Raw genomic sequence first — 144,179 nt, 5'->3', positions numbered from 1 at the left:
ACAGCAGAGGGAACTGTTCTTGATCTATATTGCATATATTTCATGAAGACATTGGCAACATTTTGGAAATAAAGCATTGTGAAACAAAATAAGAAGGTCACACAGAAAAGAAACAAATAATGTCATGAAAATAAACTACAGTAAAACCCCTAGATACTAACCTCCCTAGACAATGCCCTATGCCAAATATAGCAATTACTTTGATAGGATATGCAAATGATACACTAGAGACGTAAAACGGTTTTGCACTCTGTATGATCTTTATCTAACACATATCTTAGATAAGGGCTGAATTAACACCTCTGGGCTCTAGGGACTTGAAATACAAAAGATAACGGAATCTCTTAAGAATATCCAAAGAAAACTGTTTGGGTCAACATAACGTGGTCTCCCCTCAGGTGCCATATACGTTAGCTGCTTTCAGTCTCTGCAATGGTCCTTCTGCCTTCGCTTATATCAGTCTCTCTCTCTAATCAAGGCACGTTAGTCTATGAAACAGAAGTCTCTGCAAAATGGTGGCAAAACAAATGTTCAAAATGTAAGCTTAGTGAGTCCTTAGCCTTCCTCATACTATATAAACAAATCTTCTAATGATTGGCCCAACAGAAGGTTTTACAACCTAATCTGTATAGGAACATCTCTATTATAATATCCATAATCTCATGCACACTTGGGAAGAGTCTTGACAGGATAGATGCAGCTCTTGGCCTCTCGGATTTCACTGGGGTTGCTCTAGACCTCATCCAGTCTCATGCTGTTCTGGTTTCCCTGTTCAGTATGTAGAATCTTCTTCTCGACCTTAAATAATAAGGCCAGATTTTGGTTTACAGTTGATCAAGGTTAAAAAATGCCTTTACTAATCCATGGTCATCCAGATGTTTCCATCTGCTGACGTCTGGAGCTGGGTTCTGTGAGAAACCTGAGGGTATTCTCCTGAGTAAATCCTGGGAATCCCTTATTCAGGTGGCCAGGGGAGAACTGACCAGCTCTTATACAAACCCTAGGGGTAGACGAGAGGGGAAGGATCACCTGGGTAGGGAAATCCAGAGTGGTGCTCAGGGAAGTACCCCAGGTGAGACGCAGTATTGTACCAGGGAAGAGGAGGACGAGGAAGAGATCCCTGTGGTCTTTGTAGGCTGTACACCTTTCTCCCTTCCATTGAATTTCTCAGGCCCAGATCCAATGACCCCTCCATAAATAACAAGTCCACTAGGATCCCAAACTCTGTTACAACCAGAAACTATCTCTCCCCGAATCCCTGTTCTCTAGTGTCCTCCCCAAATACTTCTGATCATTAATATCCTCATCCCACTGGTCATTATTTCCCACACTCCAAATCTGCTCAAACAAAACACTACCATTCCCACAATCCCTCCTGTTCATTTCATGATAATAATCCCGGTAATTCCAGTTTGTTTTGCAAACCCTACCAATTTCACCCTGCTGAATTTACCAACCCCCCTAGAATATAATTTCCCATGACAGTCCCGCTTTTCCGGCACAAACATTTTCTTCCGACATGAAAAACAACAGACTAACAATACAACCATTTACCTGACATGTCCTAACCCAGGCAAAGTAAGGCAATTGACATGAATCACACACACCTAACAGCCTTTTCCCTTCCCCACTGGGTATAGGCCCCTTTTATTTGACAAGACGCCATTAGGACTTCCTTATTATTATTTGCTGGTCATGGCTTGCTCCCATCTTAGATTTAGGTTTAGATTAGGTGTTTTTCCAACCCGCATATACAGTTTAATAAACAACATTGAAATGTGATCACTTGTGTCTGTCTTTACTGTTGCCACCATGAGCTCCTTACAGTTGCCTTTATAGTGTCCTGCTTTAGATTTCAGGAATTCACGCAGTACCTCCTGGAACCGGCCTACTATGCTTTACATATGGTATGCCTTACGTTGGGGTTGCTGTTTTGCCTTCCCCCTAGTATTTGTTGGTCTGTCTTTGTTTTCATTGTTCTTTATGTTAGCGCCCTGATGCCCACGGTCATTGTAGCTTAATAAACAAAAAGAAATAGAAAATAGAAATACAGTCCCTCTGGAACCATGGCTTTCAGGATTTACAACTGTTCTTCCTGGTCTTTGGTTTTCAAGATTCACAAGTGGACCTTCATGGACCTTGGAAATTTGGATTCAAGCAAGGTCCTTAATTGACCGTGGTTTTTCTGGATTCTTGGAACTGAAACTCCAGGACATGGGTTTAGAGGTGATCTGACTGCTCCTTATAAGACTTTACGGTTAGAGGATTCTGGTGTGATCCGTCCGGGACCTTTGGTTTCAAGGTTCTGAGGTGATAATCCCTGTAACTTGAGGCTTCAGGATTCATGTAAGGTACCTCATGGACCATAGGTTGTAGTATTCATGCCTTGCTTTGAATGGGAATTTCCCAAACCACATTCTGGGTGTTTTTCAAGAAGCCAATATTTACTTTCCCTCCTGACCTGGGCTTGGTCCTCCTCCCAACTGCCTTGGGGTTGCAGTTATCTTATCTTATCATCATGGCCTTCTGGGGCTCCCAAGGTCTCCAGGTGTGTTCTATGGGCACATTGATTTTCTCCCGAATGTTGATGTCCTTCTTATAGGCACTGCTTACATCAAATGGATCTCTTCTCAGATCCTCCCTTGTTGCATGTTGTTAGGGAGAATTCTCCAAAATGGCTAATTTCCCTTACCTACTGTGTCCCTCAGCAGCTTTGCTGGATTTCTAGGATTTGTTTTCTTCACCTGGTAAGAGTGTGAGCCTTTTTCCCCACTTTTACATGTGTTTTGCTGTGGTTGTTTAACTTTTTCTTGTGTTCAGAGACTGTGGAGCCTCACCTACTCCACAGGCATCATCTTTTTACTCTGTGTTACACAGCACCCTCAGTGCAGTGACACAGGGTTGTCTTTTAGACTTCCCAACTCAGACTCCATTTTCTGGGACTGACTACTGTCTCCCAGAACATGTAAAGTTACCATTAACTTTAATAGTCTCTTTAAAACCACAGACCCAGTACCAACTATCTTACATAGAGTACTGGAAAGGATTAATACTAATTCCTTTTTGTCTGTTTCTCTTGGAGCATTGTTTCGCCCCTTTTCATCAAGACTTGGCTGGTGGCAGTAGTAACTACCCTACTTTTCCTACTGTGGTTATATTAAATAACCTTGGTATTGTTCTAGGCTATCTTGGTAGCCTCGAACTTAAATCCGCTGGACCATATTTGTTTTAATTTGGTTCCAGCTGGGTTTATTCGCCATTTCTTTTTGAAAATGTCTTTCTCGTGTTCTTCTCTGCGCGCCAAACCAGGTTTGGTCCCTTTGTTCACCGTCCTTCGCAGCTTCTGCACAGAAGCCCTCCTTAGATGCCTAAAAGTCTGGGTTGGCAGGATGTGAGGGAGGGGTTTGAGGACCCCTGCCATGGGTTTCCTTGGTAACCCAAGTCGCACTTCTGTTTGATTGGCTAGGTCACTGTCCCGGCACGACCGCCACTCTGATGTGTGATTGACAGCCAGGCTGTGTGAATGGGGAAAACTGCATAAAAAGCAGGTCTCTGGGGCTGAAAAGGCAGAGTCACCACTGGAACGAAAGAACCGAAGAGGAGCTGACAGAAGAGGACCCCAACCATGACTGAACTGCCCAGTGAAGCCCTGCTACAGGTCTGAATCTTCGAACTCCGACGACAGAGAAGATCCTCCAGGAATCTTCTTCCCCTGAGCTGATGGGACCAACCAGTTCACCTAAACTGCAAGCCATGACTCCCTCCTCTGGTCGAATTCGCTGTACAGAGTTACAGTGGGCCGGATAGCCAGGAAGGTCGGACCCTGCTTGGGTTTTATGGAGCGCACCTTTTATTCGTTGTTTTGCTCTGCTTCTGATTTCTTCCTGGGTAGTGCAGGACCCTCCAGTCTTCCTACTTTGTGTCAGTCCGACAGTCGCTTCAGGAACTACCAGGAACATCTGCCTCAGCTACAGCCTCTTCTCCATTTAAAGGTACTGTGCAAATCCGGTTGTTCATTTCGTTCAGCCGCTGTGAAAGTGTGTGAAATCTTTCTCAAATCCGATGGCTTGTCCTTCTCTACTCTTTGAACAAACTTCTCTGCCGACCAACTTCATCCGGAACTCTTTGCAAAGACATAACCGCGAACTACCCTGAGCCTTGTGATCTTGAACAAAATACTTTTGTCCTATTGACTTTGGCCCTAAGCCTTTTTGATTTGATTCCATCACTGTAGTTCCTCTTTCTAGATTGCCCTGCTTACTTACCTGTTGGTGCTGTTCAATTTCTGCCTAACTTTGTCTTTCCCTGCCTTTTAAATTTCTGGATTGCCATTTTGCTCCCACTTCATTTGTGAGCTTAACTTGTCTGGAACCTATTGGGAGTGGTGTGGTGTATTAAGAGTGTGATTTCTAAACTGCTTTACTTTACTGATGTGTAAATAAATGTATATTCTTTTACTCCGAAACCTTGAGTCAGTGTTTGTTTGAATCATAGTAATTGCTGTCATTTGTGTAACTATCTGATACTGCTCACTTGCTCTTGAGATAATTCTGGCTGCTCAGCCATTGCTACCACTTTACTGTGTATTACAGGCTTGTACCTAAGGTGAATTTGTACTGTCACTTGTAGTCTTAATTGAGTGTGGTGTTCCCAAACGGTACTGCATATAATTCTGCCTAACACATGTCCACCTTCTCCAGTATGATCATTCTTCATTCCTTTGCTTCCATTCTCTTTCTCTCTCTAGCTCTCTCTTTCTCTCACTTTCTCACTCTCTTACTCTCTCACTCTGTCATGTTCACTTGCTGCTCTTTCAGGCTCCTTACTCTGTGGTTTTGCATCCAGTTCCATTCTTGATAGGTTATGCCTCAATCCAGTTCAAGCTCTTAACAAATGTTGGCCACAGCCATATGTAAAAGGGACTAAGTCACTTCTCACTGTCTATGTTGGCACCCAGACGGGAGGAGCTCCCAGATGACAGTGCAATGCTCTGGTCCCACACACAGGTAAGTGGAGGGGGTCAGGAGATAACACAAGGAGGCTGCCATCTCCCCAGTTAAAAACAGGGAAAATAAAAACAGCACCACCCAGGAAAAGGCCTGAAGTGGCTGGGACAGCGGGCAGGGATTGAGTATTCTTGATCACTGTTTCAGCCACCTGATTGGCTGAGTGCGCTTCCCTGAGTGTGAATATGACTTTCATGCAGAGCCAGTTGGGTGGAAATGGCCTGTAACCGCCTGCCAGCTTGAGCTAAGGCAGGCCTGAGTGAAGTGAGGGCCTCAGCCTGGGCTGTGGGCCATTAAAGGCCATGTCTGCCCTCCTGGCAGGACATGCAAGCCATTTCCACATCTGGGTTCGTCCAATCTCCTGATGAAAAATGAAAAAACAAAAAGATGCCTGCTATATGAAAAAGGGACAAACTCCCTTTTTCATGTCTTTGGCAGCGGCCAGACGGGAGGTAAGTGGAGGGGGCTCCCTGTTGCCTCCCCAATAAAAAAATGAAGAAAGAAAATCCCACTCAGTGATTGTGTTTTCGCACACGCTGTTCCAGCCACCTGATTGACTGAGCGCCCTTCCCCAGGTGCGAATGGCTATTCCCAAACTGGTTACTAACGTCACTCAAAACATTACTGGTGCATTTCCTTTGCGTTGGCTATTTACTTGATAATCTTAATTGGTTCGAATGTGATTGGGTGAAGTTTAAAATGTGTAAACAGTGGGTGGCAATATCTTGGGCTACACCTGTATGTGTTGTGAAATGACATGCCATGTGTTTTCTCCCTCTACACGCAGGGTTCAGCTGGGATGACAAAGCTCAGCATGTGTAAGCCTCTTACCTTGTGTCTACTCACAGATTATCTTCATCACTGAATTTATGATTCGTTCACATATTTTGTTTTTTACAAGTATGTCTGACTATGTGCCTGTTCACCACATTGTGGGAATTCAATGCAAGGTTACCTGGACCTTGTAGCACTGTAATGTAACCCACCATCAACAACCTGTAAAGGGGCACTTCCTCACGTGTTCAAAAGAAAAAGTCAAAATACCCAAAAATTTGAGTGTACATACTGCAAGAAAAGACGCAGCTTTATTAATCCAAACGGCTTGGAGAAAGACAAACAGTCGGAATTGAAAACCATCTCAACTTACCCCTTTCAGGCCACATTATTTAAGGAGAAAAGCAAAACATAATCTTATCATTGTAAGACCTTTAGGGTAATTTTGAAATGTTGATTGGCTGCTGGTCAGCAAGCCCCCAAAGAAACGTGTACATTAAGAATCCCCATTTGATGTTTCACTTTTTGGACCCAAAAACATATCACCCATCAATGACATGTTTTGCTGACCAACATAAACTGCATGCCCCTCATTGGTTGGCACTTCACATAGTACATTTTTTCTTTTTACTTTGTTTATTGAATGGTCATGTTATCAATCACAGGTCTCAGCATTGTATATGCACAGCGTGTAACGTTTCCATCAATTAACAATATCTTGGACATTTTCAACATCATAGCATATGGGTTCAAGAGCTATCTTCATCAAATCTCATATTGCATAAATAACCACTGAACATGTCGTAGACACATAAATTCCAGCACCCAGATACGCCAGGGTTCGGTGCACGATACAAATAATAAACTAAACTAAACAGATAGTACATATTGTTCGTCACACTCATTTACATATGTTAGCTCCCGGAGCTAGTCATCCAATTTAGGTGCATGTTTAGATTTCCAACTCTTTAATGCACATTTTTTTAGCCACAGCACATGCAACATCAAACAATATTCTCGTGGTCTCTGCAGATTTACCATTATCCCTAAATAAGTACTTGAGAGAGGCAATTGAATATGGAATGTGTATGATATCTTCTATTTCTTCAGCCACCCTGCCCCGGAAGGAGGCGATCAAGGGACATGCTCAGTACAAATGAAAAGCATTATCCTGTCAACTACCGCATTTTAAACATTCCCCCATTTGGCCATTCTTGCAGGGGTTTAGTGTAACTGATTCAGGATCTTGAACGAAATCAGGCGTAACCCAGCATTTAAAGATATGGTTTTCGTCAATTGACAGTATTTGTATAATTTTTCATCCGCTATTCTGGTCGCCGCATTTGCATCCCATGTTGATTTAATACATTTTTGAGAAGGGACACGTGATTGTATTAGCCCATACAATTTAGACACTCCTATTTTCGTACCATCATTCGACATGATGGCTCTTAAACATTCATGCGTGTCTGGTTCCTTCAGGAATGTCGGCCACCTCTTGTTAAATTCAGCTCTCATTTGATGATATTGTAACAGTTTCAACTATCCACCCCGAATAGTCTTTACAAAGTCACCTTGAGCAACGTATTCTGCTTCAAGGTACATGGCTCCCATTATCAATTGCTTATCAAGGTCCCAGGTTTTCTGTAATGCCTCATCGAAGATCATAGTACATTTTGATAAACCCTCTGATGCTGATTGGACAATTGCTTTGGAGACAGCACAGGCAATAGCATCCAACGAAGCCCATGCAATGAAACCGTGAGGGGATGTCAGCCAGGTCACAAACATAGCTGCATCCCCTGAGACACCCAATCCCTTTCCCTTGATTAGTTCCCTGGTCCATCACCCTTCTGCACCTGCTCAGTCACAAACTCCCCCATCCCTTCTCACAATGTGCTGCCAAAATAACTTGAAAAAACCTGCAAGGATCTTCTGCTAGAAATCAATTCCCCCTATTTTATTAGTTCACACTTTTATTCCATGGAAGAAATGGCCTGTGGTCATTGGGGGTTCTGTTGCTCCCATCCTGGTTACATCTTCTGGCAGCCTGTGGCCTGGAAAGAAATGGGGTCCCTCGAAATCCACAAGGGGCACACAAGGGCACATTTATCACAATGTAATTGTAAACTATCAATCTTTTCACGTTATTCAAATTCAATTTCTTTTACTCCAGAAATGTTTCTTTATTGTATTTATAAATTCTAACAAAAAATGATATCAACACATTAAAAATACAGATGAACATGTGATTTTCCAATATTCAGCATATAGGAAACATATACTTTCTTGTTAAATTCACATAAGTTACTCAACCATACATCATAAAATAGCAATATAATTCCTTTTTCATTCACATATATAACAAAATTGAAAGTCCTTATGATTTTTAGTTTGTCCAGATATCTTAATAGGAGCAGGTGATGGGTTGCACTGAAAACACTCTTATTAGCGTATCTGATCCTTAGACTACGCCTTTCGGGCCTCCTTTGCCCTTCTTCAGGTATAGATATTAGGTTTTAAATATTTTTCTAGAAAATGAAACAGAAATTCCATTTAGGAATATCTTAATTGTCTCTTACATCTTAAAAACTAAATTACATCAATTCTATGAGCTCCAGGGCACTAACCTTTGAATTAGTATTGAGCCTCTTTTTCAACTGAAATCCCCGAAACTGTACCCGAGAATGAACAGGAATCTGGCAGGGACACAAGAAGCACTGGCCAACTTCAGAGCACGTCCAAATCTACAACCGGTGCACTGACATCCACCTGTACTTTTTAGACCATGTCATAGCCAAAAAGGCAAAAAGAAAAAATCCAACGAGGAAAAAATCATCCACAGAAGAAAACTTAGTCGTAAGCATGTATAGCTACAAACTTACCAAGATTGAACAACTGACACTACAAAAAGGGATTTTCTTTGTACTTCAATATAACAGCAGTCTTCTGAAAGAAAAGATAGATTTCTTTAAACTGACATGGACAATTAAATTCAAACCTTTTTTTTACTCCATAGACCTTACTGAAAACAGAAGCTCATCGGATCACTTGGAGATGAAACCCAAAAGCACATTCTGGCCAACAGTTCAAAATTCAGTCTTAGAAGTATTTCAGAAACTAGTCTTGAAAGATATGCAAAAAAAATCATATTTCATAATAGATCACGGTCTAACCTAACCAATACGGAGAAACAAGTCTTGGAAAAATGGTGGCAGAGTCTGGACATAACAATCTAACCGGTGGATAAAGGGGGAACCCTAGTGATTTGGGATACTAACAAGTACAGAGCAGAGGTTGAAAAACAACTAAGGGATCAGGACACTTATCTCAAGATATTTAATGACCCGAATTAACATGTTCAAGAAATCATCAAGAAGACATTAGACGAAGCAGAAGCAGATGAAACCAGTTCACATAAAACTAAAGCATTCCTTAACAGCTTGCACCAGATGATGCCTGTTACATATATCCTGACAAAGATCCACAAGAACCTAGAAGAACCACCAGGTTGCCCAATTATAGCAGTGAATAACAGTTTATTGGAACAATTCGCCCAATACATAGATAAGATTATCCAACCATTGACACAAAAGTCTACAACGTACATCAAAGACACAAATCATTTTTTAAGGAAATTGGATAACCTAACCTTTGATGAGAATACAGACATCCTATTCACGATGGATGTGACTAGTTTATATTTTAACATCACCCATCACGCAGGTCTTGAGGCAATGGAGTGGATGCTGCTTAACACAGAAAGGAAAATTAAAGGAGACCGATTACTGATTCTGAAACTCTTAAAAATCGTATTGAGTATTAACTTTTTCATGTTAGAGGACCGATACTTTATACAGATATCCAGAACTTCAATGGGGGCAGTGATGGACCCCAGTTATGCGAATGTTTACATGGCTTATATGGAAGAGACAGAAATGATCAAAACCCGAGATGGGCGAATACACTAAAGTGCTTCGTCAGGTACATAAATAACTTGTTTGGGGTCTGGAACGGTAACGAAGATGAACTGAATGAGTTATTTCAATTTTTGGATGGACTTGCAACAAAAATTAAATTTACTCACAAATGCAGCAGAATATCTATAGAATTTCTAGATGTCCGAGTCCATCTCAAATCGAACACATTGGAGACAACTGTCTTTACCAAATCTACATACCAGAACAGTCTACTTTTGGCATTGGGCTTTCACCTTAAGAAAACCATAGATAGCATCCCACTGAGTCAGTTCCTCAGATATTTAAGATGAATATCTCAGGAAGGCGAGAATGAGATCAAAGCGAAGGAACGTATCAAAAGATTTCTGAAAAGGGAATATGATAAAGCGATAGTGTCAAAAGATGCCACCAAAGTAAAAAATATAACAAGATCAGATGCTTTGAAATCGAGTACCAAAAATACCAAGAGTGATCTGGTATATGTCACTACTTACTCTCAACAGAATAGTAGAATTAAGAAAATAGTGAAGAAAAATTGGAGAAGCTATCACTTGACTCAACACTAGCAAGTTTGTTTCCAACGCCACCACTGTTTGTTTACAGAAAAAGACCAACTCATCAAATTGTATTTCAGTCACAAAAGATCAAAAAAGAAAACATTCAGTGGAACCATCCCTTGCAACAATTGTAACTGTTGCAACAATGTGATCGAAGGTAAGGTAACCGTATTAATCATCCACGCAAAGGACATAAGATTTTGCTTTTGCACACATCTACCTCTGATACGAGAAATGTAATATATGGTATTAAATGCCCTTTTGAGACATTTGAAATCTCTCAGCTAAATCACCGGTAGCACAACATTTTAATGAACAAAAAAAAAACAGTTGCGCAAATAAAGTTTGTTATCTTAGAACATGTGATTCTACCAAGGAGGGTGGGGGGTTGACCTGAACAGGCTACTCCAACATAGAAAAATCTAGTGGATTGAGAAGCTTGATACAATGTAGCCTCATGGAATGAGCATGGAATGGGATTTAATCTCTCTGCATGACGTACGGGGTAGAAAATGATGATTCTTACTTTTGAACATGCATTTAATGTCTAGAATGACTGTGTGAAACATGTATTCTGAAAGGCCACGTATCAAATCCATGTTGTAATATCTAATGAATAATCTGATAATGTATTGAATGTTCAACACTTGTCGAATGTATTCCTATACCAACAATGGGTTGCACAGCTTGATATGAGTTGGGTCATAGCAGAGGATTTAACCATGTCCAGTCCAATTTCAAATTCACTGCAATCAGACATGAACCATACATTCTGGCAACATGCATTTGCTCTAATACTCAAAATGACTAATTGAGCAACTATAGCATAGTCAAATACATAGACACTGATTGGTCATATCTAAAAACCACTCGATAAATTAATGCAATACAACAGAAAAGTTCTGTTTTCATAATATGGAGTGACGTAATTAAATCTGTCACGCATTGCGAGAATAGTGAATAGCCCCACATCTAAAATGGCTTCCACACACCGCCGAAAGAGAAATTAGAATTGTGCTATAAATGAAGACCATCTACGGGGTTGCTTAGCAACACACCAATGCTGAGTCCGAATGGAGACATCCCGAACGCTCGTTAGAAGGAGCTCACTGTGCTGCATTGAGTGAGATGTATGTTAAGATTTAACCTTCTAGTGCGAATATAGTAAGCGTAGAACTGTCCACCATATTACTAACAAGGAACTCTCGATTTATACACAGAGAGAACCACGTAAATAGATTCAATTTTTATCCGCCAATCCCCCCATTTGTAAAACGCCACGACGGGAGACGCTGTGACGTTCCTGTGACAACACAACAAGGGAGATAGGGAACGCGATGAAAAGTTCTGCATTTAAAGGTGTGAACGAACAATAAATCATTGCTTTAACCAAATGGCTTAAACTGATAAATTCAGTACCAAAATAATAAACATGTTACTGATACAGATAAACTGTTACAGCTATTACAGAACCATCTGTTATCCATTGAACCTACGAGAGTAATGAAACATCTAGCGATCAGCAGGATACCAGCTAGGTGAGTGAATCCTACCTTTATATGTAAGCATGTCATATACATTAAAAGGCATGGTTCTCACAGAGGGACCTAGCACCTAACCAGCGCTTTGTCTGTTAGGCAGAATCATATGCAGTACCTTTTGGGAACACCACACACAATTAAGACTACACGTGTAAGTACAAATTCACCTTTGGTACAAGCCTGTACTACACAGTAAAGTGGTAGCAATGGCTGAGCAGCCAGACTTATCTCAAGAGTAAAGTCAGCAGTATCAGAAGTTACACAAAGAACAGTAATTACTATGGTTCAAACAAACACTGATTCAAGGTTTCTGAGTAGAACAATATACATTTATTTACACCATCAGTTATAAAACAGTTCACTAATATAAAGCAGCGCACAATCACAATCTTGATACACTACACTAACCCCCAATCAATTCTGGACAAGTTAAGCACAAAATGAAGTGGGAGCAAAATGGCACTTCAGCAATTTAAAAAGGGAGGACAAGACAATGTTATCCAAAATCAACAATACCAACAAGTGATAGGCAGGGCAATCTAGAAAAGTCTTACCACAACTAGGATTCAAGTCAATAGGCCTGGGCCAATGTTAATGGTTCAGAGTCTTTGCAAAGGATCACACAGTTCAGAGTAGTTTGCGGTTAAGTCTTTGCCAAGAGTTCAAAACGAAGTTGGTCAGAAGAAAAGTTATTCAAAGGAGAAAAGAAGGACAAGCCTTCGGAGACGTGAAAGATTTCAAACACTTTCATCGCAGTCGGACGGAACGAACGACCGGATTTGCACAGTACCTTAAATGAAGAAGAATACTGTACCTGAGGCGGTTGTTCCTGGCCATTCCTGCAGGCTCATGATTCCTGAAGCAACTTTTGTCGTGGTGACAAGAAGGAGGAAAACTGGAGGGTCCTGCAATGCCCAGGGAAGAAGCCAGCAGCAGAGCAAAGCGTTGGATAAAAGGTGCGCTCCTTAAAACCCAAACAGGTTCCGTTCCTCCTGGCTATCCGGTTCACTGCAGCAAGGCACCGAAAATTTGATCAGGAGAGGAAGACCGGCATTTGGTGTTTGGCGAGCTGGTTGGTCCCACCAAGCTCAAGGGAAGAATATTCCTTGCAGATCTTCTCGGTCGTCGGAGTTTCGGGCGATTTGGACCTGCAGCAGGGCTTCACCGGGATGTCCAGTAGTTGCAGCAGTCGTCTTTCTTCAGCTCCTCGTTGGTTCCCTCGTTCCAGTGACGACTCTGCCTTCCAAGTCCAAGAGACCTGCTTTTAAGCAGATTTCCCCCATTCACACATCCTGGCTATCAATCATACAACAGAGTTGCTGTCCTGGCAGGACAGCCCCCTAGCCAATCAAACTAGAGTGTGACTTGGGTCTCCAAGGAGACCCTGTTCAGGGGGCCTTAAACCCCTCCCTCACATCCTGTCCACCCAGACATTCAGGTGCCTAAGGAGGGCTTCTGGGCAGAATAGACGCTAACGCTGTGCTTCCTGGTCTTCGAGCCCACAGAGTGACACAGCATTCCGTGCAGAACTCTTCAGCTCTTCGCCTGTCAAACGCGGCCCGCGAGTGCCGCGATAGTAAGAAATCAAAAGGACACATTTTGCCTTGAGGCCAATACAGATCACAGACTACAGCCCCTACTAACAGGAGCAGATTGGGACCACCACAAACGAGACTGTGTCCCCATAAAAGTGCCTGTGGCTATTCATCCCCATAGCACTCAACAAACATCCATCTCAAACAGCCCCCTGTCCTGAAGAAGGCTGTGTCAGGAATGAGGCAGATTTAGCCCCTATAGGCGGCTGAAACACCCCGCTGTAGAAGCACCTTTTAATCACAGTATATTGCCACTGTTATTTGGAAGAACATTTTGTTATCTGTTTTGTTGTTCTTGTTAAAAATATTCACTTGTTTTCTTTACTATACTGTCTACCAGATAATGACAGTGAAGGATTCACCTCTTGTTATGATGCACAAGCAATTGGATTAATTATTGTTTAAGCTCTTGTGTTTTTTTCTCCATGTATGATTGATACAGATAAACAAAAAAATGTTGTTTTTGACAATGTACCTTTTCTAACTGTATAAAAGTCAAAAAAGTTACCTCATTTGGGTACCATAAATTGAGTGCTGTTTTAATTGTTACGGCAATAGGGAATAAGGAGAGTGTAGAAGTGAACTTCTCGACCTATTCAAGTGTATCCTAGTTTCATCTTTTATCAACATAAATTTAATTTTCTCTGACTACTAAAGAAGGACCACAATTTTCTCCAACTATTAAAGAAGAGACACAATTGTCTATGACTATTAAAGAGCAGCCACAAAAAGAGGCTCAGCACTAATTCAAAGGTTAGTGCCCTGGAGCTCATAAACTTGATGTAATTTAGATTTAAGGTTTAAGAGGCGAATTGAGATAATCCTGAATGGAATTTCTATTTCATTTTCTGTAAACATATTTTAAACCTGATATCTATACCTGAAGAAGGGCAAAACGTGTAGTATAAGGATAGGTTATACTAATTTGAGTGTTCTCAGTGCAACCCATCACCTACTCCTATCAAGATATCTGGACAAACCAAAAAATCATAAGGATAGATATGTGAATGTAAAAGGAAATATATTGCTGTAATATGATATGTATTTGAGAAACTTATGTGAATTGAACAACAGAATCACTCAATAAACAAACTAACAGATTATCAGGGTAATTCATAGAATTCAGCGCACAAGTAGCGCACGCGGCTGGCGCACAGCGTGCGTGTGCGATAGTCTGCGCCAGCCGCGTGCGCCAAAACCGAATCCGGCGCACAGCGTATTCATGGATTTTAGCTTCCCCAGGCAGCCGTGGCGCACAGTGGCGCAGCGACTCACTGCAGCGCCAGTTACGCCCCCAGGAACGCCCCTTGCGCTGGGAAATCTCATAAAAATCACAAACCAGCGCAAGGGGCTACGCTAACCCTGGACCATCACGGCAAGCGGCCCATGCGATTTTCAAGGGTGCGCGGGAAGTGTCACACGTCAAAACCCAGGCTACGTCCATTTCAGGGGTGCGCGGGAAGTTTCACACGCGAAAAGCCAGGGTACGTCCATTACAGGGGTTTGCGGGAAGTTTCACACGCGAAAAGCTAGGCTACGGGAATTCCAGGGGTGCGCGGGAAGTCCCACACGCGAAAAGCCAGGGTACGTCCATTACAGGGGTTCGCGGGAAGTTTCACACGCGAAAAGCTAGGCTACGGGAATTCCAGGGGTGCGCGGGAAGTCCCACACGCAAAAAGCCAGGGTACGTCCATTACAGGGGTGCGCGGGAAGTTTCACACGCGAAAAGCTAGGCTACGGGAATTGCAGGGGTGCGCGGGAAGTCCCACACGCGAAAAGCCAGGGTACGTCCATTACAGGGGTGCGCGGGAAGTTTCACACGCGAAAAGCTAGGCTACGGGAATTGTAGGGGTGCGCGGGAAGTCCCACACGCGAAAAGCCAGGGTACGTCCATTACGGGGGTGCGCGGGAAGTTTCACACGCGAAAAGCTAGGCTACGGGAATTGCAGGGGTGCGCGGGAAGTCCCACACGCGAAAAGCCAGGGTACGTCCATTACAGGGGTGCGCGGGAAGTTTCACACGCGAAAAGCTAGGCTAGGGGAATACCAGGGGTGCGCGGGAAGTCCCACACGCGAAAAGCCAGGGTACGTCCATTACAGGGGTTCGCGGGAAGTTTCACACGCGAAAAGCTAGGCTACGGGAATTCCAGGGGTGCGCGGGAAGTCCCACACGCGAAAAGCCAGGGTACGTCCATTTCAGGGGTGCGCGGGGAAGTTTCACACGCGAAATTCCAGGCTACTTCCATTTCAGGGGTGCGCGGGAACGTTTCACACGCGAAAAGCTAGGCTACGGGAATTGCAGGGGTGCGCGGGAAGTCCCACACGCGAAAAGCCAGGGTACGTCCATTACAGGGGTGCGCGGGAAGTTTCACACGCGAAAAGCTAGGCTACGGGAATTGCAGGGGTGCGCGGGAAGTCCCACACGCGAAAAGCCAGGGTACGTCCATTACAGGGGTGCGCGGGAAGTTTCACACGCGAAAAGCTAGGCTACGGGAATTGCAGGGGTGCGCGGGAAGTCCCACACGCGAAAAGCCAGGGTACGTCCATTACAGGGGTGCGCGGGAAGTTTCACACGCGAAAAGCTAGGCTACGTCCATTTCTGGGGGGCGTGGATATTTGAACACGCTACTCCGATCGTTGGGTCTTCACAGGTCTTCCCTGTACAGCCTCCACGTCCCCTGCATGCAGTCCACACCACAGGTGATTACCCTGCACACCTGCTCATGACTCCCACCCCCCAGCAGTCATGGGGCACCTGCCAGCAGGCCCCCACTTATGTGCCACTCATGCCTCCCACCACACCCACCCCCCAGCACTGTGGGGCACCTGCCAGCAGGCCCCCACTTATGTCCCACTCATGCCTCCCACCACACCCACCTCCCAGCACTGTGGGTCACCTGCCAGCAGGCCCCCACTTATGTCCCACTCATGCCTCCCACCACACCCACCCCCCAGCACTGTGGGGCACCTGCCAGCAGGCCCCCACTTATGTCCCACTCATGCCTCCCACCACACCCACCCCCCAGCACTGTGGGGCACCTGCCAGCAGGCCACCACTCATGTCCCACTCATGCCTCCCACCACACCCACCCCCCAGCACTGTGGGGCACCTGCCAGCAGGCCCCCACTTATGTCCCACTCATGTCTCCCACCAACCCCACCCCCCAGCAGTCATGGGGCACCCTCCACCAGGCCCCCACCCATGTCCCACTCATGCCTCCCACCACCCCCACCCCCCAGCACTGTGGGGCACCTGCCAGCAGCCCCCCACTTATGTCCCACTCATGCCTCCCACCACACCCACCCCCCAGCAGTCATGGGGCACCCTCCACCAGGCCCCCACCCATGTCCCACTCATGCCTCCCACCACCCCCACCCCCAGCACTGTGGGGCACCTGCCAGCAGCCCCCCACTTATGTCCCACTCATGCCTCCCACCACACCCACCCCCCAGCACTGTGGGGCACCTGCCAGCAGGCCCCCACTCATGTCCCACTCATGCCTCCCACCACACCCACCCCCCAGCACTGTGGGGCACCTGCCAGCAGGCCCCCACTTATGTCCCACTCATGTCTCCCACCAACCCCACCCCCCAGCAGTCATGGGGCACCCTCCACCAGGCCCCCACCCATGTCCCACTCATGCCTCCCACCACCCCCACCCCCCAGCACTGTGGGGCACCTGCCAGCAGCCCCCCACTTATGTCCCACTCATGCCTCCCACCACACCCACCCCCAGCAGTCATGGGGCACCCTCCACCAGGCCCCCACCCATGTCCCACTCATGCCTCCCACCACCCCCACCCCCCAGCACTGTGGGGCACCTGCCAGCAGCCCCCCACTTATGTCCCACTCATGCCTCCCACCACACCCACCCCCCAGCACTGTGGTGCACCTGCCAGCAGGCCCCCACTTATGTCCCACTCATGCCTCCCACCACACCCACCCCCCAGCACTGTGGGGCACCTGCCAGCAGGCCCCCACTTATGTCCCACTCATGCCTCCCACCACACCCACCCCCCAGCACTGTGGGGCACCTGCCAGCAGGCCCCCACTCATGTCCCACTCATGCCTCCCACCACACCCACCCCCCAGCACTGTGGGGCACCTGCCAGCAGGCCCCCACTCATGTCCCACTCATGCCTCCCACCACACCCACCCCCCAGCACTGTGGGGCACCTGCCAGCAGGCCCCCACTCATGTCCCACTCATGCCTCCCACCACACCCACCCCCCAGCACTGTGGGGCACCTGCCAGCAGGCCCCCACTCATGTCCCACTCATGCCTCCCACCACACCCACCCCCCAGCACTGTGGGGCACCTGCCAGCAGCCCCCCACTTATGTCCCACTCATGCCTCCCACCACACCCACCCCCCAGCACTGTGGGGCACCTGCCAGCAGGCCCCCACTTATGTCCCACTCATGCCTCCCACCACACCCACCCCCCAGCACTGTGGGGCACCTGCCAGCAGGCCCCCACTTATGTCCCACTCATGCCTCCCACCACACCCACCCCCCAGCACTGTGGGGCACCTGCCAGCAGGCCCCCACTCATGTCCCACTCATGCCTCCCACCACACCCACCCCCCAGCACTGTGGGGCACCTGCCAGCAGGCCCCCACTTATGTCCCACTCATGTCTCCCACCAACCCCACCCCCCAGCAGTCATGGGGCACCCTCCACCAGGCCCACACAGATGTTCCCCTACCAATAGGAAATCACAATACAGATCCCAGGATCCCATGGGCAACCACATCCCACCCCATGTCACCCCAGTCCATACACACATCCAAGGTACACATCCATTCAAAAATCAAATACCCATTACATGATACATAACCAATGAGCAGTATGCTCACACAATGGCAACACATGACTGTGAAAACCCAGATTGTGACAGTCAACAAACCAATGAGAGAAGTCCAAACAATAGAATCAAAAGAACAATGTATTAAAATGTAAGAAGGAAAAAAAAAGAAACACCTAAATGAATACACAAAGTAACAGGTAAAAAAAACAAACATTCTAATGAAAGGTGAAATCCAAAAGAACGGGTGCAAAGTCAATCAAAATGGAAATCAAAAACAAACACATTGCCCCATGGTCCAAATAATAAAATCGAAAACATCCACAAACTATGTACAAAGATGATTGTCCGGGTCCAATATCCCTAAAAACCATAAAATGAAACCTACCCAAAACCTAACTAATGCGAACTATATACAAAAAACGTGGGCCATTGTCCAATCAACCCAAATAATAAATAAAAATAAAGGAAACCTACTATCTACATAACTATATACAAAGGCGGCGGGCCAGTCCTGCGGCTCACTGGGAGATGTTATGGGCCAGGGCATCATCGAACTCCCTTTCTATCTCCCCGAGGCGTTCCTCCTCAATGGCCCTGAGGGCCCGCAGGGCTGACGCAGTGTCCACCTCCAAGCCCCTGCGGATCTCCTCGAGGCACTCGGCACGCCTCAGGGCCCTCTGCATGGAGTCCACTGCCCTGACCATAGCGAGCCGCCCCTCTTCTGCCCGCCGCCTCTCCGCATCTATTGCGTGGCCTAACCGCTGCCACACGGAAGACACATTCTGTCCAGGGTCCTCCTGCCCTCCAGCCGATGGCTGCCCCTCCGATGTTGATGGCCCCGAGCCATGACGCCTCCCACGTCGCTGCCGCTGCCTCTGCAGCCACTGCCTCTGCCAGCACGACGGCATCCAGGCTGATGGTATCCACCGACGCCGTCGTGCACGTGCCCTGCCTGATGATGCCGGCACATCCTCCACCTGCAGGGGTCCAGTTGCCATGGTGTCCACACCAGCTGGACCACCGACTCCCGACTGTGGCAGGGATGGGATCCCCACTGAGCCGGCTGCATTGGTCGGGGCAGGTCCACAGGGGGCCCTGGTGTCAACTGGGCCGGAAGGCGGCAAGGAGAACGACCGGCGCATACTTTCCACAGAGGAGGAGATGCCCGACACATTGGCCATCACCTGCAGAAAACCCGCGCCAATGGCAGATCCCAACTGGGCCACGTCGGCACGGTGCTCTTCGTGATGATGTGCGTGCTCCTCCCGGGAAGCACGCACGTCATCACGAATGACCCCCGTGCGCAACACGACCCCAATCAGGACCTTTTCCATGCGCCCACGGGTCCCCTCGTCCGCAGGTGGAGGGGAGTCAGATGACATAGACACCCCCTCCACCTGCGGACGGGCCTGGGACGGGGCATCCATGCTGGTGCATGGTGGTGCACTCACAGGGTCAGGGACAGCGACATGCACAGGCACCTCCACGGCGACCTGTGCTGCCTCCTGCCCCAGGCCCTGGACTGCACCACTTGCACCAGCAGGGATGCCCCCACCAGGCCTCAGGTGTGCCTCAGTCTCGGCCGCCTCCTCCTCTGTAGAAACCACCAACCTGGATGGCTCCTTGCCCTCTTCCGCTGTAGCTGGCCCCTGTGGGGGCTCACCCACCCCTTCCGCCGCAGCCGTGGGGGCATCCCCGCCGTCTACCTCCACAGCGCCGTCTCCGCCCTCTCCATCACTAGCCGCTGCATAGAGGGAGACATAGAACACAAGCATCAGGGCACTGTACAATGGTCCCCTACACAGGAAGCAATATCAGATGACTGGCAATGGTAAAGTACACTTCTATCATGTCCCTCCACAACACATGGGTCAGGCAATACACACACGCAACACCCATGGTCCATGGCATGCACATCAACATACATGTCCACTGCACTCTTCTAAAGTACGATGTCATGGAACTCACATGCATCATTGGTCATGCAAATCACACGCACACACTTCACCTCTGTCACATCCATGTGGCCTCGTACATCACAAACACAGTGGATACAAGGATGATTAGGCAGCATCAGTGAATCTGTACAGTGTCACAGACATGTGTCATGCATCCATGCCATTCAAAAGTCACAGACATGCAGGCCAAGCACACCGACCTCGACACCATACATGTACCTGGCATCAGCATCCATCCCTCACCCACACCCATGTCCACGAACATACACTTGCATGCTCACATGTGTCCAATCTGCATAGGCCTCCTCAGGTTGCATAGCAACACATACAACAACCATGTGATCCACAAATTACTGGTCGCACATGCATCGCCATGACAACACTGCACACATACATGCCTACAAGGCCCATTCCACACATACAGCATCACACAACCAGCACACTGCAACATGCACTGTCTCACACAGCAATGCCTGCACACTTACCGCTCAACTCCAGACGGGTCTCCCTCTCAAGGACCTGGGAGTGGAGCGCTGGGTGTATGCGTGCCAGGACCCTCATTTGGATCGAACTCATGTGGCCCCGGCCCCCCTCCATGAGGCGCCGGGCCTTTGAGAGGGTCCTGGACCTGCAGTCCTCCCAACGCTTCCTGACATGTCGGTTGTCGCGGACTGCCACCCCCTCCGCGTTGATGGCAGTCACGATGTCGTCCCAGATCCGAGTCCGTCCTTCATAGTTGGCGCGGCTACTTCCGAAGAGGGCATCATACTGCCCCAGGACTCGCTCCACCAGGACCCCAACCTCTGTGACACTGAAGGTGGGGCCCCTCTGCCTCTCTGGCTGGGGGTTGCCAGTGGTGCCAGATGTTTCAGTGCAAGACATGGCAACCCCAGAGGCAGGAGTGGGTGGGCAACTTGGTCCTGGGGCTGGGCTGTGGAGTGGTGTTCTTCCAGTCGGGAGTCTTCAGTTCCAGCAGGGGTGGACACAGCAACTGTACGCCTGCAGATGGCTGATGTGCAGGCACCAAATGGCAGGGCACGGTGGCAGCAGGCAGGCAGGCAGGCAGCAGCAGATGGCACGTGGGAGGCTGCTCGGGGCACTGGGGGGCAGTAACTCGGCCTTCTGGGCAGGAGCGTGGTCTTCCGTGTGTGAACGCGTGGCCAGCTTGATACGGAGTGAATTGGCACGTGAAAATCATGCACGTCTGCGTGGAATCCGAGGAAAGGCCCTCAGCGCGTAAGCACGTCAGCACGCGTACGCGATTTCATTGGTCCAAAGGGCCAGGCGCGTAAGCGCGCCTATGACGCACGGGTGTTTCCCAACCCACGTGAAAAATAAACACGTGCCGCGCGAGCCCGTCAGCACGCGTACCCGATTTCATTGGTCCAAAGGGCCAGGCGCGTAAGCGCGCCTATGACGCACGGGTGTTTCCCAACCCACGTGAAAAATAAACACGTGCCGCGCGAGCGCGTCAGCACGCGTACCCGATTTCATTGGTCCAAAGGGCCAGGCGCGTAAGCGCGCCTATGACGCACGGGTGTTTCCCAACACGCGTGATTGGTCCAAAGGGCCAGGCGCGTAAACGCGTCTATAACACACGGCCGTTTCCCAACACGCGTGAAAGAAACACAAGCCAGTGTCAATGCGTGTGATTGGAGGCTGGCCCTTCAGCGCCTACACGCGGAAGTGACGCAGGACCTGTGGGCCTGCATAAAAGGTACATGTAGAACGCCATTTCCTTGTACGTGCTTTTCGTGGAGAGCGAGTTGGTGTATTCTGTACTTCTTGTCAGTTGACACGCGATTTACTTCACGGCGTTCAAAGGTCGTACTCCCTGTTACCTCTGACAGCTTTTTCTCTTTTGCTCTTTTTCCTGGGCCTGTTTCCTCACACAGCGTTCCCTTCTACTGTTGTCCTGTCTCCTCAGACAGCGTCCCATTCTTCTTTTGGCGGGGGTGTTGCCAACGCGCACACGCGCGTCTTTTTGACGCATTTCTCCCTGGCAGACGGTGAGTTGCGCACGCATCTATCATCTGTGCTTGCCCCGTGTGTCACGTACCTCTTCAGAGGTCAATCTAGGCTGCGTGTGACACGCATACGTTCATTACTGTGTTACTGGATGCCACAGCGTAGTGCAGGGTTTTTCATACGCACACGTGGTCTAGGAGGGGTATCGTGCACGTTCCTTAACTTTTTTGGGGTGCCTGTGCGTTGCGTGACCCGTCATCTTTCCCCAGGGGTGTCATATAGCATTGCCACTGCACTAGGGTACGAATACCATCTGGTACCCAACCCCTTTGACACCCAATTGCCCAGGACAATTGTGCACACCCACTCCCATACGCACAATAACATCAGTGCCATGGTTGGGAGGCGTGCAAGCCGTAAGGGTGGCAAAGGTGGCCGAGCCACACGTGGTGGCCGTGGAGGATCCACTAGGGGACGTGGTTGTGACTTGCAGGGTGCCCCTGTCCCCCCCAGTCTGGAGGACCAGTCAGGGACACCCATGCCCCCCCCCCCAGGTTGAGGGTCATGTGGCTGATACCAACCCTGATCAGCCCTTGTTGGACCAGCCCATTGTGGCACCAGACCTGTCCGAGGGTGACTCCATCGCTGACATCCAGGTCAGCAGGTCCACTGCACGTGCACCGGTGCACATTGGTGTCATCAGGACACGCGCATCTATGCCAGATAGGTCATCTGCTGCCCCCCGTGGCCAGGGTGTGGCTCCATCCACCCCACCTCTCATACACCCTGCCAAGACTGTGTCGGTCCTAGTTCATGCACCTCAGATCAGGCCTGACCCTATCCCTCTACCCCCAATGCCTGCACCTACTCCCATGCTGAGTGTGCAATCCCACACACCCAGTACTGAGTCCACCACGGATCCTGCCCCTAGTGTCCACAGCGGCGTAGGACACTCTGGATCCCCACCCCCTTCCAAGCGGAAGAGGAAGAGTGCACGTCCGGCACAGGCTGATGCCCCAGGCACGGCTGCACAGTCCGGCCCATCAAGGAAGCCCAGCTTCACAGACGCCGAACTGAATGCACTTGTTCAGTATGTGTCAGACCATGATAGGGAAATGGTCATCGTTGCAGGGTCCAAGACCACACATGCCAGACGCCAGGCACACTGGCAGACCATTGCTGACAAAATAAGTGCCCTTGGAGTAGTGAGGTGCACAGCTAGTGATTGCCAGAAGCGCTGGAATGACCTTAAGCGCAGGGCAAAGGATAAGCTGGCCTCAAGTCATGCCGCAACCTTGGTGACTGGAGGTGGGTCCCCAGCACAGGAAATAGAACTCACACCACACGAGTCCGTAGCTGGATCCTACGTCACCGAGGGACAACTCCAAGGTGTGGGAGATCTCCCTGATTACGAGGCATCATCCGGTGAGTGCACATGCATGTGTGTTATATCAATGTGGATGGTGTGTGTGCGAAGCCTTCATGTTGGGTGCCTGTCAAGGGGGTGTGTGGCAGAGTTGATAGTGTCACCCATGTGCCTCATCCAGTATGTTCAGTGCAACACCATGTGCCCACACCACTATCCCTACTGCCAACAGTGCACATATGGCCCTACACCATGGAAGTTCCCCTTGAATTGTCATTTTGTCACGACATTGTTGCTCATTCTCCCCTGTCTATTCATCTTATGTCTTACATACCATTCCTACACTTTCCCCCAGCCATTCAAGTTCCATCGTCACATGCCTGACATGCAATGATACCACATGCTAATGCGTCCTCTGTATATACATGGCACTCAACATGCTGTCATACTCTGGATTTTGCCTTGACACCCACCTCCTACCTGTGTGCTCTTGTTCCGTCTGGTTTCAAGCCCCATTCCCTCACACTCCATGCTGCTCTTCATGGTCTATCTTCCCTGACTTCTACTGTTCAGACCATCGTGCCCTACTCACGACACCTGCTTGCAAACAGTCAAATGAGGGCACCCTGCCCTCCAATGCGACCCACCCTATTGCTGACAAGTACATCTGAGCCTACTCAAGGTTAACTCTCACTGACATCTGCTCATACATGCCTTTGCCTGTCCCATGGACCCTTCACATGGTCCCAGTCCTCTCTCCTTGCTCCTCTTCCACCATCAATGGTGTGACCCGTTGGGGTGTACTCTTGGCCTCCTTCCAATCCTCAGAGGCCACAATTGATGAGTATGGTAATGGGAGCATCTCAGTCCAAGGACCTCAGGCCAACCTTATTCTCCTTGACAAATGCTACCCACATCTCATCAACTTCCTTTCCTCTCCTGCTGTCCCCCCTCCTCTCTCCTCATCTATCCTGCACTGCCTCCCTGCACCCTCCCATGATCCTTCTCCGCCTCCCACTCCAACTCCTACACATGCTGCACCTCTGATCTGTAGCACTCCCCGTAAGTCCTACAAGGCTGTCAACCTCCTCCACATTTACACTCCTTACTCTGCCGCTGCATCAGGCATTCCTCCAATATATGTCACTTACATGAGGTAATGCACCTTGACATCCTTGGTCTCATGGAAACATGTCTGACGGCCAGCTCTGTCTGCATCTTTGACACACTCCTACCTGACGTTCAGGAGATCCTCTCCTTGGCCCGGCACTACTGTGCAGGGGGGGGTGTGCCCTTGCCTTCCCTGAGGGTATTCCTGCCACTGTCACTCCTACGTAGACCTACTCCCCTCTGGAATGGCTTGTGTGACGTCACTCTCCATCTCACCTCGACATTCACAAACTGTGCGTACTGTGTATCGGAAAAATGGTCAAATGTACTACTTCCTTTCTGAGTGGCCTCACCTCTCCTCCTCACTCATGTCCCCAGACACTGAAATCCTCTTCCTTGGTGATGTACGCATCCACCTGCATGCTTGTTGTCCCCCCACGTGACTTTTCCGTGACCTCAGCAACTCCCTATCACCCTCTAAACTCCCGTCTGTCCCTACTCATTCTGCAGGGCACACTCTTGATGCTCTGATCTCATCTGACCTTCCCCTCTCCATCCCTCTCTGCACTCCTCTCTCCTGGAGTGATCACTTTCTCCTCTCCTCCCACCTCACCCTCACCACCCCACAGGCAAAGCCACCTTCACCACTGTCACACACCTTCTTGGTATGCCAACCCATGAAGTGTGTGTCAGTCGAGGCTTATGCTGCCAAAATCTCCCCCCCATCCAGCTCCCCCTTAGGCTCACTCCCATCCTGACAGGGCCCACTCCATGCTCCACTCTATGTCAGGTACACTGGATGTCTTTGCCACGGTCATGACAATCCGCCTGAAGCCCCATGCCAATGCTGACTCCTGGCATGACTCGGATCTTGTGAACCCAAAACACAGGTGCCGGGTGGCAGAGAGGAAATGGCCTGCATCATGCTCATCCTCTGGCAAACTGGCCTGCCGCCTGCTCCAAAGGCAATAGCGTCTCACCCTTCTCACCAAGATGAGAGCCCCAATCCAAGGGCACATATCTGCGGCATCTGACAACTCTGCAGGACACATTGAAATCTGCAAGGACCTTGCCGAGCCAGATGCAGTGTGTACCTCCCCTGTCCCCTCCGAGCCCACAGCACTGCATGACTGTCTCTGTAACCCTATAGGCCACCCCCCCAGCACTTGTCTGCGCCTACCACCATCTGCCCTCGACGTTAAGTCCTACTTACCTTGTACAGCACTACCAGCCGCAACTTCCCCTTGCACTTCATTGTGCCACCCACCTCTGCACTTGCGTTACATGAATGACACCAGCACCAGTAGGATTGTTGAATGGCATCCCCTTCTGCCCCACCACCCCTCAGTGCTCCGCTGTACCTTCATACATTTCTGTACAGGTGCTTCACGAATGCTATATGAATCCATTACAGGTGATGGGGAGGTGGAATCTCATTGTTTACTGCATTTTGTTAATGTTGACAAGGCACTGTGCATCGTGGCCAATTGGGACTAGCAGATCCATGTCCAACATGTTAACTTCTTGATGTGATGAAGCAATGTCAGGACCAGAGTGGCCAAAATCCAAATTAGTTGCCCTCCTCTCCCTCTTCACTTGGTGGCTATGTCACATGCCATGTGTGTGATGGCATGTGCATTTGACATGGCAATCACCGGCCAATGTGTGATGCCAGTGCTAGGCAGCATGGGGAGCAGGCGTTGCTCTCCATTCTCTGTGTCATCATTGTGTGCCCTGAGCCTCCCCTCCAGACCCAGTGATGGTGAATGCATAGGAGGTTTCCCAGTCATGTGGGACATGTGTCATTGAACTACTGGCTCTGTTGTTCATCAGCCCTTGTTGTATGCCATGGTGCTAATGCCTGTTTCCATTTCTCTCTTTCATGTCTTTGCAGGGGACGACGCACTTGTTGATGCTGGGGATGTGGTGGTGGAGCCGTCCCAGGAGGGCAACCCGGGACGACCTTCCACAAGTGAGGGACGTGGTGTGTTTGTGGGTGAAAACCCACAAGTGCTGCAGGTCGTGCTGTCGAGGGGTGTCTCTGGGGGTTCCTCCCCCGAGCAGTATTCAGGTGTAGACTCGGAGGATGACACCTATGTGCAGTCGCAGGTGAGTGTTCTTGGGAGAGAATCTCCTCTGTCCGACCCCCCTGCAGCCGGGTTATTGCCCTCAATGGGGATGTCAGTGTCGGCAGCTCAGCCTCCGGTGGTTACGGATGCAGGGCCACACCACACAATCTCTGATCCTGTTCCTGGGGCTGCAGATCAGAGAAGGAATGCAGTCCTGCAGCCTGAGGCTTTGCCGGCACAGCAAGGCGCAGTCCGCCTTGCCCCAGGCAGGTGTGGTGCCCGCCAACGTGGTGGCCGTATGCCACCTGGCAATACCGCTTGGGAGCAATCCATCTACGGTATGGCCACCCAACAGGCAGCATCATCCGAGATGATTGCACAGGCCATGGATAGGGTGGCCACTTCCATTGTCCCCCCAGAAAGGCTGATGGAGCGACTGGAGCAGGCTACAGAGTCCATCTGCTAGGCACACAGGGAGGACATGTTGGCGTCCAACATGGACAGGCGGGCAGGACTGGCGACTCTGCGGGAATCACTTTCCATGGAGTCCCAGCGCCACAGGGAAGGCCTGAGGGAAGAATTCCATCACCTCAGGTCGACCCTGTCAGAGCTTGAGGCTTCATCCCATAGAAGGACAGAGGAGCAGCTGGAGCGTCTGACACGGACGCTCTCGGCCGAGATGCAGGCAACTCGTGCGGAGGTCAGGTCATCCCGGAAGTTACTGCATGGGGACCTCCGCATGATCATAATCCAGAACCAGACCTTCCAGACCCGCCTGCTTGCAGCCATGGAGGAGCAAACTCGGGCTTTGCGTGGGCTGCCTCCCATTGTCACACCATCTTCTGAGGCAGCTCCCCCACCTCCTGAGTCAGCTGCAGGGTCTGGCCAGAGCGATAGCGACTCATCTCCCACAACAGAGTAGCCGTGTGGGCCACGAGCCTATGGGGTGTTTTTACTTCCCATGATCCACACAGGTGGATTGTGGCGTGCATCCTGTCCTCGGACCTCATAGGTGGCCCCCCCCTCCCCGCCGGCCCTTTCATGGCCATTTTTTCTTATCATATTTTTATTTTTCAAGTGTGTTGCCTTGTGTGGGTACCTGGGCATACACTGTATTGTGGCTGGGCACATGCAGGCTTGTCCTGAGTTTGGTTTCGATGCTTGGGTACCTGGCATCCACACCCCTCCTGCTTCCGTTTCCATGGGCTTGCAAAGGGTGTGCCCAAGTGACAGCAAATTACACGGTGATATTGGACTCCCATGAGCTGTTGGGCAGTCCATAGTCAATACTGTGTAGACATTCATGGTGTACATTGTTGTTGCACCTAACTATGCATGATGGTTTGATATGTGCCTCAACTTACATATGTTACTCATGTTTTGCAGGTATTTCACACAGTTCTTCACACGGGCATACTCTCTGGAGTCAGACTACATGTCGGTAGATGTGCAGTGACACTTTTGCGTGGCGCCATCACTGTACATCTGGACGGTGAGGACATACCAGCACAATCAGGTATTGAGACTACCATTGATTACATGCATTGTGTCTTGTTTTGGTGGGCTTCAGGGTGGGTTGGTGTGTAATTTGATTGAAATGACTCTTACACAGGTGTGTAGTAGTGCCTCCATCACGGTTAGCTGTTCAAGTGCGGCTATGTTCCATTTGGGGCACTGCAATTTGTGACACCGGTGTCATGTTGTGAGGGTCAGTTTGTTTGCTCTCACATACCATGACATGGTGTCCTCTGTGGCGGGACTGTGAAGGGATTGGGTGACATGGCAATGTTGTAATGTAGCAATTTGCCTGTGCCAATGCATTTTTGATGAATGGAGTTGTGTCTTTTCATAGTTATGCATTGCTGGTGTATGTGTAGGTAGGGGTGCACACATAGTGACACTTCCATGTTAACAATCTCAGGCTGATGTGTTTCTGACAGTTTATTGCCAAGAAATTTTGTGACATTGTCAGGTAGTGTCATCATTGATCGTCAGATGGTATGTGCCAGAGCAGTGTGCACTAGCCAGCACTGTGATTCCTAGGTGAAGAAGTTGGCCACCAGTTGCGTACGGGCTGCCTCCCCCCGTGCCCTTTCCCCTCCCATGCGCAGCGGGCGTGCATGTGGTTGTGGATGTGGGGGCACCACCATGTCCACGGGCAGGCCCCGGCGTGTTGCAACGTTGTGCAGGACACATGCTGCCACTATGATCCTGCACACTAGTGGGGGAGCATATAACAGCTGCCCGCCAGAACGGTCAAGGGAGCGAAAGCGTGACTTCAGCACTCCGAATGTGCGCTCCACTATGCCCCGTGTTGCAATGTGGGCTGTGTTGTACCTTACCTCGGGTGGCGTGGTGGAGTTCCGGTTTGGGGTCATCATGTGGTGGCTGATAGGGTAGGCACTGTCCCCTGCGGAGGTGGTGATGGGTATCATTAGTGGTGTTGTGACATGACCCTGTATCTGACATGCATGCATGTGCAGTGGCATTCATGCTCACCAAGCAGCCATGTATCTCCATGCCGGCCAGCCTCTAGGTCCCGGCTTAGGGTAGACATTCTGTAGATGAAGCTGTCGTGGGTGGACCCGGGATAGTTGGCATATACTGATGTGATGATTCCCTTGGCATTGCATACAACTTGCACGTTGATGGAATGCCAGTGCTTGCGGTTTCTATAGATGTGCTCTGTTGCCCTGGGGGGACGTAGAGCCACATGGGTGCAGTCAATTGCACCAAGCACTTTGGGGAATTGAGCCACACCATAGAATTCCTGGATGCACGCTCGCCTTTCTGCAGGAGTCCTGGGGAGATATATGTGCCTGTGGACTGATGGCCGTGCAGTGATGATGTTCAAGACCTGGTGTAGACAGCGTGACTGCGTGGCCTGTGACACACCACCCACTATGGCACTTGTCCGCTGAAAAGATCCAGTGCCCAAGAAGTGCAGTACATTCAGGACCTTCTGCAGCGGGCTGAGTGCTTGGGAGCACAGGGTGGGTGATGCGAGGTCATCCTCCCACTCACTGACCAGGTCCAGTATGATGTGTGCTGGAAACCTGTACCTCCCATACACCTGGTCATCAGGCATCCCGAATAGGCTGGTTCTGGGTGAGAAAATTCTGGCCCTGACTCTCCTCCTCCTCCTTTGGTAACCCACAGCCACTGCTGCTAGGAACGGTATGTTCATCTTTGCACTGAGCTTGTAGGATGTTTTCACGTGAATATTTAGACGTGCCGGGTCACGTACGCCTGCTTCCTGCAGGCGTACGTCTTTCCGTATTGCCTGTTGTAATTTTGCACGTGTCGTGGCCGAGCGTGTGTGACTACATGCTCGAGGTTTACCAGGTTAAATGTACGTTATTAATATTGTAATTGTATTCAGATGTAAATGGTAACCAGGAATTTTTCACGCGCGCAGTTGAATATGCGATTACTCGCTGTGTGCCTTTGGACCAATGAAATCGGGTACGCGTGCTGACGCGCTCGCGCGGCACGTGTATTTTTTTCACGTGGGTTGGAAAACACCCGTGCGTCATAGGCGCGCTTACGCGCCTGGCCCTTTGGACCAATGAAATCGGGTACGCGTGCTGACGCGCTCGCGCGGCACGTGTATTTTTTTCACGTGGGTTGGGAAACACCCGTGCGTCATAGGCGTGCTTACGTGCCTGGCCCTTTGGACCAATGAGATCGCGTACGCGTGCTGACGCGCTCGCGCGGGAGGTTTATTTTTTCACGCGGGTTGGGAAACGGCCGTGCGTTATAGACGCGCTTACGCGCCTGGCCCTTTGGACCAATCATGCGGGTTGGGAAACGGCCGTGCGTTATAGACGCGCTTACGCGCCTGGCCCTTTGGACCAATCATGCGGGTTGGGAAACGGCCGTGCGTTATAGCGCTTACGCTCCTGGCCCTTTGGACCAATGAAATCGCGTACGCGTGCTGACTTGCTTACGCGGCCTTTCCTCGGATTCCACGCAGACGTGCATGATTTTCACGTGCCAATTCACTCCGTATCAAGCTGGCCACGCGTTCACACACGGAAGACCACGCTCCTGCCCCTAAGGCCGGAATCCTGCCCCCCAGAGCCCCGAGCACGCTCCCACCTGCCATCTGCTGCTGCCTGACTGCCTGCTGCCCACGTGCCCTGCTGTTTGCTGCCTGCACATCAGCCAGGGGTGCAGTTGCTGTGACCACCCCTGCTGGAACCAAAGACTCCCGACAGCCGTACCATCGCTCCACAGCCCAGCCCCAGGACCCAGTTGGCCACCCACTCCTGCCTCTGGGGTTGCCATGTCAGGGAGCACAACATCTGGCACGACTGGCAACCCCCGGCCAGGGAGGCAGAGGGGCACCAGCTTCAGTGCCACCGAAGTTGGTGTCCTGGTGGAGCGAGTCCTGGGGCAGTATGATGCCCTCTACGGACGGATGCGCCTCGACAAGGAAGGACGGACCAGGATCTGGACGGACATTGTGACTGCCATCAACGCAGAGGGGGTGGCAGTCCGAGAATTCCATCAAGTCAAGAAGCGCTGGGAGGACTACAGGTCCAGGACCCTGAACAAGGCCCGGCGCCTCGTGAAGGCAGTGGATGCCAAGGGGCGGCGGGGCCACTTGTCGCAAGATGAACTTTAGGTCCTGGAACGCATATCCCCAGCGCTCCATGTCCAGGTCCTTGGGAGGCAGACCCGTCTGGAGTCGAGCGGTGAGTGTACATGCATACTGATTGTAAGCTGTGTGTGTGGTGGTGTGCCAGGAGTGTGCATGTTGCACATGTCTTTGTGTGGCCATGTATAAATGTGTGTGTGCAGGGCTGTGAGACAAGCACATGTGTGCCTGTGATGTGTGAGACAAGGATGGTGCATGTGTGTGTGTGTGTGCTTGCAGTGCAAATGCTTGTGTGTGGGCACATGTGTTTGACTGTGCATGTGAGTTGGCATGCTTGTGGTGTGACACATGGATGTTGATTCCAGGTGCATTAGTCTGCAGCGTGTGCGTGTGTGTAGTTGTGAAGGGTGCAACAGTGTTGCTACATGGATGCAGGTGACACTGTCATGTTGGAGAGTGAATTGCAAATGTGACATGGATGTTCATCTCATGACTGACAGTTTGCGGAGTGGTACACATGCTTGGATGTGTGCTTTGCATGTGTGCATGTGTATTTGAGTCCGTGTGTGTCATGTGATGTGTGGCTCACCTTTGTCTGCTCATGCTGCTGTATGTGAATGTATGTAGCGGGCTGTAGCAATATGGCTGTTGAATGACTCATGTGTGTGCGTTGAGGAGACAAGTGTGTTGGGGATTGTGATGCCAGGTCTGGAGTATGACAATGCCACTCTTGTACAACTGTTATGTGTGTGAGTCAATTGTACAGTGTCCTGATGCCTGTCTCCTGTCTCTCCCTGCCTGCAGCGTCATCTGATGTGGAGGGCGGAGAAGGTGCTGTGGAGCACAGCAGCAGGGATGCCACCGCCAGCCGGAGACGCAAGGCCCGGCTCCCCTCCCCTGTTGTCATCTCGTCGGGGAGTGAGGAGTCCGGTGCTGTGTCCCAGGTCACAGCTGCCGAGGGGAGGTCCAGGAGGCGCAGGAGGAAGTTGGACTCCTCGGCAGCAGAAGGGGCAGCTGAGACCCCACAGGGTTCCGCGGCGGAAGATGGCAGGGAGTCATCCAGGTTTTTGGTGGGTTTGGTGGAGGAGGAGGCCGTGCAAGGGACTGAGATGGGGTCTGGAGGTGGGCATTCCACTGGTGCTAGTGGTGCAGCACAGGGGCAGGGACAGGAGGCAGCACAGGCCGCCGCGGAGGTGCCTGTGTGTAATCCTGTCCCCGGTCCTGTGTCTGCATCATCTTGCACCAGCAGGGTTGCCCACGTCCGGACCCATTCTCAGGGAGACCAGGCTGTGTTCCTCCATACACTGGGCCTTGTTCCGACCCCCTCCTCACCTGAACCCCCTATGCGCCAGTCGTCCTCCGTGCCATCTTCCTACCCACCTGTCACCTGGCTGCCCTGTGGAGCTGCCTCTGACGATGGGGCCAAGCTGGTGGAGGACACATCCCTGCCCCAGTCGGGAGTCGTGAGTCCAGCAGGGGTGGCCACCGTAACAACAGCACCCCAAACAATGGAGGATGTGCAGGCAGCAGGTGTCAGGGCACCGGCACCAGCACGTCAGCAGCAGGAGGAAGAAGGTGGGAGCCTTGATGGCTCGGGGCCATCACCATCAGAGGGGCAGGCATCAGCCGGAGGGCAGGAGGACCCTGGACGTCAAGTGTCTTCCGTGTGGCAGCGGTTGGGCCATGCCATAGATGCGGAGCGGCGGCGGGCGGAAGAGGCGCGGCTCGCTATGGTCAGGGCGGAGAACTCCATGCGGAGGGCTCTGAGGCGGGCCGAGTGCCTCGAGGCCATCCGCAGGGAGTTGGAGGTGGGTACATCGGCGTCCCTGTGGACCCTCGGGCTGTGGAACGGGGCCGCCTCCGGGACATCGAGCGGGAGTTCGATGATGCCCTGGCCCGGAACAACAATCAGTGAGCCGCAGGACTTGCCCGCCGCCTTTGTATATAGTTCTGTAGTTTAGTTGTAGTTAGGCTTCCTTTGTTTTAATGTTATTATTTGGTTGCCAAAGGACAATGCACCACATTTTTGTATATAGACATTTTCTTACTTAGTGTAAATAGTTAGGTTTCATTTATTAGGGCTCTTGGACCCGGATCATCATGTTGATAGTTTGAGGGATGTTAATATTTGTTTGAATTTTTCACATGAGGCAATGTGTTTCTTCTTTCATTTGTACTTGGATTTGATTTTGGACTTTGACTTTGGACCCCTATTTTACTTAATTTTTGTTAATTAGTGTTCCTGATTTTTTTGGTTGTGCTTTTTTATTATTTAGTTTGCATTGCATGTTTATTGTTATTTTTTATTTTTACCATCCTTGTTTATTTTTAATACATTTTCATTTGATCCTTCAATGTGTTGTATCATCTCATTGCTTTCATGCATGACATGTGGGGTGTTTGGACATTCACTTGCAACATCTGTGTGTGACAGACATGTGTTCATTCATATGATTTACATTGGGTGTGTCACATGTCATTGTGTTTGATATGTGGGTGGATGGGATAGTTGTTTGGGAATTCTTGCAGGGCAGACTGTCCATTACGGTCATGATTGTGTGGGGTTGTGACCCAGGTGAAGGTGGACATGGATGGTACATGGGTGGGGGCCTTCTGGTAGGTGCCCCTGACTGCGGGGGGGGGGTGGTAGACATGGGTGGGGGCCTGCTGGAAGGTGCCCCTGACTGCGGGGGGGGTGGGGGTGGTAGACATGGGTGGGGGCCTTCTGGCAGGTGCCCCTGACTGCGGGGGGGTGGGGGTGGTGGGAGGCATGAGCAGGTGTGCAGGGTAGTCCCCTGTGGTGTGGGTTGCATGCAGGGGACGTGGAGGGTGTGAATGGAACACCTGTGAGGACCCACCCAGCAGAGCCGCGTGTGAAACTTCCCGCGCACCCCTGTAAATGACGTACCCTAGTTTTTCGCGTGTAGGATTTCACACGCACCCCTGGAATTCCCGTAGCCTAGCTTTTCGCGTGTGAAACTTCCCGCGCACCCCTGTAAATGACGTACCCTAGTTTTTCGCGTGTAGGATTTCACGCGTACCCCTGGAATTCCCGTAGCCTAGCTTTTCGCGTGTGAAACTTCCCGCGCACCCCTGTAAATGACGTACCCTAGTTTTTCGCGTGTAGGATTTCACGCGCACCCCTGGAATTCCCGTAGCCTAGCTTTTCGCGTGTGAAACTTCCCGCGCACCCCTGTAAAAGACGTACCCTAGTTTTTCGCGTGTAGGATTTCACGCGCACCCCTGGAATTCCTGTAGCCTAGCTTTTCGCGTGTGAAACTTCCCGCGCACCCCTGTAAATGACGTACCCTTGCTTTTCGCGTGTGGAACTTCACACGCACCCCTGATATCGACGTGGCCAGGGCAATCGCGTGTGGGACTTCCCCGCACCCCGGGATACACGTACCCAGGGCAATCGCGCAAGTGACTTCTCGCGCAACCCTTGTACACACACGCGCGAATTTTTGAACAGTGGGTGTCCGTGTAAATGGCGTACACCTTTGCACATCATTTGTCCTTTGGGGTCACGGTATGGCCCATTGCTGTATGTGGGTGGTATTTGTTGGCGCAGGTTTTGGCGCACTTTCGTTAAGTGCGTCGGGACGCTACCGCCTGCTTACTTGTGGCGTACGTTTTTGGGCCTGTGCGCTGGTTTGATCGAGCGCTGTTTTGCCCTGTTCGAATCCATGAATACGTGTTGCCGGAGAGCGTGTGGGCGTTCCGCGCACTTGCCTCCTGTACTTCCCCGTGCCGCCCACATTCTTCCCCATTCCGAGTGTTGTGCCCCATTTTATTCCCCATTCCGAGTGTCCCGCCCTGTGTTCCGCCTACTTTAGAGCTGTGCGCTGCGCTCGGAGTGATAGCGCAGTGGCCGTGGCGCACGCCGTTGGTTGACCTGTGCGCCGGCGTGCGCCGCGCACTTTTTCAGCGCACGTCCTATGCTTTTCTTACGCACGGACTTCCATGAATCGACGTGCGCTGGTTTCCCTGCGCTTTTCGCTATTTTTCGGCGCAGCGCACGTATAGGCCCCTCTGCGCCGGAATTTTCGGCGCACATTTATTCCATCAATCGGCCTGTATATGTTTCCTATATGCTGGCATTGAATATTGGAAAATCACATGTTCTTATGTATTTTTTTTTGTGACGTTTTTGTTAAATACAATATGGAAACAATTTCTGGAGTACGAGAAATCGAATTTGAAGGACGTGAAAAGATTGATAGTTTACAACTACATTGTGATAAGTGTGCCCCTGTTTGCCCCTCAAGGTTTTCGAGAGACCCCATTTCTTTTCATTTATCGGCTCTGGTAGCACAGTGCCAACAGGGAACACCTGAAAGTTATTGACGATCCATGCAATTAAGTATCCATTGCATTAATTTAATAAAAAGTGAGTGCACCTCTACAAACCAACGTTCTTAGCCTGTAGCCTGAACCCTGTTGCCCCTAGCACTGTGTTCTTTGGGCCCATTGTGAATTGCCCTGTATCTCGCGCAATGACAACTGCTGTATGGAAGATAGTTTTGCTCCACTGAGAACTGCTCTCTTGCAACAATTATTTGGATACTATTTAGTACCTCCCTTGCATCCTAACCATGGCTACTCAACGTTTTTAGCCCAGCCGCACAAATTACAATTAAATGCAAGCTGAGGACTTTTGCTACATGGCGACAACTTCTGCGGCTCTTACCCCTGGCCTGTTACAAAATGCATGCCATCTTGCTCACTTTAACACTTACAACTAATCAATCTCCATAACAACACTAAGCAATACCTTCTTACCCATATGTGTGTGTTTCTACAAGTGCTCTTGCAAAGACAAAGGAAAACACAGTATTTGCTGCATGTGTGATTTTGTCCGTTACACATGTGTTCTTCTTTGCAGCAGCCATGGCCGCCCTCTTGCTCACTAAAACACTTACCACTATGCACCCTCTATATAGTAAAAGCAAACCCCTCCTGTGTTCCCTCTACCTACCAATATATATGCAAAAGCAATTACCCTATAGAACCTATTCTTTTGAATGTGTGTTTTTCTGTGCAGCATCGGCTCCCTGATGTTTGGCAAAAATATGTGTACTCTAAATTTGCCATGACATCACCAACCCTGTGATTCCATAGTTTGTACGTGCATCCACTTTAGGACACTGGATCATTATCTTCACAAAACATACATTAAAGGAATACCAGGGCAAACAATGATATCATATGAAGAATTGATACATACATTCATGTATGTAACACCAAGACCCAACCTCCACTCATCTGCATCACCAAGTATTCATTGCAAAGTAGCATACCCAAGAAAACTGTTAACAAACACTAGCATTACCTGTCACAAGACAGGACGTTAGGCAAACTATACGAATAACCACCATTGTTCGCCTACACCAGAAGTAGGAATATAAAAGATATGTTAGTCAGGAGCGACAGCAACAGACCACCCAAGAAAACCCAAACATGTGGGACTTTCCAGTGCATAGAGTCCACTAACTGCAGTCTAGTACAGAAAGGAGACATTGTATTTCACCCAAACACAGGGAAACAGATCTTTCTGAATATGTGATAGCAGTAACATAATTTACAGCATTAAATGTGGGAAGTATTATGTTGGACAAACGACAAGGAAAGCCAAACTATTTTGGAATTAGCACCGGTCCAACATCGGGACAGGAATCCTGAGATCACCAGTGACTCGTCACTTTCAAGAGGCCAGACACCAGATATGGCAAATGAAATTCCAAGTACTAGAGACCATTGAGAAGGATGCAGCATATCCAAAATTCTTGACCAGTGAGACACCTTTTGGATAGAAAGGTCACATTCCCTACACCCAGGAGGGATGAACGAAGTGTATAATTTAGCTTGTTTCCTTTGACAAAATGAATGGCCAACCATATAAGCCTTTTAGTCTAAATACAGCACCTCAAAACATATGCAGCCAAATGCCCTACACAAGAGCATTGACCGTGCTGGGTATCACAAAAAGCAGATAGTTCCCTTACAACACCATTATTGCTTGAATCTCTAATGCACCGATTAGAATCCTACAATTAACAACACCAGCAATGATAAGACAGTGTTGTACCCAAATATTGAATTACTTTTGCCAAATAGAAACTATTTACCTCATTTATGTATAGCATTGTACCCATATCAAACCACCTATAGAGTAACATACTTACATTTGAACTCACAGGTAATCACAAGCAAATGCCAACTACCATACAATGTATACCAGAAATGTTTATTAGCTATATGTAGGACACAAACAAGCATTTGTGATTACAGCGTTTTTCTGCCATGTTGAAAATGATCAAGAAATGCTGCACATGCCCATGTTTTCAGTGCATAGAAAAAAACTTACGTAACGGTATGCAACTATGGATCTTTTGTACCATCAATTGCCTCAAAACTATAAACGATCACATGAAAATGTGTGTAACATGCTTTGTTGTTATGTATAAAATAATAACCTTTCTTGCTCAAATATGTGCCACCAACATGTATTTTTCTTTGTACATCACTTGTATGGACTTACATACAAATACTTGCAGGCATACTATCCAAAGAAACAGATAAATATACACTGCCTGCGTGTGGGACACATCCATGGTCACTGTAATATAAACAAACAATATGAAGGCTGGCATGGAATGACATCACTGGCATGGCGATGTCATCCCCAATGCAATTGCTGAGGCCAATTTTTTTTATTTAAGACCATTCTCTTGTTCTCTGGGCACAGAGATCGATTCTGTTGCCAAGAGAAAGAAGCAACATAGACAACTAAGGTAAGCACTTACTTAGCCAATCAACGTGGACACCCAGCTAAATTAAATAATGACCTAATTGTAACTGGATATAGACCAATGAATGTTTAAGCTAGAATACTTACAAGTCCTTCTTGATAAATGCCCTGCCACAGGACAGCTGAATTAGGAAAACACCTTGTGTACAGAAGGTATGTTAAACACTAAAACACCCTATATTTAAGGGCTTAGATAATACAAGAATGAGTAGCTTAATGTATATTACACGGCCCACAGTAGTGGCAGTGTAGTTATGGTTAAGTTGCTAATCCCATAGGAGGAGCACTTTTTGGGTGGCTTATAACTTCGCTCTCCCTGGACGAACCCTCACCAAACTTTGCAAAAAAAAAGTATATGGCCCACTCTGAATTCTTTTGCAAAGTTTATTGAGGTTTGTTGCAGGGGTGGCAACATTATAATGGGGGTTCCAAATTAATTTTTTTCCCATATAGTGAATAGGGAAAAAACTTTGCTCACGCCTACAGCTCAAACCGCTGGATGGATTTGCACCAAAGGAACAGCGGCTTGGTCCAGAAAGCGTGCTTTTGAAAATTTTGTGTAAATCCGTCCAGTAGTTTTTTTAAAACAACCAAAAGTAGGACTAAAATAATTAGTGATATCTATGTCCGCTCTGTGGACAGGACATTGATTGGCTAATCGGCTTGCATCATTTCCGCGGACATACAATGTGTTCGCTGATTGGCTGGATTGAAGCGTGAGGTGCGTCGTATTGTTTTGATGCATCCTCCATCTTTGATCCGTGGACATCCGCGGACAGCGCAGCGACGAATGGGGGAAAAATACAACTTTGGGGAGTGTGTTGGTGTGTAAGAGCGCTTGGGGAGGGTGGGGGAGTAAGAGATGGGTCAAATGCTGTATTCGTCTAGGTGGCAGGTGCCCCTTATGTGTTTGTCATGTCCGCGGTCACCGCAGCTGTCCGCGGACATAAAAAATGCACTTCTGGCTATTTTACTTTAGTATGATATTAGTTTTGGGTTGTTAGTACAGCACTGATTGTAATTAATATATTGTATAAGTAGCCCATATAGCACAGTTAAAATGTTTGATTCTATGGATGTGTTATGCTGCGGTGGTTGTGGCCAGGGCCTAGAGTCTTGGGTGAATGGCCAAAGGCTGTAGGCGGTAGGCCATGCACCCAAGACTCTAGGTCCTGGTCACAACCACCACAGAATAACACACCCATAGAATCAAACATCCATCAAATATCCACAAATATGCAGTTTGTGTACTGTTTGATTTGAATAGTTTGTATGTGAAGTTTTGGCTACGCCAATTAAGATTGTAGAGTTTGGTAACAAGCACTGCAGTATAACATATCCATGGAAGTAAACATTTTGGATTGTGGTGTATGGTTAGATGTTTGCTTTAATGGTTGTGTTATGGAACAGTATTTGTGAGTTGAATTATTATATACTTACTGTTTGATTTTTTGTGATTGCATATTTTTTTTTCATGACTACTGGAGCAGATATTCTTTTTCAATTTCTGTGATAAAAGAAAAGATCATGTTAGTGTAGGTAGTTCATAATGAGTTATTGCATTGCATAATAGACATTTCTGCATTATTTCGACCCTCATATTTAGTAGTTTACAAACCAGTGTACTGTGCAATTTGCTCAGTTATTGTGTTTGTTTAATAAATCATTGGGTCTGTGGGAAAAAAAAATCCATGCTGGATTAAAAAAAAAACTTTTTTGTTATGGTACAATTTTGTTCTTTCTTGGTTTTCAGTGCTTATTTGTTGTTTCTGGCTAATGTTCTACCTGTTGGCTTGTTGCAGATTTTTTGGGGCACTTAGATACCTGTTGGCATATTCTAACTGTTTATTTCTTCTTATATTTTAGTGGTATTGATTTATATGTTTGGTTCTTGCAGAATCTTGGGGCAGTTAGATACCTGTTGGCGTATTCTAATTGTTTATAGTTTTCTAATTGAAGTTTTATTAATGTTTATGCCAGATTAGTTATTAAATTTTGGTTTTAAGAATATTAAATAAGCATTTATTAGATTTGCTGGTAATCTCGGCTTTAGAGTAATGGTACTATCATTACATTTGAACCATCCACAATTCTCTTTTTATATATGCAGTGTAGTGACCTGCATTGGTTGTGGCTCCTGAGTGGTAGATTATACCTATTGTTGTGAAGGTTTTCTTACCAAGTGATATTTGACCATGTGTCAATCCAGTCAGCTTGCAGTTGTTTTTGGTACATCTGCATTGTAACATAAAAGCATTAGTATTATGTATTTACTATGTGTTTGTATTTATAAGGTGGAGCGATTATCTGAATTGCAGGTAGTACATAATATGCCATGGTTTGCATTTTGCACAAGTTGAAGATACACAGTTAGGTATGGATACATACACAAAGCGTTCATTAGAGATTTGTTCCTGTGCCACATGGTTGCAGAGAGTGCATGTATGTTTCCACACGTATGAAATATGGAAGATTTAATTTATAGGTATATTTCTGTTTTCCAGTACTTGTAGTAAGTACGTTAGAAATTCTTGTAGATCTTCTTGTGAGTTTATAGTGAATTTCACCATTCTAGCACAGCAGTCCAATTCTTGTCTTATTCCATGAACACACTATGTGTTGTCAGGATTGTTGGTTGCATTTCTATGAAGGACTAACATTTGCAAACACAATTGGTCTGTATTGTGTAAGTAAATGCTGTTAATAATAGGTGGCAATTGGAATTGAATATTTATTGCTATATTTGCGTAGCAATTTACACCAGTTATATTTAAAAATGTGAATGGGCGTGATAGTTCTGTGTCGAAGTTATTTCTTTGGAGTGTGTGTTGCTTCTTTGAAGAAATACCTGAGTTACTTTGAGTAGTAGATTCTTTGGTTGTAGTAATTGATGAAGTATTATATTCTTTTACTCTCGTTTTGGAGCTCATTTAATTTTCTTGTGTTAACAGGGAGATAAGCGATGAGCCTTTGAGCTGAGGCTTGCTCGGTTGTCTTCGCCCAGTCTGCTTCCTTCAACTTTCGTAATATTCTACATGGATTATGGATAAGTTCAGCTTCATTTGAGGCAATAGAGTCCAAGAGGCAGGTATTTTCTTTCTGCCAAGTTGATAGCATCTCGGATTTACCTGAATCCATCTCAAGCTTGATCAAGCTGTAGATTTCGTTACCATCGACCATTCTGCATTTTCTGTAGAGCATTAGTGTGTTACAGATTACTGTACATTGCATGAACTGGAGGCTCAGCTCACGTCACCCCAGAGGTCAAGGTTGGTAGCTTAAGCACCGATTTCCAGAATGTAGCTTCTAGCTTGAGCCAGATGTTTTTTGGAATGGTCGGCATGGCTTCTGCCCTGTATGTTAGTGCAGCCATGACCTTCATTTTGTAGAAGTTAATTGTTGGTTTTAATGAGAATTTTCCAAATTTGCGGTCGATTATCTTCGCTTGAGCCACTAGTTTTTTGGTCTTTTTAAATAGGATAGATTGTATGGTTATTTCCGTCTTTGTACTGTCAAGTTGTACTCCCAGGTACTTAAAGTCTTGGACGATTTCGATTTTGGAGTCTTCTAGCGACCACTTAAAATTGGTGGTTTTCTTTCTCGTGTCCTGTAGGATCAATGCCTTGGTTTTTCCTTTGTTGATTTCCAGAAAGTTTTCCCTTGCATATTCTTGTAGGCCATTGAGCTGACATTGTAGGCCTACCGGAGTCTGGTCGAATAATGCAAGGTCGTCTGCGTATAGGAGCCGTTCTATCGAGGAGTTTCCAATTTTGGGCGGAAAGGCCAGTATGCTGGTTGTTCGAACCTGAAGATCGCCTATGTAGGCTAGGAATAAGGCTGACGCTAGAGGGCATTATTGCTTGACTCCGTGAGAAATTGGTATTTCCTCAGATAGCTCACCCTCGCGACTCAGGCGCACTCTCTTCGAGGTATTGTGTTGCAGGGCTTGTATGGGGGCCAGTATGTCATCAGGGCATTGCCAGCCTCTCAGCTTCATCCAAAGACGATGTCTTTTGATGCGATCAAACGCTTGTGCGAAATCGATGAACACAAAGAATAGTGGCTGACCAGTCTGAAGGGCTCTGCTTTTTATGCTGAAAATTAGTATATTGCCTGCTGTTCCCACATTTTTTTTTAAACCTGATTGCAGATGGTCGTTACACGTGGCTGTGGATGCCCAGGCTTGAACTTTTCTTAAGAGTAATGATCCGAAGACTTTACCGATGCAGTCCAGCAACGCTATCGGCCGAAAGTTTACGGGATCCTTTATGTCTCCCTTTTTGTAAATGGGAATTATTGTTGCTGTTTTCCATGATTTTGGTACCGAGCTTGACTCTGCGCAACGTCGAAAGATTTCACAGATGAAGATGACCCATTCTTCAGAATGGGCTTTGAGTTCGAGGTTGGTGATACCATCAGGGCCGGGCGCTCGTGAGTTTTTGAGTTTCTTGATGATTTCCAGAATGTCGTCTTTGTCTTCTAGATTGATGCACTTTGCTTCTTGGTGCAGATGTTTCACGTTGTTTTTGACTATGACTGATTTGAACACCTCTGCGAAGTGTGTTTCCCAAGTGAGTTGTTTGATGTTGTTTGTTATTTGATTCTCCTCTAACTGTTCTGTTGATCTTAGTAGGGACCAGAAGTCTCTTGCATTGTTTGTAGTTGGCGCTTTTGTGATGTTTTCGGCATTCTGCTGATACAGTTTGCCTCGATGGGCTCATATCCAGGCTCTGTATTCTGATTGCAAGGCTTTTTGTGTGGTCTTGTCGTTGGTAGCTGGCGCGAATTTGGATGCCTTTCTCATGGCTCTTCTATACTCACGTCTTCTTTTTGCTAGATCACTATTGTAAGTGTGTTTTTTGATACCAACTGTGATTTTTGAACTTGTTTTCTTGTGTTGATATGCCGCTAGCAGAGGCTGATAGTCAACTACATTGAGTTTGGTTGGCTGTGCTACGTCTTTGTATCATTGCGTGAGATTTTTGATCGCCGCTATGCTCAATTTGAGCCTCGTTCCTCTTGTGTTGGTCTCGATGTCCATATTTGTGCACTTGTTTTTTACACTTTGGATTGTCCAGCAGGTCTCCAAAAGGTTGTGATCGCTGGCTGCTGTTCGACGTATGTTAAAAGACGTGATAGCACTTAGCAGCGATTTGGAGACAAATATGTAATCGATTATCTCGCTTTTGTCCGCACGTTCCCAAGTCGGTGTTCGATTCGGTTGTGGGAAAGCAAGATCAAGATTATGCAGGTCTCGAGAATGAGTCAAGTCGAGCCATGTTCTGCCTTGCTGTTCTGCGGCTGTTAGATGTGTTTTAATTTGTGTGCTCTTCTTGGTGTTGCAAACAGTGTTTGAGTCACCGCATATCAGTAAAGAGGACACTGACAGCCTGGAAATGGCATCGTCGATTACCTGTTCACACATGGTGATGAAGCTTTCACCATTGATTGCTGCTGGATTCCAGTATGCGTTGATAACAATTATTGTATTTTCTGTTTCTTCCGTGTTATTTTTCTGTTTCCATGTAACGCTTACTGCCAGGAGGGACAGATTTGCAGTTAGGGTTGGACCAATGGAGAGTCCACTTCCGGTACGACAAGCAATCATGAGACCAGACATTGGTCGCCCTAGGTGGCCCTTGACTGCTGGGGCCAATACTATCTGGAATCCTTCCAGGGTTGGTGCGCTTGTTAACCATGTCTCCTCTCCCAAAATGTACTTTGGCAAATCTTTTTAAATGAGGAATTGACTCCCTTTTATTGTATTTTATAGAATGTTTGTAGACTGATACCACAGTTTTTGTTAGATTTTTGTTAGATTAGACAAGGCAGCACTGGTAACTGCAGCCAGTTCTCTTAAATCTGTATGTATCAGATATGGATCAGTGGTTATATGCTTGCCACAGTTTTTCACCTCATATTTCAGGCGACCACATGCCCTGGTTAGCAATTGCAGATAATACAATTGTATTTGACCATGCACCCATTGTCCTTCATGCTCCGTCAGATGCACTACATGATTATGCAAATAACAACAACATGTTGATTAATTATAAGAAAACCAAAATTATGGTCATGGATGCGCAAAGAAGAAAGAAGTATAGTTTCAGGTGGTGGACTGCGAAGATGCCTTTGGAAGTTACTTTATTATATATATATTTGGGGGTTCCTATTTCCGCACGTCCCAGACTAGCTGTCTCTGAAACGTATATAACACAAAATGTCCTTAAGAAGTGGTCCGCAATTGCTTATATTGAGATATAATGTTAACATGCCGAGATTCTCCACTGTACCAGTCCACAGTAACACACTGCATCAACATAAAAACCCCATAATCCAGCATTTTTACCCATAATGGATTGAAGTAAATAAGATTGTTTTCCAAATGGCCCCATGAATAGATTAACATAGTGGGGGAGAGCATTGTGCTCCCCTCATAATACTCTGTTGCTGTTGGTAGTAATGACCAATACAAAAGTAAAATATTATTATACGGTTTAATTTGCAACATTTGTATAAGCATCTCATTTGACTTGAAAGCGCTATCGGAACTCTGTTTTAGAATGGCATTAATTGCTTTAATTTGCTGATGTTGCTTTATGTTTATATACACAGATAATAAAACGAATTTGACCAACATAATGTTTGGTTTCCATTGTATCTGGCTGATCTATCGGTTTCACAAATGGAGTGATGAAATAATGAATGCATTCAGAAGTATGCTCTGTTGGTGAACCTATGTCACTAAAAATGGTGCGACAAGGAGTAAAAGTCCAGCCTATTTCGTGAATTTTGGGAAGAAGATACAGTTTGGCCTGTGTTAGAAAAGGAGTGTGATCATACTTGTAGTCATCTGCAGACAACAGATAACTCTTAATTGAAATGGTTACTTGTTTTTTTTTTAATTTGATAAGAAGATCAGACCTAGGTCTCAACTGTAAATTGATTAAATGATCTTGATTTTTAACAACACTATTCCCACCTTTATCTACCTCCTTGATTCTGATCATATTATCTTGTTGTAAATTCAATAATGCTTTCGCTTTTTAAATGCTAGATTTGACCATTTATCTGTTTTTGGCTGTTTTGAAAGTAAATTAAGATAAACTGAAACTGCATTTGAAAATATTTCAAATACTGTAATTGTTGTCATACGGAGCAATGTATTCGATGATTATAGTGGAATTGTTTTCTTATAAGGTCTATAAAATATGCATGTGCTCTATTTCATGGATTGAAAACATTGATATTACTCTAGGAACTTCATTAGACAACCGCTCTGGCGATGTATTCATACATATTTTTTGTAATTTATTTTTTGGTGTGGACTTGAAGAAATCGATTTGCAGTTGCATACAATTGCAATTTTAGTGAGTACAATAGAGATTCCCAGGTAAAACATTAGACAGAATCAGACTATCCATTAAATGATTTATTTCTGGGTGGTGTTCAGTGGGCTCTGTTGTCAGGACTACTCAATGGGTGGGGATTTCAAAGGACACACTGTGTATAGCTCTGCATCCCCTGTGGATGATTCTCCAGAAGCACCATGCTTGTTGGTGCTGCACATCGCCCCCATCTGACCAGCTTTCTCATGTCCATCGACAGTTCCAGTTTAGACCCTGACAGGAATGACAGCAGTTATTGGAAAGTGGACTGTTTCCCCTAGTTCCCTCTTGAGACAGTATGGATTCATTGATGTATTAATCTCTGCCCGGATTAACAATTGGGGGTATGATAATTTTCAGGAAAAGGTCTACATTGTGCAGTGTTTGCAAAATATCAAAATGCATGCATATCTGTAGCCCATGTTTAACTTCAGGCATGCTGAAACATAGGTTCAAAGAATAAGTGCTCTACTTCTAAGAGGGAATATTATACACACATCCAAAATATGTTGGAACTTGGAACTATCAAGTGAAAACAAATGCCTAAATTTCCCATTTTCAAAAATAAAACACAATTTACACAACATGTACTAATTTAAATGTTATTTATTATAAAGAAACGTCTTTCTAGTGCTCAAGAAACCATTTAGTGGAACCTAAGAGAAGGTTATTTTCAAATCATCAATTCACTTAAAATAAATGGCACAGATGAAATAACCGTGCATATTTGTTCTTTTCAGAGAATGTTTATCTGAAATTGGTTAAGACTGGGACCTGATCTATCACACAACATTGCCAAAGACACACACCTGAGGAAACCCTTTGAATAACATGGACACATTAATCATCTTGCTTTTATTCAATTTCCCATAAAAGGTACTGCTTGAATGAATTGTAATGTCGCTATTTATTAAACAGCTTCCATTTGATTAAAATAAAAGAATATTAGGCCACTTAGCAGCAAATATGCATGAAAATGTGACAGTGTGAAAGAGCTGGTAATTAAAAAAATTTCAATACCTGGGGACAACGACCTGAAAACAATCAAGCCTATCTGCAAGGCAGCATATCATGAAATGGAATACTTGATGAATTTTGTTCCGTATGTTAATGTTTGCCCCTGGGCAGGCTTGTGATCAAGAAATCTTATGCTTTCACTTTTGACATTTTTTGTAACTTAGCAATGTCCTGAATCCATGCATTTCTCCAGATAATTACACTGTAATCAAACATTGTTTCATTTCGTATTTGCTTTTCTTCACTATGGCCGTAGTCTAGATTACATAGATGTTACACCACTGCAGCTTTCGATTTAGGAAGATAGATCATAGTTGACATTTAAATGATGCAGTGAATTGTAATGTCTAAAATGATGATCAATCAAGTTTTAGACCAGGGCATTTACATCATGCAATTACTGTCTGATTTGGATGATGGATCCGCAGCATGCAATTGCATATCAAAGTAGTCATGTGCGTCAAGCTTCTAGCCTGGATAAGTTGCAATAGAATTAAAACATATAGTCAAAAAGTATTGTTATAAAGTTCTGAATTGCTTAGTAATTCTGCGGAAATCTCTCAGGGCAAACATTTTGAATGTTCATATAATTCATAATTCAGTGAACTGTGCACTTGTTTGAAAGCACCGGCAGACGTTAACGATGATGCCACACAAGCGTAGTGTGATGGAGCTTTCCAGAGACGTCTTTATGGGGGGGGCAAAAGGGGCTCTTGCCCCAGGCCCCCACTTTGGACGGGGGCCCACAAGGCTGCCTGATGTAAAGAAGTCAGTTTCCATTGTTGACAAAATATAAATAGCACACATCAGGATATTTCATAGTTTGCTGCTGAGGCTAAGCCTATTTATTGCCTGTCTGTTGTTGACAAGTACATTCTGCTCTGGTTAATTCATCCTGTAATTCTTTCTGTGTTCATTTGCTATACATAGTTTGTGCATTCACTACGGCACAACCCTTGTAGATTTCTCACCTTTCCGTGGGGATAATATTGATCATGTGCATTAGCCAAAGATGAAATGCATATTGATAAATCATATGCAAGATCGCAAAACGAAATTCCAGCAAGGTTGACTCAGCCTTTTCTATGTCTGACGATGCTCTACCTGCATGTGTATGTACTTTGTCTTGTAGCACAACAGGTGCTATTATCAGTAATCTACCAGCACCAGATAGTGGTTGCTATAAAAACAAAGATAGCATAATTATCGTGAAGGGCAAGAACACATTTTTTTTCAGATGGGTGGTTGTAAAACCTAGGCAGACACTGCTAATGAGAAGCATAACTTCTGGAGAAGTGATTAGATAACCAAATTCAAGACTGTGTAACCAAAGCATGTATTCTTGTATCCTAGTTTAGCCCTCAAACGATGCTGTGATCCTGGACAAAGCATCATTCTTCACTGAGAGTGCTGTGCTGTCTTTTGTGCAATGGTTTGCATTCTCACATGCTGAGCCCATTACCTGATCTTTATTTTTATATAGGCCGTTTGAGTGGAATAGGGTTCTAGCCAAAAAAAAGCAAACCAGATATTGCAGGCCTGTGGCAAGCATATTTTAAGGTCTGCTCATTTGACACAAAACCGTTTGCCTACTTGGACAATTCAAAGATGTGTCTGCACGTTTCCAAATACAAATTTTACAAGCCTCTGTTTTTGACATACTTAAAGCTATAAAATAGAAAAGAGAAACCCAGATAAAATATTTTAAGATCACATCAATTAGAATGCTGATACTTACTTCCCTTGATGATGGAGATAGTGAAGCTAGAATAATTTCCACTTTGCATAATCCATGCCTATAACATTTTGCTTTACAAAAATTGTCATTTTGGGTTACGTGATTTGTGTACTTTCCAAGTCAGATCTATACAATTTGGTTATGTTAGTTCTTAATAAAAACTGGAAAAGAGTGTGGCAAAGTGCAGAAATTACAGACTAGGTGCAAAACCCACCATCACCTCATAAACAATGTGTGATCCTCATCTAATGTAATCACATATTGCCCAACTGATCAAAATTACCAGTCTCTAAAACTTTAATAATTGTCAACCTTCAGAGAGATTTTGTTCTCAGGTACGATCTTCAAAAAAGCCTCACTCGTGGTTTCATTGGCTATAGTGTTGCTTCCTCCATAATAATAGTGATAATGTATATAATGCACACCACAACCACTTGTTTCTTTGCACTCTAATTTCAAATCTGCTTGAAAATGATGTCCCTCTTCTGATCTCAGTTTGTCTGGCTATGGACATTTTCCTGGTAGCGTCTAGTCTTCATCCAGTATGTAGACTATGGAATGTGTATCTTTCTCCTGGTCCAATTGGTCTCATGTATCCATGCTTGAGCAGTTTTGCATTCTGTGAGACAGCTAATCCCTGACTTCTGTCTATTCAGGACTATGTGCACTTTTTTCATATGATCTATGTCCTGCATGTATACTATGGGCAGTATACCTTACTTGTGGCTGCTATTGATGAAAAGTGTTCTTTACCTATGCTAGAAAACAAGCACCTTTGTCGTGGACTGCTAATATTCCCCTTGACATTCTACTTGTTTATCATTCTAATTACATCAAGAATGATGGGAGTAATGGGAACAACATAGAGAAACCATGCTTATTTTGATCACAATGAAGCAGCATTTCAAGCTATGGGTTATGATCATGATGTGGGGGCAAAACCAAATATTCTGGATCCCTTGGTTCCTTTGGCTCCATGGAGGGGACCCTGGAAGGTGCCCATGCCCCAAAAGTGCTTACGATGGCCCAGGAGCTTTCAATCAGTAAACTGGTTGAAAAAAAAAAAAAATCCTCAAAACCAAATAGCAACCAACGGGAGCTGGGACTAGAACTACACCCCCTCCGACGAACTACCCACCATCGATACCCGAAAAATTGATCTCAATGGCCTTGTGGAACACAAGAGGCCATAAGCACCGGACAAACCCTAAAATCCAAGATTTGGGGGAGTTTGACATTGTCTGTCTGCAGGAGCATTGGTTGACAGAAAAACTACCTCTAGACGGCTTCGAGATAGCCTTTTCCCCGGCTTCAAAAGGCCTGTTTGGTCGGCCGTCCACAGGGCTACTGATAGCAATAAAGGCGGGCTCTGGAATCTCCATCATAAAAACAATAACTGAATCATACGGCATATTGGCAATTGCAACGACATGGGCCCAGGAAGACGGAAGAGGTAAGCAAAGTGTCAAAGTAAAACTAGCCCTCATAACAACTTATTGGAACCCTGAAAAATCATCCACAGCAGATTTCTGTAACCAAATCGCAAAAACAATCGACGACATTATTGTCGAAGATCCAGAAACACACATAATAATCTGTGGCGACCTTAACGCAAAGTGCAGCAATGAAATAGAGATTTGGGGGAAGAAGCCAAAAACCCCAGGGAAACACAGGCGAGTGGCATGGATGACGCTGATGAAATCGAGAAACCTACATAACGTGTCAGCACTTAAACCCTGGAATATTAGCACTCCGACCTGGGAACGGGGGGATCCAGTGCAAACATCGATTATTTCTTCATTTCTCACAGTTTAGTGGCGAGCATAGAAGATTATGCAGTAACCAAAACGCAAGAAAGTGACCATAATCTGTTGGCGATAAAATGGAAAACCCTACGATCTCCAAATGTCTATTACAGCCACTCCATCGAATTAAACAACCAACAAACTTGTTTACGTCTGACTACGACAAACATAGAATGTATCACTGAAAAGTACAGAACAGGTAACTTGTCGTAAGAGGACAAGACCCAAATCCCGGACTATTTACCCTTTCTTCTACAATACAGGACGAAGATATCAGGGAAAAATCGAATGTTGCATCAATATCCCCCTACATTCAACAAACTGGTCGCGGAAAGAACGAGATCAGTGAGAAAACTGAGGAGACAAATCAAAAATGATAAGTCACCGGCTGCCTGGAACAAATGGAGACAAGAAAATGTAAAATACAAATCCTGGATCCGAGCCCACAGACATGAAATGCTCCAGAATGATGCTGAGGAAATGCTTCGGGCACTAAGCTCCAAAAAAACCGCCGACTTCTGGACGCTTATAAAAAAACCAGCTAAGAAGACGATAAACCAAATCGCAAACTCATTCAGCGAAAACGTGTTGGCCACATTCTTTGAAAACCTGTTTAGGGCTCCTTCACCTCACGCCCCGACAATTGAAAGATCGGCTGCATCTACCTGGATCGACTTATCCTCGAGAGACGGCATAAAGGGTGCCATCCTTAAATTAAAGAAATCCAGAGCCCCTGGGCCGGATGGCCTGTGCAATATTGACCTAAAACAAAACCCTGACCAACGGACCATCCTCATCAGTACAATCTTCGCCCGGTGTGGTCAGACAAGATCTATTCCAACATCCTGGGCCAAGGCGGTGGTGGTCCCGATCTTCAAACAAGGAAACAGAGAGGATCTGGGCAACTATAGACCCATTGCCCTTTTGGACATAATAGGTAAAATATTCGCTACTCTCCTCCTGAACCACTTCTGTAACTGGGCCAGAACCTCCCCGGCACACAACCCTTTTCAAATGGGCTTTCTGTAGAAAGGGAGTATGTCAGTCAATATCTTAATGCTTAATCTGTTAAAAGCAAAGGTCAAGCAGGGCGCACCAACTGTGTTTCTGGCATTTGTAGACCTATCCCAGGCCTTTGACAGAGTGGACAGGCAAATGCTGTGGAGCAAATTGAAAAAATGGCATTGCCTAATGGAATTACTGGATCCCGTGATGGCTCTGCACAGCAATACGAAATTGAGAATTCGCCTAAACAATCAAGGCCTACTGTCACAAGAGATACCAGCAGAGCGAGGAGTGAAGCAGGGCTGCCCACTGGCACCGGCGCTATTCATTGCTTTCTTGGGGGATATGAAAGAATCAGCATATTCAGTCAAAGCGTTTCCACCAAAGTTGGGCAAGGAAAAAATATTGCGCCTTCTATACGCAGACGATTTGATATTATTAGACCAAACACAAATCGGCCTTCAACGCCAACTTACAACCCTGGCACAATACATGGAACAGAACAACTTGAAAATAAATAAATCTAAAACCAAAATAGTGATCCTGGGAAAAAGCGCAAAGAAGACCAAAGCACGATTCTCTTAGGCAAAGGACAAAGTTGAAATTGAAGTGGTGTATATCTTCAAATATCTAGGAGTGCATATTGATCACTCATCAAAAGAAGCCATGATGCAAAGCGTGCTATGGGGAAAAGCTATAAATCTTGCCACTCAGATGAAAATCATCGACAGAAAATACGGCAAATTCTCCCTAATTCCAGCAATATCTTTTTATAAAGGGAAAGTGGTGCCAACCCTAATGTACGGCATGGGGGCAACTCTAAGCATGCCAAATGATATCTGGCGGAAATTAGAGAGCCTGATTTGGAAGACGGTCTTTGGACTGCCGAACGCAACCTCGATGGACATTATCAGAAGAGAATTGGGACTGCTCTCACTTGAAGCGACTGTGACCCAAAACGCAATGCAACTGCTCAGAAATAACTTAATGCCAGACAGTCCGTCTGTATATAAGATCATAGCCGAGGAAATAACAAACCGGCAACTAATTATCCTGAACAAATGGACAGAAAGGCTCAGAGAAAAGCTTGCTGTCATTGCTTGCACAGAAGAGGATTTAAAAACGAACCCCGAATAAGTGAAAGTGAAACTTGAGGTGCAAGACTGGATAGAGACTTTGGCCAAAGCACAAACTAACAAGCTGACTAAAGACCCGCCATCCAACTTCAACAAACTGAAGGAACCCATCCCATACTGTACCAAATTCCCTAATCAACAGCTAAGAAAACTATATATGAGAGCGCGTTTCAATCTCCTCCCGACGCTCGAAATCATGGCGATCAGGATGCAATCAAACATCAACACCTGTCAGCTCTGCACTGAACCCTCCAACATAGCATCAATAGAACGACTTCTCCTCACTGCCCGGAGCTAAGAATCGTAAGAGCCACATATCTGTCCAACCTTCGTACAGATTACTCAGGTTATCTAGAAGAGGAAGATTCAACATGGTGGAACAGGCTAATGTCAGGGGAGAAAACGAGATGGACTATAGCCACTGTAAAAATCTTAGAGACGGCGTTCCAAATGATCACCTTCACTCCTTAACAGTAACCACGCAGCAAGACCCTGATGAGAGAGGTTGTCCTTTAAAGATACCCGAAGCGGAACGCTCTCCGAAACGATAAACTGGGTGCATGCTCGGTCGACAAAAAGTCTGCCTGGTCTGCCTGCCTTAGTTCAGTCTTCTCCTTCATCTGGTTTTCTCCATTTATGTGGCTCTTCTGGGACGAGCAGCAACAGTTTTGTAAATATTTGCTAAAGCAATTATAAACAAAGTAAAAAAAATATATATATATAACTTATGGTAGCAGCACATAAAAGAGGTGGGAGAAAGAACGTCAGAAGAAGGTTGCCATGTCTGCTCCCTAATACCATATGCCATGAATGTGGCAAGAACATTTATTGCAAGAGAAATGTCCAGACACAATGCAAAATGCCTCAGTCATCTAGCAGACTGCATTACAAGAGGGAACTTTGAAAGGAAGGGGCAACTTTAAGATGGTGATCAAGACAGACGTTTCCATACGAACATACATACGTAATGACAAAAAGGACAAAAAGGATGGAGAGTGGATTAGGGTGGATAAACAAAAAATGTATGTTCCCATGACAAAGTGGAGAAAAGATACAAGTTGTTGATATGAAGAGAATTAACTGATATGACTGAAAAATCAGGAGAGGCAGGATGCTGGGAAAGGACACAGCTATTGGTGTATGGGCGTGTAGCAACCAGCGCTGGATGGGAAGATGGTCTAATATCATGGCCTGCACACCTAGTGAAGAACGAAGCAGTCTGGAAGGTGGAAAAGGTGAATGATGAATGGCTAGAATCATGCGCCAAGCATGCAAGACTACTAACCCGGGTTGAGAATGAAGCAGGGCCCGTGCATATATTGCAAGTGAAGAATACAAAAACCTGCTTCAGGAATGATGGCAGGTACTGCAGTTCTGACAGATCGATGTTGGGTCTGCGGATACGGAGCCTACATGTGTTGCTTAAGGATTGGGGAGGAGTGTGCTCCATTGTAAATGTACATGTCCCAGCACTAGAGATTCCCCTAACTGATCTCCACATTGAAGAGTTCCCGAAAATCTAAATTCATACCACGACTTCAAGCTGCAGTGAATGCCAACTGGTTCTAAATCAGATCACAAGATGAGTAGCTGCTGCATACGATCAATGCAACAATACAAGGATTCAATAAAATAAAGAAAGATTTGAGTTCTATCAGGCTGATGACTCTCCAGAACAAGTATGGAACAAGGCGTGTTCGGCAAGGTTGGACTTTCTTGCTGTACCTCTACACCATCTCATGATGGACAAAATGGAACCCTGATAGAGGCAATAACGTTGCTGATGATCTTGCACACACAGATGGAAGATGAGCTGATGTAACAGCAGGAGACAATTGTATTTCATCATTGATTGGAGGGATTCTATCTTGGTTGGCAAAGGTTTTTGAACTATTTGGAGCAATATTACTATTAGTAATGTTGAGATACTGTCTCATAAGGTTCTACTTGGGACAATGCCAGAAAACAGCCAAGAAGGCTATTGGAATAAAAGTAATAATTGACATTAACATCCATACTGGAGAGAAAACAGAGACTGACGAAAGTACTGGAGGGAATATACAGTAGAGTTCTCTTGCACCTGCAGGAAGGAAGTTCTATTATTCCCAGGATCAGAATAAATATGTGGGACTATGGATATTCTGTGCACTGACAGGAGCTTGTCTTCTGATGGCCTGGAGTGGGGATGAACATATAAAGAATGCTAGCCACCTTAGGGGTGACAAACTTATGGGTTCCAAAGAAAAGAAAACATAATGAGATGATAAAAGAAGATGAAGTTGATATTGCAGAAGAGGAGGTGAAGGGTTTGGTTGAGAGTGCAACCAGAGGGGGGAATGGAGAGGAGCAAGTGGACACATTCTCCCTATGTACCACCCCCTCACTATCGTCCTATTGGAATGACAGATGAGGCGTCACAATTGGGAACAAATGCACACGTTTATGCAATATGTCCATACCACGTTGATTATGTGAAAGACAATATGTACTCAGGCAGCCATTCAGAAGATAACCTCACACTGAAACAATGGAGGAAAGCTACCAAGATGGATGTCCCTTGCTGAGTTGCAAGAATGAAGCCATTAATAAAATGGTGTATGACAAGGATGTATGTTAAATAAAAACTGACAGCAAAAGAATGACCCAAAGAAGATATATGAATCTATGTTGAAACAAAATGAAAGATTAACGATGTAACTGGAGTACTAAGAAACATATGTGCTCCATGATACAGTACGTGTCAACACAAAGATGAATGAAGTGACCCACTGTTCAATAACTGTCAATACACTGAAACACAAGGTAAAACGAATATGTAGAATCTTGCTTATGCAAAGTATTTATTCAACATTTGGGATGACCAATCAGAAGAAGACAATGGCTTATGTCAATCAACCCAGCTGCCTAAAAAGATGAGCCTAGGATCTTAACAGTGAAAGATGATGAAGAAGCTGTTTTCCCTTGCAAAATAAAGGAGTACTTGTGCTTGGAATCAGGATGCGATTTTGAGAGATGGAAGATAAGCACAAAGGGAGTCTACGAGCAGACCATGTGCAAGGAAATATTTCTCAAACATAAGGAGTAACAAGAACATTTATTGATGCCAAATATTGGACAGTTAAAAGGGCATGACGTTTATATAGGATAGAGTTTATATGGGAAAGCCCGCAGCAGGACAAGACCACAGTGTTGTGCTTCACAGGTGTGCAGCAGGAGTCGCTGCCTGATTAGACATAGCATGCTTTGCTACAACCATGCTTCCATGCCTATAAAAACCAAGGTATGGACCCTCTGCAGCAAAGACCTCACAGGGCAAGGCCATGGTGTTGAACGACGCAGGTGCACTTCAGATGCTGCTCGACTATATGTAGCATGCTTTGCTACATCCACGTTTCCGTGCCTATAAGAACCGAAGTACAGAACCTCTATGGCAAAGCCCTGGCAGGTCAAGACGGTGGTGTTGAGCGACACAGGTGCGCAGTAGATGCTGCCTGACCATACATAGCATGCTTCGCTTTGTCCACGCATCTGTGTCTATAAGAACTGAGTTACTGACCCTCTGCAGCAAAGCCCTCACAGGATAAGGCTGTGGTGTTGAGCGACGCAGAGGTGCAGGAGACACTGCCCGACTACATGGAGCACACTTTGCTACTTCCACACTTCTGTGCCTATAAGAACCAAGGTACAGGCCCTCTGCAGCAAAGCCCTTGCAGGACAAGGCCGCAGTGTTGAGCGACGGAGGTGCGCAGGAGACACTGCCCGACTATATGAAGCACGCTTCTCTACATCCACGCTTCTGTGCCTATAGAAAGTGAAGTATGGACCCCCTGTGGCAAAGCTCTCGCAGGACAAGGCTGCAGTGTTGAGCAACACAGGTTCGTAGGAGACGCTGCCTGACTATACATAGCATGCTTTGCTACGTCCACATTTCCATCCCTATCTGAAGAACAGACCCTCTGCGGCAAAGCCCTTGCAGGACAAGGCCACAGTGTTGAGCGACTCATGTGCTTAGGAGACCCTGCCTGCCTTTACTAGCATTCTTCGCTACGTCCATGCCTATAAGAAGCGAGGTAATGACCCTCTGCAGAAAAGCCCTCGCAAGCCAAGGCCATGGCGTTGAGCACTGCAGGTGTGCAGGAGACGCTGCCCGGCTATACGTAGTACACTTCACTACGTCCATGCTTCCTTGCCTATAAGAACTGAGGTACTGAACCTCTGCGGCAAAGCCCTCACAGGATAAGGCTGTGGTGTTAAGCGAAGCAGGTTGCAGGAGACACTGCCCGACTACACTGAGCACGATTTGCTACATGCACTTTTCTGTGCCTTTAAGCACCAAGGTCCAGGCACTCTGCGGCAAAGCCCTCACAGAACAAGGACACAATGCTGACTGACACAGGTGCGCAGGAGACATTGCCTGACAATATGTAGTGCTTCGCTACCTCCATGCTTCTGTGCTTATAAGAGCCGAGGTATGACCCTCTGCGGCAATGCCCTCACAGGACAAGGCTGCAGTGTTGCTTGACGCAGGTGCACAGGAGATGCTGCCCGACTATACGTAGAATGCTTCACTACCTCCACACTTCCATACCTATAAGAACCAAGGTACAGACCCTCTGCAGCAAAGCCCTCGCAGAACAAGGCAGTGGTGTTGAGTGATGCAGGTGCACAGGAGACCCTACCAGACTATATGAAGCAAGCTTCGCTACGTCCATGCGTCTGTGCCTATAAGAACAGAGGTATGGACCCTCTGCAGCAAAGCTCTCGCAGGACAAGGCTGCAGTGTTGAGTGACGCAGGTGTGCAGGAGATGCTGCTCGACTATACATAGCATGCTTCGCTACATCCACATTGCCATGCCTATAAAATCTGAAGTACAGAACTTCTGGGGCAAAGCCCTCACAGGACAAGGCCAAGGTGTTGCGCGACACAGGTGTGCAGGAGACGCTACCCGACTATATGAAGCAGTCCACGCTTCTGTGCCTATAAGAACCGACACACACACAAGCTCTCACAGGACAAGGCTGCGGTGTTGAGCGATGCAGGCGCGTAGGAGTTGCTGCCCAACTACACATAGCACGCTTTGCTACATCCACGTGTCTGTACCTATAAGAACCAAGGTACAGACCCTATGTGGCAAAGCCCTTGCAGGTCAAGGCCACAGTGTGAGCGACACAGGTATGCAGGAGATGCTGCTCGACTACATGTAGCACGCTTTGCTACATCCATGCTTCTATGCCTATAAGAACCAAGGTACAGACCCTCTGATGCGAAGTCCTCACAGGTCAAGCCCACGGTGTTGAGCGACACAGGTGTGCAGGAGATGCTGTTCGACTATACATAGCACGCTTCGCTACCTCCATGCGTCTGTGCCTATTAGAACTGAGTAAAGGACCCTCTTCGGCAAAGCCCTTGCACGACAAGGCTGCAGTGTTGAGCGATGCAGGTACATAGGAGACACTGCCTGACTATACGTAGCATACTTTGCTACGTCTGGGCTTCCGTGCCTATGAGAACCGAGGTACAGACCCTCTGTGGCAAAGCCCTCACAGGACAACGCTGTGGTGTTGAGTGATGCAGGTTTTTGGCAGTGATGTGGTAGCAGTGCAGACAGTTAGTGCGGACAACCTATCTCTCCTGTCTGTGGCTGCCAGGTCAGAAGGTGCAAGGAGATTTAGCTTGCTACACTCCACGCTTCCCCTCTGACCTGTGCCCCTTCTCACTCTTGCACCCGCATGTTTTCCTCGTGTCCTGTCCTCGCACTAAACCCTGCCTACCTACTTGCTCTCCCTTGCGTCCTAGGCAGCATGCACCCCCTATTCTTAAGTTGCTTTCAATCTCTCACAATTTGACTGCATGCACTCCCAAGCAAGTCTAGGCCGCGTGCGTCCCCTCTTACTTTGCATTCACTCTCACTCAATTTAGGCTGTGTTCACTCCTCCACAACTCTAGGCCATATACTTCCCCTCTTACTTAGGTTGTATTCATTCCCTCGCAACTTAGGCCACGTGCACTCCCTCTTACTTAGGCTGTGTGCTCCCTGCACATTTCTTAGAGTGCGTGCCCTCTCTCTCTCTACTCAGCTGAGTGCTCCCCCCTCCTTACCTCTTCCGCCATGCTCCCCGCATTCCCTGTGGGCCTTTCCATCACCTCTTCTTAGCTCTGCTCCCTGATATTTTGTGTACTGTTCTTTACATGCTTGTTTCCCCAGGGCTGTTTACACTGTACTGCCTGCACTGCTGTGTTCATCCTGTACCTCGAGGATTCTTTGATGATTGTTCTTTTCCTTGTTGTTTTTGACGTGTTTGTTTCTCCAGGGTTGTTTGCTTACATTGTATTGCCTGCATTCCTGCTGTGTTCACCCTTTACCTCTAGGTTCCTTTGGTGATTGATTTGTGTCTTGTTGTTTTTAATTCACCAGGGTTGTTTGCTTTACTTCTAGGTTCCTTTGGTGATTGTTCTGTTCCATTTTGTTCTTGTTTGTACAGGGTTTTTTGCTCACATTGTTCTGCCTGCATTCCTGCTCTGTTAATTCTTTACTTCTAGTTTCCTTTGGTGACTGACTTGTCTTTACATTGCATCTGATTTTTTGGCTGTGTTCTGTCCTCTGTGTGCCCCCTCCTTCCATGTCCCACCTAGTGTTTCTCCCTTGCTGCTTCCCAGTGCAACCCCCCTCCCTGCTTGGCTCCTCCTATCCCTCTTTCTTCTCCCCCTCTCTGCACCCTCTAAGGTTGCTCTCTGTCTCACCTATCATCTCTAACTGCTTTTCTTTCGACTATCCTATCCCTCTCACTAAGTCTGGTAGGAAGAAGCTCTAGAAGGATATCCTGGTCTCCAACGCATGACTCTATATCACTGATACCTTCACCAGTGCTTCCTCCAGGCAAACCCTTAACAACATCCTCTTTGTCGTTTCCTCGCCAAGCCATTGGACAGCCATATGGTCTCTGTTCTCTCACCTTTTTCTTCTTCACCCATTAATGGTGGAACCTGGGGGAGGCCTTCCTGGCCCCCTTCAACCGCTCCAAGATCATCATCAAAGTTTACCTAAATGGCACCATCTTGGTGCAAGGCCCTCAGGCTAACCGCCTCCTTTTTGATAGACACTTCCTGTGCCTTATCAACTTCCTTTTTTCTCCTGCTGTTCCTTCTTTTTCCTCCTTGGCTTCTCTGGTTCCTCCTTCCTCTGCCACCTCTACTGCTGCCTCTGCTGCTTCACTGGCCTCCCAGTTGCGTTCTTTCTCCCCCACCCCTTTGGCACCCACCTCCTCCATCCCGGCTGCCGTGCTCCACATTGCTACTATTAACTCTCACTCAGCTATCACAAACTCCTCTGACATATGCATCTCCTGGAAGAACTCGATTTGGATCTACTCGGTCTGACCAAAACTTGGTTCACAGCAAGCTCTGTCATGAGCATTGACACTCTCCTTCCTGATGGCTACATGATCCACTCCAAAAGCATAACCAGCCATCCTGGTGGGGGTGAAGCATTGATCTTCCCGGAGAGGATCCCTGCTTCTATCATTCCTGTGTAGAACAACTCCTCTTTTGAAAGGCTGGTCTACAGACTCTCTATCTCTCCTGGCCTTTCTCTCACTGTGGCCATGATTTACAGCCCACTTGGCCAGGTAGCCCCCATCCTCTCTGATAGGGCGGACCTCTCCTCCTCTCTCGATGTCTCTAACTCTCAACTTCTCCTCCTGGGAGACCTTAACATCCACCTGGATGCTACCTGCCCTTCTTCAGGGTCTCTTTCACAACCTCTGCGACTATCTCTATCTCTCTCTTTCAATTCTTCCCTCTGGCCTGACTCACTCTGCATGGCACACCCTGGATGTTCTGATCCCCTCAGACGTCTCCATCTCCAACTCTCTCACCACTCCTCTCTCCTGGAGTGACCACTTTCTCCTTTCCTCCCACCTCTCTCTCAATACCCCTTAGGCCAAGCCGACTGCAGCACTGGCACCTACAATCTCGGTCATCTGACCCATGAAGCATTTGCACGTGAGGCATTCACTGCTACTTTCTCTCCTCCTTCTGCACCTTTGACTGACTCCCACCATATTAGTGCCTCCTTTTGATTTATAACTGGCCTAAGCCTAGTCGCTGAAGCTTATCCATGGCTACCTAGGGATTGGCAGGGAACTTTTTATTTGGGAATTCACAAGTTCTGGGTAATGTAGTGAAATCCTTTGTACCTTTTTGGGAGAAGATTATGAATTCCGAGGATATCAGGAGACTAGCAAGAGTACAGGAGAAAACCATAAACCGGACCACTGACATACTCTATAACATGACTCTAGAGCAAAAAGCAATCAGATTAGTGGCACTACTAAACTGAATGGTATTAGACGTCATCTTGGCTGAGTGTGGTGGAGCTGAGTGGGGTCTGCTTGCTGCGTTTTCGAACCAGTTTCCTCCCCAACCATCTTTAAGGCAATAAAGGCAATACAAAATCTGAACGTCCTGACTTCAGAAGTACATGTTCCCGAGGGAAATTGGGATCTTAGTACTTGGTTTTGGGACTTCTTATGATCTTGGTGATGGAAGCTTCTCTCAGTCTTATTTATAATTCTGGGTATTCTGTTGTTCTGCTGTTGCTGTATACAATGCCTTCCTGCCATATGCTCAATGTTAGGGGGATGTTGTGCACAGACTATGGGAACTTTAGGGCCAAAGGTACACGTACCGGAAAGAGTGACCAACAAATTTGTGATGAAGGAAATTTCCGCCGCCGATCTTATGGCAATTGATATATCTGATGAATGTGATTCAGGTTGTATGGGCATTGAGACGTGGAGTTACTCGTAAAGCGACTAGTCCTTAGTTTAGCACTTGGCTTAGGCCAAAAGGAGGGTTTGTTAAACGGAAATCATATTAGTGCCTCCTTTTGATTTATAATTGGCCTAAGCCTAGTCGCTCTATGAAGAAAACCGCGTTGCAAAGTTCTGATTTTGGATCGACTTCGCTGCCATTTTAGAATCGTCCACCATTTGGATTTCTGTTCGTACATACTCTGTTCTAAAATGGTGGACTATGTTTCTAATTTGCAACCAATCCTCCTGACCTTTGAGTTCTGTTAATGGTTAGACTGTCCAAGAGCCGACTGTTTAGACTAGGTAATGAGACCTTGTACTATGTATGAACTGTTGTCCCAGCATTGCCTGCGCTAACAAGCCTCATCCACAAATACAAATCGGCGACAATGAAATGCAAATGCCAAGCGTGGACACAGGCTGAACTACATTGTGTTGGGATATGGACTAAGGCTTACTGCGTGATCCAAGAATACACACAGCCATTGTAACTTGATGGAAATGCACACGCATGTAATCCTTCTGTATATTATTGTATAAACTGTATGTGGACTAGGCACGAACTCTAGACCACAGATTATTAACATGAGGGGGGGCTGGACAATATTATTCGAAATTGTATAAAAGCATGAATGGATAGATGTCCAGCACTCTCTCTCCTCTCTTTGATGGGCTGGTACTCATTGTGGGGTGTTGTGAGCCAGATAGCTATCTGTTTCTATGTTTCTTTGTAAACTTCGCAAGAATAAAAGATCTGTGAATCTTTATAGCCCGTGTTTGGTGTATTTCCTTTTGTGGTACTCAGCCTCGATATTATCTTGTTTTTACAGATGCCGTCCGAATAGGGACCCTCAAGATTGATGCCATCTCGTTGAAGTGTTGACGTGGCTATCGGACAGTGAGAAAGGGGCCCCCTTCTTGGGTGAGACGTGACACCTCAATAGTACTGCACGACCCGATCCCTGGACGGTGAGCACGCGGTCCTAGAAGGCATCTTGAAGAAGGTCTATATATCGAGGCGCGCAGTTTTGCCAAAATTACCAACCACGAGGGTCCTTTGTTGTACATAGTAATCCGATAGGACCTCCCTTAGTCCTTTGATCATTTGAGTCCTGCCCTGATTCCTAAGTATCCTGATATTTGATTTGGCGCATTGTCCTCGCGAGTACAATTATTGACCAGGTAACACCAGTAATCTGACATGCCTGAGAAATTGTCTGATTGTTTCAGGGCATTAGTCCACAGGGACAGTCAATCTTTGGAATTTGGCCATCCAGCACCACAAGAGGGGTCGCCGGCATGTACTATGTACTGTAAGTAAGGCATTGGTAGTATAGTGTCTAACAATATTTGGCACAGACAAACTAGACATGCTTCCAAACTTCAGTGGCCAATCAATGGTAGCTTTGAGATATTTCATATAGAATATTTACAATCTATATTATTAAAGGAAAAAGCTAGACCTGCAGCATTTGATGTATTATAAAATTGGAAAAGAGAAGCTATGCAGCAACTCAAAAGTAGAGAGAAACATGCACGCCGACATATGTCGAACACTGAGAAAGCGTTATTGTATGATCAACAAAAACAGTCAGAGTCAGTTAGAAATATGTATAGGGCTTTTCAACTTGGCATTCAAAAAATTTACCCGTCTAAAGATTGTCATGCATCAGATTAACTGATTGACAAGCTTTTAAATGAACTAAGGCCTGGTGCCACTGCGCCACCTCCTTATGTACCTATCCCTGTTGCTTTACCTCTTCCTGCTGTTGTTCCTCCTCCCGTAGTAATTCCTGCACCTCTTATTACTCCTCCGCCACTACCTATTGCTCCTCTTCCTATTGTTGTTCCTCCACCTGTACCTCCACCTTTGTCTGCGGCCATGGGTCTGGTAGATTTGTCTTTGACACCAGTGATAGCACCTTCATTTCCTACTGTACAAGATTTGTCTACTCTGTCTCTTCCAAGTGGTTCTGCTTCGCTTATAGTTGATAAGGGAGCGGAATTGAAAATTGTAACTCGCAATACAGTTTCTAAAGAAAGAAAGCGAGATCTGAATGCATGGGCTAGACAGTTCATGGAGAAGGGTGAACAATCTGATGTTCTTGCTCCACTCTCTAATCTAGAAGGTTTTCCTGAGAAAGCTGTTTTTATTGAAGGACTGGGAATGAATGTATCCGTAATGTGGAACAGACTGAATGATGTAGATCTCCCACAAGGGTTGAGGGATCTGAATGTTTTAGCATATTAAAGAGATACTGCGGAGAAATTATATGAGCACATCGAGAGGGTTTTTGTGTATAGAAGGGAGTTGGAAAGGTTACAGAATTCTGAAATAGATAGGTGATAGTTTGGGCGCTATTTTTGTACAGAAACGGTTCCTTCCTCTTAGTAAATCGATGAGTGAAGAAACGAGAATTTGCACAAGAGATGCATTAAGATGGATTTCAGACATGTCGATATCTCCTGTAGAAGTATATGACACGTATAGTCAGTACACGCCAGAAATGCAGAAGAAAGTGATACAGGTTATGGTAGAATACCTGCAGGATGAATGCATAAAAAGAAAGATGTGTTGTCCCGCAGAATTATTGAATGTCTATAAGAGAGCTTTTTCGACTCACACTCCTTCAGCTTCTTTAGCGCTCAATTTAGCTCTGTTGTTCAGTAAGCGTTCAGAGTTGCCTACTTCTCAGTTGCCTATGAGAGAAGTTCCTCTGACATTTGTCCCTAAAGTTGAGGTTCCGGCTAATGCCGCAACGGGGGTAGCCTCCTATGACATTGATGCACATTATGTATCACAGTTTGTTCACGTCGTGTTCTCAAGACAGGAGGTGAATACCATTAGACAATCTATCCCAGATATCAGGAAGAATCCGACAGGGGTTTATAGAGAAATGGAGTCTGTCTTGCAGTCGTCAGTATTCACTCAGTATTCACTTTGGGTGATATAGATTTGCTATTTCCTGTGTTCCTACCTGCGATTTGTTCAAACAGATTAGGACAGTAGATGATGTACCAGGCTTAGGGGCACATGGGATAATATGGCTAGGCAAGATAAAGAAAGGAATACTGGTGAGAGACCACCAAAGGAGATACTGACTTTGCCTGATAGAATAGTGACACAACTGAAAGCCTTAATTCCTGAGAGAAGGATTGTTTGGGACAAACTTACTGCTTGTGTCCAAGGGAAATCTCAGGGTGCTACTGAATTCTTTAATCGGTTTGAACAAGTGTTTTCAGATTTCAGTGGACAAGATTTAAGCAGACTCTGGAAAATGATTATTTGTAGACAAATTTGTGTGTTGATTGTTACCTGACATACAGCCACAAATTATGACTTCTGAGAGCGCTTGGCAAGCTAAGTCTCAGTCTGAAGTGTTGCATATGGCTCAGTATTATGAAAACCGAGTCAATAATGAGAAGGAAAGGATCGAAAAGAAAAAGGGAGACTTGAAACCTAAGGTGTTGTTGCAACATATTGTTAGAGGTCATAGAGGGGGTAGTACACAGTTTAGGGGACAGTATGTTCCACAAGGCAATATACCGTTGGGTCCTGTACACGCGAACCAATGTGCTTTTTTGCAGACAAGAGGGTCATTGGCGAGCACAATGCCCGATCCTCCAGCAGAGGTCGAATAACACATTTGGTATCATGGGTAGATGATCCAGAGGCCGTCCTGGGGCGGGGGGTCCTGGAAGAAGCCAGTTTTCTCAGAATTCTCAATCTTTTTCACAAGACAATCCGCCACTGAGAGTGGATAATAGAAATATTTTTGATCATCCTCTACTGCTTATCTCTCTGAAGACCTTCCCTTTGATGATATATTGTTTCACTAGGATTGCCCGAAGCAGGGTTTGGAACCAACGCCTATTCCCGTTAATCAGAAAGGTCCCTACGTTGAAATGATAGTGGGAAATAGGAAAAATCTATTTTTGATAGATACAGGAGCACAGAAGTGTTCCATTGATCATTCACAGGTTCCAGACATTCCACTGTCAGGGCAAACTAACGTTTCTGTAGGGTTTTCTGGTACGCCAGTGGTTAGTCCGGTTTCTTTGCCGGTACCGATTTCACTGGGTCCATTCAAGGATCACTTTCTGTTTCTTTTGACATCAAACTGTGGTGAGAATTTGCTGGGGTTGAATCTGTTGAAGGAATTTAATGCGGTAATTCATTGTTCTTCAGATGGAGTGTGTTTGACGATTTAACCACAGACCACAGCAATTTTCTGCCTCACAGTTTCTGATTACACCTTTGCCACCGGAATTTAGTGACGTTCCGGAGTGTTTATGAGCGATTGATGATAATGATGTAGGTGTTTTGCAGATTGAGCCTGTTAAAATCATTTTGAAACCAGGAGTAAAGTTGCCACGTATTCCACAGTATAAGATTTCGATTGATGGTGAGCAAGCTTTGAAATGTATAGTTTTCGAATTTGTACACCGTGGGGTAATTGAAAAAAATTGAAGGTAGTTTCTGCAATAGTCCGATTTTACCAGTGTATAAGAAAGGAGATAATGCAATTCATTTTCGTTTTATTATTGATTTATGCGCTATCAACTAGATTGTTGCTCCACAATTTCCTATTGTGCCTGATGTAACAACGATATTAACGATGATTCCAGCTTCTGCTACTCATTTTAGTGTTGTAGATCTTAAAAATGCCTTCTGTAGCATTCCTATACACAAGGATAGCAGATACTTGTTTGCGTTCACAATAGGGGGACCCTTGTTTGCATTCAACCATGCACCACAGGAGTACACGGAGAGTCCAAGCATTTACAGGAGGGCTTTGAAAGAGCAGCTTGATACACTCGAGTTGCCTGCTACTTGTATATTGCTTCAATATGTTGACAACCTCCTTTTAGCTGCAGATTCAGAAAGCGCTTGCAAGGAGGGCACCGTGTTGTTGCTTATTCATCTAGCAAAACATGGACATAAAGGTTCACTGAAAAAGTTTCAATATTGTCGACAGGAGGTCGCCTATTTAGGCTATCTCCTGCCAAAGGAGGGAAGAAGAATGAAACCTGAATGGATTAAAATAATTTCTAGCATGTCTGTCCCAAATACGCAGAAGGAAGTCAGAGCCTTGATAGGAATGGCTTCTTACTGTAGGCAGTGGATCTGGAACTTCTCACTAGTGATCAAACCAATGTTGGCTTTGACAAAGAAGGGCATTTCTTTGCCATTGCTGTGGAACTTGGAACACCAGAAAGCTTTTGGCTTGCTCAAGACTGCACTGTGTTCAGTGCCAGTTTTGGGCACACCAAATTATGAAAAGGCCTTCGAGTCGTATGTGCATGAACGTGATGGATGTGCTTTGGCTGTGTTAATGCAGGAATATGGGGGGAAGAATAGGCCGTGCAGTTATTTTTCCTCCACACTCGGTCCTGTTGCATGCGCTTTGCCGAGATGTCTGAGAGCTGTCACTGCTGCTGCTGCGTCTGTAAAACAGAGCGAGGGAATGGTCTTAGGCCATGCTTTAACTCTTTAGTCCTTCTATTAAAAAGAACGCAAACACAATATCTCACCTCTGCACGATTAACGAGATATGAATTAATCTTGTTTGCACCGCATATCAAAATTAAGAGGTGTTGTGTACTGAATCCCTTCCACAAGATATTGCTTGCCGTGATGAAATGTCACATGACTGCCTATATACCACAGAACAAGAAACTAAAGGCAGGATTGATTTGAAAGATACACCTTTGAATGATCCACAAGGGGAGCTGTTTTGCGATGGCTACTGTTTCAAACTTCTGGATGGTACATCCAAAACTGCTTATGCCATCACTACACTAAGCACGTTTGTGGAAACCAAAAGAATTTCGCATAACTCTGCGCAGGCCGCAGACATTATTGTATTGACTCGAGCTTGTGAACTTTCCGAAGGGCTTAGAGTAAACATATATACTGATAGTCAGTATGCTTTTGGGGTAGTTCACAACTTTGGGCAGAACGAGATTTCTTGACCTCACATGGAACGAAGATCCAATATGGCACCTTGATATTTCAGCTACTCTCAGCGCTTGCACTTCCCACTCAGCTAGCAATTATGAAGTGCGCGGCACATCAGAAAATCATAAATGAAGTAGGAAAAGGGAACGCTTTCGCTGACCAGATAGCCAAACAAACTGCTACTGATCTCTATTCAGATATGTACACTACAAGGGAAGCCACAAATGTCTGTACTATAGATGAAGGTATTGATTCTATAAAGAATATCCAAGCCAATGCCACTCGAGAGGAAACTAAGCAATCGGCTGAGGGCTTGGCGAGGTTGGATGATGATAGGTGGTGGGTGGATAATTTGGAGGGAAAATGGATGCTGCCAGACGCGTACATCACTATGATGGTTTCAATGGCTCATCGTCCCACTCACATATGCGCTAGGAAAATTTGCAAAATGTTAGAAACTGTCTGGGTAAATGTTAACATCCCGAAAACTGCTGAGCGTTTTGTCCAGAGTTGTATGGTCTGTCTACAGCACAATATGGGGAAGGGTACATCGATACCAAGGGGTAGTTTCGGTCCACCTTCTGTCCCTTTCGAGGTAATTCACTTTGATTTTATTGAAATGGAGCGTTGCAATAACCTCAAATACGTCTTGGTAGACATTTGTGCTTTCAGTAAATGGGTTGAAGCTTTTCCTATAAAAAGATACCAAGGAAATGACGACGGTGAAAACCATGCTCAAGGAATATTTTCCTAGGTTTGGTTTGCCAAGGGTCATCTGGTCGGATAATGGTCTACATTTTATCGCTGCTGTGATCCTACAAATATGTGCAGGATTACAGATCGATAAACGGTTCCATTTGGCCAGACATGCTTAGAGTGCTGGATTGGTAGAGAGGCACAAAGGAATTCTAAATAACAAACTCACTAAGACGTGTGCCGGCACCAATTTGAAATGGCCGGATGCCTTACCGATAGTGTTACTCTCTATGCAAATGACCCCACAGACTAGGACTGGGCTCTCCCCATACGAAGTGGTATGGGCAGGCCAGGTAACATTTGAAATCTTCCTAAAGCTAGGGCTTTGAGGGATGTAGAGCACATACTTATTTCTGAATACTGTGACCGGTTAACTCAAAATTTGTATTTGATTCATCAACAGGTGCGAGAAGCCCTCCCAGCCAAATACGAGAGGCCAGGTCACAGCATCCGACCTGGTGACTGGGTGCTGACCAAAGCATTCGAGAGAGCATCCTGTCTCCCACCATGGTGGAGAGGGCCCTGTTAGGTCCTTTTGGCCACACAGACTGCCGTACGAGTAGAAGGGAAGCGTCACTGGATCCACACATCGCATGTGAAGAGGATACCTTTCCCTTTGCCACACGTCAAAGAAGATAAGGAGAAACGTACTAGCTGTGTCCCAGCGATCTTTCAGCATTGAGAAGCACTGAGAGTGCTTTGGAGACACTCCCTGAGCCCGCAGGGCTTGGAGAAACTGCTGTTTCGTCTCCACACTCTTCTGCAGATCCTTTTGCACCTTTGTCCAGTTCTGCTGTAAATTCATCACTTCCATCAGGAAGCAACGATGCACTGTTCACAGATCACACGGTACCAGGAGTCACAAGGTACAATCTGCATCCATGGAGCTAGACTAACTGCACGGTTCGGCTGTGCCCAAAGGAAAATAATCAAAGAGCTTGTCCTTTGCCACTTTTTGCACTGAAGGAAAGTAGGTGGCTGGGGATTGGGAAAGACTAAGAAAACGCTTGATCAGGAGATCACCAGCAAACTGACTGCAGAGATTTTCACAGGAACTTATTGGTGAAGAGCTTCCAGGAACAATGCCTGTTATCGACCCTACTCATGCTGTACAGACAATCGCGTGTGTGGCCAACAAAGACAATGGATGATCAAATACATGGTCTTTCTAAATGTGTTGTCTTCTTGTAATTGTGTTAACCAGTTTCATAGTATTAGCTTTCTTGGGATATTGGTACATGGAAGAACTACGCCCACTTGAAACATTTTTGCCTACTGAGATTGTTCCTACTGTATCTACACCTTTTGTGCACCTGCATACTCTATCTCCTAGAGACTCTCAACATAGACAAAGCTATCATAATACTACATTACTGTTAATAATGAACGCAACTCATGCCATTTGAACAGAACTAACTGCTGGATTTGCTCCCACTTACCGCAACATGGGGAAAAAGGGTTGGGCTGGTATATTCTTCCTTTGCCTTTAACTACTGCATGTTATGCTTCTCTGCGGGCACTATTCTTTGGCCGATGGAATGATAGCATCTCAGGGAACTTTGATGGGATGAATTTGAATGAATTTGAAAGGCGAGTCCTAATGCCTCTGTGATGCTCACTCTTCGCAAATAGGAGCAAACTTAATGTCGCTTCTATTAGGCCTTCTGATAGGCCTTCTGATAGATTGTCCTGACCTTTTCAATCTTTGATCTCTTTTAAGAGGGCTCCTATAGGCAATAGGGATGCCACGCCACCTTCTTACACTGTTAACCATAGCCCCAACTCAGTTTCTTTGTGCATATAAAGGAATGGTACTCAGTTAATGGGTGATTTCAAGGGTTGCACTAGTGTTGCAAACTTGGCCAGTGAGGACAGGCCTTTGTATGTAGGTGAACCTGTCTACTTTTGATGGTGGACTGCCCATGTGGGCGGTACAAAGACTGAAGTGCAAATGGATATTTCCCATCTGTGAAAGGTACAGTGAGCAAAAAGCAGATGGCTGTGAACACTCAATGTGGTTAACAATCACTGAACAGGTTATCATGCCTTGTTCTTCCGAGAGAGGGGCGCCTGCTACCTTTGTTGAATTCTTTGAAGGAACTTGGGGTTGGTCACCCTAGGTTACCTGGGGGCAACCAGACGTGGACTCCCTGCTCACTGTGCTTAGAGAGGCTCAGCTTCACCTCACTGATGATGCCCAACAAGGCTGAAACACGTGTATGGGGTTGCTGTTGGTACTCTTGTTCAGAGAGGAATTGCCATAGCATTTCGGTGCTGGACTGCCCATGTGGGCGGGACAAAGACTGATATGCAAATGGATATTTCCCATCTGTGAAAGGTACAGTGAGCAAAAAGCAGATGGTTGTGAACTCTCAATGTGGTTAACAACCACTGAACAGGTTATCATGCCTTGTTTTTGTGAGAGAGGGGCGCCTGCTACCTTTGTTAAACCTGTCTACTTTGTTTGCGGTAATGAAGCTTATCCATGGCTACCTAGGGATTGGCAGGGAACTTGTTATTTGGGAATTCTGCTACCTGGGGTATATGTAGCCAGTACGACTGAAATCTCTAGGGCTCGTCCTAGGCAGGACGAGAATGGCGATACTTCATCACAGGTTCTGGATGATGTAGCAAAATCCTTTGTACTTTTTTGGGGGCAGATTATGAATTCCGAGGCTATCAGGAGACTAGCAAGAGTACTGGAGAAAACCATCAAATGGACCACTGACATATTCTATAACATGACTCTAGAGCAGAAAGCAATCATATTACTGGTGCTACAAAACTGGATGGTATTAGACGTCATCTTGGTGAGCGTGGTTGAGTATGCAAATTAGTAGGGTCAGCTTGCTGTGTTTCTGGACCAGAATTCCTCCCCAACCATCTTTAAGGCAATACAAAATCTGCACGTCCTGAGTTCAGAAGTATATGTTCCCAAGGGAAATTGGGATCTTAGTACTTGGTTCTGCTACTTCTTACGATCTTGGGGATGGAAGCTTCTCTCTGTCTAATTGATAATTCTGGGTATTTTGTTGTTCTGTTGTTGCTGTATACAATGCCTTCCTGCCATATGTTCAATGTTAGGGGGATGTTGTGCACATACTATGGGAACGTTAGGGCCAAAGGTACACGCACCGGAAAGAGTGACCAACAAATTTGTGATGAAGGAAATTTCCGCTGCCAATCTTATGGCAATTCATATATCTGATGAATGTGATTCAGGTTGTATGGACATTGAGACGTGGAGTTACTCGTAAAGCGACTAGTCCTTAGTTTAGCACTTGGCTTAGGCCAAAAGGAGGTTTGCTGAATGGAAATCATATTAGTGCCTCCTATTGATTTATAATTGGCCTAAGCCTAGTCGCTCTATGAAGAAAACCGCTTTGCAAAGTTCCGATTTTGGATCGATTTCGCTGCCATTTTAGAATCGTCCACATTTTGATTTCTGTTCGTACATTCTCTGTTCTAAAATGGTGGACTGTGTTTCCAACTAGCAACCAAGCCTCCCGACCTTTGAGTTCTCTTATTGGTTAGACTGTCCAAGAGCCGACTGTTTAGACTAGGTAATGAGACCTTGTACTATGTTTGAACTGCTGTCCCAGCATTGTCTGCGCTAACAAGCCTCATTCACGATTACACATCGGCGAGAATGAAATGCAAACACCAAGCGTGGACACAGGCTAAACTACATTGTGTTGGGATATGGACTAAGGCTTACTGCGTGATCCAAGAATATACACCGCCATTGTAACTTGATGGAAAGGCAAACGCATGTAATCCTTCTGTATATTATTGTATAAACTGTATGTGGACTAGGCACGAACTCTAGACCACAGATTATTAACATGAGGGGGCGGCTGGACAATATTATTCGAAATTGTATAAAAGCATGAATGATTAGATGTCCAGCACTCTCTCTCCTCTCTTTGATGGGCTGGTACTCACTGTGGGGTGTTGAGAGCCAGATAGCTATCTGGTTCTATGTTTCTTTGTAAACTGCGCAGAATAAAAGATCTGTCAATCTTTATAGCCCGTGTTTGGTGTATTTCCTTTTTGTGGTACTCAGCCTCGATTTTTCCTTGTTTTTACACCCTGACACAGCCCTATCAAACCTTCAGCCAGGGGCGTTGCTAGGGGGGGGCTAAGGGGGCTATAGCCCCTGTTCTTTTGGTTGTAGCCCCGGATAGAATCTCAGGAGCTACAGCCAAAAGACTAGCTAGCCCCCAGTCCCAAAAGTTCCGACATCAGCTTAGCCCCGGGTCTTTTCCAGACCTAGCAACTCCCCTGCCTTCAGCTATTTATCTCTAGCACTCCTGATGTACTTGCACATGTCATGAGGATCCGCTTGAAGCCCAAAGCCAAGTGCAACTCTTGGTATGACTCCGACCTTATCACCGTCAAGCGCAAGTGCAGGGTGGCTGAGAGGAATTGAAGGGCATTTAGTGCACCCTCTGAAAAAACTGGCCTGCCACCTGCTCTGTCCTCAACAAGAAGAGAGCTCACATCCAAGCCCATGTCTCTGCAGCATCTAACAACTCGCCAAACTCTTCAAAATCTGCAAGGAGCTGGCCAATCCTGCTGCATTCTCTGCTGCTCTTGTTCCCTTCCAGGCCATCTGTACAGCCTTGGCTTCTCACTTCATCAATAAAACTCAGGGAATCCTGTACACCATCTTTTCCTCTTACTCCTCCTCCTCCACTCCTGGTCTGCCTGTGGCTGTCTCTCCTCCTCCCTTCTCTTCCTTTCCCTAGTTCACCCCTGACAATGTTTCTAGACAAGTCTGATCTATGAAAGTCTCGACAAAACAGGTTTTTCCATGTTCATCCAGAACCATCAAGGACCACATCAACACCCTTGCTCCAGCTTTGGCCGACTTCTGCAATCACTCTTTTGCCACTCTAACCTTCTCTTCCCACCTTAAGCACTCCTTTGTTCGCTGCCAGCCAAAGTAGCCCTCTGCTGATTCTTCCTCTCTGACAATCTATCGCCTGATCTCCATCACCCCTTGGAATTCATAATCGGCCCCCAAATATGCACACTGAATCTGTTGGTTGTCTCCATGACCACCAGTCTGACGTCAGAGCTGCCAGAAGCATGGAAACTGCTCCCCTGAACACCTCTGAAGATCTGCTCTCAGACCTTGATTCTACCCTTTCTTCTGTCCTCATTCTCCTCAATCATTCTTCTGACTTTGATTCAGTCAACCATGCCATTGTGCTCAATCGCAAACAGTGATAACCTGGGTATCACTGAAGAGGCCAAGGCTTGGTTGACCACCTTTCTCACGGACTGACCCTCCCAGGTCCAAGTGGGGGTTTTCCTCTCTTTTATCTCTCTATCCCCTTGTGGTGTTCCCCAGGGGTCTAAGCTCTCACCCTGGCTTTTCAACAAATACCTTGTACCTCTTGACCACTGCATCACTTCCTTCTGCTCCAACTTTCAGTGTTATGATGATGACACCCAACTTTCCATCAGGCTCCCCTCAGCCGCCTGCTCTCCTTTTCTCATTCCAGACTGTCTGACCACAAATCAGGAATGGTGTGCCGCCAGTTATCTCTGCCTTCATGCCAGTAAGACTGAGATCCTCCTCATTGGAACACCAGCTCCCTCCTTTCATCCCTCTGTCTGGGTCCTCTTCCTGCTCCTTACTGTGAGGCTATGAACCTTGGGGCCATCTTTGACTACACCCACTCCTTCTCTCCTCACATCTCCGAAAGTCTCTAAGAAGTCAAACTTACAGCTGCACCACCTCAGAGGTATTCGTCCTTTCCTCATTTTCCCCCAGAAGCTCACTGTCTCCAGAGCTCTGCTCCTCTCTAGGCTGGACTACTGCAGCAGTCTCTAAATCTTCCTGCCTCAACTGTCTGACCTCTTCAACTTATCCAGAACAGGACTGTAAGACTTGTCCTTGGCCTCAAGCCCAGGGATCGCATCTCGCCAGCTCTTAAATCTCTTCATTTGCTCCCAGTAGTGGGAAGGATAAAGTTCAAGACCATCTGCATCGTCCACAAGGCTTTCTGGGGACTGGGGCCACACTACCTCCAACTCTCTCTTCCTACACATCTCCCCTCTTGAGCTCTCTGCTTATCCACTTCCAACTCTCAGAGGGTCAGTTGATTTTCCAAGCAGAGAGTTGTGGGCAGATTTCTATCTTTGGCTGGGGCCACCCTCTGTAACAGCCTCCTTTTCTCTCTCAAACTTGAGCAGAACCACCTCCTGTTCCAGAAGCAAACAAAGACCTTCCTCTTCACTTCTGCTTTCTCTCTTCCTCTCCCCTGCTGATGTCCTGACTGCTCTAGGCAGTAACCACATGGGTACCCTTGAATCTGGGACCTGCATGTCCAGTTGCACTTTGCACTGGCTCCTGGCCCCATTAGCACTTGTGGTCTGTATCTGCAACCCTACAGTCCCTTCTCTCTGCACTTATGAGCCACCTGTTGGCTGCACTTCTTGAGTTTCCTGCACTGAGCCAACGCTGGCTGCACTTTTGAGTTACCTGCACTTCTCCCTCATCCCCCATGCCATATGATATCATAGCAAATCTCTAAAGGCCAAAAGCAGCAACTGCACCCAGCATGATTGAAACTAATGGTGTTAAATGTACAGTCAATATGGACAATTTCATGGGGCTTCATTACAAGTAGGGCGGTAAGGGTTAACGGTCACCGGTAATGAAACCAGTGCCGTTAAACCCTTACCGCCCTACTATGAGTTCCTTTGCGGGTCCTTCCTTAACGCCTGCTTTTTGCAGGCGTTAAGGACGGGACCCGAAAACGGAATTTAGTGCTAATAACGGTACCGGATGCAGTGCCCTCAGAAGCATCCACTGCAGCTGGTGAAGCCACCATGGGGGACATGATGTGAGGATTGTTCTCTTCAACAGTCACATTTACGGTACCATTGTTAGCGCCTTCCCCATTCCCATTGATCCCTGTGGGGGCTCAAATGGGAATGGGGAAGGGCCCTGGTGAATGGGGAATTACCGGTCCCTCCAACCTTGGAATGGACCGGTAATTACTCCATTCACCAGGGCAGAATCGGAACGAGTTTGGAGGCAGCCATGCCGCAAATAGCGGCGTGGTTACCTCCAAACTCGGAATGAGGCCCCAGGAGTTCACCAAAACCCGTCAGGGCAGTCATGGGCCTCATTACGAGTTTGGAGGCAGCCATGAAGCTATTAGCTCATGGCTGCCTCCAAACCGGGCTCCATTACTGGGTTCCTGCAATGAGGAATAACCGGGTCATTCCGACATAGGAGGACCTAGTAATTCCTCCTTGCAGGAACCATTCCCCATTCCCATTTGTGCCCCCATAGGTCTCAATGGGAATGGGGAGGGAGGTAATAACGGGCAGATTTCAACTGGCCCGTTATTACCTCCCTCTTACTCTTGCGGGACCCAGAAAGGACGACTGGTTTTACCATGCGTCTGATCCGGGTCCCACAAAGGGAAGCTTGTAATCGGCGCTCCCGAAATGAAGGGGGCCGGTCCTGTACCGTACATAGAAACCAAATCTTTCACCGAATTCCAGAATCCCAGCCACCTCAGGCTCCCTCTGGACCCACTCCTTAGCTTCCTGTGTCAGCCTGCTGCCGTCGCTCATGGGTGCGTATATTTCAGCATACACTAATCTTGAGCGTCCGCCATTCGGGAAAGTGTCCTGTTGGTGCTTTATTTTTGATGAACATGGGCTGATCAATATTAACACCTTTTGTTATAGTGATTAACATGGTCCACACACAATGATGTGGTGTATAAAACATATACAAGCGCCACGTTTCTCCTTTAAATTCATGAGAAAGCCAACAAGCTTTTTTTTTCCTTGGACTTCTTTGATTTGTCCTCCAATTATACAATGAAAAAGACATCTCTACAGTCCGAGAATTACAGAATGCATGTATGATGTCAAATCATGCATTTGGGTCCTAGCATTCGAGGCTACATACATTTCTTCCCCAGGTTGTGTTGGAAGCCTGAGGAATTCTGACTCTCACAATCAATCTGCCTGTGCCTTGTGTTTAGCATTTCAAAGGCCTGCCAAAGGAACAATTATGTTTCAAGACAGAGCAGTCAGTGACTGAAACAGAATGTAAAAGTAGGAATCGCATTTGATTTTCAATCACTTTTTTTAAAACTCAATTCAAAATATTCCCAGCCAGAATAACACACTGACATTTAAAATCTGGCAACACAAATGGTTCGTTTGCCGCACTGTCATTGACATGAGGCAGCAGGGTGTATTTGTGTAGCTCTGCTTCTTTGTGAGCAGGCTTCGTTTTTAAGAATGCATCACATCTGGAAACCTAGAAGGATTTCACAGTGCATTAACACGCTGGAGGCTCTCCCAGGCAGATCGAGTACCAGGCTCAGACGGAAAGGGACAAAGGAGGTTTCCTGACTCTTGGCATGCATACTAGAAGCTTATACCGCAAAGCATCTCAGCATCGCCCTTGGCATTAATGGTAGAAAACCAACTGTGCAGGACTAGTTATGCACAAGAAGCACCGACAGCATAGTGCATTCAATATTGCCCATTCAAATGCTTGCAGCTCCATTTAGTGTCAGCTCCTTCAGCATTTGTATTTGTAAATGATTGCCGGTACATGTGTAAACAGGGCCAAGACATATCTTTCCACTTACATTTCTCATATTTTTAAAAGTACACTTTGAAACAAAACAAATATGTGTATTCAGTACAAGGCATTGTTAAGGTTATAAAGAAGTCTCTGTAGCGTCTTAGAAAATAACTTTTCTCAATAACTTACAAACGCTAGTATGAACAAATCTGAAAATATTCCCGAGTAAAATGCTGATGCAGCAGCCTGTGCATCAAACATTTCACATTTCTACATTATTTCTACATTACATTAAAAATGTTTACTTTGATTGCGTTTTGAACAGCTTTTAACATGGGGTTTTCTGCCTTAATATCTCAAAATTGGTTTGATATTCAAAATTGTTTGCAGGCACCTACATTTTAGATTGAATTGGTGCACTGAACACTGAAGGCACGTATCTATAATAATCAGGGAATCTGATATTCACATAATTCCTGTCACCCGTTGTTAGGCAGAAGTACATGCACTACCCTTTGGGAACAGTACACACAATTAAGACTACAGGTGTAAGCACAATCTAAACTTTGGTACAAGCCTGCACTACACAGTTATGTGGTACCAGTGACTGAGCAGCCAGACTTATCTCAAGAGGGATGTGAGCAGTACAATATGTTACACAAAGGACTACAATCACAGTAGTTCAAGCAAACACTTACTCAACAGAATACCGGTAACGTTAATTCCCCATGCGGATTACGACCCGGCTCACCGCTATTAGCGGCATCGCTAAGTACGGTGCCACTAATAGCGGGCAGGCCGCGTGCGCGCGACCCTCCATCCCGTAAATTACGCCATGCCGCTATTAGCACAGCATCAAAAGGCTAGTGGACATGCCAATAGTGGCATGGTAAAGCCCCCCAAACCTCTTACCGCCATGGTGCTAATACCGGCATCGCGAACCACCTGTTAAGAGAACTGAGCAGTGTTCCCACCTGCCACAGGTGGACACAATCAGCACAGGTGGAGGCAATGGAGACTGTGGCAGCTCAAAAGGAGCACAGCACACCCCTTCCCACACCCTTTCCCAAACCAAGATGGTTCCAATTCTGGCAGCATTACATGGCCTGGAGGACCTCATTGCAGCGCAGCTGCAACAACAACAGGCAGCACAAAGGAGACGCAGGAGGAGGAGGAGGACGGCAAGACAGGCACAGCAAGCACCACCACGGCACTTAATCATACCACAGAGGCACCCACCAATCCCCAGGATCAGAGCCAGTCCATTTAATCTAACCCCTGAGCAGATACACACCCTGTACCATCTGGACCGGGATACCATCACCAGCATTGTGGACATGATACACAACGACATTGTGAGCCTCATAGACATCAGAACTGCCATCCCCCCACTACTGAAGGTGGTGAGTGTGCTCCACTTCCTGGCCACAGGCACCTACCAGCATTCAGTGGGACAGATGCATGGCATCTCACAACCACTATTCTCCTGCAAGCTGAACCAGGTACTCAATGCCCTCCTGAAGCATGCACCTGAACACATAACCATGCCACGGACTGCACAGGAGATTGCAAACACAAAAGTTGGATTCCATTCACTGGCAGGCACACCAAGTTGCCCAAGTTGCATCGGGGCCATCGACTGTACCCATGTGGAATTGGTGGTCCCACATCACAATGAAGTAGTCTACCGAAACAGGAAGCAATTCCACTCCATCAATGTCCAAATGGTATGTGACGCCAACAAGCTAATCACACATTGCTGTGCCCGATTTCCCGGATCAACCCATGATTCCATGGTCCTGCAGAACTCAACTATACCACGCTACATGGAGCAACAAACCGCACAACATTCGTGGCTACTTGGTGAGTAGCAGGGCAAGCACATGGCAGTGTGATTGGGGGGGGAGATACATACTCCAACTGGGTGTGTTATGGGGGGGGAGATACATACTCCAACTGGGTGTGTTTTGGGGGGGAGATACATACTCAAAATGGGTATGTTTTGGGGGGGGATACATACTCCAACTGGGTGTGTTTGGGGGGAGGGGGATACATACTCAAAATGGGTGTAGCTTGTCGTCCGCCGGACAAATGCACATACAGATGTACGCCAATGTCCATCTGGGAAGGCCACAACGTACTTGAGATGAACTGACATGCAGGTATAAGCTACACAACATAGATAACAATCCAGGTCTAGAAACATTAAACATCCATCCACATACACATTGCACAACATTCCCCGCCACAAAATATTACATTTACACATGCCATCAAGAGAGCCATCCTGAATTAGTCCACCCCAACATCAAATATGCAATGTGCCCCATAATGCATGCAAATGGATCAACCCTAGCCATAGCATTTCACCACACACCTATATCACCACTGAAGTGATGCCTCTCTGCATGGAAACATCAATGTTGGTATGGCAGTACACCAGCAGTGCAGAACTACATCTTCCTGGCCCCAGGGACACCAGAGACCTCGCCTCACCCAGGACATGTCAATTACTGCTGGAGGCATTGATGGGGCATGTCCACTTGCAGGGTGTAGCTCCCCCTTGCACATTGCTGTCACACAGACCATCTGCATGTATGCTGTCAATTGTGTACGCGAATCACAATGCAATGCCAATTTGTGTCATTTGAACAGGCCGCTCTTGAGGTGAACAGTGACAGGAGCCCGTTCCCTCCCACATACAGGTGATGCGGGCTATCCCCTGAAGAGCTGGCTTCTCACACCTGTACGGAACCCACAGAACAGGCACGAGGAGGAATACAACCGTGCACATACCCGGACCCGCATCGTGATCGAGCAGACCTTTGGGCTTTTGAAGTCACGTTTTAGGTGCATTAGCAGGTCTGGTGGCGCTCTCCTGTATAGACATGAGAAGGTGTCCAAGATCACCATGGCATGTGTCATGTTGCACAATATGTGTATCAGACGGAATGTGGCACTGCCCCCTGACGTTGAAATAGAAGCACCTGATGAGGATGATGATGGTGATGAGGACGGAGGTGAAGGGGATGCAGGTCTTGCAAGAGGGGATGGGCAGGAGGGACTTGCTGTGAGATAGCATCTGATCAACCAAATATTCTGAGGAATATGTTTTCGTACTGTCATATGGATATTGTTAGTAATGCACTGGTGTATGTTTGTGAGCACGCAATGGACCCTGTTGCCAATAAAGTACACAGACACAATGAGGATGTCCAGGCCTGTGTTTTGAACATAAACCAGTGTATTGGGTAATGAAAAGATGAAAAAGTGCAAGTCTGCGAACATCCCAACACCCTTCCCCTCACCCCCCACAACACACCCATAACACCCTTCCCCCCACGCCCCACAACAGTTCCTCATGTGCCTGCCATGTATGCATTTGGCCATGCACGCAGTGGAATTTCCATCAACCCCCTATTTGTCATTGTCTGTGGCAGCATTTTGAGAATTGGCAGACGAGCGCCTGGTGGTGCGTGTTGAGCGCCGGAGGGGGCTTGTCTGTCTTGATCCTGAAGATGATGATGGGGCAGACTGTCCTTGTTGTAAGAAGTGACGGTCCATGGCGTCAGCCATGCGAGATAGGACCTCCCTGAGCCTTGAAATCTCAGTACACAGCCTGTCAGTGCTTGCGTCCATCCTGTCAGTGGAGTGCCTCACCGTCTCCGCAATGTTTTCCCTGATAACCTCCTCAACATGCTGCCCAACCAGCACAGTCAATTCTCGTTGACGCTCGAGGATGGTGGTCAGTTGGAGGGCAGTGCTGGGTGATTGTGCACTGGATGCAGTGCCCTCAGAAGCATCCACTGCAGCTGGTGAAGCCACCATGGGGGACATGATGTGAGGATTGTTCTCTTTAACAGTCGCATTAGACCCTGGGGTCTGGAATGGTGCAGGCTCTGCGGTACTAGGGGGGCTTGGGGTGTGCATCCCCATTGGGTCAACTATGGTGTCCTCAGGATCAGACGGGGGCAGTGGCAGCTGCCTCACCAGCGGAGCTTGCCGCAGCTGATGGTGGGCCCTCGGTGGCTGCTATTGGTGCCTGTGGGATCTCCTCCAGTGGTGTGGCTGCAGTTTGTGGTACAGCTACTGCTGCCCTGACAGTGGCAATTCGTCGGTGTTTCATGGTCATCAGGTGTGACCTTCCCCCCTTGCCCCTGGAAGTTGTGGGGGTGTCCTCCGATTCCTGGGCCCTTGGCCTCATACTAGTCGCTGGTGCCAGGGATGCATCAGCGGCATCCTCGCCATCTGTGTGTGAGCCTGTCAGGGACAAGAAGGGGGATGGCATTGGTTGATTTTCAATATACTTAATGCAGTTAACATCAATGATGCAGTTGTGGCCATTGGGACTTAGTAGTTATGGATGCAGGTGATGTGCCAGTTCAGTGCCTCATCCATGCATGGTTGTATTTGGAACCTATGACTGGTGATGTGCGCATAAGTGTGTGTTTGGGTCTGACACTGACATGGGGAGGGATGGATGCATGTATGGATGTGTGTCCATACATGAGAGTAGTCTGTGCTGACATATGGGTCAAACAGTACATTCACATCGCATTCTGTCATGTGTACACTCACCTGCATCCAAAGTGGTACCCACGCCGAGCTCCATGCTGCCTACTCCCTCGATGGATTCAACTGCAATGAGGTTCCCACAGGTCTCCTCCCATTCTTTGAGTCGGATGGGTGAACGAGCTCCTCCTTCACTGGCAATCCGGTGGTTCTCCGCAAGGATGCCCCTCACCCGCAGCCTGAGGTCGTCCCACCTTTTCCAGGACTCATGCACTGTGTGGGTGCTGGTGCCGACTGCACTGACTTTTACAGCCACTTGTTCCCAGATGGCTTTCTTCTTCAGTATTGTGGGCCGCCGCATGTCATTAGCAAAAACGACATCAGCATTCTCAGCCAGGGTCTGTGTAAGCATATTCAATTCCTCAGGATTGAATTTCTCCTTGCGCATGATGCAGGTGTACAGGATGATTTCCAACTCTGAACAACTCGTAACAGGTCCAGGGGGCAGAGGATGGCAATGGATTGTGTTTTTGAAGATGGCCGCCGTGCTATTTCCCGTTCCTGTGCGATGACCGATATTTCCATGCAGCAGGAGGGCGGAGGTGCAATGAGCACATTGGTCGAGGGTGGTAGGTGACTTTATTGGGTCTTTAACGCCATGGCAGTAGGGGGTTTACCGGCATGGCGCTATGCTTGTGTCCGCAAACTTGTAATGGTACGCTATTGCCGCCCTCTTGTGAGGGCGTACACGTTAATAGCGCCATGCCGGTAAATTTCGTTTTTTACCGCGTACCGTGTAATGAGGCCCCTAGTTAGAAAGCATTCCACTAGTAAGAAGCAGATCAATATCACACTATAATACACTACAGTACACAACCAATGCGTTTCTGAACAAGTTAGGCTCCCCTGAAGTGGGAGCAAAATGTCACTTCAGTAACTTTCAAATGGGGTAGAAAGACACAGGTTATAAGAAGCAAAACACAATTACTTTCAGAGGCAGGGCAAATAGTTTCAGTTCACTACAAGAGGCAATTCAATTCAATAGGCCTGGGCCAAAGTCAAAGGTTCAGGGTCTTGGAATGGATAGCACAGATCTGATAGCAAACTGTTAAGTCTTTGCCATTGTTCTTAGAAGTAGTTTACCAGAAAAAGAGTTATATGTCAGTTTAGGAGCGAACAATACTCGAAAGTTAGGAAGGTTTCACAAACTTTCCCCGCGGCAGAAAGGATTTCCACACCGCGTTTGCACAGTACCTTATGGATGAAGAAAAGCTGTAGCTGAGGCAGTTGTTCCTGGCAGTTCCTGCAGATCTCGCTGTTCCTGAGCTTTAGTCGTGGGGACAAGAAGGAGGACGTCGGGAGGTTCCTGCACTGCCCAGGGAAGAAGCCACAAGCTTGGCTAAACATCGGTTTTAAGGTTTGAGTGCCTTAAAGTCCACAAACTGTTATGCTTCTCACTGGCCATCTGGTTTTCAAAAGCACTCTGAAGAAAATTCAACCAGTATGCAGACGGTGTCCAGGTGGCTTGCGAGTTGGTTGTTCCCACCAGCTCAAGGGAAGAAGTCGTCCTTGAAGGGGCTTCACTGTCGAGGGAGTTTCAGGGAATACGGACCTGCAGCAGGGCTTCACCAGGCAAACCAACGGGCCAGGAGTTGCAGCAGTTGTCTTCCTTCAGCTCATCGTCGGTTCTTTCATTCCAGTCTTCGACTCTGCCTTCCAAGTCCCAGAGAACTGCTTTTAAACAGTTTTCTCCCATTCATTCCAGCCTAGCTGCCACTCACTCAGCAGTGTGGCTGTCCTTGCCGGACAGTCAGCCAGCCAGCCAATCATACCAGAGTGCATTCAGGTCTCCTAGGAGACTAAGCACAGGGAGTTTGGGCACCTCACTCACATCTTGTCCACTCCAGACACTCTGGTGCCAGAGGAGGGCTTCCGCACGGAAGCCCGTCAAAGGGCATCGAGCAAAGAGGCCGAACCTGGTTTGGTGCACAGAGTAAACACAAGAAGAACCTGTTTTTACAGAGGGGTCTTGGGTGCCATATTGAAAAACATGGCTGACACGATTTTTAGCTACTAGTGTTTGTGGTCGGGAAAAATCAAAATCATGGTAGTTCGTTCTAAAACCACTCCCACCAGCCATTTCAAGAGGAAAGGGTAACATTTGATTGTTACATGTTTAGACTTGGGGGAATGCCAAGAAACCCCACCAGCAGTCTATAGGAAGATAGTTTGTGCTCGGTCTGTGAATTTAAAAAGTCTAGCAACGTCAATTTAACGTTACAAGCACTGGGAGATGGTAGTCAGTCCCAGAGAAGGTATTTAAACCTTGCGAAGTCGGAAAGACATCCCTGTGCCACTACACTGAAGAAGCTGTGTGACACACAAGAAAAAAGATGATGCCTATGGAGTTTGTCTAAAAACTCCACATCCATAGAACACAAAAGTAAAACACAAATTAAAATACATGAAAGAGTGGGAAAAAAGGCTCACACTCTTTCCAGGTAAAAATGTAAATCCTAGAAATCCAGCAAAGTTGATGGTCGTCTCAAAAGGTAAGGGAAATTAGCACAATATTGAGAATTCTCGCTAACAATCAGGGGAGGCAAGCCATACTCCCTGGTGTTGTGTACCATGAAACCAAATAGAAGAATTACAGAGAAATTGAGTCATTCCCATGGCAAAGCAAATGTATTAAGAGCACGATACCTGGAGAAGGATCCAACATACACTACGCACCTATCCAAATGCGGACATCACAACATACACTCCATCCAAGCATTGACAATACAGAATTCACAAACAAGACACACACTTAACAAACACATGCCTATAACAAATGCCTATAACATTTTGCTTTACAAAAATTGTCATTTTGGGTTACGTGATTTGTGTACTTTCCAAGTCAGATCTATACAATTTGGTTATGTTAGTTCTTAATAAAAACTGGAAAAGAGTGTGGCAAAGTGCAGAAATTACAGACTAGGTGCAAAACCCACCATCACCTCATAAACAATGTGTGATCCTCATCTAATGTAATCACATATTGCCCAACTGATCAAAATTACCAGTCTCTAAAACTTTAATAATTGTCAACCTTCAGAGAGATTTTGTTCTCAGGTACGATCTTCAAAAAAGCCTCACTCGTGGTTTCATTGGCTATAGTGTTGCTTCCTCCATAATAATAGTGATAATGTATATAATGCACACCACAACCACTTGTTTCTTTGCACTCTAATTTCAAATCTGCTTGAAAATGATGTCCCTCTTCTGATCTCAGTTTGTCTGGCTATGGACATTTTCCTGGTAGCGTCTAGTCTTCATCCAGTATGTAGACTATGGAATGTGTATCTTTCTCCTGGTCCAATTGGTCTCATGTATCCATGCTTGAGCAGTTTTGCATTCTGTGAGACAGCTAATCCCTGACTTCTGTCTATTCAGGACTATGTGCACTTTTTTCATATGATCTATGTCCTGCATGTATACTATGGGCAGTATACCTTACTTGTGGCTGCTATTGATGAAAAGTGTTCTTTACCTATGCTAGAAAACAAGCACCTTTGTCGTGGACTGCTAATATTCCCCTTGACATTCTACTTGTTTATCATTCTAATTACATCAAGAATGATGGGAGTAATGGGAACAACATAGAGAAACCATGCTTATTTTGATCACAATGAAGCAGCATTTCAAGCTATGGGTTATGATCATGATGTGGGGGCAAAACCAAATATTCTGGATCCCTTGGTTCCTTTGGCTCCATGGAGGGGACCCTGGAAGGTGCCCATGCCCCAAAAGTGCTTACGATGGCCCAGGAGCTTTCAATCAGTAAACTGGTTGAAAAAAACATTAAATCCTCAAAACCAAATAGCAACCAACGGGAGCTGGGACTAGAACTACACCCCCTCCGACGAACTACCCACCATCGATACCCGAAAAATTGATCTCAATGGCCTTGTGGAACACAAGAGGCCATAAGCACCGGACAAACCCTAAAATCCAAGATTTGGGGGAGTTTGACATTGTCTGTCTGCAGGAGCATTGGTTGACAGAAAAACTACCTCTAGACGGCTTCGAGATAGCCTTTTCCCCGGCTTCAAAAGGCCTGTTTGGTCGGCCGTCCACAGGGCTACTGATAGCAATAAAGGCGGGCTCTGGAATCTCCATCATAAAAACAATAACTGAATCATACGGCATATTGGCAATTGCAACGACATGGGCCCAGGAAGACGGAAGAGGTAAGCAAAGTGTCAAAGTAAAACTAGCCCTCATAACAACTTATTGGAACCCTGAAAAATCATCCACAGCAGATTTCTGTAACCAAATCGCAAAAACAATCGACGACATTATTGTCGAAGATCCAGAAACACACATAATAATCTGTGGCGACCTTAACGCAAAGTGCAGCAATGAAATAGAGATTTGGGGGAAGAAGCCAAAAACCCCAGGGAAACACAGGCGAGTGGCATGGATGACGCTGATGAAATCGAGAAACCTACATAACGTGTCAGCACTTAAACCCTGGAATATTAGCACTCCGACCTGGGAACGGGGGGATCCAGTGCAAACATCGATTATTTCTTCATTTCTCACAGTTTAGTGGCGAGCATAGAAGATTATGCAGTAACCAAAACGCAAGAAAGTGACCATAATCTGTTGGCGATAAAATGGAAAACCCTACGATCTCCAAATGTCTATTACAGCCACTCCATCGAATTAAACAACCAACAAACTCGTTTACGTCTGACTACGACAAACATAGAATGTATCACTGAAAAGTACAGAACAGGTAACTTGTCGTAAGAGGACAAGACCCAAATCCCGGACTATTTACCCTTTCTTCTACAATACAGGACGAAGATATCAGGGAAAAATCGAATGTTGCATCAATATCCCCCTACATTCAACAAACTGGTCGCGGAAAGAACGAGATCAGTGAGAAAACTGAGGAGACAAATCAAAAATGATAAGTCACCGGCTGCCTGGAACAAATGGAGACAAGAAAATGTAAAATACAAATCCTGGATCCGAGCCCACAGACATGAAATGCTCCAGAATGATGCTGAGGAAATGCTTCGGGCACTAAGCTCCAAAAAAACCGCCGACTTCTGGACGCTTATAAAAAAACCAGCTAAGAAGACGATAAACCAAATCGCAAACTCATTCAGCGAAAACGTGTTGGCCACATTCTTTGAAAACCTGTTTAGGGCTCCTTCACCTCACGCCCCGACAATTGAAAGATCGGCTGCATCTACCTGGATCGACTTATCCTCGAGAGACGGCATAAAGGGTGCCATCCTTAAATTAAAGAAATCCAGAGCCCCTGGGCCGGATGGCCTGTGCAATATTGACCTAAAACAAAACCCTGACCAACGGACCATCCTCATCAGTACAATCTTCGCCCGGTGTGGTCAGACAAGATCTATTCCAACATCCTGGGCCAAGGCGGTGGTGGTCCCGATCTTCAAACAAGGAAACAGAGAGGATCTGGGCAACTATAGACCCATTGCCCTTTTGGACATAATAGGTAAAATATTCGCTACTCTCCTCCTGAACCACTTCTGTAACTGGGCCAGAACCTCCCCGGCACACAACCCTTTTCAAATGGGCTTTCTGTAGAAAGGGAGTATGTCAGTCAATATCTTAATGCTTAATCTGTTAAAAGCAAAGGTCAAGCAGGGCGCACCAACTGTGTTTCTGGCATTTGTAGACCTATCCCAGGCCTTTGACAGAGTGGACAGGCAAATGCTGTGGAGCAAATTGAAAAAATGGCATTGCCTAATGGAATTACTGGATCCCGTGATGGCTCTGCACAGCAATACGAAATTGAGAATTCGCCTAAACAATCAAGGCCTACTGTCACAAGAGATACCAGCAGAGCGAGGAGTGAAGCAGGGCTGCCCACTGGCACCGGCGCTATTCATTGCTTTCTTGGGGGATATGAAAGAATCAGCATATTCAGTCAAAGCGTTTCCACCAAAGTTGGGCAAGGAAAAAATATTGCGCCTTCTATACGCAGACGATTTGATATTATTAGACCAAACACAAATCGGCCTTCAACGCCAACTTACAACCCTGGCACAATACATGGAACAGAACAACTTGAAAATAAATAAATCTAAAACCAAAATAGTGATCCTGGGAAAAAGCGCAAAGAAGACCAAAGCACGATTCTCTTAGGCAAAGGACAAAGTTGAAATTGAAGTGGTGTATATCTTCAAATATCTAGGAGTGCATATTGATCACTCATCAAAAGAAGCCATGATGCAAAGCGTGCTATGGGGAAAAGCTATAAATCTTGCCACTCAGATGAAAATCATCGACAGAAAATACGGCAAATTCTCCCTAATTCCAGCAATATCTTTTTATAAAGGGAAAGTGGTGCCAACCCTAATGTACGGCATGGGGGCAACTCTAAGCATGCCAAATGATATCTGGCGGAAATTAGAGAGCCTGATTTGGAAGACGGTCTTTGGACTGCCGAACGCAACCTCGATGGACATTATCAGAAGAGAATTGGGACTGCTCTCACTTGAAGCGACTGTGACCCAAAACGCAATGCAACTGCTCAGAAATAACTTAATGCCAGACAGTCCGTCTGTATATAAGATCATAGCCGAGGAAATAACAAACCGGCAACTAATTATCCTGAACAAATGGACAGACAGGCTCAGAGAAAAGCTTGCTGTCATTGCTTGCACAGAAGAGGATTTAAAAACGAACCCCGAATAAGTGAAAGTGAAACTTGAGGTGCAAGACTGGATAGAGACTTTGGCCAAAGCACAAACTAACAAGCTGACTAAAGACCCGCCATCCAACTTCAACAAACTGAAGGAACCCATCCCATACTGTACCAAATTCCCTAATCAACAGCTAAGAAAACTATATATGAGAGCGTGTTTCAATCTCCTCCCGACGCTCGAAATCATGGCGAACAGGATGCAATCAAACATCAACACCTGTCAGCTCTGCACTGAACCCTCCAACATAGCATCAATAGAACGACTTCTCCTCACTGCCCGGAGCTAAGAATCGTAAGAGCCACATATCTGTCCAACCTTCGTACAGATTACTCAGGTTATCTAGAAGAGGAAGATTCAACATGGTGGAACAGGCTAATGTCAGGGGAGAAAACGAGATGGACTATAGCCACTGTAAAAATCTTAGAGACGGCGTTCCAAATGATCACCTTCACTCCTTAACAGTAACCACGCAGCAAGACCCTGATGAGAGAGGTTGTCCTTTAAAGATACCCGAAGCGGAACGCTCTCCGAAACGATAAACTGGGTGCATGCTCGGTCGACAAAAAGTCTGCCTGGTCTGCCTGCCTTAGTTCAGTCTTCTCCTTCATCTGGTTTTCTCCATTTATGTGGCTCTTCTGGGACGAGCAGCAACAGTTTTGTAAATATTTGCTAAAGCAATTATAAACAAAGTAAAAAAAATATATATATATAACTTATGGTAGCAGCACATAAAAGAGGTGGGAGAAAGAACGTCAGAAGAAGGTTGCCATGTCTGCTCCCTAATACCATATGCCATGAATGTGGCAAGAACATTTATTGCAAGAGAAATGTCCAGACACAATGCAAAATGCCTCAGTCATCTAGCAGACTGCATTACAAGAGGGAACTTTGAAAGGAAGGGGCAACTTTAAGATGGTGATCAAGACAGACGTTTCCATACGAACATACATACGTAATGACAAAAAGGACAAAAAGGATGGAGAGTGGATTAGGGTGGATAAACAAAAAATGTATGTTCCCATGACAAAGTGGAGAAAAGATACAAGTTGTTGATATGAAGAGAATTAACTGATATGACTGAAAAATCAGGAGAGGCAGGATGCTGGGAAAGGACACAGCTATTGGTGTATGGGCGTGTAGCAACCAGCGCTGGATGGGAAGATGGTCTAATATCATGGCCTGCACACCTAGTGAAGAACGAAGCAGTCTGGAAGGTGGAAAAGGTGAATGATGAATGGCTAGAATCATGCGCCAAGCATGCAAGACTACTAACCCGGGTTGAGAATGAAGCAGGGCCCGTGCATATATTGCAAGTGAAGAATACAAAAACCTGCTTCAGGAATGATGGCAGGTACTGCAGTTCTGACAGATCGATGTTGGGTCTGCGGATACGGAGCCTACATGTGTTGCTTAAGGATTGGGGAGGAGTGTGCTCCATTGTAAATGTACATGTCCCAGCACTAGAGATTCCCCTAAGTGATCTCCACATTGAAGAGTTCCCGAAAATCTAAATTCATACCACGACTTCAAGCTGCAGTGAATGCCAACTGGTTCTAAATCAGATCACAAGATGAGTAGCTGCTGCATACGATCAATGCAACAATACAAGGATTCAATAAAATAAAGAAAGATTTGAGTTCTATCAGGCTGATGACTCTCCAGAACAAGTATGGAACAAGGCGTGTTCGGCAAGGTTGGACTTTCTTGCTGTACCTGTACACCATCTCATGATGGACAAAATGGAACCCTGATAGAGGCAATAACGTTGCTGATGATCTTGCACACACAGATGGAAGATGAGCTGATGTAACAGCAGGAGACAATTGTATTTCATCATTGATTGGAGGGATTCTATCTTGGTTGGCAAAGGTTTTTGAACTATTTGGAGCAATATTACTATTAGTAATGTTGAGATACTGTCTCATAAGGTTCTACTTGGGACAATGCCAGAAAACAGCCAAGAAGGCTATTGGAATAAAAGTAATAATTGACATTAACATCCATACTGGAGAGAAAACAGAGACTGACGAAAGTACTGGAGGGAATATACAGTAGAGTTCTCTTGCACCTGCAGGAAGGAAGTTCTATTATTCCCAGGATCAGAATAAATATGTGGGACTATGGATATTCTGTGCACTGACAGGAGCTTGTCTTCTGATGGCCTGGAGTGGGGATGAACATATAAAGAATGCTAGCCACCTTAGGGGTGACAAACTTATGGGTTCCAAAGAAAAGAAAACATAATGAGATGATAAAAGAAGATGAAGTTGATATTGCAGAAGAGGAGGTGAAGGGTTTGGTTGAGAGTGCAACCAGAGGGGGGAATGGAGAGGAGCAAGTGGACACATTCTCCCTATGTACCACCCCCTCACTATCGTCCTATTGGAATGACAGATGAGGCGTCACAATTGGGAACAAATGCACACGTTTATGCAATATGTCCATACCACGTTGATTATGTGAAAGACAATATGTACTCAGGTAGCCATTCAGAAGATAACCTCACACTGAAACAATGGAGGAAAGCTACCAAGATGGATGTCCCTTGCTGAGTTGCAAGAATGAAGCCATTAATAAAATGGTGTATGACAAGGATGTATGTTAAATAAAAACTGACAGCAAAAGAATGACCCAAAGAAGATATATGAATCTATGTTGAAACAAAATGAAAGATTAACGATGTAACTGGAGTACTAAGAAACATATGTGCTCCATGATACAGTACGTGTCAACACAAAGATGAATGAAGTGACCCACTGTTCAATAACTGTCAATACACTGAAACACAAGGTAAAACGAATATGTAGAATCTTGCTTATGCAAAGTATTTATTCAACATTTGGGATGACCAATCAGAAGAAGACAATGGCTTATGTCAATCAACCCAGCTGCCTACAAAGATGAGCCTAGGATCTTAACAGTGAAAGATGATGAAGAAGCTGTTTTCCCTTGCAAAATAAAGGAGTACTTGTGCTTGGAATCAGGATGCGATTTTGAGAGATGGAAGATAAGCACAAAGGGAGTCTACGAGCAGACCATGTGCAAGGAAATATTTCTCAAACATAAGGAGTAACAAGAACATTTATTGATGCCAAATATTGGACAGTTAAAAGGGCATGACGTTTATATTGGATAGAGTTTATATGGGAAAGCCCGCCGCAGGACAAGACCACAGTGTTGTGCTTCACAGGTGTGCAGCAGGAGTCGCTGCCTGATTAGACATAGCATGCTTTGCTACAACCATGCTTCCATGCCTATAAAAACCAAGGTATGGACCCTCTGCAGCAAAGACCTCACAGGGCAAGGCCATGGTGTTGAACGACGCAGGTGCACTTCAGATGCTGCTCGACTATATGTAGCATGCTTTGCTACATCCACGTTTCCGTGCCTATAAGAACCGAAGTACAGAACCTCTATGGCAAAGCCCTGGCAGGTCAAGACGGTGGTGTTGAGCGACACAGGTGCGCAGTAGATGCTGCCTGACCATACATAGCATGCTTCGCTTTGTCCACGCATCTGTGTCTATAAGAACTGAGTTACTGACCCTCTGCAGCAAAGCCCTCACAGGATAAGGCTGTGGTGTTGAGCGACGCAGAGGTGCAGGAGACACTGCCCGACTACATGGAGCACACTTTGCTACTTCCACACTTCTGTGCCTATAAGAACCAAGGTACAGGCCCTCTGCAGCAAAGCCCTTGCAGGACAAGGCCGCAGTGTTGAGCGACGGAGGTGCGCAGGAGACACTGCCCGACTATATGAAGCACGCTTCTCTACATCCACGCTTCTGTGCCTATAGAAAGTGAAGTATGGACCCCCTGTGGCAAAGCTCTCGCAGGACAAGGCTGCAGTGTTGAGCAACACAGGTTCGTAGGAGACGCTGCCTGACTATACATAGCATACTTTGCTACGTCCACATTTCCATCCCTATCTGAAGAACAGACCCTCTGCGGCAAAGCCCTTGCAGGACAAGGCCACAGTGTTGAGCGACTCATGTGCTTAGGAGACCCTGCCTGCCTTTACTAGCATTCTTCGCTACGTCCATGCCTATAAGAAGCGAGGTAATGACCCTCTGCAGAAAAGCCCTCGCAAGCCAAGGCCATGGCGTTGAGCACTGCAGGTGTGCAGGAGACGCTGCCCGGCTATACGTAGTACACTTCACTACGTCCATGCTTCCTTGCCTATAAGAACTGAGGTACTGAACCTCTGCGGCAAAGCCCTCACAGGATAAGGCTGTGGTGTTAAGCGAAGCAGGTTGCAGGAGACACTGCCCGACTACACTGAGCACGATTTGCTACATGCACTTTTCTGTGCCTTTAAGCACCAAGGTCCAGGCACTCTGCGGCAAAGCCCTCACAGAACAAGGACACAATGCTGACTGACACAGGTGCGCAGGAGACATTGCCTGACAATATGTAGTGCTTCGCTACCTCCATGCTTCTGTGCTTATAAGAGCCGAGGTATGACCCTCTGCGGCAATGCCCTCACAGGACAAGGCTGCAGTGTTGCTTGACGCAGGTGCACAGGAGATGCTGCCCGACTATACGTAGAATGCTTCACTACCTCCACACTTCCATACCTATAAGAACCAAGGTACAGACCCTCTGCAGCAAAGCCCTCGCAGAACAAGGCAGTGGTGTTGAGTGATGCAGGTGCACAGGAGACCCTACCAGACTATATGAAGCAAGCTTCGCTACGTCCATGCGTCTGTGCCTATAAGAACAGAGGTATGGACCCTCTGCAGCAAAGCTCTCGCAGGACAAGGCTGCAGTGTTGAGTGACGCAGGTGTGCAGGAGATGCTGCTCGACTATACATAGCATGCTTCGCTACATCCACATTGCCATGCCTATAAAATCTGAAGTACAGAACTTCTGGGGCAAAGCCCTCACAGGACAAGGCCAAGGTGTTGCGCGACACAGGTGTGCAGGAGACGCTACCCGACTATATGAAGCAGTCCACGCTTCTGTGCCTATAAGAACCGACACACACACAAGCTCTCACAGGACAAGGCTGCGGTGTTGAGCGATGCAGGCGCGTAGGAGTTGCTGCCCAACTACACATAGCACGCTTTGCTACATCCACGTGTCTGTACCTATAAGAACCAAGGTACAGACCCTATGTGGCAAAGCCCTTGCAGGTCAAGGCCACAGTGTGAGCGACACAGGTATGCAGGAGATGCTGCTCGACTACATGTAGCACGCTTTGCTACATCCATGCTTCTGTGCCTATAAGAACCAAGGTACAGACCCTCTGATGCGAAGTCCTCACAGGTCAAGCCCACGGTGTTGAGCGACACAGGTGTGCAGGAGATGCTGTTCGACTATACATAGCACGCTTCGCTACCTCCATGCGTCTGTGCCTATTAGAACTGAGTAAAGGACCCTCTTCGGCAAAGCCCTTGCACGACAAGGCTGCAGTGTTGAGCGATGCAGGTACATAGGAGACACTGCCTGACTATACGTAGCATACTTTGCTACGTCTGGGCTTCCGTGCCTATGAGAACCGAGGTACAGACCCTCTGTGGCAAAGCCCTCACAGGACAACGCTGTGGTGTTGAGTGATGCAGGTTTTTGGCAGTGATGTGGTAGCAGTGCAGACAGTTAGTGCGGACAACCTATCTCTCCTGTCTGTGGCTGCCAGGTCAGAAGGTGCAAGGAGATTTAGCTTGCTACACTCCACGCTTCCCCTCTGACCTGTGCCCCTTCTCACTCTTGCACCCGCATGTTTTCCTCGTGTCCTGTCCTCGCACTAAACCCTGCCTACCTACTTGCTCTCCCTTGCGTCCTAGGCAGCATGCACCCCCTATTCTTAAGTTGCTTTCAATCTCTCACAATTTGACTGCATGCACTCCCAAGCAAGTCTAGGCCGCGTGCGTCCCCTCTTACTTTGCATTCACTCTCACTCAATTTAGGCTGTGTTCACTCCTCCACAACTCTAGGCCATATACTTCCCCTCTTACTTAGGTTGTATTCATTCCCTCGCAACTTAGGCCACGTGCACTCCCTCTTACTTAGGCTGTGTGCTCCCTGCACATTTCTTAGAGTGCGTGCCCTCTCTCTCTCTACTCAGCTGAGTGCTCCCCCCTCCTTACCTCTTCCGCCATGCTCCCCGCATTCCCTGTGGGCCTTTCCATCACCTCTTCTTAGCTCTGCTCCCTGATATTTTGTGTACTGTTCTTTACATGCTTGTTTCCCCAGGGCTGTTTACACTGTACTGCCTGCACTGCTGTGTTCATCCTGTACCTCGAGGATTCTTTGATGATTGTTCTTTTCCTTGTTGTTTTTGACGTGTTTGTTTCTCCAGGGTTGTTTGCTTACATTGTATTGCCTGCATTCCTGCTGTGTTCACCCTTTACCTCTAGGTTCCTTTGGTGATTGATTTGTGTCTTGTTGTTTTTAATTCACCAGGGTTGTTTGCTTTACTTCTAGGTTCCTTTGGTGATTGTTCTGTTCCATTTTGTTCTTGTTTGTACAGGGTTTTTTGCTCACATTGTTCTGCCTGCATTCCTGCTCTGTTAATTCTTTACTTCTAGTTTCCTTTGGTGACTGACTTGTCTTTACATTGCATCTGATTTTTTGGCTGTGTTCTGTCCTCTGTGTGCCCCCTCCTTCCATGTCCCACCTAGTGTTTCCCCCTTGCTGCTTCCCAGTGCAACCCCCCTCCCTGCTTGGCTCCTCCTATCCCTCTTTCTTCTCCCCCTCTCTGCACCCTCTAAGGTTGCTCTCTGTCTCACCTATCATCTATAACTGCTTTTCTTTCGACTATCCTATCCCTCTCACTAAGTCTGGTAGGAAGAAGCTCTAGAAGGATATCCTGGTCTCCAACGCATGACTCTCTATCACTGATACCTTCACCAGTGCTTCCTCCAGGCAAACCCTTAACAACATCCTCTTTGTCGTTTCCTCGCCAAGCCATTGGACAGCCATATGGTCTCTGTTCTCTCACCTTTTTCTTCTTCACCCATTAATGGTGGAACCTGGGGGAGGCCTTCCTGGCCCCCTTCAACCGCTCCAAGATCATCATCAAAGTTTACCTAAATGGCACCATCTTGGTGCAAGGCCCTCAGGCTAACCGCCTCCTTTTTGATAGACACTTCCTGTGCCTTATCAACTTCCTTTTTTCTCCTGCTGTTCCTTCTTTTTCCTCCTTGGCTTCTCTGGTTCCTCCTTCCTCTGCCACCTCTACTGCTACCTCTGCTGCTTCACTGGCCTCCCAGTTGCGTTCTTTCTCCCCCACCCCTTTGGCACCCACCTCCTCCATCCCGGCTGCCGTGCTCCACATTGCTACTATTAACTCTCACTCAGCTATCACAAACTCCTCTGACATATGCATCTCCTGGAAGAACTCGATTTGGATCTACTCGGTCTGACCAAAACTTGGTTCACAGCAAGCTCTGTCATGAGCATTGACACTCTCCTTCCTGATGGCTACATGATCCACTCCAAAAGCATAACCAGCCATCCTGGTGGGGGTGAAGCATTGATCTTCCCGGAGAGGATCCCTGCTTCTATCATTCCTGTGTAGAACAACTCCTCTTTTGAAAGGCTGGTCTACAGACTCTCTATCTCTCCTGGCCTTTCTCTCACTGTGGCCATGATTTACAGCCCACTTGGCCAGGTAGCCCCCATCCTCTCTGATAGGGCGGACCTCTCCTCCTCTCTCGATGTCTCTAACTCTCAACTTTTCCTCCTGGGAGACCTTAACATCCACCTGGATGCTACCTGCCCTTCTTCAGGGTCTCTTTCACAACCTCTGCGACTATCTCTATCTCTCTCTTTCAATTCTTCCCTCTGGCCTGACTCACTCTGCATGGCACACCCTGGATGTTCTGATCCCCTCAGACGTCTCCATCTCCAACTCTCTCACCACTCCTCTCTCCTGGAGTGACCACTTTCTCCTTTCCTCCCACCTCTCTCTCAATACCCCTTAGGCCAAGCCGACTGCAGCACTGGCACCTACAATCTCGGTCATCTGACCCATGAAGCATTTGCACGTGAGGCATTCACTGCTACTTTCTCTCCTCCTTCTGCACCTTTGACTGACTCCCACCATATTAGTGCCTCCTTTTGATTTATAACTGGCCTAAGCCTAGTCGCTGAAGCTTATCCATGGCTACCTAGGGATTGGCAGGGAACTTTTTATTTGGGAATTCACAAGTTCTGGGTAATGTAGTGAAATCCTTTGTACCTTTTTGGGAGAAGATTATGAATTCCGAGGATATCAGGAGACTAGCAAGAGTACAGGAGAAAACCATAAACCGGACCACTGACATACTCTATAACATGACTCTAGAGCAAAAAGCAATCAGATTAGTGGCACTACTAAACTGAATGGTATTAGACGTCATCTTGGCTGAGTGTGGTGGAGCTGAGTGGGGTCTGCTTGCTGCGTTTTCGAACCAGTTTCCTCCCCAACCATCTTTAAGGCAATAAAGGCAATACAAAATCTGAACGTCCTGACTTCAGAAGTACATGTTCCCGAGGGAAATTGGGATCTTAGTACTTGGTTTTGGGACTTCTTATGATCTTGGTGATGGAAGCTTCTCTCAGTCTTATTTATAATTCTGGGTATTCTGTTGTTCTGCTGTTGCTGTATACAATGCCTTCCTGCCATATGCTCAATGTTAGGGGGATGTTGTGCACAGACTATGGGAACTTTAGGGCCAAAGGTACACGTACCGGAAAGAGTGACCAACAAATTTGTGATGAAGGAAATTTCCGCCGCCGATCTTATGGCAATTGATATATCTGATGAATGTGATTCAGGTTGTATGGGCATTGAGACGTGGAGTTACTCGTAAAGCGACTAGTCCTTAGTTTAGCACTTGGCTTAGGCCAAAAGGAGGGTTTGTTAAACGGAAATCATATTAGTGCCTCCTTTTGATTTATAATTGGCCTAAGCCTAGTCGCTCTATGAAGAAAACCGCGTTGCAAAGTTCTGATTTTGGATCGACTTCGCTGCCATTTTAGAATCGTCCACCATTTGGATTTCTGTTCGTACATACTCTGTTCTAAAATGGTGGACTATGTTTCTAATTTGCAACCAATCCTCCTGACCTTTGAGTTCTGTTAATGGTTAGACTGTCCAAGAGCCGACTGTTTAGACTAGGTAATGAGACCTTGTACTATGTATGAACTGTTGTCCCAGCATTGCCTGCGCTAACAAGCCTCATCCACAAATACAAATCGGCGACAATGAAATGCAAATGCCAAGCGTGGACACAGGCTGAACTACATTGTGTTGGGATATGGACTAAGGCTTACTGCGTGATCCAAGAATACACACAGCCATTGTAACTTGATGGAAATGCACACGCATGTAATCCTTCTGTATATTATTGTATAAACTGTATGTGGACTAGGCACGAACTCTAGACCACAGATTATTAACATGAGGGGGGGCTGGACAATATTATTCGAAATTGTATAAAAGCATGAATGGATAGATGTCCAGCACTGTCTCTCCTCTCTTTGATGGGCTGGTACTCATTGTGGGGTGTTGTGAGCCAGATAGCTATCTGTTTCTATGTTTCTTTGTAAACTTCGCAAGAATAAAAGATCTGTGAATCTTTATAGCCCGTGTTTGGTGTATTTCCTTTTGTGGTACTCAGCCTCGATATTATCTTGTTTTTACAGATGCCGTCCGAATAGGGACCCTCAAGATTGATGCCATCTCGTTGAAGTGTTGACGTGGCTATCGGACAGTGAGAAAGGGGCCCCCTTCTTGGGTGAGACGTGACACCTCAATAGTACTGCACGACCCGATCCCTGGACGGTGAGCACGCGGTCCTAGAAGGCATCTTGAAGAAGGTCTATATATCGAGGCGCGCAGTTTTGCCAAAATTACCAACCACGAGGGTCCTTTGTTGTACATAGTAATCCGATAGGACCTCCCTTAGTCCTTTGATCATTTGAGTCCTGCCCTGATTCCTAAGTATCCTGATATTTGATTTGGCGCATTGTCCTCGCGAGTACAATTATTGACCAGGTAACACCAGTAATCTGACATGCCTGAGAAATTGTCTGATTGTTTCAGGGCATTAGTCCACAGGGACAGTCAATCTTTGGAATTTGGCCATCCAGCACCACAAGAGGGGTCGCCGGCATGTACTATGTACTGTAAGTAAGGCATTGGTAGTATAGTGTCTAACAATATTTGGCACAGACAAACTAGACATGCTTCCAAACTTCAGTGGCCAATCAATGGTAGCTTTGAGATATTTCATATAGAATATTTACAATCTATATTATTAAAGGAAAAAGCTAGACCTGCAGCATTTGATGTATTATAAAATTGGAAAAGAGAAGCTATGCAGCAACTCAAAAGTAGAGAGAAACATGCACGCCGACATATGTCGAACACTGAGAAAGCGTTATTGTATGATCAACAAAAACAGTCAGAGTCAGTTAGAAATATGTATAGGGCTTTTCAACTTGGCATTCAAAAAATTTACCCGTCTAAAGATTGTCATGCATCAGATTAACTGATTGACAAGCTTTTAAATGAACTAAGGCCTGGTGCCACTGCGCCACCTCCTTATGTACCTATCCCTGTTGCTTTACCTCTTCCTGCTGTTGTTCCTCCTCCCGTAGTAATTCCTGCACCTCTTATTACTCCTCCGCCACTACCTATTGCTCCTCTTCCTATTGTTGTTCCTCCACCTGTACCTCCACCTTTGTCTGCGGCCATGGGTCTGGTAGATTTGTCTTTGACACCAGTGATAGCACCTTCATTTCCTACTGTACAAGATTTGTCTACTCTGTCTCTTCCAAGTGGTTCTGCTTCGCTTATAGTTGATAAGGGAGCGGAATTGAAAATTGTAACTCGCAATACAGTTTCTAAAGAAAGAAAGCGAGATCTGAATGCATGGGCTAGACAGTTCATGGAGAAGGGTGAACAATCTGATGTTCTTGCTCCACTCTCTAATCTAGAAGGTTTTCCTGAGAAAGCTGTTTTTATTGAAGGACTGGGAATGAATGTATCCGTAATGTGGAACAGACTGAATGATGTAGATCTCCCACAAGGGTTGAGGGATCTGAATGTTTTAGCATATTAAAGAGATACTGCGGAGAAATTATATGAGCACATCGAGAGGGTTTTTGTGTATAGAAGGGAGTTGGAAAGGTTACAGAATTCTGAAATAGATAGGTGATAGTTTGGGCGCTATTTTTGTACAGAAACGGTTCCTTCCTCTTAGTAAATCGATGAGTGAAGAAACGAGAATTTGCACAAGAGATGCATTAAGATGGATTTCAGACATGTCGATATCTCCTGTAGAAGTATATGACACGTATAGTCAGTACACGCCAGAAATGCAGAAGAAAGTGATACAGGTTATGGTAGAATACCTGCAGGATGAATGCATAAAAAGAAAGATGTGTTGTCCCGCAGAATTATTGAATGTCTATAAGAGAGCTTTTTCGACTCACACTCCTTCAGCTTCTTTAGCGCTCAATTTAGCTCTGTTGTTCAGTAAGCGTTCAGAGTTGCCTACTTCTCAGTTGCCTATGAGAGAAGTTCCTCTGACATTTGTCCCTAAAGTTGAGGTTCCGGCTAATGCCGCAACGGGGGTAGCCTCCTATGACATTGATGCACATTATGTATCACAGTTTGTTCACGTCGTGTTCTCAAGACAGGAGGTGAATACCATTAGACAATCTATCCCAGATATCAGGAAGAATCCGACAGGGGTTTATAGAGAAATGGAGTCTGTCTTGCAGTCGTCAGTATTCACTTTGGGTGATATAGATTTGCTATTTCCTGTGTTCCTACCTGCGATTTGTTCAAACAGATTAGGACAGTAGATGATGTACCAGGCTTAGGGGCACATGGGATAATATGGCTAGGCAAGATAAAGAAAGGAATACTGGTGAGAGACCACCAAAGGAGATACTGACTTTGCCTGATAGAATAGTGACACAACTGAAAGCCTTAATTCCTGAGAGAAGGATTGTTTGGGACAAACTTACTGCTTGTGTCCAAGGGAAATCTCAGGGTGCTACTGAATTCTTTAATCGGTTTGAACAAGTGTTTTCAGATTTCAGTGGACAAGATTTAAGCAGACTCTGGAAAATGATTATTTGTAGACAAATTTGTGTGTTGATTGTTACCTGACATCCAGCCACAAATTATGACTTCTGAGAGCGCTTGGCAAGCTAAGTCTCAGTCTGAAGTGTTGCATATGGCTCAGTATTATGAAAACCGAGTCAATAATGAGAAGGAAAGGATCGAAAAGAAAAAGGGAGACTTGAAACCTAAGGTGTTGTTGCAACATATTGTTAGAGGTCATAGAGGGGGTAGTACACAGTTTAGGGGACAGTATGTTCCACAAGGCAATATACCGTTGGGTCCTGTACACGCGAACCAATGTGCTTTTTTGCAGACAAGAGGGTCATTGGCGAGCACAATGCCCGATCCTCCAGCAGAGGTCGAATAACACATTTGGTATCATGGGTAGATGATCCAGAGGCCGTCCTGGGGCGGGGGGTCCTGGAAGAAGCCAGTTTTCTCAGAATTCTCAATCTTTTTCACAAGACAATCCGCCACTGAGAGTGGATAATAGAAATATTTTTGATCATCCTCTACTGCTTATCTCTCTGAAGACCTTCCCTTTGATGATATATTGTTTCACTAGGATTGCCCGAAGCAGGGTTTGGAACCAACGCCTATTCCCGTTAATCAGAAAGGTCCCTACGTTGAAATGATAGTGGGAAATAGGAAAAATCTATTTTTGATAGATACAGGAGCACAGAAGTGTTCCATTGATCATTCACAGGTTCCAGACATTCCACTGTCAGGGCAAACTAACGTTTCTGTAGGGTTTTCTGGTACGCCAGTGGTTAGTCCGGTTTCTTTGCCGGTACCGATTTCACTGGGTCCATTCAAGGATCACTTTCTGTTTCTTTTGACATCAAACTGTGGTGAGAATTTGCTGGGGTTGAATCTGTTGAAGGAATTTAATGCGGTAATTCATTGTTCTTCAGATGGAGTGTGTTTGACGATTTAACCACAGACCACAGCAATTTTCTGCCTCACAGTTTCTGATTACACCTTTGCCACCGGAATTTAGTGACGTTCCGGAGTGTTTATGAGCGATTGATGATAATGATGTAGGTGTTTTGCAGATTGAGCCTGTTAAAATCATTTTGAAACCAGGAGTAAAGTTGCCACGTATTCCACAGTATAAGATTTCGATTGATGGTGAGCAAGCTTTGAAATGTATAGTTTTCGAATTTGTACACCGTGGGGTAATTGAAAAAAATTGAAGGTAGTTTCTGCAATAGTCCGATTTTACCAGTGTATAAGAAAGGAGATAATGCAATTCATTTTCGTTTTATTATTGATTTATGCGCTATCAACTAGATTGTTGCTCCACAATTTCCTATTGTGCCTGATGTAACAACGATATTAACGATGATTCCAGCTTCTGCTACTTATTTTAGTGTTGTAGATCTTAAAAATGCCTTCTGTAGCATTCCTATACACAAGGATAGCAGATACTTGTTTGCGTTCACAATAGGGGGACCCTTGTTTGCATTCAACCATGCACCACAGGAGTACACGGAGAGTCCAAGCATTTACAGGAGGGCTTTGAAAGAGCAGCTTGATACACTCGAGTTGCCTGCTACTTGTATATTGCTTCAATATGTTGACAACCTCCTTTTAGCTGCAGATTCAGAAAGCGCTTGCAAGGAGGGCACCGTGTTGTTGCTTATTCATCTAGCAAAACATGGACATAAAGGTTCACTGAAAAAGTTTCAATATTGTCGACAGGAGGTCGCCTATTTAGGCTATCTCCTGCCAAAGGAGGGAAGAAGAATGAAACCTGAATGGATTAAAATAATTTCTAGCATGTCTGTCCCAAATACGCAGAAGGAAGTCAGAGCCTTGATAGGAATGGCTTCTTACTGTAGGCAGTGGATCTGGAACTTCTCACTAGTGATCAAACCAATGTTGGCTTTGACAAAGAAGGGCATTTCTTTGCCATTGCTGTGGAACTTGGAACACCAGAAAGCTTTTGGCTTGCTCAAGACTGCACTGTGTTCAGTGCCAGTTTTGGGCACACCAAATTATGAAAAGGCCTTCGAGTCGTATGTGCATGAACGTGATGGATGTGCTTTGGCTGTGTTAATGCAGGAATATGGGGGGAAGAATAGGCCGTGCAGTTATTTTTCCTCCACACTCGGTCCTGTTGCATGCGCTTTGCCGAGATGTCTGAGAGCTGTCACTGCTGCTGCTGCGTCTGTAAAACAGAGCGAGGGAATGGTCTTAGGCCATGCTTTAACTCTTTAGTCCTTCTATTAAAAAGAACGCAAACACAATATCTCACCTCTGCACGATTAACGAGATATGAATTAATCTTGTTTGCACCGCAATATCAAAATTAAGAGGTGTTGTGTACTGAATCCCTTCCACAAGATATTGCTTGCCGTGATGAAATGTCACATGACTGCCTATATACCACAGAACAAGAAACTAAAGGCAGGATTGATTTGAAAGATACACCTTTGAATGATCCACAAGGGGAGCTGTTTTGCGATGGCTACTGTTTCAAACTTCTGGATGGTACATCCAAAACTGCTTATGCCATCACTACACTAAGCACGTTTGTGGAAACCAAAAGAATTTCGCATAACTCTGCGCAGGCCGCAGACATTATTGTATTGACTCGAGCTTGTGAACTTTCCGAAGGGCTTAGAGTAAACATATATACTGATAGTCAGTATGCTTTTGGGGTAGTTCACAACTTTGGGCAGAACGAGATTTCTTGACCTCACATGGAACGAAGATCCAATATGGCACCTTGATATTTCAGCTACTCTCAGCGCTTGCACTTCCCACTCAGCTAGCAATTATGAAGTGCGCGGCACATCAGAAAATCATAAATGAAGTAGGAAAAGGGAACGCTTTCGCTGACCAGATAGCCAAACAAACTGCTACTGATCTCTATTCAGATATGTACACTACAAGGGAAGCCACAAATGTCTGTACTATAGATGAAGGTATTGATTCTATAAAGAATATCCAAGCCAATGCCACTCGAGAGGAAACTAAGCAATCGGCTGAGGGCTTGGCGAGGTTGGATGATGATAGGTGGTGGGTGGATAATTTGGAGGGAAAATGGATGCTGCCAGACGCGTACATCACTATGATGGTTTCAATGGCTCATCGTCCCACTCACATATGCGCTAGGAAAATTTGCAAAATGTTAGAAACTGTCTGGGTAAATGTTAACATCCCGAAAACTGCTGAGCGTTTTGTCCAGAGTTGTATGGTCTGTCTACAGCACAATATGGGGAAGGGTACATCGATACCAAGGGGTAGTTTCGGTCCACCTTCTGTCCCTTTCGAGGTAATTCACTTTGATTTTATTGAAACGGAGCGTTGCAATAACCTCAAATAGTTCTTGGTAGACATTTGTGCTTTCAGTAAATGGGTTGAAGCTTTTCCTATAAAAAGATACCAAGGTAATGACGACGGTGAAAACCATGCTCAAGGAATATTTTCCTAGGTTTGGTTTGCCAAGGGTCATCTGGTCGGATAATGGTCTACATTTTATCGCTGCTGTGATCCTACAAATATGTGCAGGATTACAGATCGATAAACGGTTCCATTTGGCCAGACATGCTTAGAGTGCTGGATTGGTAGAGAGGCACAAAGGAATTCTAAATAACAAACTCACTAAGACGTGTGCCGGCACCAATTTGAAATGGCCGGATGCCTTACCGATAGTGTTACTCTCTATGCAAATGACCCCACAGACTAGGACTGGGCTCTCCCCATACGAAGTGGTATGGGCAGGCCAGGTAACATTTGAAATCTTCCTAAAGCTAGGGCTTTGAGGGATGTAGAGCACATACTTATTTCTGAATACTGTGACCGGTTAACTCAAAATTTGTATTTGATTCATCAACAGGTGCGAGAAGCCCTCCCAGCCAAATACGAGAGGCCAGGTCACAGCATCCGACCTGGTGACTGGGTGCTGACCAAAGCATTCGAGAGAGCATCCTGTCTCCCACCATGGTGGAGAGGGCCCTGTTAGGTCCTTTTGGCCACACAGACTGCCGTACGAGTAGAAGGGAAGCGTCACTGGATCCACACATCGCATGTGAAGAGGATACCTTTCCCTTTGCCACACGTCAAAGAAGATAAGGAGAAACGTACTAGCTGTGTCCCAGCGATCTTTCAGCATTGAGAAGCACTGAGAGTGCTTTGGAGACCCTCCCTGAGCCCGCAGGGCTTGGAGAAACTGCTGTTTCGTCTCCACACTCTTCTGCAGATCCTTTTGCACCTTTGTCCAGTTCTGCTGTAAATTCATCACTTCCATCAGGAAGCAACGATGCACTGTTCACAGATCACACGGTACCAGGAGTCACAAGGTACAATCTGCATCCATGGAGCTAGACTAACTGCACGGTTCGGCTGTGCCCAAAGGAAAATAATCAAAGAGCTTGTCCTTTGCCACTTTTTGCACTGAAGGAAAGTAGGTGGCTGGGGATTGGGAAAGACTAAGAAAACGCTTGATCAGGAGATCACCAGCAAACTGACTGCAGAGATTTTCACAGGAACTTATTGGTGAAGAGCTTCCAGGAACAATGCCTGTTATCGACCCTACTCATGCTGTACAGACAATCGCGTGTGTGGCCAACAAAGACAATGGATGATCAAATACATGGTCTTTCTAAATGTGTTGTCTTCTTGTAATTGTGTTAACCAGTTTCATAGTATTAGCTTTCTTGGGATATTGGTACATGGAAGAACTACGCCCACTTGAAACATTTTTGCCTACTGAGATTGTTCCTACTGTATCTACACCTTTTGTGCACCTGCATACTCTATCTCCTAGAGACTCTCAACATAGACAAAGCTATCATAATACTACATTACTGTTAATAATGAACGCAACTCATGCCATTTGAACAGAACTAACTGCTGGATTTGCTCCCACTTACCGCAACATGGGGAAAAAGGGTTGGGCTGGTATATTCTTCCTTTGCCTTTAACTACTGCATGTTATGCTTCTCTGCGGGCACTATTCTTTGGCCGATGGAATGATAGCATCTCAGGGAACTTTGATGGGATGAATTTGAATGAATTTGAAAGGCGAGTCCTAATGCCTCTGTGATGCTCACTCTTCGCAAATAGGAGCAAACTTAATGTCGCTTCTATTAGGCCTTCTGATAGGCCTTCTGATAGATTGTCCTGACCTTTTCAATCTTTGATCTCTTTTAAGAGGGCTCCTATAGGCAATAGGGATGCCACGCCACCTTCTTACACTGTTAACCATAGCCCCAACTCAGTTTCTTTGTGCATATAAAGGAATGGTACTCAGTTAATGGGTGATTTCAAGGGTTGCACTAGTGTTGCAAACTTGGCCAGTGAGGACAGGCCTTTGTATGTAGGTGAACCTGTCTACTTTTGATGGTGGACTGCCCATGTGGGCGGTACAAAGACTGAAGTGCAAATGGATATTTCCCATCTGTGAAAGGTACAGTGAGCAAAAAGCAGATGGCTGTGAACACTCAATGTGGTTAACAATCACTGAACAGGTTATCATGCCTTGTTCTTCCGAGAGAGGGGCGCCTGCTACCTTTGTTGAATTCTTTGAAGGAACTTGGGGTTGGTCACCCTAGGTTACCTGGGGGCAACCAGACGTGGACTCCCTGCTCACTGTGCTTAGAGAGGCTCAGCTTCACCTCACTGATGATGCCCAACAAGGCTGAAACACGTGTATGGGGTTGCTGTTGGTACTCTTGTTCAGAGAGGAATTGCCATAGCATTTCGGTGCTGGACTGCCCATGTGGGCGGGACAAAGACTGATATGCAAATGGATATTTCCCATCTGTGAAAGGTACAGTGAGCAAAAAGCAGATGGTTGTGAACTCTCAATGTGGTTAACAACCACTGAACAGGTTATCATGCCTTGTTTTTGTGAGAGAGGGGCGCCTGCTACCTTTGTTAAACCTGTCTACTTTGTTTGCGGTAATGAAGCTTATCCATGGCTACCTAGGGATTGGCAGGGAACTTGTTATTTGGGAATTCTGCTACCTGGGGTATATGTAGCCAGTACGACTGAAATCTCTAGGGCTCGTCCTAGGCAGGACGAGAATGGCGATACTTCATCACAGGTTCTGGATGATGTAGCAAAATCCTTTGTACTTTTTTGGGGGCAGATTATGAATTCCGAGGATATCAGGAGACTAGCAAGAGTACTGGAGAAAACCATCAAATGGACCACTGACATATTCTATAACATGACTCTAGAGCAGAAAGCAATCATATTACTGGTGCTACAAAACTGGATGGTATTAGACGTCATCTTGGTGAGCGTGGTTGAGTATGCAAATTAGTAGGGTCAGCTTGCTGTGTTTCTGGACCAGAATTCCTCCCCAACCATCTTTAAGGCAATACAAAATCTGCACGTCCTGAGTTCAGAAGTATATGTTCCCAAGGGAAATTGGGATCTTAGTACTTGGTTCTGCTACTTCTTACGATCTTGGGGATGGAAGCTTCTCTCTGTCTAATTGATAATTCTGGGTATTTTGTTGTTTTGTTTGTTGTTGCTGTATACAATGCCTTCCTGCCATATGTTCAATGTTAGGGGGATGTTGTGCACATACTATGGGAACGTTAGGGCCAAAGGTACACGCACCGGAAAGAGTGACCAACAAATTTGTGATGAAGGAAATTTCCGCTGCCAATTTCCGCTGCCAATCTTATGGCAATTCATATATCTGATGAATGTGATTCAGGTTGTATGGACATTGAGACGTGGGGTTACTCGTAAAGCGACTAGTCCTTAGTTTAGCACTTGGCTTAGGCCAAAAGGAGGTTTGCTGAATGGAAATCATATTAGTGCCTCCTATTGATTTATAATTGGCCTAAGCCTAGTCGCTCTATGAAGAAAACCGCTTTGCAAAGTTCCGATTTTGGATCGATTTCGCTGCCATTTTAGAATCGTCCACATTTTGATTTCTGTTCGTACATTCTCTGTTCTAAAATGGTGGACTGTGTTTCCAACTAGCAACCAAGCCTCCCGACCTTTGAGTTCTCTTATTGGTTAGACTGTCCAAGAGCCGACTGTTTAGACTAGGTAATGAGACCTTGTACTATGTTTGAACTGCTGTCCCAGCATTGTCTGCGCTAACAAGCCTCATTCACGATTACACATCGGCGAGAATGAAATGCAAACACCAAGCGTGGACACAGGCTAAACTACATTGTGTTGGGATATGGACTAAGGCTTACTGCGTGATCCAAGAATATACACCGCCATTGTAACTTGATGGAAAGGCAAACGCATGTAATCCTTCTGTATATTATTGTATAAACTGTATGTGGACTAGGCACGAACTCTAGACCACAGATTATTAACATGAGGGGGCGGCTGGACAATATTATTCGAAATTGTATAAAAGCATGAATGATTAGATGTCCAGCACTCTCTCTCCTCTCTTTGATGGGCTGGTACTCACTGTGGGGTGTTGAGAGCCAGATAGCTATCTGGTTCTATGTTTCTTTGTAAACTGCGCAGAATAAAAGATCTGTCAATCTTTATAGCCCGTGTTTGGTGTATTTCCTTTTTGTGGTACTCAGCCTCGATTTTTCCTTGTTTTTACACCCTGACACAGCCCTATCAAACCTTCAGCCAGGGGCGTTGCTAGGGGGGGGCTAAGGGGGCTATAGCCCCTGTTCTTTTGGTTGTAGCCCCGGATAGAATCTCAGGAGCTACAGCCAAAAGACTAGCTAGCCCCCAGTCCCAAAAGTTCCGACATCAGCTTAGCCCCGGGTCTTTTCCAGACCTAGCAACTCCCCTGCCTTCAGCTATTTATCTCTAGCACTCCTGATGTACTTGCACATGTCATGAGGATCCGCTTGAAGCCCAAATCCAAGTGCAACTCTTGGTATGACTCCGACCTTATCACCGTCAAGCGCAAGTGCAGGGTGGCTGAGAGGAATTGAAGGGCATTTAGTGCACCCTCTGAAAAAACTGGCCTGCCACCTGCTCTGTCCTCAACAAGAAGAGAGCTCACATCCAAGCCCATGTCTCTGCAGCATCTAACAACTCGCCAAACTCTTCAAAATCTGCAAGGAGCTGGCCAATCCTGCTGCATTCTCTGCTGCTCTTGTTCCCTTCCAGGCCATCTGTACAGCCTTGGCTTCTCACTTCATCAATAAAACTCAGGGAATCCTGTACACCATCTTTTCCTCTTACTCCTCCTCCTCCACTCCTGGTCTGCCTGTGGCTGTCTCTCCTCCTCCCTTCTCTTCCTTTCCCTAGTTCACCCCTGACAATGTTTCTAGACAAGTCTGATCTATGAAAGTCTCGACAAAACAGGTTTTTCCATGTTCATCCAGAACCATCAAGGACCACATCAACACCCTTGCTCCAGCTTTGGCCGACTTCTGCAATCACTCTTTTGCCACTCTAACCTTCTCTTCCCACCTTAAGCACTCCTTTGTTCGCTGCCAGCCAAAGTAGCCCTCTGCTGATTCTTCCTCTCTGACAATCTATCGCCTGATCTCCATCACCCCTCGGAATTCATAATCGGCCCCCAAATATGCACACTGAATCTGTTGGTTGTCTCCATGACCACCAGTCTGACGTCAGAGCTGCCAGAAGCATGGAAACTGCTCCCCTGAACACCTCTGAAGATCTGCTCTCAGACCTTGATTCTACCCTTTCTTCTGTCCTCATTCTCCTCAATCATTCTTCTGACTTTGATTCAGTCAACCATGCCATTGTGCTCAATCGCAAACAGTGATAACCTGGGTATCACTGAAGAGGCCAAGGCTTGGTTGACCACCTTTCTCACGGACTGACCCTCCCAGGTCCAAGTGGGGGTTTTCCTCTCTTTTATCTCTCTATCCCCTTGTGGTGTTCCCCAGGGGTCTAAGCTCTCACCCTGGCTTTTCAACAAATACCTTGTACCTCTTGACCACTGCATCACTTCCTTCTGCTCCAACTTTCAGTGTTATGATGATGACACCCAACTTTCCATCAGGCTCCCCTCAGCCGCCTGCTCTCCTTTTCTCATTCCAGACTGTCTGACCACAAATCAGGAATGGTGTGCCGCCAGTTATCTCTGCCTTCATGCCAGTAAGACTGAGATCCTCCTCATTGGAACACCAGCTCCCTCCTTTCATCCCTCTGTCTGGGTCCTCTTCCTGCTCCTTACTGTGAGGCTATGAACCTTGGGGCCATCTTTGACTACACCCACTCCTTCTCTCCTCACATCTTCGAAAGTCTCTAAGAAGTCAAACTTACAGCTGCACCACCTCAGAGGTATTCGTCCTTTCCTCATTTTCCCCCAGAAGCTCACTGTCTCCAGAGCTCTGCTCCTCTCTAGGCTGGACTACTGCAGCAGTCTCTAAATCTTCCTGCCTCAACTGTCTGACCTCTTCAACTTATCCAGAACAGGACTGTAAGACTTGTCCTTGGCCTCAAGCCCAGGGATCGCATCTCGCCAGCTCTTAAATCTCTTCATTTGCTCCCAGTAGTGGGAAGGATAAAGTTCAAGACCATCTGCATCGTCCACAAGGCTTTCTGGGGACTGGGGCCACACTACCTCCAACTCTCTCTTCCTACACATCTCCCCTCTTGAGCTCTCTGCTTATCCACTTCCAACTCTCAGAGGGTCAGTTGATTTTCCAAGCAGAGAGTTGTGGGCAGATTTCTATCTTTGGCTGGGGCCACCCTCTGTAACAGCCTCCTTTTCTCTCTCAAACTTGAGCAGAACCACCTCCTGTTCCAGAAGCAAACAAAGACCTTCCTCTTCACTTCTGCTTTCTCTCTTCCTCTCCCCTGCTGATGTCCTGACTGCTCTAGGCAGTAACCACATGGGTACCCTTGAATCTGGGACCTGCATGTCCAGTTGCACTTTGCACTGGCTCCTGGCCCCATTAGCACTTGTGGTCTGTATCTGCAACCCTACAGTCCCTTCTCTCTGCACTTATGAGCCACCTGTTGGCTGCACTTCTTGAGTTTCCTGCACTGAGCCAACGCTGGCTGCACTTTTGAGTTACCTGCACTTCTCCCTCATCCCCCATGCCATATGATATCATAGCAAATCTCTAAAGGCCAAAAGCAGCAACTGCACCCAGCATGATTGAAACTAATGGTGTTAAATGTACAGTCAATATGGACAATTTCATGGGGCTTCATTACAAGTAGGGCGGTAAGGGTTAACGGTCACCGGTAATGAAACCAGTGCCGTTAAACCCTTACCGCCCTACTATGAGTTCCTTTGCGGGTCCTTCCTTAACGCCTGCTTTTTGCAGGCGTTAAGGACGGGACCCGAAAACGGAATTTAGTGCTAATAACGGTACCGGATGCAGTGCCCTCAGAAGCATCCACTGCAGCTGGTGAAGCCACCATGGGGGACATGATGTGAGGATTGTTCTCTTCAACAGTCACATTTACGGTACCATTGTTAGCGCCTTCCCCATTCCCATTGATCCCTGTGGGGGCTCAAATGGGAATGGGGAAGGGCCCTGGTGAATGGGGAATTACCGGTCCCTCCAACCTTGGAATGGACCGGTAATTACTCCATTCACCAGGGCAGAATCGGAACGAGTTTGGAGGCAGCCATGCCGCAAATAGCGGCGTGGTTACCTCCAAACTCGGAATGAGGCCCCAGGAGTTCACCAAAACCCGTCAGGGCAGTCATGGGCCTCATTACGAGTTTGGAGGCAGCCATGGAGCTATTAGCTCATGGCTGCCTCCAAACCGGGCTCCATTACTGGGTTCCTGCAATGAGGAATAACCGGGTCATTCCGACATAGGAGGACCTAGTAATTCCTCCTTGCAGGAACCATTCCCCATTCCCATTTGTGCCCCCATAGGTCTCAATGGGAATGGGGAGGGAGGTAATAACGGGCAGATTTCAACTGGCCCGTTATTACCTCCCTCTTACTCTTGCGGGACCCAGAAAGGACGACTGGTTTTACCATGCGTCTGATCCGGGTCCCACAAAGGGAAGCTTGTAATCGGCGCTCCCGAAATGAAGGGGGCCGGTCCTGTACCGTACATAGAAACCAAATCTTTCACCGAATTCCAGAATCCCAGCCACCTCAGGCTCCCTCTGGACCCACTCCTTAGCTTCCTGTGTCAGCCTGCTGCCGTCGCTCATGGGTGCGTATATTTCAGCATACACTAATCTTGAGCGTCCGCCATTCGGGAAAGTGTCCTGTTGGTGCTTTATTTTTGATGAACATGGGCTGATCAATATTAACACCTTTTGTTATAGTGATTAACATGGTCCACACACAATGATGTGGTGTATAAAACATATACAAGCGCCACGTTTCTCCTTTAAATTCATGAGAAAGCCAACAAGCTTTTTTTTTCCTTGGACTTCTTTGATTTGTCCTCCAATTATACAATGAAAAAGACATCTCTACAGTCCGAGAATTACAGAATGCATGTATGATGTCAAATCATGCATTTGGGTCCTAGCATTCGAGGCTACATACATTTCTTCCCCAGGTTGTGTTGGAAGCCTGAGGAATTCTGACTCTCACAATCAATCTGCCTGTGCCTTGTGTTTAGCATTTCAAAGGCCTGCCAAAGGAACAATTATGTTTCAAGACAGAGCAGTCAGTGACTGAAACAGAATGTAAAAGTAGGAATCGCATTTGATTTTCAATCACTTTTTTTAAAACTCAATTCAAAATATTCCCAGCCAGAATAACACACTGACATTTAAAATCTGGCAACACAAATGGTTCGTTTGCCGCACTGTCATTGACATGAGGCAGCAGGGTGTATTTGTGTAGCTCTGCTTCTTTGTGAGCAGGCTTCGTTTTTAAGAATGCATCACATCTGGAAACCTAGAAGGATTTCACAGTGCATTAACACGCTGGAGGCTCTCCCAGGCAGATCGAGTACCAGGCTCAGACGGAAAGGGACAAAGGAGGTTTCCTGACTCTTGGCATGCATACTAGAAGCTTATACCGCAAAGCATCTCAGCATCGCCCTTGGCATTAATGGTAGAAAACCAACTGTGCAGGACTAGTTATGCACAAGAAGCACCGACAGCATAGTGCATTCAATATTGCCCATTCAAATGCTTGCAGCTCCATTTAGTGTCAGCTCCTTCAGCATTTGTATTTGTAAATGATTGCCGGTACATGTGTAAACAGGGCCAAGACATATCTTTCCACTTACATTTCTCATATTTTTAAAAGTACACTTTGAAACAAAACAAATATGTGTATTCAGTACAAGGCATTGTTAAGGTTATAAAGAAGTCTCTGTAGCGTCTTAGAAAATAACTTTTCTCAATAACTTACAAACGCTAGTATGAACAAATCTGAAAATATTCCCGAGTAAAATGCTGATGCAGCAGCCTGTGCATCAAACATTTCACATTTCTACATTATTTCTACATTACATTAAAAATGTTTACTTTGATTGCGTTTTGAACAGCTTTTAACATGGGGTTTTCTGCCTTAATATCTCAAAATTGGTTTGATATTCAAAATTGTTTGCAGGCACCTACATTTTAGATTGAATTGGTGCACTGAACACTGAAGGCACGTATCTATAATAATCAGGGAATCTGATATTCACATAATTCCTGTCACCCGTTGTTAGGCAGAAGTACATGCACTACCCTTTGGGAACAGTACACACAATTAAGACTACAGGTGTAAGCACAATCTAAACTTTGGTACAAGCCTGCACTACACAGTTATGTGGTACCAGTGACTGAGCAGCCAGACTTATCTCAAGAGGGATGTGAGCAGTACAATATGTTACACAAAGGACTACAATCACAGTAGTTCAAGCAAACACTTACTCAACAGAATACCGGTAACGTTAATTCCCCATGCGGATTACGACCCGGCTCACCGCTATTAGCGGCATCGCTAAGTACGGTGCCACTAATAGCGGGCAGGCCGCGTGCGCGCGACCCTCCATCCCGTAAATTACGCCATGCCGCTATTAGCACAGCATCAAAAGGCTAGTGGACATGCCAATAGTGGCATGGTAAAGCCCCCCAAACCTCTTACCGCCATGGTGCTAATACCGGCATCGCGAACCACCTGTTAAGAGAACTGAGCAGTGTTCCCACCTGCCACAGGTGGACACAATCAGCACAGGTGGAGGCAATGGAGACTGTGGCAGCTCAAAAGGAGCACAGCACACCCCTTCCCACACCCTTTCCCAAACCAAGATGGTTCCAATTCTGGCAGCATTACATGGCCTGGAGGACCTCATTGCAGCGCAGCTGCAACAACAACAGGCAGCACAAAGGAGACGCAGGAGGAGGAGGAGGACGGCAAGACAGGCACAGCAAGCACCACCACGGCACTTAATCATACCACAGAGGCACCCACCAATCCCCAGGATCAGAGCCAGTCCATTTAATCTAACCCCTGAGCAGATACACACCCTGTACCATCTGGACCGGGATACCATCACCAGCATTGTGGACATGATACACAACGACATTGTGAGCCTCATAGACATCAGAACTGCCATCCCCCCACTACTGAAGGTGGTGAGTGTGCTCCACTTCCTGGCCACAGGCACCTACCAGCATTCAGTGGGACAGATGCATGGCATCTCACAACCACTATTCTCCTGCAAGCTGAACCAGGTACTCAATGCCCTCCTGAAGCATGCACCTGAACACATAACCATGCCACGGACTGCACAGGAGATTGCAAACACAAAAGTTGGATTCCATTCACTGGCAGGCACACCAAGTTGCCCAAGTTGCATCGGGGCCATCGACTGTACCCATGTGGAATTGGTGGTCCCACATCACAATGAAGTAGTCTACCGAAACAGGAAGCAATTCCACTCCATCAATGTCCAAATGGTATGTGACGCCAACAAGCTAATCACACATTGCTGTGCCCGATTTCCCGGATCAACCCATGATTCCATGGTCCTGCAGAACTCAACTATACCACGCTACATGGAGCAACAAACCGCACAACATTCGTGGCTACTTGGTGAGTAGCAGGGCAAGCACATGGCAGTGTGATTGGGGGGGGAGATACATACTCCAACTGGGTGTGTTATGGGGGGGGAGATACATACTCCAACTGGGTGTGTTTTGGGGGGGAGATACATACTCAAAATGGGTATGTTTTGGGGGGGGATACATACTCCAACTGGGTGTGTTTGGGGGGAGGGGGATACATACTCAAAATGGGTGTAGCTTGTCGTCCGCCGGACAAATGCACATACAGATGTACGCCAATGTCCATCTGGGAAGGCCACAACGTACTTGAGATGAACTGACATGCAGGTATAAGCTACACAACATAGATAACAATCCAGGTCTAGAAACATTAAACATCCATCCACATACACATTGCACAACATTCCCCGCCACAAAATATTACATTTACACATGCCATCAAGAGAGCCATCCTGAATTAGTCCACCCCAACATCAAATATGCAATGTGCCCCATAATGCATGCAAATGGATCAACCCTAGCCATAGCATTTCACCACACACCTATATCACCACTGAAGTGATGCCTCTCTGCATGGAAACATCAATGTTGGTATGGCAGTACACCAGCAGTGCAGAACTACATCTTCCTGGCCCCAGGGACACCAGAGACCTCGCCTCACCCAGGACATGTCAATTACTGCTGGAGGCATTGATGGGGCATGTCCACTTGCAGGGTGTAGCTCCCCCTTGCACATTGCTGTCACACAGACCATCTGCATGTATGCTGTCAATTGTGTACGCGAATCACAATGCAATGCCAATTTGTGTCATTTGAACAGGCCGCTCTTGAGGTGAACAGTGACAGGAGCCCGTTCCCTCCCACATACAGGTGATGCGGGCTATCCCCTGAAGAGCTGGCTTCTCACACCTGTACGGAACCCACAGAACAGGCACGAGGAGGAATACAACCGTGCACATACCCGGACCCGCATCGTGATCGAGCAGACCTTTGGCCTTTTGAAGTCACGTTTTAGGTGCATTAGCAGGTCTGGTGGCGCTCTCCTGTATGGACATGAGAAGGTGTCCAAGATCACCATGGCATGTGTCATGTTGCACAATATGTGTATCAGACGGAATGTGGCACTGCCCCCTGACGTTGAAATAGAAGCACCTGATGAGGATGATGATGGTGATGAGGACGGAGGTGAAGGGGATGCAGGTCTTGCAAGAGGGGATGGGCAGGAGGGACTTGCTGTGAGATAGCATCTGATCAACCAAATATTCTGAGGAATATGTTTTCGTACTGTCACATGGATATTGTTAGTAATGCACTGGTGTATGTTTGTGAGCACGCAATGGACCCTGTTGCCAATAAAGTACACAGACACAATGAGGATGTCCAGGCCTGTGTTTTGAACATAAACCAGTGTATTGGGTAATGAAAAGATGAAAAAGTGCAAGTCTGCGAACATCCCAACACCCTTCCCCTCACCCCCCACAACACACCCATAACACCCTTCCCCCCACGCCCCACAACAGTTCCTCATGTGCCTGCCATGTATGCATTTGGCCATGCACGCAGTGGAATTTCCATCAACCCCCTATTTGTCATTGTCTGTGGCAGCATTTTGAGAATTGGCAGACGAGCGCCTGGTGGTGCGTGTTGAGCGCCGGAGGGGGCTTGTCTGTCTTGATCCTGAAGATGATGATGGGGCAGACTGTCCTTGTTGTAAGAAGTGACGGTCCATGGCGTCAGCCATGCGAGATAGGACCTCCCTGAGCCTTGAAATCTCAGTACACAGCCTGTCAGTGCTTGCGTCCATCCTGTCAGTGGAGTGCCTCACCGTCTCCGCAATGTTTTCCCTGATAACCTCCTCAACATGCTGCCCAACCAGCACAGTCAATTCTCGTTGACGCTCGAGGATGGTGGTCAGTTGGAGGGCAGTGCTGGGTGATTGTGCACTGGATGCAGTGCCCTCAGAAGCATCCACTGCAGCTGGTGAAGCCACCATGGGGGACATGATGTGAGGATTGTTCTCTTTAACAGTCGCATTAGACCCTGGGGTCTGGAATGGTGCAGGCTCTGCGGTACTAGGGGGGCTTGGGGTGTGCATCCCCATTGGGTCAACTATGGTGTCCTCAGGATCAGACGGGGGCAGTGGCAGCTGCCTCACCAGCGGAGCTTGCCGCAGCTGATGGTGGGCCCTCGGTGGCTGCTATTGGTGCCTGTGGGATCTCCTCCAGTGGTGTGGCTGCAGTTTGTGGTACAGCTACTGCTGCCCTGACAGTGGCATTTCGTCGGTGTTTCATGGTCATCAGGTGTGACCTTCCCCCCTTGCCCCTGGAAGTTGTGGGGGTGTCCTCCGATTCCTGGGCCCTTGGCCTCATACTAGTCGCTGGTGCCAGGGATGCATCAGCGGCATCCTCGCCATCTGTGTGTGAGCCTGTCAGGGACAAGAAGGGGGATGGCATTGGTTGATTTTCAATATACTTAATGCAGTTAACATCAATGATGCAGTTGTGGCCATTGGGACTTAGTAGTTATGGATGCAGGTGATGTGCCAGTTCAGTGCCTCATCCATGCATGGTTGTATTTGGAACCTATGACTGGTGATGTGCGCATAAGTGTGTGTTTGGGTCTGACACTGACATGGGGAGGGATGGATGCATGTATGGATGTGTGTCCATACATGAGAGTAGTCTGTGCTGACATATGGGTCAAACAGTACATTCACATCGCATTCTGTCGTGTGTACACTCACCTGCATCCAAAGTGGTACCCACGCCGAGCTCCATGCTGCCTACTCCCTCGATGGATTCAACTGCAATGAGGTTCCCACAGGTCTCCTCCCATTCTTTGAGTCGGATGGGTGAACGAGCTCCTCCTTCACTGGCAATCCGGTGGTTCTCCGCAAGGATGCCCCTCACCCGCAGCCTGAGGTCGTCCCACCTTTTCCAGGACTCATGCACTGTGTGGGTGCTGGTGCCGACTGCACTGACTTTTACAGCCACTTGTTCCCAGATGGCTTTCTTCTTCAGTATTGTGGGCCGCCGCATGTCATTAGCAAAAACGACATCAGCATTCTCAGCCAGGGTCTGTGTAAGCATATTCAATTCCTCAGGATTGAATTTCTCCTTGCGCATGATGCAGGTGTACAGGATGATTTCCAACTCTGAACAACTCGTAACAGGTCCAGGGGGCAGAGGATGGCAATGGATTGTGTTTTTGAAGATGGCCGCCGTGCTATTTCCCGTTCCTGTGCGATGACCGATATTTCCATGCAGCAGGAGGGCGGAGGTGCAATGAGCACATTGGTCGAGGGTGGTAGGTGACTTTATTGGGTCTTTAACGCCATGGCAGTAGGGGGTTTACCGGCATGGCGCTATGCTTGTGTCCGCAAACTTGTAATGGTACGCTATTGCCGCCCTCTTGTGAGGGCGTACACGTTAATAGCGCCATGCCGGTAAATTTCGTTTTTTACCGCGTACCGTGTGATGAGGCCCCTAGTTAGAAAGCATTCCACTAGTAAGAAGCAGATCAATATCACACTATAATACACTACAGTACACAACCAATGCGTTTCTGAACAAGTTAGGCTCCCCTGAAGTGGGAGCAAAATGTCACTTCAGTAACTTTCAAATGGGGTAGAAAGACACAGGTTATAAGAAGCAAAACACAATTACTTTCAGAGGCAGGGCAAATAGTTTCAGTTCACTACAAGAGGCAATTCAATTCAATAGGCCTGGGCCAAAGTCAAAGGTTCAGGGTCTTGGAATGGATAGCACAGATCTGATAGCAAACTGTTAAGTCTTTGCCATTGTTCTTAGAAGTAGTTTACCAGAAAAAGAGTTATATGTCAGTTTAGGAGCGAACAATACTCGAAAGTTAGGAAGGTTTCACAAACTTTCCCGCGGCAGAAAGGATTTCCACACCGCGTTTGCACAGTACCTTATGGATGAAGAAAAGCTGTAGCTGAGGCAGTTGTTCCTGGCAGTTCCTGCAGATCTCGCTGTTCCTGAGCTTTAGTCGTGGGGACAAGAAGGAGGACGTCGGGAGGTTCCTGCACTGCCCAGGGAAGAAGCCACAAGCTTGGCTAAACATCGGTTTTAAGGTTTGAGTGCCTTAAAGTCCACAAACTGTTATGCTTCTCACTGGCCATCTGGTTTTCAAAAGCACTCTGAAGAAAATTCAACCAGTATGCAGACGGTGTCCAGGTGGCTTGCGAGTTGGTTGTTCCCACCAGCTCAAGGGAAGAAGTCGTCCTTGAAGGGGCTTCACTGTCGAGGGAGTTTCAGGGAATACGGACCTGCAGCAGGGCTTCACCAGGCAAACCAACGGGCCAGGAGTTGCAGCAGTTGTCTTCCTTCAGCTCATCGTCGGTTCTTTCATTCCAGTCTTCGACTCTGCCTTCCAAGTCCCAGAGAACTGCTTTTAAACAGTTTTCTCCCATTCATTCCAGCCTAGCTGCCACTCACTCAGCAGTGTGGCTGTCCTTGCCGGACAGTCAGCCAGCCAATCATACCAGAGTGCATTCAGGTCTCCTAGGAGACTAAGCACAGGGAGTTTGGGCACCTCACTCACATCTTGTCCACTCCAGACACTCTGGTGCCAGAGGAGGGCTTCCGCACGGAAGCCCGTCAAAGGGCATCGAGCAAAGAGGCCGAACCTGGTTTGGTGCACAGAGTAAACACAAGAAGAACCTGTTTTTACAGAGGGGTCTTGGGTGCCATATTGAAAAACATGGCTGACACGATTTTTAGCTACTAGTGTTTGTGGTCGGGAAAAATCAAAATCATGGTAGTTCGTTCTAAAACCACTCCCACCAGCCATTTCAAGAGGAAAGGGTAACATTTGATTGTTACATGTTTAGACTTGGGGGAATGCCAAGAAACCCCACCAGCAGTCTATAGGAAGATAGTTTGTGCTCGGTCTGTGAATTTAAAAAGTCTAGCAACGTCAATTTAACGTTACAAGCACTGGGAGATGGTAGTCAGTCCCAGAGAAGGTATTTAAACCTTGCGAAGTCGGAAAGACATCCCTGTGCCACTACACTGAAGAAGCTGTGTGACACACAAGAAAAAAGATGATGCCTATGGAGTTTGTCTAAAAACTCCACATCCATAGAACACAAAAGTAAAACACAAATTAAAATACATGAAAGAGTGGGAAAAAAGGCTCACACTCTTTCCAGGTAAAAATGTAAATCCTAGAAATCCAGCAAAGTTGATGGTCGTCTCAAAAGGTAAGGGAAATTAGCACAATATTGAGAATTCTCGCTAACAATCAGGGGAGGCAAGCCATACTCCCTGGTGTTGTGTACCATGAAACCAAATAGAAGAATTACAGAGAAATTGAGTCATTCCCATGGCAAAGCAAATGTATTAAGAGCACTATACCTGGAGAAGGATCCAACATACACTACGCACCTATCCAAATGCGGACATCACAACATACACTCCATCCAAGCATTGACAATACAGAATTCACAAACAAGACACACACTTAACAAACACACCCACACATTCCAACATGCACTGAAGCAAGAAAATACATAAATACAACAAACACACACAACATTCACACCCACACTGCATACACCAGGCAACCAATGCCCTGTGTACACATCACAACATACACTCACATCCTGTCAGTCTAGAAATACGGATACCTCTACTCTGAGACCGCAAATGCATTTTGGTGGCCGTGGGCCAACCGTCTCATGCACGATATTACAAAATATAGGTTTTCGAGTTTGCCAATGAACGGCAATTGTGATGTAACAAGAATCGCCATTTTGTTTTCTAACCATTGCTCATTGCTTTCTGTTCCTATTGCTTCGCAGTATATTTTCCGCTTACACTGCTCGACTGTGAAACATTATTGTCTGTATGTGAAAAGGACAAGGCCGCAGGGCCGTGAGGATAACAAGAGTTCGCTGAAACACAAACGTAGACAGCGCCAGGAAGAATGCCCGGCTCCCTCCAGAATGTAGCCTTGAAGCAGAGCTGCAGGGCATTTAATCATTTCACAGCTGCCAGCCAGTCTCGTTATATGGTAGAATATGTTAGAATAATACCGCTAACGGCTTGAATTATGCTTTTCTTACGGCCCCCCTTTGCTGAACCCGCTAGAGCATGTCGGCTCCAAGACGCGAATAGCACCTGATAGATAGCAAGGCCCAGAATGCAACTCCCCCCGTATGTAGTTCGCTTCCAAGAACAGAAGCGATGTGTTCTGATCAATAACCAAAAGATGCCTTCGCACTCACAAATTGCAAATTGTTACTAGAATAGATGTTTGAAGGTGTCATAGTGGTCGGAGATGTCCATCATCACACCAAGTTCAAAGAAACCCAATAAAGGGGGGTGTTAAACATGTCATAACTGATTGTTTGATATGCATTTTGTATATATGTAACTGATGTACGTAATTCGCTCTCTTTCATCCCTCGAGGTCTAGAGATAACCGTCGCAGGGCGTGAGACCGAGTTGGCCAACTGAGACTTTTGCTTTACAATAAAACCCTAGCTTTGGGAATACAACCACGTGTCTGGCGTCTCTATCGTGTGTGGTGACCCGCCTTGTTTCCATAGATGTCAGGTCCCCTAGGGGCCCCTTTCAAGATGGCGCCTGAATAGGGACCCTCCCCACTTGTTCCATCGCGTAACGTTGTAATTGAGAAAGGCAGAGAATGGCGAGGACGGGACGATCGAGCCGGGATCAAGAGGTGTTCGGGGCACCCTGTAAAAGTGATGAGAGACTCCTTTGCAGATCTGCACACATCTGATCCCTGATCGACGTGCCTGGCTAGAGAACAAGGAGGCGAGGGTCCCGAAACGAGGCGGAAGCCAAGAAGCGCAGACACGACGTCCTTTGGTGTGTCAGTATACAGACGACTTGATTTATCAGGTGAGTCATTCCCCAATTCAAAGCATCCTGATATTGGTTGAGAGTTGACTTTGCAAAATCAAACGCCCTAGGTAAGGTTGATTAACCAGGGGGAAGGTTGAAACATGCCTGGGGTATTGTCCACCCTAGCAGGGTATTTCCGCTGTGGTAGACAATCTTTGGAAGATGGCCAAATTGTACCACCTGGGGGAACGCCGGTGTATGAGATGTATGTGAAGTATGGAGTGGGTGCGATAATATTCTGTGAGACTTGGCATAGGCAAACCAGAAAGCAACAAGACCATCAGTGGCCGATTAGAGGTAGTTTTGAGATAGCGAGGATAGACAACCTGGAAAGGGCTTTGATAAGAAAGAAAGTGCGTCGTGCAGCATTTGAGACTATTAAAGACTGGAGAAAGGAAGCAATGCTCTGATTTAAAAGCAGAGCAAAGCATGCGCGCAGGCATAAATCAAAAGGTTAGGTAGCGGAAGGAAAAGAAGAGGAGGAGTGGACTGAGAGTCTAAGAAGGGCAGGCAGACGTGACCAGTTGAATATAGAAAAGATATACCCACAACGAGAATTACACATAGCAGATGAATTGATAGAAAATATATTGACCCATACAAAACAATGCCCAAGATCAGAAGTAAGACCAGAAATGTCAGTAGCTATTGCCCAGAGCCCGCCCGTACCTCAAGCTCCCCCTCCGGTAGCTCAAGCCCTCCCACAGCCACAGACCACGCACGTAACACTTCCCATTAGCCAACTAGGCCCACAACAGACACTCCCTGTTCCCATTGTCCCATCCGCACCTCCCGCCTTAGACACAGACTCGGTACCGTCCGTTCCTCCCGGGGTTGAAGTTGAAACCGCGGGGGCAAGAGGTGGGACTGACCAAAGGGGGTGCACAAGGGTAACTCGCAGCGCAATCATCAAAGAAAGGAAGGTGGAATTGCAGCAACAGGCAGAGATGTATATAGACGGGAATGATGGGACGGCAACTTTGGCTTCGATATATGACTTCCGCAGAAGCAACGAAAGACAGGTAGTGTTGGAATGTATGGGTGAATATTTGGAGGAGAAATGGAAACAGCTAATTGGGAAATTACCACCGCAGCGATTGTTAGATTTGAATGCATTAGCATGCTGTAGGGAGAGGGATGAAGTGAGAGAACATGTGTATAGACTTTTTGAGCTTAGAGATGAATTAGATAATGATTATGTCGAAACGTCTACTGCACCTGTCAAAGTGTTTGCTACACCTGCATACAGGAGTAGGGATATTGGGAGACTTGGGAAGGGGGAAAAAGGGTCGCATAATAAACGGCAGCAATTACCATCGCCGGGGCAGAAGGAGATGGTGAATGAATTATCGTTGCTAAAACAGGTGGCGGCAGACTTGAAAGAATGTCTAATAAGAACACTAGGTACTATTGCAGCAAGTAACAGGACATAATATAGGGCGAGGGAACGCACAAGGAAGGAGTAGTTCGAATATGTATGGGGGAACAGTGGGACCGAATCAGTGTGCATATTGTAAAGAGGAAGGACATTGGCGAGCGCAATGCCCGCATATACAGAATAGAAATGGGTCTGGTCAGAGGAGACAGCATAGAGGACACCCAGGAGCGAATGGACCAAATAGGAATAGTATGCAGCAGCATCATAATAACGGAGGTAATCAAAACCAAGGCCAAAACCAAAATGCCCCAAACCAGAGTCAGGGACAGCAAAATCAACAATATGAAAATCAGAGTGGGGGAAATAGAGGGAAAAGTGGAAATGTTTTCGATACACAGCCAAACACGTATTACACTATTAGTAATGATTACACATCGGACAATGTGTTATTTCCCCAATAGGACTGCCCAGAACAGGGGTCGGCACCAGTGTCTATTCCCGTGAATCAGAGAGGACCCTACGTATAAATGAGAGTCGGGAATGAGGAGCACTGCTTTCTTGTAGATACAGGAGCACAGAAGTGTTCAATAGACCATCACTTGGTTCCGGATATACCACTGTCAGGGCAAAAAAATATTTCCGTAGGGTTCGCAGGTACACCAGTCATCAACCCAGTGTCCAAACCAGTCCCAGTTACCATAGGACCATTTAATGAACATTGTCCTTTCCTTCTTACAGAAAATTGTGGAGAAAATTTGTTGGGATTAAATTTGTTGAAAAAAACTAGGTTCTGTTATACATTGCACGGCAGACGGAGTGTTTCTAACGATATGGCCACACAATGCCCATGTGTCAGAATTCATGTCTGAAGCGTTACCAGGGGAGCTAAGTAAAGTACCAACCTGTATATGGACAATGCATGACAACGATGTGGGATGTTTAAAGATAGAGCCAGTAAAGATTATTTGAAAGAAGGTGTTACCCTACCGCGAATACCCCAATACAAAATTTCGGTTGAAGGTGAGAAAGGATTGAAGAGTATTGTTACTGATTTGGTGAAATTAGGGGTAATCGAGGAAATCACAGGCAGTACATGCAACAGCCTGATTCTTCCGGTTCATAAAAAAGGAGGTAATGAGGTACCATACCGTTTCATAATTGATCTACGCGCATTGAATAAGGTAGTAGATCCGCAATTTCCTCTAGTGCCAGACGTCACTACAATATTGACAATGATACCTGTTTCAGCAGAATATTTTAGTGTAGTAGATTTGAAAAATGCATTCTTTAGTATTCCAGTGGACAAGGACAGTAGATATTTGTTCGCGTTCACATTAGGAGGACCATCATTTACATTTACGCGGATTCCGCAAGGTTACACGGAACGTCCAAGTATTTACAGTAGAGCATTAAATGAACAGCTAGACATGCTGGAATTACCCATGGGTTGTGTATTTTTGCAATACATAGACGATCTATTGCTAGCTGCAGACACAGAGGAGATTTGTAAAGAAAGCACTGTATTACTACTGTTACACCTAGCGGCACATGGCCATAAAGCTAGTTTGAAGAAATCTCAGTATAATCGAAAGGAGGTGGCTTATTTGGGCTACCTACTTTCAAAAGGAGGGAGAAGACTAACGCCAGAACGCATAGAAAGTATTTCTTGTATGCCTATTCCAAAGACACAAAAAGGAGTCAGAGCCATAATAGGCATTAATTGTGAAACCATTAGTGAATTTAACTAGAAAGGATGCGGTTATGCCTTTGCAGTGGGATGAGGAATGTCAGAGAGCATTTGATGGATTGAAAACTGCATTATGCTCGGCTCCAGTTTTGGGTACGCCGAACTATGAGAACATTTTTAGACTATTTGTGTGTGAAAGTGAAGGATGTGCATTGGCGGTTTTGACACAGGTACAAGGTGGAAGAAATAGGCAGTGCGGCTATTTTTCTTCTGCGCTGGACCCTGTAGCGCGTGCACTACAACGATGTTTGCGATCTGTCGCGGCAGCTGCTGCGTCAGTGAAACAAACGGAAGGGATGGTATTGGAGCACACTTTAATTCTGATGGTGCCACATGTCATAGATGTTCTATTAAATAGGACACAGACGCAAAACCTCACCTCTGCTAGACTGACAAGATATGAGATTATCTTGTTTGCGCCCAATATCCAAATTATGAGGTGTAGCGCTTTGAATCGTGCAGAATTAATGCCATTGACCTTAAAAGAAATTGGGAAGAATGAATCACCCCCCCACGATTGCTTAATCGTCACTGAGGAAGAAACCAAGGGAAGAGTTGATTTAAGTGATATTCCACGGAAAGAGCCGGATGGAGAGTTATTTTGTGACGGCTCATGTTTTAAATTACCAGATGGCACGACAACTGCCGCATACGCTATCATTACCCTAGAGAGTGTTATAGAAAGTAAAAGAATCCCCTATAATTCAGCACAAGCCGCGGAAATAATAGCATTAACCAGAGCCTGCGAGATTTCTGAAAATTTGAATGTGAATATATATACTAATAGTCAGTATGCTTTTGGAGTTGTTCATAACTTTGGTCGACTCTGGGCTGAGAGAGGGTTTCTGACATCACATGGTGCCAGAATTCAACATGGCCCTTTGATTGTACGATTGCTGTCTGCACTCACGTTTCCAAAGCGCCTAGCAATAGTGAAATGTGAGGCACATAAATAAGTAACATGCAAAGTAGGAGAGGGAAACGTGTTTGCAGACAGAATTGCGAAACAAACTGCCACTGATTTGAATACCAAGATGATGACGCTTTAGACAGAGGAAGTACCCTGTATGATAGAAGATGGATTTGGACTGTCAAAGAAATGCAGGCCGAGGCTACGGCTGATGAAATACAGGGATGGGCAGAGGGATCTGCTGAGTTGGATCTGGAGGGTTGTTGGGTGGACAAGGGAACTAGAAACTGGATGTTGCCAAATTTTTATGTGACTGCAATGGTCACAATGGCCCACAGCCCTACGCACATCTGTGCCAAAAAAATAATACAGCACCTTTCTACAGTATGGCAGAATGTACACATAAAAAAGAATGCAGGGAGGTTGGTGCAGAACTGTATCACGTGTTTACAACACAATGTAGGAAAGGGAACAGTGACTCCAACGGGCAGTTTTGGCCCACCCTCCATGCCATTTGAGGTAATCCATTTTGATTTCATAGAGATGGTGAGGTGCCAAAACTTGAAATACGTCTTGGTGGTGATCTGTGCATTCAGTAAGTGGGTGGAGGCATATCCTTTGAAAGATTGCACAGCAATGAGTACGGCAAAAGTAATTTTGAAGGAGTACTTTTCCAGATTTGGCTTGCCCCGGGTCCTATGGTCTGATAATAGACCGCATTTTGTGGGTGCAGTGGTATTACAGATATGTGCTGGTCTCCAGATTGATAAGAGATTCCATAGTTCAAGGGATCCGAGTTCTGCTGGTCTTGTGGAGAGGCACAACGGGATTCTTAAATCAAAGATTAGCAAGATTTGTGCAGGAAGCAAGTTGCACTTTTATGCATGCGTACTTCTGTACAGGCTAAAACTGGGCTCTCCCCGTACGAAATCATAATGGGGAGGCGGCAAATGTTTGGTGCGCACCTCAGCCAAAACGACTTAGTGAGATAGAACATCCTGTGCTGAGTACTTATTGTGGCCTTTTAATGCAGAAGTTGCGTTTGATTCATCAGCAGGTGCAGGAGGCATTACCAGTGAGATACACCGGTCCGGGGCACGCGCTGGAGCCAGGAGACTGGGTGCTGCTAAAAAACTTTGAAAGAAAGTCATCATTAGCACCCAGGTGGCGCGGGCCCCATCAAGTACTTTTGGCGATGCAGACGGCAATACGGGTGGATGGGTGGAAGTCGTGGATCCATGCCACCCCTGCCAAGAAGATTCCAACTGCACTGAAAGTCTTGCCTGACACTGATGACCGGAAAGAGACAGCGGTCCCAGAAACAAAAGAAACTGTTGCCAGTGAGCAACCACCTAATCTGCCAAAACGAGAAGTGAAACTCGAAACAAAGCCTGAGACGATTGCCAAAGAGGGGGAAGGGCAAAGAGTGCCCCAACGTTGCCCAGCAGAATCGATATCACTGCTGACCAATGCGAAATCTGCCTTGCAGATACCAGCAAAACCAAATCGTGTACCCCTTTGGCACCCACCAGCACTTGCCAGCACGCCAAAAAACGGATCTGCATCATTGGCGCGGCGCACACCAGCACCTGCAGTAGCGCCACAGGCTGACTTCAAGCCTGAATCTGAAAGTGCACTGGCACTGTTCACGGTTCATACGATAGCAGGAGCAAGGCGATACAACCTGCGGCCTCAGAAGACAAAGTGATCCGCAGTCTTTTTGGTGTTTATGTCAACCTCTGCTTCAGCTCATGGACAGAGAAGGAACCAGAGGTGTAGAGGAGAGAAGCGTGAGAATTGTGCAAGTCAGACAATTCAAGACTCGCGGCTCCTCGTTGCGATCATAAAAAGTACATGTGTCCAGAACCAGAGCGGACAAGCTGGGCGCACATGGTACTATGGCAAATGAGATAAATGATTAACAGTACATGTGTCCGGAACCAGAGCGGACAAGCTGGCCGCACATGATACTAAGGCAAAAAGATAACTAATCAAAGGTCCTCTGAGCAGTGAAGGAGGGGACAAGTGATCTCGCCTAAAAACGAATAATCAAATCCAGGCTTAAAAGGACAGGCAGAACTGAACTGTGACAATTCCATTGAACTTATAAACATCAGAGCAAGCGTGACGAAGAGAGATATCCACAACGAACTGTGATAAGGAAGAAGAAGGACGACGAGAAACATGCCGGGACCGGTTCCAGCCTCCTCCTGCACCACCACCGCTGAGAATGAGTCAGTTATAAAGACTATAAGTTTAAGAAAAACGCATGCTAAAACAAATTGTATGCTGGTACTAACGATAATAATGTGCTTTATGAGCGTGGTAGCACCAATATCGACAGCCCTAATATTATGGTGGGTAGAAACAATACACCCATTAGAAATGTTTTTACCAATAATTAATATATCCACTACTGAAAGCCCGGTTCAGGTGATCACTTATACCCTACCCCCAATGGAAGAAAAACACAGGGAAGGTTTTGGAAATAACACCTTACTGCTGATAATGAACATGACACATGCAATCCTGAAGAAAACAAACTGCTGGGTATGTGCCCATTTACCACAGCATGCCGGAAAAGGAATAGGGTGGTATGTGCAGCCATTACCAGTTCTGCATGTAGTGCATCTTTAGGTGCAATGTTCTATGGGAAATGGAATGAGAATAATACAGGTCAATTAGACAGAACCAACATGAATGAGTTTGAGGAGATAATAATGAAGCCTGTGGGTTGTTCCATTTTCCATAAAGCACAAGTAACAGCCCCAGAGCCCACGAGGAAAAGTACACGGAAGATAACATGACAAAATAGACGAGATAGATTGTCCCCGCCACAAAAAACATCTGTAATGACATTTCGTGTAAGAACAGAAGGACAAAGATGCAATTCCCCCATCTTACACAGTGAATTATAGCCCAAGAACTGTCCCTTTTTGTCTAAAAAAGAAAGGCTCTTTTTCAGTCGGAACATATACTGGTTGTATGAATGCAGTGGTACTAAGATGGGAAATAGAACCAGTATACGTAGGTGATCCAGTTTATTTTATATGTGGAGAGAAAGCATACCCTTGGTTGCTCAGAAACTGGGGAGGTACATGTTACCTGGGGCTACTGTTCCCAGGAGTATTCCTCTTAGAAACAGCAGCCATGGCCAGATTATCCAAAACTAGTTTCAAAAGGACTGACAAAGGTGTTTTAATAGCAACTGATGTAGCAAAATCATTCATTCCATTCTTAGGACAGATAGTGAACTCTTATAATATAAGGCAACTGTCCAGAATCCTAAAGAATACAATAAACACAACAGATATATTATTTAACATGACATTGGAAGAAAGAGGAATCAGGTTAATGACGCTGCAAAATAGAATGGCTCTCGATGTGATCCTGGTTGATCATGGGGGAATTTGCAAAATAGTGTAGTGGTGTTCGGAATATTCCTAACGTGCTGTTGTTGTATACATTGTTTACCCATAGTTTGCGCTGAGGTATCGTGTGTGGTGACCTGCCTTGTTTCTATAGACGTCTGGGTCCCCTAGGGGCCCCTTTCAATCCGAACATAGATCTGTGATCAAGGTGCAAATTCAAAGTTACCGCCGGAATCGTAATGGGGCCCCATGTCTACCTATAGATTGTATACTTTTTCTATTTCCACATTGGTGGTCTCTTACCTGTAAGACACACCCTGAGCTACTTCTATACAAATCATATAAAACACTCGCCATAGCAGAGAATATGGCAGCAGAATAAAACTTTGCAACACTGGGCCTCAATACAAGTCCAGCAGTAAGCCATTCCAGTGCTTCTGGTGAGTTCCCGCCAGACTTGTAACACTTTTCCGGCACCTGACTTCCCAGTGCCACCAGGACATTACAAGTCACGGCGGATCGGGAAGACCGGCACTGGAAAATGCTAGTCCCTATTCCCAGGAAGGTCCATAGGACTCCATGGGAATGGGGACACAGAAGCCAGTGAAGGCTAACAGTACCGGTGCTACCATGAAAACTCTGCAGAGTTGTAGTCTGGCAGCTGGGAAATGGGTGCCGGTACGGTGAAACCGGCACCCATAATTTCGGACTGCCACACATGTAATGAGGCCCATTGTATGTAAAAGTGCATGGCAGGCTATTCTAATTGGTTGGCAACCCCAATCCAACCTTGGACATTTGGCTTGCTAGCAGCACCTACATAGAAATGAAACCCAGGTGCTTGGAGATACGTCAGCTCACACCGTGTTTCCCCATTTAGTCTACCCTCTCCCATCGGTAGGCCTCATGTCAGTGTATTTTGTTTGAAGGTTGACCTTGCCGGGACATTTGAGGGAATGTAGGCACATCACTATCTTAGCTTCAGGGCTTAATGAATAACCATTCTTTGCTAGCTCTTCATCATCCGTTACAAGACCATGGGCCTCATTACGAGTGTGCCGGTCCATTAACAACGGTGCCAGTAAGACTACCGGCACCATTGTTACCTGACCAGCACACTCGAGTTCTGCGGGCCGGTACTCTCCCGCCAGCAGACTTTGACGGAAACACCGGCACTGTCCTATGGGACTCGAATGGGAATGGGGAGTTACTTTTCCCAGATCCTGGCTTCCGGGACCGCCGGCACTGTAATGCCCAGTAATTCCCCAAAGCCAGGTGCTGGAAAAAAACACAACTCTGGCGGCAGCCAGATCTCATAATGAGGCCCTATGTCTCCTAGCAGATCGCTTGTGATTTGATTGCCTTACTTTTTCCTTAACTTCTAAAAAATACATTTTGTATTCCTGCTTGATCTAATCCTAAAATGGCATCGTAATTGAGTGGATTTTCAGTTATTGCTTCATATTTTAGAATGTTAGTCATTATCCTTTGAGTTTCTGAGAACACTGGAAGAATCAATTTGCTTGCAATAACCAATTGTTTTCCTTTCTTTGTGTTGCTGTTATTGTCTAGTGTGCTAGCCCTTCCTTAGAAGAAAGGAATTTAAATGATGAAGTGGTACAGGAGATTTCAATGAGGAAGAAGAGGTTTACCTGTGATGGGGCATAGAGAGTTTTTGTCAGGTAGTCATCTCTTGGAGATAATGTGTGCCTCTTGTGCTTGTGATTCCTGTACATGCAAGAAACACAAACAGAGCAGGTGTCTGTGGTGGGAACGTTTTAGCAGGGCTAATGCAGTGTTCACTTTCGCCATTGCGGGAGGAGGTGGAGGAGGATGCAGAGCTGGCAATGAAGGGTTCGCCACTGCCACAGAGGGAAATGGCAAAAAGGGGAGTTAGAGAAGTGAGTGCAGGTACATGGTTTCCTTATGCCAGAGGTAGTGGACATGACTGGTGATGGTTTTCTGGTAATATTTGATTCAATGAAGGAGGAGGATAGAGCATGCCTCTACAACAATCCTCCTCCTTTTCATTACTAACAAACACACCCATATACAGATTTAGTTGTCTAGATTGCTTGAGTACAGTGGAATCTTCCCTGGGATTCCACTTTGAAAGACATATATCCTTCAAAATTCACAAAACCAGGCTCTGTGGTGTTAAGATAGATTTCTAAACTCTGATCTGGTGGGCAGAAGCTTAGGGGTGCACCCTAGTTTAGTGGAACTGGGGAACCTTCTGGACAAGCCAGAACAGTCAAGGTAGCTTGGCAGCGGTTAAGACTAAGGGCTTCATTTCAAGTGCACACTATGGGTTTGCCTGCCAGACCCGCTGTGCCCAACAGGGTAGACCCTGCCGGATCCAGCAGCCATGGTTAGCAAGCCGTAGTTCAATTTCTGGCACCATTATTAACGGCGCCAGCGGTTCTGTGTTCCCCATTCCCATTGAGTCCTCTACGACAATGGGAATGTTACAGATACTGTAAGCACTTTCATGCTTAAAAGAATTACATAGTGAATCAGCTCCTTTGGTTCCAATTAACTCCTTAGTTATTGGCCCAAAGTTGTTCACTCCCTTTTCAGCTCTGTAGACAGTCGTGCAAATAAGCAGCTTCTGCGACTTATTGTGACCCTCTCACACACTTTAAAAGCCACTTCTATAATTTCTGGGGACATCTTTCTGTATTTGAGGGCAATCCCTCCACCTAATAATGCCCTCCTCTTTGTCTAATACCCAGTAAGTCACCTATGAGAGAGTAGGTTGGTCAGAGTATATACTCATGAATCAAAGTCTTCACTGCAGCAAGATCTTTAATGGCCCTTCAACCACAATGCCTTCTGTTGCATTAAGGCCAGTATTGTCAGCTAATACTTCCTGCTTCATAATTTCTATTTACTTCTTAGGAAGCACTAACTTGGGACAATATAAACAACCACATGTTTCCGACAAGGGAAAAGTTAATGGATTCACTTAGGATACTCGGACACAGGAAGGAAGGTGTCTAAAACAAGAGGGATTCAATGTGTCGCACACATTGATAAGTTTCACAAACAAGCTGGTATATAAAATGTTTAAAGTATATCTAAGGGAAATACATGTAAGTAATCATATAAGGACAAAACGCACAGTTGCAATTGAATTAGGGATAGAACACGGAAAGGTGTTGTTGCTAAAGTATGCGTTTTGATGAGATAAAAAGAGTAAAAGGAATAGGGAAAAGCACAGAATAGACATTTTGGGGAATTTATTTGATGGGGAGTAAGGGTACACAACAAAGTTGACAATGGGGTCCAAATAAACAGACAAAATGGGCAAACAGAGAAAAAAAAACAATCACATCAAATGTGCTGGCAAGAAAGATCACAACACTTGTGGCCATTCCTTGTACACCACTGCTCTTACAGTCAAACAAAATCCACAATAAGGACATTAGTTATCTGGTCCTTAAATAGGGTATTTGCTCTTCCCAGAGCACACCAACATTCCCAAAGGAGATTCCATAACTCTGATATATTTACTGAAGGCTCCCATTCCCCAACACGATTATCCAAGACTCAGAATAATGGACACACCCCTCTAGGGAATGAGACTAGGAGATAGATTGCAAGTAGAACAAAGTTTTATATAAGATAAATTGTGCACGCAGAGAACTCTGCTGTCCAGAGGGCGCTCTGCCAAACATTACAATGGCAGCACATTATAAGATGGAAAAACGTCATTGATTAAGCCACGTTACAAGTACACAATTCTACAATACAATTGGGTTGACTCATTAGTAATCTATAGATGTTTAGGAGATTACCACATCAGATTGGCTGTTGGTTGGGGGTCACTCCCACAGCACATGGGTCAGCTGGGCTCATCTCCGTGGGGTGAAGGTCGTGTTAGTAAAATCATGCACTCCATGACTGGCTAATCTACAATAACATGATCTTAGAGCATGAGACAAATGACAATCATAAAAGTATGGCAGGAATTAGGGTGCCTCTCAGAGTTCAAAGGGGCACCGGCAGGTCAGTGGAGATGATTGGGCTTTCAGGCGGGGGTCTGCTCCGGTCTCAAACAGTGCATTGAGCTCACCTGTTCTGGGATGAGACTAAAGATTGCAACAAAGAATGGCTGCTTCCGTGATAACAGGGTTTGTGCAGAGCTGTCGGGAGGCAATGGGGTGGGGTCTGGGCTGGCGGTGTGTGGCGCAGGGCAGAGCGAGAGACAGGCTTTTAGAGATCATTTTTGAGCCTAGTAAAAGATGGTGTCTGGTGTGTTACAAAAATGGATTCTTTGAGCAGTAATAAGGCTTGGTCACACGTTTTCCCTATTAGTGAATAAAAGGTGATTAGCACAGATTACGTTTGGGTGGGAGGGGTGACGTCTCCCCCCCTTCGTACAAGCAAAAGCTGTCGATATGGGAACGGTGAGGGGGCAGAAAAGAACACCTCTCCCTAAAACACTACCAAGCAGAACCTCTTTCAATGAAACCTGCAGGATGGATTCATGAACTCTTATTTGTTCTGGTGAGTCTCCCAGAATCCGGCAGATGCCAGCATTCAGTTCATGACAGGAGAAAGGCTGGGTTCACCCAGCTGTACCCAACTCTGCATGAACCACTGAGGTTTATTGAGTCCTGGGTTTGGTGAAAGGATTACTACTCTGTGGTAGTACATGGATGAGTAGTCCGTATATCTTCTATTCAGACCCACACTACTACTAAAATACAGCAATCCTATTCAGAAAGGCTGAAGAAGCACATACCGAAAGTTACCTCTTTTGACTCGTGTGTTAATGTGGGCCTGTCAAGGGCAATCTATATTGTTCAGGAAGGGCGTGAGCTAGCAAGGAAGAATTCAAGAAACAATGGTACAATGATACCAAAATAAAGGACATTTCCAATCAGGATACTATGAAATACAGAGACATTAATTAAACTAAAAATACAAACACAGTAATAGAAACACAGGTAAACCACCCCTACATGATACGAAGCTGCATGGTCTTCAATTGGTACATGTCCAAGGGGACAGAACTACTAATAGTACCTTTCTAGCTTTGCATCGTGAAAAAGCTCCCTTGCCAGACACACAATATTCATCAGATGCAATCATATATAGCTAAAACAACTACCCAAAAAGGCATGCATTATGTAAGAGAACCAATGTGCACCGGAAAACACTTTTTGGAAATGGAAAAAAAATCTTTCCCTACGCGGAGACGCCTTGTCCAAAACCACTGAGGACTGTATCAATGGTGAGATGCAGCTATTGGCGGCCGCCTAATAAACCAGCAGCATTGCAGGGTACAACACTCAGAAGAAGCTGTTAGGAGAAGAACAGAAGCCAGGAGATCTCTTAAGTAGCGGAGACAGTTACACTCTTTTTGATTGTACCTCCCCCAGGCATCACTCTCTATCAAAGACAATAGAGACACTACCAGATGGACAACTCAAAGAAACAGTGAAACATTAACAACTATGCTCAGCAAAACCGTGGCTAATCAGGAATGAGAGGGCAGCCAATGTAGCTAATCTTGCATACCAGAAATGAAGCAGAGATACAGCTTTCTTAACTTTTTGAAACATTTTTTTTAATTTGTCTATGGTTTGTAAACAAACCTTTACAAAAAAGATAAATCAAGTGCCATTGTCAAAATTATCCATCTTAAAAATGTATAAAAAGGTTAAAGTTTACAGGTATGGAAGTATAGATCTTCAATCTCATCATGTCTTGCTACAAGTAGATGAAAAAGCAATACAAACAGGAAGAGCTATTTCCTCACTATAACATAAGACTTTCCTAATCGAGCTATCATAATTCAAAATACAGAACAGAACAGAAATTTTCTTCAAACCTTGCAATCTCAGAATTCCCAGCATTATCACATATTGTCAGCCACACTGATCCTTTTTTCTCTTAAGTGATTCTTTACCTGGAAACAAGTAGATCTGCCAAAACTGTTAAAATCCATTCCATAGTTTACCCAAATTAATTTCTTGTTTACAGTGGCTGTTCAAGATTTAAAACTCAGTTGGCTTTTCCTGAAGCAAACTGTCCTCGAGGGGGTGCCCTTTACCAATTCCATTGTTAAGACACCACATACTGAGGAGAAAAAAACGCACCACCATCAGTTTGGGGGACATCAATGTTCCACCACAGTTTATCTGAATCACCCCATTCTAAGTTATGAATGACATGTTTGAAGATCTTTATGCAATCAGAGAGTAAGGCCGTACATTCTTAGTTCTGTAGAATGATGGGAGAATCTACATAGAAACACAGGGCTCAATATTTCGGGCGATATTCTGGTTGCTCTTATTTCCAGTATTTCTCCCATAGGGCACACGTTAAAACAAAATCTTATACACCCATTCCGCCATCTCTTATTTGGGAATCTAGTTAAGTATATTTCTGGTTGACCTAGATGCTTCTGTTGCATAACCAAATGAGAGAACATCTTAGTGGAAACCACTCCTTCCATAGTCGCCACCCAATCTGCAAATTGGAGTAATTTCCGGAGTGGATTATCTATAAGCACAATGACTGAGAGGCCCACGTTTTCCAATGTTTTCAAGCACATTCCCGGTAGCTTTGGCAACATTTCAATCTCGGAAATCCCCTTTTTAAGGCCCAGCCCCAATATTCTATTCAAGTTATCCCCTTTGTCGTACATCATTCTTCTATAGAGCGACTGTTTACGCCAAAGAACCCAACAGCCCCATGGGAGCAAGACCAATTTGTATCAAATTGCCTCAACTGCAACCGATTCTGGAAGCCAATACATTATGGTTTTCCAAACCTTAACCTCAAATTTGGGATATTCCGAGTTTATACCCTCTGGAAAAATTTCTAGGCCATACAATAATTTAGGTACAACTTTTGAGGTATAATAATGCAAACGTGGGATTATCGAGTAATTAACAAACGTATGTTCTACCTTTCTCATTTGAACAATTTGTAGGCTTATTTTTTGTTTTCGGTGATCACGTATTGATACTTCATAATCTTATCAAAGATTGGAAAGCCCAGATATTACATTGAGTTTTTTACTTCCAATTTTCCCTGGTTAATAAACCATTTGTATCCTTTCCGTGTTTTACAATTGGAAGGCTTCAATATAGCTGTTTTGTTAGCATTGATAAACAGATGATTTACTACTGTAAAAGATTTGAAGGCCTAATTCACATGCTGAAGACCCTGAGGTGACTGTTCAATAAAAGAAATCATCTGCACACGCAAACCAGGCAACCGTATTCCCTTCTATTTTAGGTGGTATAAATGCGGCATCATCCTAACATACCCCTGTGTCTAAGACATAAAGATTGAAAAGAGTGGGGCAAATATGCACCCCTGTCTCAGACCATTTGCTATTTTAATCGGGAAAGATATTATGCCATCCGTATTTAACCGAACCTGTACATGTGACTCTTCATGAAGATGAATCAGGATCGATAGAATATTGCCCGGCATTCCAAGTGCTTTTAATTTACCCCATAGTGTTTCCCTATCAACCCAATCGAATGCCATGGATAGATCAAGACTAGCTGACTTCCACACCCTTTGTTGCAGCATTGTAAGAAGTCCACCCACTTCTGTTCCTGTGAAGTCCACCCACTTCTGTTGCCGTTTGCTTCCTAAAACCATACTGCTGTGCAGATAATATCGAGTTTTGTTGTGACGACTCAGTTATTTTGTTTAGTATGAGTCCTGCAAAAATGTTGTAATCTGCGTTCAAAATGGCTATTGGGCGATAGTTTTTTGGAAGTGTTTTGTCCCATTTTTTGGAAATGGGGATTATGTATGATAAGTGCCAGGATGCTGGTATAGTTTTAATTCTAATAATGTCCTCAAATAAAAAGAACAAGGCCTTAGACCATAGCACAGGATCCCCTCTAAGGAGTGTATTTAACAGATTATTCAGACCTGCAGCTCGGGACGTGCTAGCATGTTCTATTTGGGTTTCTATGTCATCCACCGAGAATTCAAGGTCCCAAGGCAATTTTAGAATGTTGTTCCAGCTTATGGCAACATCTTAAGGCACATATATTTGTCCAAAGTCTCCACACCAAGACTGTTCAGTGATTGGAATTAGTTGGGCAATCCATTGACTTGATTCAAGCCTATTTATTAGCAGCCAGAAGTTTCGGCTAGAACTGTCTTTTATTGCTTCCAGCACTGCTTCACTGTCATCCTGTTGAGAGAGTATCCTATGAACTTTCAGCCAGTTTTTTTGTGTTTGTTTTAGTTTTTGTATCCCAATTTTAATGGCTTCACAACTTAAACCAGAGTTCTTTAGACATATGATCTCTTTATTACAGCATTTTTTTTTTTGCCTTACCAGGGTATACTACACATGTCTATGTCTAACCCCATGCAACTCTCTTTTTGCTGTGTTAGCTTCTATCGAATTAAACATTTTGCCTATGTGCTGCACAAAGGAATCCTGACTATACAAGATTTGCTTTTCATTTACAGTTGTTTCTGAATTTTCCTTGAGAAATAATGTATTTACTTTCAATATGTTGCCTGCGAGCCTGCCATTTAAGCCTGTTTTTAGATTGATTTACCACCAGTGTCTGCGTACCAAGACCGTCTTTTTAGTTCGGTCCTCATATCCCAGATTACTTCTAACATGCTGTAATCACTAAGCTTTGTCTGCAGTATTTTGAATGAGAGTGCTACCTCTATTAAATATTGCAACATGAAGATACAGTCAATAACCAACGATTTTATTCCATCCGTCCAGGTTGGGAGGAAGCAATTCCCATTGCCTACCTCCTTTGCCGAATACAGACCCCAATTTCGAAAGAAATTGGACCACAGTTTTCCTTGCACCCTTTTTCTACCTCCTTTGTTATTTTACTGCAAGGGCCTCCTCCTACTGTCAGACACACCATTGATATAATCTTTTCCTTTATGTTGAACATTCGCTGAATCCAAAACATGTACAATATCAACATTTAGATCACCCACCACAACATCCTGCAATCCAATATATTTAACCAATTGACCTAAAATAAACCTGTTCATTTTCTTTAAGGCTTCTTGCAAATTGTTTTTAGGAGACCAATATACATTTATCAGTAGCATGGTAACGTTGCCTTTAGCACATTTGAGTTCCAACAAGAGTGCCAACATTCCTTGCACAACACTAGTAGATTTCACAATATTGATTTGCCGTCCACTTTGCACAGCAATTAAAAGTCCCCACGCTGAGTGTCCCAAGGTACCTTGGGTAGAAAATTCACACTAACAGTCATAGCCATCCAATACACAAGGGCAAGTCATCCACGTCTTTTGTAAGCATATAAGAGAATATAGCGTTAGTTGTGCACATAGATTCACAGAGTTCTCCAAGTGAGCATGGCCCTTGTATTCCAGGACAAAATCAAAATATTCTTACTATTAAAGACTGGCATTCAGATCTTTTAGTTGGTGTATAGAATCTCTTAGAGTCATTGCCAACCACCTTAAACTTGTTTCATCTTCTCCTAAACCATGAGCATTATGCTGTACCTGATTCAACCTACTCTCTAGTTACCCCTGATTTCTTCCATAAGTGCTGTTATCTGTGTCTGAGAATCCGGCAGAAAAGGAGAGAACATCATAGCCCATCTTATTAAAGGAGCCTGCTTGCTGCAAGATAGCATCATAAACAGATCTTGAGTGCAGTACCAGGCGGACACGGTCGAACCGCTCCGAGTGAATGAAGTCGATCAATTTAATGTCGGCAGACGAAAACACTCTCAGAGCAGGATTTCATTAATGAGGCCCAAGATTCGCCATCTACTTAGTGACTCTGGGCCCCCGTAGTGAAACAGGTAGTACAACAGTATGCTACGATGATCCGGGTGACATGGTTGTCTCCACTGCACCCGGTTCAAATCAATTTTCTGTACCGTTTTAGGGGAAGCAGCCTGCAGTCCGCTGCATGGTTAATACATTTTTTGGAGGATTTTTTCCTTCAAATTGGTTCAAATCATGCTGATATTTATTTCCTGCATTTTCCTCTAAAGAGGGATTTATACTTTTATTGACATATGCATGGTCAATAAACACCCCCTCCCTTTCTGTTGGTAAATTGTGCAGCTGCATGTCAGCACGACCTCCCACATTGCATATTTCTAACCCTGTAGAGTCTGGAGATTGAATATTCTTCAAGACATGAGGGGGTTTTAACACTCCAGAGTGTTCAACAAACAATTGTTGCACTACTATCCTAACAATGGACTCGATTTCTAAATCCTCACCCCCTTCCAACTTAGAATGTTTTGAGGGCTGTTCCTTGTTTTTCACTGATGGAACCATATTTTCCATCAGTATATTTCTACCCTGAGTATTAAGGCAAAATGATTCCCTCAAATCTTTCTCAGCCCCCAGAACATCCAAGTATGGTGTGGCTCTATCACCCAACAGATATTCGTTTAGCATGGAACATTATGGTAAGTGGGGAGTGATTAGCATACGTCACTTTCTGAAATAAATTTACCAACTTCGTTTTGAGTCAAAAATAGCTGTTGTTTAGTTTCCTTGGTTAAGTCCCATAGCTCTCGGCAGATATATTTACTTTCTGTTTATTAATGATATGGTCAAATTGGGACATTCTTTTCCTAGAATGAATGGGTCCAGTAAATGTGGCATCAGAGCTAGTGTCATCTGAATCATGTGGCCATTGATCTGAGTATTTTGGCTTTGACATTTATTTTTGTTCACATGAGCTCTCCTGATCTTATGATGGGAATTTGGCATAGTATCCCTGGGCTTAATCAGATTGTGTATAACAATGGTCTGGTGTCTGTCTCAAAAACCCCAATAAAGAATTTGTACCTTGAGACCCAAGCTCAGTGCAAAATACATAGGGCCTCATGAAGAGTCAGCAGACTCGTGAATTTTTCCAACACCTGGCTTGCCGGTAATGGGCGATTCTAACACCGCCGGTCCGGGAAGTCAGGCGCTGGAAAAATGGTATTCCCCATTCCCATTTGAGTCTCACAGGACTCAATGGGAATGGGGAACAGGGCAGAATGGACTCTTTTTCTGGTGTATAGGATGCATCCTCATTAGTGATGAAGAGGGCAATTGGACACAGTAGTGTTAGATATTAGGTCTGCCGTTCCGATAGGGAGCAGGTGGACAGTGGCACATCTGCACTAGAGAAGAGGGTTGCATAGTAAGTGGCAGACCTTGGTAGAAATGAGTTTCACCTAGTGCAGGCAATTGGTATAGTTGCGTCACTTTCTTTTCTTGGAACACGTTTATTTGGGGTATATGCGCGCACGTGTTTGTGAGTTGCAGAAGATTTGTTTTAGTATTGTGGGGAGTAGTTGTAGTGTTAGTTCTATGTGGCTGTGAAAAGGAAGGAATAGCCAGAGCAAAATTAACTTGTAAATAGAGCAAAGCATCGTAGTCGCTGTTATAGTGAGAAGAGGAGTAATTGCTTTTGCTAACATACTAATATCGGACTTAGTTGTTAAGGTCGTGGGCCTGTGGAGAAGGCCACTTTCTTACTAATACGATATAACCAGGCAGGCCTATGGAGAAGGCCTTTAAGCATTGAGTGCAAGGTGGGAAAGGGCGGGGCCTGCAGAAAAGACCGAAGCGAGTGAAACTAGGGCAATCAATAAAAATTGAGTGAGTGGGACTGTTTGACAAGAGAGTCAGAGCTTAAGGGATTAGAATCATGAGAGGAAGGAAGGGAAGGAAAGAGTTGAATATTTTAAATAGAAATAAATAAGGCGGAGACAATGGCATCCTGTTGGTTGGATGCTCCATTCAATCACATATGTTCAGAGTTGCCCCAATACCACAATAAAATAGCAAAGTACCGTTTTGAGTAAGTACATTACACAGTCAGCAAGTGTTATAAAGAATGTCCCGGAGAGGGAACATTTGATAAAGATATTATAGAAAGTATGTATTTGTTGCTGGCAGCTACACATACAAAGGGGCACAATTTAAAATGCGACAGGACATTCTGGGGCTTTGGAAACCATATGAAGAAAAGGAGAACGAAATGGAGAAATGGAAAGGGGAAGCAGAGCAGGGAAGTGCACCGCCATCAACCTATACATATAATATTGTTATTAAAGCCAGCTGCGCAGTATACAAATACTAATCAAGTGACTTAAGATAAGGAAGGATGCATCAACAACTTGACAGTTTGTTCAAGGAGGCAGAAAAAGCTGTGGAAAGGGAAGTGGAGGAGAAAGGAAGAGAACATAAGAAGGGAGCCAATGAACACGGTTGAACAGCAGGATGCATAGAGGTTAAAACAGACAAATGGGTCAGGACTTAGACAAGAGTGAAACTTACATGGCAGACGAAGGGCATGCCATATCAGACTGTGAGGGCAACGGTAACAGCGATCGTTGGAACAATGAGACAAAGACACACAGTCTGACAGACATGAGAAGGAAAAGGAGAAGAGATGAGAGGAAAGAGAAGAATCACTGGGTGACTGGGGAAGTAAGGGCTGAAACAGGAAAACCAGGATGGCGGTAGCAAAAATAACACAACATGGCAATAAACGCAGAGTGTCCACGTAAATGCCCCATTTACAGAAAGTGAGGGGTGAGGTCGATGCCATAACATGGTAGACAATGGACAGGGACAATTTAGTTTACAGTTTACCTTCATTAATGGTGGGGGCGAGCAAGTGGATTTACGCTTTTGAGAAAGAGACAGCAGGAATACCATTGGCCATAGGAGACATAAAATGTTTGTTGGCCATCTTGTTCAGGGAGAGAAGTGACAACATATGGCAACAGGCCAATAAACATGATGGAGCATCCTTTAACAACTATTGAGCAGATGTTAGGAATGCTCTAAGGGAGCTGTAACGAGACATGTCAGACATGGGGTTTATCTTGGCTTGCAAAATGAAGCCTGACAGGGATCCTGTGGAATACGTACGATCCATACAAGAAATGTGGACGCAGGAAAATAAACAGTCATGGGATGTATAAATACCTTTGTTTCATCACACCCTACTGAGGGGGCTTCCCGCAGATGTGCAGGTCTCTTTATAAAACATAGTGGGAATCGAGGCAAAGGGGTGATACACTATTACAAAAGAAAGCAGGAGAAGGATAAGGAGACAGGCGATAATGCTACCATGGCAGAAAATAAATTATTTCAGAAAGAACTGGCGAAAATACGCATGGAGGGAGCATTACTCACAGGACCAGTAGTGGTTACACAAGCTCAGCTAAGGGGGCTTCCAGTGGCCATGGTAATGCAGCCAGGAGGTTACACTCAGGTGCCACCAAACGAGCAGAGGGGAACGGTACAGATAGAGCATTAACCCGCATTCAAATACATGCAGCAGCCAGGGCTTATTTAGGCAGGTGAAGGAAAAGGATACATGGGACATTATCAAACGTGGAGAGGATACTATGTGTTTGGAAGGGGAATGGGATACAGGGGAATGACTCTGAATTTCAGAGTACAGTGCTTCGAATGTGGGAATTTTGGACATTTTGCATGAACATTCCCATTCATTGCACAGGCAGGACAGCCACAACAGGGCAGCCACAACAGACATACATGTAGCAGACTTGTCAACAGACGCAGGTCATGCTACAGCAACAGCAGACATACATGCAGCAGACTCCTTAACAGTTGCAGGTAATGCCACAGCAAGAGCAATTACAGGTTCAACCTGCACAGACTCAGGGTATTATTACCCAGGGACAAGTACAGGTACAAAATGGGGAAATGACAGGAACTGAATGTACAATGAGTGTACAGTGAGTGTCCTTCAGGCACCAGCACAGACACACATACCCAAAGGGGTAACAATACTGGGACAGAATACCATACCCCAATACACTAGAGTGACAAGGGTGGGTGGTAACCCAGTTGCATCATCCACAAACACCTTTTCCCAATAGGAGTGCCCACAGGGAGTGCAAGCGTGTCCTGTTCTAGCAGTAACTGAAAACCCAGAGGATGAATCGGAGGTAGAAATTCAGATAGGACAGGGGGGATTTGTCTTCCTATAGATACTGGGGCAACCAGATTGTGCACCAAGGAAGAAGGATTTCCATTATCTAACACAAGTTTGGACACACAAGGTTTTTCGGGGACAATTTTGAAAAATCCTCTGACAAAAGATGTACTCCTTGACGATAGGTCACAGTATATTGAAGCACTTTTGCTGTATTAAAAAACACTCAAATTGAATGCCACACTTTCATTCTTGGAGAAGGGGATGGTGTGCACCACGACCGGGATGTTTGGAGCTTGGGTGGAAGTACTAATTTAAGTATACTATGCACACAGCACAATGAGAGGGTCACCCACACACATAGAGGTGTTTGTATATGGAGTACAAATGTTGTTGGGATGGCTGCTAGGGATTGAAGGGAAGATGTTCTGGCTGTCCATTTATTTTCAGGCCTCACTGTCTCCCCTCAATTTGCTCAGGCACACACACTCTACTATACTTGGAGGAAGTAGTGGTATGAAAATACATGATTATGCTATTTGTAACTGATGAGAACAACATGGAATGGCACTCAATATTATGTATTTACCCCACACTGACATTAACAAGAGTAAGTGACGCAGAGTTGGTTGCATGAAAAGACAATGAATAAGGAGAGGTAGTGTTCGAACTGAGCCTACCTTGTCCAGTAAACATAAAAGAAAGGGCAGTGCACCAGATGACCCAGATAACGAAACAGAAAACACAATATCTGCAGGAAGATTTGGAAAAGGTGCCCAAAGGTTTGTGGACAACAGGACCCCTTGATGTAAAAATACTCAAAGGGGCATTGTTGCCGTGTGTAAAGCAGTATTCACTTTCACGAGAAGCAGATGAGGGCATATATGAGGCACTGCCTGCCCTATGTCAGCAAGGCATAATACAGTTGAGTTCATCACCTTGCAACACAAAAGGAGGGTGTGGTGTTTCATGCAGGATTTACTCCATCTGAATGACATTATTGAGGCAGCATATCCATTGGTTCCCAACCCTGTGACAATTTTTTGCAGCGTTCCTGCAGAGGCACACTATTTCACAGCGGTTGACTTAAAGAATGTCTTTTTCTCCATTGCATTACACACAGACTCCAGGTATCTCACTGCCTTTATGTATCCCGGGATGCAGTTTAAACATACTAGATTGCCTCAGGGGTACTGCAAAAGGCCTAGCATCTTCAACACAGTGACACAAATGGATTTTAGCAATTTGCAGTTTGCGAGCAGACTATTACAGTACGTTGTTGATTTACTGGTGTGCAGCAAGACAGAAGAGGAGTGCAGTGGGGACTCAGTGACACTACTGACTTTACTAGCATACAAAGGATACAAAGTGGACAAAGAGAAGTTACAATACTGTCAAAAAGAGGTGGTGTACTTGGGTCAGATTGTGACAGCAGACGGAAGAAAAAAAATGTCAGAAAAAGTACAAGCTATACACAAGACTCCACAACCAAAAACAGCAAAAGGGATGCAGCAATTCCTGGTTTTGTGCAACTATTGCAGAACATGGGTCTTTGATTAATCCACATACACCAGGCAATCATTGCAAGCACTAAAGGAAGCTTGCCCCGACCATTAATGAAGGTAAACTGTAAACTAAATTGTCCCTGTCCATTGTCTACCATGGTATGTAGTCAACAAAACACACATAAAATGGACAGCTGAGATGGGCGAAAGTTTGGATGAGCTAAAACACGGGTTAGCACATGTATCAGTGTTAGCAACTCCCAATTACAAAGAGAAGTTTCATCTGTTTTCACACTCAAATGCAACACCAATCAAAGCAATACTGACACATAAAGAGGGACCGGGACGGAAGCCACATGCATATTACAGTGGGTCACTGGATTCAGTTATGCAGGGACATTTCCCATGTGAGCAGCCACTTGCTGCTGCTGCATTCGCTATTGCAAAAGCTTCCACAATAACCATAGGGTGTACAGTAGTTCTCTACATGGAACATGAATTGTTTTCTGTACAGGAGAAAACACAAACAACACTGACAACCCAGAGGTCTTCAGGGTACAAGTAATACTAACCAACCCAGCAATAGAAGTGGTGAGGTGCAGGATAATAAACCCAGCAGAGTTCATTGCAGAAAACGTAGAAGGAGATAATGTGCATGACTGTGTAGCATGCATCAACAGGAGCGAAGGTAACCCACTAGTTAAAGAAGACGAGATCAAAGGGGGGACATGATTTTCATTGATGGGAGTTCCAGCATTGATCAAACCATGGGGCAAAGGCAGTCAGGGTGTGCAGTGGTGGGGTATGGATGAGGAGTACAAAAAGGGGAAGAGTTGGGAGTGTACTCACAGACACCACTACCAAACCACTACTCTGCACAAGCAGCAGAGCATTAGGGCTCTTGATTGAAGCACTAAACATGTCAGA

Source organism: Ambystoma mexicanum, chromosome 4q (assembly GCF_040938575.1).
Source record: "Ambystoma mexicanum isolate Mex_15411 chromosome 4q, UKY_AmexF1_1, whole genome shotgun sequence".
Taxonomy (NCBI): domain Eukaryota; kingdom Metazoa; phylum Chordata; class Amphibia; order Caudata; family Ambystomatidae; genus Ambystoma; species Ambystoma mexicanum.
Note: the sequence above shows the minus strand (reverse complement) of the source record.